Below are 144,179 nucleotides of genomic sequence, written 5' to 3'. Positions count from 1 at the left end.
CGTCCCGCTAGTTGACGCTTTAGGATAGTCCACCGTGGTTGATGTACAAGGCTCTGGAGAAATTTGTTCTGAAAATTTTTTTAAATATCCGTCAGAAAAAAAAAAAATGAATAAAAATAAATAATGAAAATAAAAAAATAAAAAAATAATAATAATATATAAAACCCCTTAGTCCTACCTATGTCAGGGTAGGAAAATTGTATTCCACAATTCGTGTCGTATTCCCCATAAACTTCACGAAGTCTTTTTATTCCTCTGGCACTAGTAGCAGAACATGCAGCCTTGTCAACCGTCTCATCCGCTGTACGACTGTCACAGTGAGCGGACGTAGGAGTGCCCCATGGAGAGACGTCGTCATAGACGAAAGCCAATGGCGTTGAAGGCCTCTCGCATGCCATAGCGATCTCCATGATGACGTCAGCTACCTGTGGTGTTTCCTCGCACGGCGGGGGATTCTCTGCAACTAAGCTATCTGTAGGAAAGTAAAAACATTTTTTCTTTGTAAAAACTAAGCTAACTGTTGGAAAGTAAAAACATTTTTTTTTCTTTGTAAAAACTAAATGATGTAGGAAAATATATATTTTATCCTGGGAAAAACAAAAACACACCTGGTATTTCGCCGTTTGGAAATATGCGATCGTCTGGATCGGACGAATAAAATATTGTTAGTATCGAAAAACACACATCGCTACATTTTAAATAAAAAACATTTCCATTCAAGTTTGGGGGGTAATACTCACAGTAATCATCGAGCATTTTGACAATCTCCGGATCCAGTTCCAAGCCCCTTACAGAGTCATCTGCTTCATATAGATAAAAAATAAATACTTTTTTATTTTAAACAAATCCTTGTATAAAAGACATATTTTTCTTTTTAAAAAAAAAAAGAAAAAGAAACAGACTCTTACCGTTTTGACTGTAACAATCCATGTTTTCGTATGACGAGAGAATGCGATCGGTTCGTTCGGTCTCTAGATGGTTTGTAACTGAAATGGCGTAGAAACAACATGAATTAAAAAAAACCCTACAGACATCTGCTGGCCTAGAAACAACATGAATTAAAAAAAACCCTACAGACATCTGGGAGCCGCAGTGTGTGTGTGTGTGTGTGTGTGTGTGTGTGTGTGTGTGTGTGTGTGCGCGTGTGTGTGTGTGTGTGTGTGTGTGCGTGTGTGTGTGTGTGTGTGTGTGTGTGTGTGTGTGTGTGTGTGTGTGTGTGTGCGCGTGTGTGCGCGCGTGTGCGCGTGTGTGCCACGAGCGATCTAGTTGTTATTTTTTCTCACGGTTGTCACGTGGTGTGGGAGGGATTACGAGTCGACGCATGGAAATGACGTCGTTTTACCGCATCACTAACCACGACCAACGGGCTAAGGTGTGTGGCTACGTACCTTAGGAGGCGTGGTCTGCGAGCCGCACCACACGTCTCTCACCCCAATTCATTACGGCTAAATCTCTGAGAAGGTCAGACGTGTTTAACATGCGTAGAGGACATCTCTAAACCACCTAGTTAAAGATATGTACTTCTTTTCAACAAGGTATTTTTAAAAATAGTTTAAAAAAACAACATAGTTGGGAAAAAACACATGTTATATGTTGTAACATTTACAAAAAAGTATGAATTTAAAATCCTTTGTGTTTATGATAAACTTTTGAGACTTAAAACACTAAACATAAGACTTTTTTGTTTGTTTTATTTAATGTTTTAATTTAGAAAACATAATTTAAAAAAAACTCTTTTAACATTTTAACACAATGTAAAACTCTTTTAACATTTTAACAAATGTAAAACACCCCTTTCTTTTAATAAAAAAACACAACCATCACATAGACCTATTCTTTTATTATTATTATTATAGTTATTCCAACATTTACACCTCAAAACACACATACACAGCTAAGGATCCATACAGTGTGATTGAAACAGACAAACATAACAGGTGCATCAACACCTGCTCCGTACAGAAAAACTTATCAGACATTCAATTCTTTACACAAATTCTACACGGCTAAAACATAAAGGATGGACTAGACTGAGAGATTCTCCCACGATACAGTTCACGCCCTTAGGGGAGGGGCAACCGTGGGAATTTTCCCACACTCACCGCGCATGCGCACTCAGGAACTCACACGGGTGGGGGCTAGGGGCAAAGGAATTTATGATGGGCCATAAATCACTCTAAGTGACAGCAAGTGGCCCAACAAACTCTCTCTGACAATATAGACCTACAAACATATGTCGGGGTTTATATACATATATAAATATATATAGGCTATATACATATATATCCTACAGGTTTTCTTTTCTTACTGGCTGAATGTTTTGTGATTTTATTAGATGGTTTAAAACATTTATTAAATAAATAATTACAAAAGCACAGTATACATTTAAACTGGTAAGATGAATCTGAGCTTAGTAATTGCTATATTACCCTACACTTGATTTACCCCATTACAATAATCCCTTTACAGTTATTTATATCATAAAAATACACTAAATTGTAGGTTTAAAATTCTAAATAAGGCACATCTAATGTCCAACAACCAATATTTTAGCATTTATATTTTATGTACTTTATTATGTCTTTCAATTCAAATACATTTCACAATTATACAAATGGACAGTTCCTTCAAAGACATAATATTTCCCCCTAATAAATCTTATTTTTCCTTCTACTTTTTTCTTTTGTGATAATACCCACCAACACATAAAAACAATTAGAACAACAACCATTAAGTACATAGTTAGACACTTTTACATATGAAAAAAATTGAAAAAATCAAACATTCACATATTTATATCAAACTCTTATAATGACACATAATTCATAATAACCCTCTACTGCATAGCGTTGCTCTCAGGCAACGGAAAGTGTTTTTAAGTTTAATTTCCAGTACATGTTTCTTTAAATAATTGCAACCAATCAAAATGGTCAAAAGATTGCAATAGAATGGTCCAATAAGGTGTGGGAGTCACTATCAAGCATCATTTGAAGGCGGGACTTCCTTTTCACTATCAAGCATCATTTGAAGGCGGGACTTCCTTTTCTGACATGTGGTCACAGGAGCACATGGTGTGAGAAGAATGTAAGATTATTTGCTTCAGTAATCTTATTTACAATGACATGAACTGTAAATAAAAAATATATGTATGTGCATGAAGGTGTAGAGAAGCCGTTTGTCAAGTTTTATTAACTTTTTTTTAATTTAGCATGTTTAGAAATTAAGTTTTTCTTCTTGTTGCCTCAGGGCAACGTTATGCGATAAGGGGTACTTTTTATGAGGTCTTTGCTGACAATGTGTTTGGATGTTATCACACATCATTACATGTTATTTGTGCACAATATGGTAAAATAATTATAATAATAATTAAATTGTACTTTTACAGGCTAGTGTTCAGTGCAATAGCAATGCTAATGGTAGATGTGTCTTTCTTGAAGGCCAAAATCAGTGTTTTTGCTTTTTCTGCACTGATGTTTTACAGGAAAATGGATGCAGGGACATTTTATGGTAGAAAGGAGCGATCAGTCAGAATCATACCCAACAATGGATTTATTAGTGAGTACAGTGAGCTTGAGGAAAGTGACAGTGATGAAGAATGGACCCCAGAAAGAGGTTTGAGAGGCAGAAAAATACATGTTTAAAGCCCTTTTCTTATATTTAGTAAATTCTAAATAAAAGGCATTTTCAAATCTCTTGATTTTCCTAATAAACGTTGAGACAATATTAAATTTTTCTCTGTGACTTACTACCTATACTGCATAGCGTTGCCCTGAGGCAACAAAATAAAATCTGCTAAGGGGGTGGGTTTTTAATTTTTTTTTTTTTTTTTTTTTAATCTGTTATCTTAAATCTTAAAGAAAATAAGATTAAAAAAAAAAATTTTTATGCAAAAACATAATTCATGCATTAGAGGGATAAGTTATTAAATTAATATTATTTAAATATCAAATATTAAATAAGTAAATACATAAAATAACAAATAACTAGAATTAAGGGAGGGAAGGTTATTTAGCCTAGTTATAGGCTAATGTATTCCTTTATTTTATGGAATATTCTTTGATTTTAGAGTTGCACATATCTTTTCAAAATGTATACTTTTGCTCTTAATTTCATGTTATCCTCTCCATAATGCACTGTATAAACTAAATCTAACCAAACATTCTAGCTTTCTCCAAAAAAAAAAGAAGATTGCTTTAAACGCTGTAATTCCTAGCATTCTAATTAAATAAGTATAAGTCATCTTTTTTTAAGTAGCTTAGGTCCTAAACCCAAAACTATATTTTGTATCTTTATTATGTTTGGTTTCTTAAAAAAAATGATTCCCTAAATTAGGCCTACTTCTGTTCAATTGTTTTATTATAAGTATAAAATGAGTGTAATGAGATATAAGTTCACTGCAACTGATCCAACATCCTAAAGATAAATTATTATAATCAGAAGATATTATCATAAAATATCGCATAGCCTATTAATTTTCAAAGCAAAATGTATATTAGTCAGAATTATTGCGCTCCTATTTGGCGCGCATGCGCGCAGCAGCGCTCGTTCAATGTGAAGTTTACAGCAAAATTTTACTATTTGCACGACTTTCTTAGATTTTCAGATGGAGAATATTCCTGTGAAATGTAAGTTTTGCAAACACTATGTCTCAAACACATAAAACAGCACAAAATATATGCAGTTTGATGGTGGATCGATTTGATCTATGATCGACCTCCATGGCTGCTTAAGAAACGCGTGCACACGCAGTTATCTAGACTAGATAAACCTGGATCAAATTAGTGGGATTGCGTGAACTTGAATTACCTTTTCTGAAACCGCTTTAGCCCCAACTTATTTGTTAGGTTTATTCAAGTCGGGTTTTGGAGTTTAATCCCCGCTTTTCTTAGCGTCTTTTATGGAACAGCCCCCAGGGGCTCTACTCATGAACTCGAACATTGTTTGTGTACACAGAGTTTACAAAAAAGAAAGATTTTGAACAACTCACTGTAGCTGTGTCCGCCGGCATTTTCACGTTCAAAAGTAGTCGATCTCCGAATGTGAATGAACTGACTCTGAATTTTAGTATTGCTTCTTATATGAGGATCCTTTTTCAAATACAAGGTCAATATTGATTTTCACTAACGACAAAACAACAAATAATCCGTGAATTTATATGGAACTAAGCTTTAGGAGCGTTCCATCTTTACTCTCCTCCCTGTTACGTTGCATTCGGAGATCGACTATTTTTGACTGTCAAAATGCCGGCGGACACAGCTATAGTGAGTTGTAGTGTCTTTTTAGTAAACACTGTGTACACAAACAATGTTCTCAATGCTAGAGTTTGTGTGTAGAGCCCCTGGTGATACTTCGAGCAAAGTTTCATGTTGTGTCGAGCCTTCTTAATGTTTTAAAAATGCCATAGAAGGCACTTGCACTCCCATGCACTCCCATTCAAAAGGCAATTTGACCGAAAACGGAAAAACGGTCAAATTTAAAAGTGGCGTTTCCATTCTAACTATGCTTTTAAATGAAAGTTTGTCTCAGGTAAATTAACAAAAAAGACCCTAGGTTGCATTTTGGCGACAGTTACCGTTTAAGACCAAATCATTCAATTGGGGGGTGATAGCAGGTCGTTTATGTTCACTTTAGGGAGAGACGCAACTTTTGTTTATATTTACATCCTTTAAATGAAATGAATACATGAGCATCATACTCAGAACACTACCCTCTCGGGTTATCTTTTTAACAGATTTTTGTATATAAAGGGACTATATGGCACTTTGTTTGTTGTGCTCAAAGTGCAAAAAAACACATTTGAAAAACTCAACAGCAACGACTCTTTCTAGAAATCATGACCAGAGGGTTGTTCCATAAAAGACACTAAGAAAAGCGGGGATTAAACTCCAAAACCCAACTTGAATGAACCTAACAAATAAGTTGGGGCTAAAGCGGTTTCATAAAATGTAATTCAAGTTCACGCAATACTACTAATTTGATCCAGGTTTATCTAGTCTAGATAACTGCGTGTGCACGCATTTCTTAAGCAGCCCTAGAGGTCATCATAGATCAAATCGATCCACCATCAAACTGCATATATTTTGTGCTGTTTTATGCGTTTGAGACATGGTGTTTGCAAAACTTACATTTCACAGGAATATTATCCATCTGTAAATCTTAGAAAGTCGCGCAAATATTTCCATTTTGCTGCTAAACTTCACATTGAACAAGCACTGCTGCGTGCATGCGCGCCAAATCGGAGTGCAATAATTCTGACTAATATATACATTTTGCTTGGAAAAATAATAGGCAATTCGATATTTTATAACACCAGAAATATCTTCTAATTATAATAATTTATCTTTAGGATGTTGGATAAGTTGCAGTGAACTTATAGCTCATTACACTTATATATATTTTATACTTAAAATTATAAAAAAATGCAACAGAAGTAATTCAGGGAAGAATTTAAGAAACCAAATATAATAAAGATACAAAATATAGTTTTGGGTTTAGGACCTAAGCTACTTAATAAAGATGACTTATACTTATTTAGAATGCTAAGAATTACATCTTTTAAAGCAATACTTGTTTTTTTTTTTTTTTGGAGAAAGCAAGAATGTTTGGTTAGATTTATTTTATACAGTACATTATGGAGAGGATAACATTAAAATAAAGAGCAAAAGTATACATTTTGAAAAGATATGTGCAACTCAAAAACCAAAGAATATTCCATAAAATAAAAGAATACATATTAGCCTATAACTAAATAACCTTCCCTCCCTTTTAATTCTAGTTATTTGTTATTTTATTTATTTACTTATTTAATATTGAATATTTGATATTTAAATAATATTACTTGAATAACTTATTAGGAATTATGTGTCATTATAAGAGTTTGATATAAATATGTGAATGTTAAATATTTTCCCTTTTTTTCATATGTAAAAGTGTCTAACTACTTATTGGTTATTGTTCCAATTATGTTTTTTTTTAGTCTATGTGTTGGTGGGTATTATCACAAAAGAAAAAAGTAGAAGGAAAAATAAGATTTATTGGGGGAAAATATTATGTCTTTAAAGGAACTGTACATTTGTATAATTGTGTTAAATTTGTTTGAATTGAAATACATTATATATATATATATATATATATATATGCTAAAACATTAGATTTTTTAACTTCGATTTTAACGTGATTTTAACTTCTGCTTTAATAAGCTTTTTTATTATATTTTAGATTGTAATGTTCTAATGTTCTTCTAATAACCATAAAATGTTTCTACAGCTGCCAATTAAAACCAGAGAGAAATGTATTCATAAATCTTTAAAACTATCTAATTAAATCTTGGGCACAAAACATTCAGCCAGTAAGAAAAGAAAACCTGTAGGATATTTATATATATATCATTTATCATTGTAGCCTTATTTAAGTTGATTTTTTTGTATATTTATTTTGGACTGATAGTGGTTAATAAAGTCAAATAATGGTATGAGAGAGTATCAGTCATTGTGTTTTTATTGGTCAGTGTTAGAGGATCTGTGTAACAACAGAGGCTTAGCCTGACAGTTAGCCTGCCCTGGACCAGGCTATAGTTTCCCAGCATAAGTTGCCAGAGTAACTGAGTTTGAACTATTTTAAGTTTGCTTTATTAAAGGTGGGGTATGTAATTCTCTTTTTTGGCCATTTTTTCAAAATCACTTAAAATCCTATTCCTAACCCACTTACAGCCACTGAGTTAGAAGCACTGAAATAAAAATTAAGCAATTTAATCATCTGTGGAACGGGCAGGACTCGAAACACTCCAGCCAATCATTTCCAAGACCACCTAGAATCATTGGACAGTAAGTGCGTCAATCAATCGGTCGTACCATCCCCCCATCCATGTCCATGTTCTTTGAATGGGTGGAGTCAAAGGAAAGAAGGTAGGACCATTTGAGTTGTGTATTTTCAAAATCTGCCAGCCGTTTTGCAAATCACATACCCCACCTTTAAACAGAATCAACCAACAATAAGTCGGACTAACCAAAATAAGCCTGGCTTGTATTCTAATCTTGTTTTATGGAACAACCCTCTGGTTACTTAAAATAATCCAGACCTTATTGTGAGCAGTTTCATGTAGGAACTATCGGTTGAAAGAAAATAGTTACTACATAAAACTGCTCACAACAAATCTGTGGATGACTTGACAAAATACATTCAAAATGAGGAAGACACCAACATTACCTTGAGCAATCAAGCGAGGGGTGCTTGCTGGCATCACAGTCCCTTCCACATCAGTGGCTGTGGCACAAGGCTATAAAATTAGTGTAGAATAAGATTCAACTGTTAATAATCTGTACCTATAGTAGCACAGAGTCAATTTGCGAACAAATCATCCCTTGGCCCCCATTGATTTATCTTAGATTAGGCAGTACACATTTGGGAAAGTTTAGAATGTGATCATGACAATGTGACTACAGTAGTTTCTTTGGACTGATGAGCAGTTGGCACCTGTGTGAATGGTGAAGTGTAGTGTGAAGTGCTTTGTGTGGTCGGAAAACTAGAAAGTCCATTTACCATTTACACAAAAAAAACAATAGGCCTAATGCTAATGTTAATGTGAGAGTGAAAATATACTTACATCAACATCAAGCACAATAGCATCCTTGGGCTCTTTGAAGTACGCCATCAGAAGGAGAAGAATGCAACCAGCCTTTTCTAAAGCCTCCAGTTCAAAACCAGCCAAAACATCTTTCACACCTTGATGACAGTTGACTTCTTGGCAGAACTTAAGAATGGTGTTGAATTTGTTCTCCAGGGCCTCTCGAAACTTCACGAGGATGGAGACATCGGTCAGAAAAGTAAAGTGGGAACAAATACCTAAAGATAATGGAGTAGAAGTGCTGCTGAATCTTTGTGGTAATTATATACAGGTGCTCTTTGGATGCCAAGGAACGTTGTGCGTGTTGCATGGGTGGAATATAACCTCAAAAACGAGTGAGTGGATTTTTACCATTATAGGCTCCTTGTTCTCACACTGCTGCTCAAACAACTGATAACAGTGAATTTTGCATAATAGGACCCCTTTAACTAATTATTATAACAAAACAAAATAAATATATTGTTGACAATGACCTGTGTTGGTCGCAACGCATTAGTCTGTTTTAAAAAATACATACTGCCATGTAAAATAAGGGCATTTTTATAGATTTGGATTGTTTTTGAAAGAGATGTGCATTTTACATGTTTGATGATTGATACTCCACCCATGCAATGAGCCACGTGCTTCACAAGATGGAATAGGGGAAAATACCTCTTGGTGAAAAGACAAAAGGCCATTCCTCCCTAACAACTGCAATAGCTGGTGCAGGTACACTATTACAGTTTTTTCTGATTGCTTAAGCTAATTTTTTTGTAACTATTGGCTATTTTTGCAAAACTCTACACACAAATAAGAAAACCTTTCACCCAATTATCAAAACATTGTAGTTCTCTTGCAAAAGCGAACACAGCTAGATTAACTCTTCACACCTTCGTAAAAATGGTGTTTTCGTATCAAACAGTAAACACAAGCCATCATCTACTAAGCACACAATGTGCCAACTACACACTGATGGTATGAATACAAAACACATCTGGCTTTTGCTTTCTCTGTGTACAGATGTCAATTTGAGGTCATACTTTTGTCATAGTGTCATATAAACATACAAGGATCCAAATTTCAAGTATTGGTGTTTATTCACACTCATCAAAACCAAGACAAAGTCAGAACACAAAATAGTAATTTCACAACAAAAAAAAGAAAAAAGAAAAAGACAATCAGCCTACATCATGTCGTCTTTCTGGGTCCGGCCACAAAATTTCTGACATGATGCCTGGTCAATATCTCCACATGCCTCCTCCATTGCCTGTAAAAGGGCTACCTGTTGATGAGGATGACGGTCGTACACTTTCCAGCGCCAGGCAGAGAAGAACTCCTCGATGGGATTTAAGAATGGAGAGTATGGAGAGAGGTTGAGTGCCATGAAGAATGGGTGGTCTGTAAACCAGTTGCAGACCAAAGCAGCCCTATGGAAACTAGCATTGTCCCATATGATGACATATCGGGTATGCTCTGGTCTCTCAACAGTGAGCATGTCATGTAAGGTGTCCAGGAATGCAATAATGTGTGCAGTGTTGTATGGGCCTATGGTTGCATATTGGTGAACAACACCATTTTGGCTTATAGCTGCACACATGGTTATGTTACCACCACGTTGTCCTGGGACATTGATGATGGCACGGTGTCCAATAATGTTCCTGCCACGTCTCCTGGTTTTACTGAGGTTAAAACCGGCCTCATCTACAAAAAGTAGCTCATGTCCCATGGCATCTGCTTCTTGTTCCATCCCTCTCTGGACAAGACAAAACAAATGCAACACATCAGGCCCATGCACAGCACTACAGTATGCACTTCCAAATTCAGAACCAATGACACTATCGCTTACCTGCACATAGTCATATCGCAGTTGCTTTACACGTTCTGTGTTTCTCTCAAAAGGAACTCTGTAAATTTGCTTCATTCTTATTCTGTGGTGCAAGTACACGACTTAGTGCAGAAATGCTTACACTGTGTATATTTTGAAAGATGGTGTCATTATCATTTATGCGCTGCTGTATTTCGCGCAGTCTTATTGCATTATTGGCAATCACCATGTTCACTATATGGGTCTCTTGCTCTGGAGTGAACATTCTTCCTCTGCCCCCAACATATGGACGTCTAGCAATTCTGTAAAGTAACAATTTCAGTATTTTTGCATGTATGGTACTGTTGTGTTTCTCATTAGAGTATGGCAGTGCTACAAAGTACTTACCGATTCTCATTTCGAAATGTCCTAATGATGCTTGCCACAGTGTAGCGGCTCAAATTAGGCTGAACCCGTTGGCCAGCTTCCCTCAGGGTCATCCCATGGTTGATGACATGGTCCACTATTGTAGCTCTGATGTCATCAGTTATTCGATTTCTTACTCTTCTTACCCTTCCTCTTTCCCCTCCTCGTCCTCTTCTTGCTCCTCCTTGTCCTCTTCCTCTAACTTCCTCTAACCCTCTCGCTTCTTCACCTCCACGTCCTCTCCCTCGGCCTCCTCTGATTCTCACTCTTCTCACTCTTACTGCTCCTTCCATTGTACTCCACACAGACAGCTTACCTGTGGCTTATTTATAGTGCTTAGGCTGATTGCAAAGTGAACTAATTATCTAAAACAGTTTTCACATGTGAAAGTGTGCCAGACAGTTGGCAAAATAATGTTAATGATAGCCATACATGTGTATAATTTTGCTAGGAGTGTGTAGGAAATTTGGTAATCTAGTGTAAGCAGTGAGTTGTGTTTAAAGTCCCTGTAAAGGCAATTCTAAAAAAAAATTCGAAACACATAATAAATGTTAGAAAGGTATTGCTAAAACCAGTGTTGGGCAAGTTACTTTTAAAAAGTAATTAGTTACAGTTACTAGTTACTTCTTCCAAAAAGTAACTAAATTAGTTACTCAGTAACAAATTTTAAAAGTAACTAGTTACTTAAGAAAGTAACTATTGCGTTACTTTCAAGTAAAATTAAATTTTAAATGCTCAAATGTGACCCCACCTCTACCCCTCTTTAACGGAACTTAAAATACATGTGCATGTTCAATTATTTATGATAAATCTGAATATTATAATGAAATGGACACTAATACAATACATTATTAAGGCGAGACACTACAGGTGAATAGGGTAATATTTTTAACTAGCAGATATCACCATGAAACTTTCCCAGTTGATTGCCTACATTAGATGAGAAAAAAATGTATTACAAGTTTTCTGTAATTTAATGTTTAAATATGCAAATTAGGCATTATCTAATTAAATATTTGCCTATATTTTAAAAAACGAAATCTCAGAATTGGATAAAGCCAGGTTAAAAATTATTTTTTCATTGTGTTCACATATTAGATGGGAAAACAATTACAGAGGGATTTATGGATATCTACTTTTGTTATCCTGTAAATCAGAACATACTGTCAATAGCCTTCAAATTTTTATTTTCGCCATGTTTTTTGAAATAAAATGTTATATAAATCAGGCTAGGAATAATATATTTACAAATCCCTCTGTAATTTTTTTCATAATATAACTAGGTACAAGACTGGAAGGTTTGGTGTGTATAGGGTCTACTGAAGAGGAGATTTCGGACTTGGAGTATGAGAGAAAAGTCATTTTGAGAAAAAGGCATTTAAAGATTTGTAATGTAAAAAATCATACTTTTTTAGTGGAAACAACTATTTACTGACACAATATCTTATCAAATCATTAGCAACAACAATACAAACCACCTGAATCACATCAAAACTTATAGACACAGCATTTATGGCCTTCAACTGAGCAGAAAAACAGTCAAAAACACACATCTGAGTGTCAGAGCGCGTCACGTGATGCTTCTGAACGAATCACGTTGTCAGAAATTGACATCAGCCAATGAGATTTCGCTTTTAGGGTTAAATGCCCATTTTACTTTCACGATTGGTTACTGATTAAAAGGAAATGACCATATTTGGATCCGACAGCATTGTACAGAAGAGAGAGAGCTTTCCAGACATGTGCGTGATTAAAGGAAGAACACAGAGATCGTGGAGCAGCGCGTTGATTTAGAACGTCAACTTTTGTTGAATTTCAGAGAAATCTACAGACGCAAATAGACAAAGTGTAGTAAAATAAAGACCTAAATATGTATTTTGGACTTTTTTTCACCACAAGTCTAAAAGAAGACATGTAGACGGTGGGCCGAGGGGAGATTTCGTGTTTTCGGACGATCTGTGGTGATGGATAACCCAGTTTTTAATAAGTAACCGCTACGCTTTTCAACAAAGCAAATAAAAATTGTTGCCACTCACATACTTTGCACATAACTATAATATCGGTAACTTTCTCCAAATTATTTTCCCGGCGAATAGAGCAAGCAGCTACGTGTGGGGTCCGACCTTCATGACGTATTTGTTGCCTTCATCCAATAGCGTGCGTGGAAAACTGTCGGTGTTGATGACGCGGTTGTCAACAAACTAGCGCGTTTCGCGCCCAGGAAAAATTTAACTTGTTAACTAACTATACTTATGCTACATATCCAGTTTGACACAAAATGTGAATGTAGGGGGAACGTTGTCTATTCTTACCGTTTTTATTTTATGTAACCACCTTTTGTCATAAAATCGTCCCCTTGGAATTATAAGGTTCTGTCTGACATTTTTGTAAAAATTAAGTTATTCACATATTCTTATTCTGTGACCACTTCTTTACATTATGTGATGTTTTTTTTAAGTTGTGTACATTTTGAACTTTTTATTTAGAAAAAAAAAGGTTCTTTCTACACAGTCGAATGGAATGCAAAAACTTTAAAGCTCAAAATCGCAAAACCAATCAGAATGCAGATAGAACCTTATAATTCCAAGGTGGCAATATGTCCTGTCAGTTCTTTGTAATCTTTAATAAATACACCGTTCTGATTTCACACATTTGATATATGGTATTGCTTGGAAAACACGTCATAAAAATGAGCCAGACAATTCTCCCTTTTCCCGCTTTTTCATGTTTATTGGAAAGAAATGTCAAAACATGAAGTGCTGCATGCATGTATTTGAGGATAATAGACCCACCATTCCCTTCACAGACATAAGTTGGGAGAAATTCATTAAATCGGCAAAGAGGCAGTACAGGCATACAAATTGCAAAGCCAGGAACCTACAAACCAGTTAGTCAAACCAGCTAACACTGGCTACCACAGGGAGTGCTACAGCCATTTCACAAATATCACGAAGATAAAACACGCACAAAAGAGAAGAGAGGCAGTTTTAGTTGAAGAAACTGCAAAGAAAGGTTGGTATTATATTGTATAGACACACAGTGCAGTATAGACAGTAGTATGGTTTACAGTAATATAAATATGCAATGTTTTAGCAGTAGCCTTATAAGATATACATTTAAGATTTGCATACACAGAAATGTGACACATACCCAGTGTGCGTGTGTGTGTGCGCGTGTGTGTGTATATATATATATATATATATATATATATATATATATATATATATATATATACACACACACACGTGCAGTGTAGTAAAAGTATAAGAGGAATACAAATAATATAGATATATACAGTGATCCAGACATTCCTCCTCCTGTAAATCATGGCTGGAAGATGGTAGGAGATTTCTACGGAGTGGACTGGATGACACTTCCGCCAGCTCCAGAGGCTATACTGGAACTTGTGCACTGCTTGTGTAAAAAAAACCCAAATTGTGTTAAGGGTAGATGCACATGTAAAAAAGTAACTAAGAAATGCAATTAATTACTTTTTAAGGGAGTAACGCAATATTGTAATGCATTACTTTTAAAAGTAACTTTCCCCAACACTGGTTACTAGTTAGCCAGTTCAAAATAAAGTGGGCTAACCATGTTCTGTACACTTTCCGCCTTTCACTGCACGCCAGCGACCACTCCTCCGTTGCTGAAAGTTAATTTAAAGTTTAAACTGGGGCGGCAGTGGTTCATGTAGGTTGTCTACAAACCGAAAGATTGGTGGTTCAATCCCCGGTTCCACCTGACCAAGTGTCGAGGTGTCCATGAGCAAGACACCTAACCCCAGCTGCTCCCGACGAGCTGGATCGCCTTGCATGGCTGACACCGCCGTCGGTGTATGAATGAGTGAGTGGGTGAATGTGAGGCAATAGGCTTGTTTGAGATGAGCAAAATCTGCGCAGAACCGATCACCGGTGATCACCGCGAGATGCATGCCGGTTAGAAATGTGTCCGAGTGCGTTCCGCCTGGCTCTGATGTCATGCTGACGTATGTCAAAAATCTCTCGCGAGCGCAAGGCACACCTGTCGGATTCTGCAGTCAAGCGCAGTTGCTCTCCACCGACTGCGCGGTTCAAAAGCATGATGGGAAACGACTTGCTGACGACACAGCTTAATGCTCATTGGTTTAAACAACCGTGATGTATTGTTCTTTTTTTAAATGTTTGAATTTAAAACTCTGATTTCGTGTTTTTATGTGTATAAATTATGTGTGAGTATTCCCAAACTCTCTGACAGTGCGATCTCTATGGATTATGTGATTTTTATATATATATATATATAAAAAAATTATATATATATATATATATATATATATATATATATATAGGCCATATATAAAAACACGTCTGTAGTAAAGAAACAAATGATTGATAAACACGTAGCCTATTTGGAGTGGGATTGAATAAGTGCTTTGGGTGTCTTGTTCATTATATTTATTTTCATATAAAAGCAACAGAACTTAAATTACATCCAGTTTATTAGCAACATGTGCACGAGCGTGAATCCCGCGATATCCATCTTTGATCTCACATGTATCAGATCCACTGCGAGAAGAGAGAACTGTCTGGCTTGCCTGCGCTTTTTTCACTCCTCCCATCACTGCAGCCGCCTACTCTCGCATTCATTTCAGGCGAGGCAAGGCGCATCTCAAACAAGCCTAATGTAAAGCGCTTTGGTGGCCATTGGGTCTGTGAAAGCGCTATATAAATGCAGTCCATTTACCATTAAAGTTAATAATAACATAAGCTACTTTTTATGAAAAGTTGGCAACGAAATAACAGTCAATTGAGTTAATGTTTAGTTTGTTAGATAGTTAAAATATTCAATTAATGTAACAAGTTACGTTTACATTAATTTAATTGACCCTTTAAGAATATAAACACCATCACTGCACGCAGGATGATATAGGCAAACAGCGCCTGTGCTGACAGTCACCTGAGAGTGGCGACAAACAGTCATCGCCCGCGCAATCGTTTAAATTCCCCATTTCAAAGCATTGAATAAACAAAAAGGTAATATATTTAACAATTTGTGATAACATTATATTCATTTAATAAAGACTGTAATACTAAGAAAAGCATAAATGTTATTTATTCAGCGATCGGCGGTAAAAGTTCATCTGTACGTTACGGAACATCGTTGTTGTACGGAACATGGTTAGTCTACGTTACCCTACTTAAAACGACACTAACGAGACGCTTACATACGTTTGAACAAAACAGTGTACACAACAAACATTTTATATAGATATTATATTCTAATTAAATGTACTTACAATTACACAGAATGTCCTTGGCGATGGTCAATGTGCTGCCGCCGCAGTTCGTGTCTGACAGCTGAATCCGTGTAACAGCTGTTCTAAATAAACTACACCTGATTGGTTAATAAAAATCATATGTCAGTATCTTGCCGCGCTATTGGTTTGACTGATATAGTAGGCAACCGCGTTTGCCTGCATATTTACGGGGACATTTAATCATTTCGGGGGAAAATGTGCAATAAATGGGAGTGGCAACACTTTTCATATCGTTGAGAATAAAACAACCGTCCTAACTTTACAAATTCAGGTTCTCCCTCCATGGGGATCATCCATTTCGAAAAGTAAAGCAGATACGGACCCTCGGCCCACCGTCTAATGTTATTGAAGACAAATAGCCCAAAATCTCAAAATTGACCAGTGGAAAAAAAACAATGTTTTTGCCTGCCGTGTCTCGCCTTAACAGAAACATGAAACATTGTACACACATCTAAAAAAAAAAATGTTGCTGTGGGGAACTACTTGGATTATTTGGGCTCGTCGCCATACCTGTCTGTCTCTCGTTGACTGACTGGCTTGTGTGTTGTTCCTTGTGTGTCCTGTTCTTTCCGACTATGCGTTATGATGGGTCGTTCGCAATTCATGAGCGTTAGTGAAGATGGGTCGTTCGCGAATGAGCGTTAGTGATGATGGATCGACTCTTTCGCGAATGAGCCGACTCTAAGAGCCGGCTCTTTTAGGTGAACGTCGGGCGCTGGCTCGCATATCTGAAGAGCCAACTCTATTTTTACAAATTTAGCCAATAGAAATTAAATAATTATGTAATAAAAAATTAAATATTATAGTCAAAGTCATTTAAAGAGCCGTTTGTGAGCCAAAAGAGCCGGCTCTTTTCAGTGAGCGGAGTCAAAAGAGCCGAATGCCCATCACTACTATGCGTGCTTTCGAACACCCGCACAACTCTACCTCTGATTGGCTTACAATGAAATTTTACTCTACCTCAGCCAATCGTCAGCATTTATGCGCTTGTCTCGTGCTCTGCCCACTAACCAAGGAAGAACAGTAAAAAAAAGTATTTGCCTCTCGCTCAGAGTTCTAGTTGGTCTGATGAAGAAAAAAAACCCAGCTTCATCAGGTATAGTAACGCGCCGCATTTTTTGGCAGTAACGGTAACGGCGTTATTAAGATGAGAAGAGTAATCAATTAGATTACTCGTTACTGGAAAAAGTAATGCCGTTATTCCCATAACTGGCTAAAACATATTACAAAGACTGTGAACTGCGAAGTACTGAATTGTGGAGTTAGACCGTTAAACAGTTTTTCACCATTGCTATTTTCCGGATTTTTTGGGCGGGGCTAAAACAGGGGCTCGATGACGTACTGGAGCCCCTGAGCTCCTGGACACGCCCCTACTTGATGACGCACTGGAGCCCCTGATGCTGGCCGCTCCCTAACAATATAAATAGAGCACATTCGCATCAGTTTGCCACTCAATCGCGAGTTACTGTCAGTAGCCTACTAGTTACTACAGCCTACACAGTTTGATAGTTAGCTATGCCTTCGTCACGGAAATGCGTACTACCTGGATGCGATCATGTACGAAACAGATCGGTGTCCTTATTTAAATTTCCTAAACGATCACATCAAGAAAAGTGGATTAATTTTGTGAAGAGCCACCTTGATGGAGAGCTGAGGATCACCACCAAAACCAAAAAGTAAACATTTTACACGGGATAGTTTTATAAACTTTCGTCGGAGACAACTGGGATGCTCTGATAATCCGCTGTTACTGGTGAATGTGGCCGAACCGACTATCTCCCGCCTCGGCCTTCATCCTCCCGTCGCGCCGACACCTGGTGCCATCATCGGCAGTGCGTGCCCACCAATGAGGGTAAGCTGCATTGTGTGCTTATGTTATAATTATAAACCTAATAAGCTGCTAGGACGAGCATCCATTCCGGCTGTAGCGGTGACAGTTGAGTGTGGCGACGGCAGCTTCCCCACGAGTGGGCGTGGTTTCAGCGCAGCCAGCGGACACGCCCCCAGCGTTTGAGAGCAGAGACCACTGCTCATTTTTTCAAGATTTTAATAGCTTATTTTATGTACTTGCCGGCTTTTTTTATCATTCAAATTTGGCTGGGTGGCTAATAACAAATTTTGTCATTAGAAAAAAAATTTGTTTAATTTAAGGGGCCGATTCCGTTTATCGAGATAGGAGGTTCCTTATTTATTGGGGAAAGGTTATCCTATCCGCCTTAAAATTATTGTGTACCATTTCGGAGTTCCTGGGTCTAATTCCGATTTGAGATAGTTGGGGAGAGAATCCAGTCCTAGTACTTGGTGGATTTTTTTTATTTGTATGGGAGGGGAGGGGGTCAGATTTCAGTAGAACCGTTTGAGCCGAGCTCCAATGTACCTACTTCGATCATCATGTTTCCTCTCACTCCCAACAAAAGAATTTTTTTTTTTAAAGTCTAAGCTCAACAATGGAGCTGGACTTGGATTTATTAGAATAATAATTAACACTGTATTAGAAGTTGTAACAATACATAGTATAGAAGTTTTAACAATAGAATTTTAACATTGTATTTGCATTTGAACACGGGTACATTGGAGTGCTTGACATGGAACACATAAGTGATAACCAACAAAAAAAAATTTCAAGGACAGTCCGAATGATGGGAGTCTTGTCTAATAACGGTTTTGTTTAGGACCTTTTTTCGATGGATCCTGTAATCTCCCTGTAGTTTTTTTTTGTGATCTTAGATGTGCAGGAAGCGGTACCAATGTTGGATTATAGCTTCCGCTGTGGACGGGGTCCAGTGAATGTTGTCCTCTATAGTTCGGAAGGACTCCCTACCCAGCAATGGGATTGACTCAGTCTTCAGGCGGAATATCTGGTTGATCGAATCTAAGTTTTCCTGCATCCTAACCGGTAACGTGCGTGAGTAGTTGATGAGGGGAAAGTAGATTCCCGCCGTGGGGAACTGGTTTCTGGCCATCCCCTTGACTCTCTCTATTAGTTTTTCTAATTTGCTTGGATTACCTTCCTCCCTGTTATTCATGCCGAAGGACAGGATTACTTCATGCGTATTTTCTGACTTTTCGGTTTTCTTGAGGATGTGGAACAGATGCTGCAGTTTGGCCCCTGGGTAGCAGACTACCTGTACCTGCTCTCTGTTGATCAAGGGGAAGCGGGACAGGTTAGAGTCCCCTAGGAACAGGATAGGTTTTTTTGGTACTAGGGACCAGTTCAGGAACTTGTCACCCTTGCTATCTTGTTTCTCGAATAATCCACACCTTAGGGTTTTTTGGTTTCTTTTGGTGGCTTTTTTGGTGGGCTCTGCGTTGTCAGAGATTTCGGGGGTAATTTCTTTTTGGGGAGTTTCTGCACGTTTTGGGGAATTTTCTTTTTGGGGTGTTTTTGCCCGTTTTGGGGAATTTTGCGGGGTCTCCTTCTTCTTCTGTGGCGCGTTTGCGTTTTGGACTATCAATCTCTGTGTCATGGGATGTTGTGGGGCGCTCTTCTTCTGTATTTTGTGGGTAATTGTTTTCTTGTGTCATAAATTCCCTAACCACTTCGGTGGCCTCGCGGATGGTAGCTTCCCGTAGGGTTTTTAGGTTTTTTCTTCCCCATTTTACGGCGATTTGCCACGCTTCCTCCCATCTGGCTGCGGACAAGTGGAGTATAGCTGTTTCCGTGTGGGTTAATGCTTCTTCGTAGTGCTGTTTGAGAATGTCTAAGCCCATGTAAAGACAACTAGTAGCATTTATTTTGAGACCCTCTTCTGTTCTGGGGTTTTGGGCCAACATGGCCGGTTTTATGGCCGTGGCCAGCTCTCTCGTCACCTGGTTTAGTCGGCGGGGGACCAATGTGGTTCGTGGTGTGCCTGCGAGTGCCCTAATATGGTGGAACGCTCTGAGGTAGTCGTAATATCTACTTACTAGTTGTTTGAAGGCTTCGTTTGCTGCCATTTTGATACTTTGGAAGAGAGAAAAAAACTATTATTAGCCTTTTTTTTTTTTCTGGTGGGTTGTTTCTGTTTTGTTAATTCTTTTTTGTGTGTTTCTCAAAATTGTTTTTTCTCTGATCTCTCATTCAGGCATTTGGGAAATTTAGTTTCTAGTTTTTGAATCCATCGCCATTCCGTTTTCCTTCTCTGTTGTTCAGTCCATATTGGGTTATGTTCTATGCCCTGGATGCGTAGGTTATGATCGCCGTGCCTCTGGAAGTGTTTAATTAAGGTCGCATGCCTGGCGTTTCTCTGAGCGGTTCCGATATTATATCTGTGTTGATGTAGCCTGCTACGGATGGAGTTCTTAGTTTGCCCCACGTATTGTTTTTTGCACCTATTGCAGGTGATTAGATAGACGCAGTTGGTTTGATTAAGCGGTATATTTGGTACTTTGTAGCCCCTGTACTTGCCCGTTTGTTTAACGATTTTGGGTTTGTGAATGGGTCGGATGGGTTTTTTGTGTGAGGGTAGTCGACTTCTGACTAGCATGTCCCTAAGGTTGGGATTGTGTTTGGGGTGGAAACTCTTGTGGTGGAGTAGAGCATGTGTGTCAGTTTCTTTGAAGAACACTTTGGTTAGGAGTTGGTGTGACGAGTCTATTTCTGGGCCTTTAAAGACTGTGGTGTCCAAGAAGTTAATTGTGCAGGGGTCTGTGATGGCCTTAACTTGGATTAGTCGGTGATGGTTATTAAGGGTCTGTGTAAATTCCTGAAAGGTGTCCCCTCCGTGTTCCCATATTCCCCAAATATCGTCTAGGTACCTGAAGTATTTGGTTGGTAGCCTTTCGCATTTGGGGAAAACCGTTTCCTCCCATTGTGCCATATAGATGTTGGCGTATGAGGGTGCAAATTTTTTGCCCATCGCTGTGCCGTTTGTTTGGAGGTAGTGTTCCCCTGCGAATTCAAAATCGTTACGGGTTAAGCTGATCTCTAATAATTGGAGGATTGCCTCATCCGGTCTGGTCTCGTCTGGGTTTTTTCCAAAGCTGTCCTTCACTGCTTGGAGACCCAAATTGGTTTCGATGTTAGTGTAAAGACTAGCCACATCCATTGTGAAAAGAACGGAGTGTGGTGGTACTTGTATGGTTTTGATTTTTTGGATAAAGTCATAGGTGTCCCTTATATAGCTACCGTGTTTGTTGGCTAGTGGTTTGAGGTGGTGTTCAAGGAAGTCAGCGATCCGATACGATTCGCTCCCGCAATCCGATACGATTGGGCGACCCGGAGGCATGTAGGGGGTTGGCCATTCTGTTCTTGGTTTATGGGTTTTGGGTAGTAGATAGAATCGCCTTGTTCTAGGGTTATGTTCTCCCAATAGGTATTTAACCTGTTTGGGTTGGAGATAGCCGTCTTTTCCCATTTTTTCCACAATTGGTGTGATTAGAGAGATAGTGTCTACCTGAATTGGTTTTGGGATTTGGACGTAGTATTTATCGTTTGCTAATTGTCGTTGGCCCTCTAAGATGTACTCTGTCCTGTCCATAATAACAATTGCGTTGCCTTTGTCTGCTGGTTTTAGGACTAAACTTTTGTTGAGCATTAGTTCCTCCAAGGCTTGGATTTCTTGTGGGGATAGGTTGGGTTTTGGTAGTTGGGGTTGCGACATTAGGTGTTGGGTTTGTTTCTCGTTTTCTTCGAAAACGTTTTTTTTTATATGTGAACTCTGAAAATGTTTGATCTGTCTGGATCTCCCATTTCCCTGCCTGTGTGGGCGTCTAGTTCACTTCCCTACTCTAGACTTGTAGGATTGAGAACTGGAAAAAATTAGGCCTGTCTGGGCCAAGTATTTTCTTCACCTGTCTGGGCTTTTAGTTCTCTTTCCTATTTTTGAAGATTTTTTATGTGAACTTGAAAGATGTTTGATCTGTCTGGATCTCCCATCTTCCTGCTTGTGTGGGCATCTGGTTCACCTCCCTACTCTTGTAGGATTGAGAACTGGAAAATGTGAGGCCTGTCTGGGCCATGTATTTTCTTAGCCTGTCTGGGCTTCTGGTTCTCTTTCCTATTTTATACGGGTTTTTTCTTTGCGAAGATTTTTTTTTATATGTGAACTTTGAAAATGTTTGATCTGTCTGGATCTCCCATTTCCCTGCCTGTGTGGGTATCTAGTTCTCTTTTCTATTTTATACAGGTTTTCTTGGGGGTTATTATATTGGCTCACGTAGGTAAGGGTCATTTAAAAATATTAAAACATCCTAGGCCTCTTAACACCGTGGGTGTGAATAGGGTAGGTCAGGTCCGATAGCTCTGGCTAGGTTAGGTTTTGGGGAAAATTACAACGACTCTCCCCTTCCCAAACATTTGTTTAGGAAGGTTTGGAGCAGAGAGGCCGAGGGAGTGCACTGGCCTACGTATGTCTGACTGGTACCCTTACTTGTGGGTGACGCTTTTTTGGGCATCATATAGGCTTGTCTGAGCATAAGGCCTTTTGGATGTTGTTTTCTGAAAAATATATGTCTATTATATTTAATGCTGTTACTTAGTTAGGAATAGTAAGGTTTAAACACCTAATCTCTCAAATGATGGTGTGAGAGAAATGTTTGGGACATTTCATCAGTGGTGTACCTCAGGATCCTCGAGTGTTTCGGCACCTTCGACAACCAGACACTCTCCTCTGAGGCGGCCCGCTTGGGGTGATCAATTTCCCAGCGAATGTCCCATAGCCAATTTCTAAAATGTTTGTTGATAGAATCACAAGTTGTTGGTTGGATTCTGTATCAGGGAGATTTAAATCCGGAGATCTCCGTGGGGCTCTAAAAATGAGGGGTAATCAGAGATTTGAGTGGTGAAGAGTTTTGAATTTAGAAGGGTTCTGGTAAAATGGGTAGCGCAAAGTTCTATCCTTGAAGGGTTCTAAGATTTCGATTAGCGAAGGGTTCTAACATAGAGTTTCTAAGATATCGAGTAGCGAAGAGTTTAAAAATAACCGAGTAGCGGAGTGGTGAAAAAATAACCGAGTTGTAAGAACCCGAGTAGCGAAGAGTTCCGAAGTCGAGTTAACGGGTTTTTAGGTTATCAGTGTGTCTGTGGTGTTGGGTTGCTGATGTGCTGTTGTGTGGGTGGCCTAGAGAGCCTTGAAAAATTGGGCACCCATTTAAGACCTGTTTGCCCTAGGTCACCTTCCCTGTGTGCAATCCCGAAGGACGCAACGTCATTGTACATGAAAAATCTCTGCCTGTTTTACAGTATATGCAGCTACAAGCCAAATACCTGGTGCCATCGTCAACCATTCAGATGATTGTGGAGGAATTCAGTGGTTTAAATTATATCTGTCATCAGTACACACAGAAGATGTTCAGGGAAATACTCAAGTCAAAAACGGGCCTCTCACAATGTGATATTGAATCTGTGGTGCAGACTTTGCAAGGCCAAGATTTACATTCAGCTTGTAATTCATTACTTTCCACAGAATACCAAAGAAGACAGTATTATCAGAATTTTTTTTCCTACGTGCATCCACAAAGTATGTGTCTTGGTCATGATGAGAACCGAAACCAACGTTATGCACAGTATATTCCATTGAAGAACACTTTAAAAACCATGTTAATAGACCCAGTGGTGTGGGAGCAGTGTGCCAAACATCAGCATGTACACTCTTCTGTGTTCTCTGACATCTGTGATGGCTCTGTATTCAAATCCAATTACTTGTTTAAGCAGCCTGAGATTACAATCCAACTTATCTTGTACCAGGATGCCTTTGAGATTGTGAATCCCCTTGGGTCAGCTAAAAAATACACAAAATGATTGTAGTGTATTTTACACTTGGCAACTTTGAGCCATTTTACAGATCATGCATTGATAACATTCAGTTATCACTTTTGTGTTATGAGAGACTTTAACTATTTTGGTCAAACCAAGTTTTTTGCTAAGTTGTTGGCAGATTTCAAAGAACTTGAAGAGCATGAATTTGTGACATCTTCAGGTGACATAGTACGTGCAACAATAGTGGCTATTATCGGTGATAATTTGGGGTCCCACTGCATCTGTGGTTACTCACAGAACTTCAGTACTACCAAGCATTGCTGTAGGTATTGCTTGGTATCTCGCAGTGAACTTCAGAATGTGTGTGTAGACTTTCCCAATCGCACAGTTGAGTCCTATAAGGCGGCAGTTGAAAATCTAAGGACGACCGAAGAAAATGTTGTAAATGGGTTGAAGTTTGACTCCATTTTCAACTCTCTCAAATATTTTCATGTTGCTCAGCCTGGCCTTCCCCCATGCCTTGACCATGACTTGTTTGAAGGCGTTGTAGCTATTGATCTTGCCATTTTCTTGGAATACTTTGTAAAAAGAAGTGGTTTTCATATACACAGCTGAACAGGAGACTTGCATAATTCAAATATATGGATTCTGATGCTGGTTCTGCCCCCTCCCAGATATGTGAAAAAGGCAGAAAGTTAGGTGGTCAAGCAGCTGAGAACTGGTGTCTCCTCAGATTTCTTCCTGTCATAATTGGAGACAGAGTAGAGTCACAAGACCCTGTATGGCAACTGACTGTTAAGTTGAAAGAACTGGTTGAGCTAGTGTGTGCTCCCAAGATTACCACTGCACAGATTGCATATCTCAATGTCTTAATGCCAGAATATCTGGAAACAAGAAAGGAGCTTTTTTCCTGGTGAAAATTTTAAACCAAAACATCATTACATGGTTCACTATACATCACTCATAAGTCTTGGACCTTTAATTTGTTTATGGTCATTAAGATTTGAAAGCAAACATTCCTACTTCAAAAGAAGTGTGAGAAGAACACAGAACTTCAAAAATGTATGCAAGACATTGTCACACAACCATGAACTTCTTCAAGCATATCTTTTTTTCACCAAAGCTTAAAAGTGTTGACTTGGCCACATACTCTCCTCATTTGTACAGAGATGCTGTGTGCAAAGCTGTTGAGACAAGCTTGCTTAATGAACCAGACTTTGTTTCAACACGGGTAGAATACAAGGGTACCCTGTACAGGAAAGGAAACTTAATTTGCCTTAAATGTGAAGAGGAGTATTCTATTTTACAGTTTGGACAGATTGAGCTGATTTTCGTGAAAGTTGATGAGGTGACTTTCCTTGTGACTCCCCGCCCCTCAGTGTATTTGCATGATTATGGACTTTATGAGATTTTGTCTGCGACAAAGGAATTATTTGTGTAAATGCTGAGGAATGTCTGGATTATTATGCCATCTCTGTTTGTCCGTTATTAAACTTCAATAAATCTGCAGCTTGGGAATAGGCAATTTTGCCAAAAAATTACAGCTGCATGAAAAGTGTTCATCCTGTAACCTGTGGACATTGGTTTATCTTCTAGGTGACAGTAGCTGTGAAACTTCGTTTTATGACCATGACGGGCATTATAGTTTTGATGTTCCATGGCAAAAAATGCCAGCAAGTTTGATGGAAAAGCTGCAAAATGGTGAAAGGCCAAGTTGCTCTGAGAGAAGACAGTTGGTCCGCATTGTTGCTTCTGAGATCCTGGAAGTCAGCAAATGTCCACCTAAAAAAACATGTATCAGAAATAGCCCCACAAATGGTGATTGCATACCCAAAGTCTTTCAGAGATGAGATTAATTCCCAGGTTTTAGGAAGTGGATATGATTCTCTCCTCAAACAACTGGTGTGTAGAATTGACCATTTTAAAAGAGCAAAAGCTATTAGTATACCACGTTGTGGTACTCTAGAAGTATCAACAAAGAAACTAAAATTGTTATATGGTTGTAGAAATTCTGATCCACAACTGCTAGTTGGAGAAACATCCTAATTGCAGCAGGAAAAGAAAGAGAATTTGCTAGTAATGTTTCAAAATAATGAAAATGATGTAAAGACAATCTATGACTTAATGACTTCTACTTTCACCTCTCAAAGAAACAACATCCACCTCATCCAGAAACAACCTTTTTCAGCCAGCAGGAATGAAAGCACACTTTAAAGAGCTCACTGGCATTGGCGTAAACAACAGCTTTGAAGAATCTGCTTCCAGTAAGTTCAGAAGAATATTGGACTACTTTCAATTTCAGTGCACAGAAAGAGCAAGCAGAGCAGTGAGAATCCTCACAAAGTATAAAGTATTGCTGCTTACCCATTTAAAAAATGACCAAGACCACTTTCTTGTGATGGTAGAAGACCTCTGTTCCAAGTGATATATGCTCAGAACAGCTTCCAGCAACACCATGTAAAGTAGTGTGTGGTGGGTATTATTTACTATGATGTTGCAACACAATAATTCCTGGTTTCGGGTGACCAGAACTCACATTCTGTTAAATATTATGTCTTACTGATTTTGTGTTTGTTCAAAGGAGAGAACCCACTGACAGCCAGTGTGTGCATGGTAGCAGTAGACCAGATGATTGTAAATGACCATCTCTTGAGTTTTACAGAAGCCCTGTATCTGATGTTCTCTCTTTACTATATATTGAACATCAGTTACCCTGTAGAACTGGGAGCCACACTAGAATTCTTGCAAAGGTAATTCATAGACTGCATTCCTTTGGTTAAGAAGCATACAACAATTATTTAAGGATATTGTTTGTGTTGTGTTTTAAAGGTGCATCTTTAGGATAAATCCTCATAAAGGTACCAAGGTGGAAAAGAGAGAGAAAAAGAGAGCGTACTCTGTAAACCCCAGAGTATTGAGTCTGTAAGAGACCGTGTGCGTCTGCGGCTGATTATGGATAGCTCGTCAACTGAGTCTTCCTTGGTCAGAGGGAATAGGCAAATCCAATGGTGCAGTATGAGAATTTATTGAGGAGGAGTTAGGTACATGGAGATGATGATGTATTAATATAACAAATTAGGTGTGTTTGGGTGTGTGTGTGTGGAACAGAAAATACAATAAAATGTATATTAATAAACAAGTAGGCTATGGTTACATACAGATAAATAACCCGCAGTACAAAAATCCACTAGTGGGAGCTCTAACACTATAAATGAACTTGCATAAATGCCATAAATCTCCCAAATGGTGAAAAGTACCAAAACAGGCGAACTATACATTAAATATAATATTTGCAGTTATTTGCAAGGCAATAACTAAAGTATTTACAGTAGATGGCTACTTTAAGAGCGCATGTGGAGTGCCGTAGCGGGCAGAGAATAACACGAGTATAACAACTTCGCCACCTAGGCTAATAACTCCGCAATAAACGCGTCATTCATCCAAAAGCCGTACTTACATCTTAAGGACGCACACAGCACTCATACACACAAGATTAGCGCAGGATTAACAAAGGATGGCAATTCTCTGCACCGTGAATACTGCTCTCTATGTAAGGGCACGGACTTTTAACAGAGTCTGACATCAAAAATTGCTGCATTTGACTGGGGAGAGTAACAGCTATAGAAGCTCTGTTTGTTGTCTTGTATAGTAGTGGTAGACTTCATCTTCTGTGTTTATCAGTCATTGATGATAAAGTGCACCAAAGGACAATCATTTTTATAATTAACTCCAATAAATGTGATGTAATTGTCTGTGGCCAAAACTGAGAGTATTTGGTTAAGGCTTGTTGCTGTTTCTGCTCTTCTTTTGGTTTGGGTTTTAATTATAACTGTTTGTGTCCCCACAGATGTGGTCTTTCAGAAGATTGACATTTCGCTGAAGAACAGGACAGACCGACTTTTTTTTACTTCAGTGCAGCGCTTTGTTCCTTAAATCATTTTTATTACCTTGTGATGTGATTAGGATTTAATTTAAATGTATGTATTTATTTGATTATTTGACAATATTAGCACATTTTAAGTTAGGATGCTTGCTATTTACCTTTAATGTGATGAAAATGAAAATCTGTCTTGTACTCTCAGGACATTAATTTGTTCTGCTAACCACAAAGAAAGTTATTTTGACTAATGTTTGTAACCAAACAGTTTAGTGACAACATTGACTTCCATGGTATTTTTTTTGACTATGCGCTTAAGTCATGACTCATGGCATTTATTTATTTGATTTCAATAGAGGATACGATTTTTAATCAGCCGTTTATGAGCACCATTTATTTATCTCACCCATTTAGGCAACCGCTTTATAAACTCCATGTACGCTGCAGTCTTCCGGCTCTCAAAATCACAGACAGCAATATATCCAATAGTGCGGTAGAGATATGGCTTATAGCCATGGCTCCCTGGGCAGCCCTGAGATAGTGCCAGGGGGGTCCCAGTTGTATGACATTTTATAAAATAAATAGTTTGAGAACCACTGGCTTATAGATTTGGCTTTTTTTGTGATAAAAAAAAGCCATTTATTTGCAATGAAAATTTAGAAAATGTTTGAAAAGTGGAAGTAAAGTGCTTTATTAAGAGAAAGTAAAGTGCTTTATTAAGAGAAGAGTGTTCATTAAAAATAAAGTATTTATTGGGTAGGCTTAGGGGTCGGTGTAGAAGGGCTTTTATTCTCACAATTTTAATAAATATAATAATTTGCACTCTATGATATTTATTGGATCCTGTTAATCTACAGAAATACTAAGGTGCAACTATCTGCCAATATAGATAGCATCTAATTAGTATTTACACTTACTGCAGATTTGATAATTATATTTATTAAATGAAAATGATTTACACCTAATGTAAATAGCATTACGTAAAAATGCTAATATATTGTCACTTAGTGAAAAAAAAAAATATCTGTATTTTTCTTAGTGTAAATACCATCTACAGCTGGTTATTTCGGATTTACCTTAACAATAAATCGTTTTCCAGAAGTGGTGTAACAAGTAGGTTGGACAGGAGTGTGTGTTTGTATCCCAATAAGTGAAACGCATACTCGAAATGTGACCTCTTTAAAAAGGAACACTTCAGTAACACTACACTAGAGAAAAATATATTGATTATCATGTTACTTCAAATGTTTACAATCTATATGACGTTATGAAATGAGATTGGAGTAAAAACATGAAGCCTATGTTTGGTGCGTTTTGCGGATCGGGCCGAATTTTTCTGTCGAGCCAGGCAGTTTAAATCCTATTTTTTTCTCATACTAATGACACATGTACGTTTGTTTGTGTGGAAAGCCCCTTTTATTAAGCAAATGTAGGAAGGCATTCAGAAATGTCAACAGATGAGCGCATCAGCGCGCACGGAGCAACAAGCACTCTTAACACAGGCACGCATGCACGTGTTTCGTTGTCACGGCTACATAAACAAATTTATGCACACAGGAAGACAGGTTATGGTAATATTTTACATGTATTTTAATCACAAAAACGAACGTTTGCATCAAGTGAAAGCATCAGGCACATTGGCTACCTACATAATAAGTTTGTTTTAAATTTAAAATGTTCAATGCCTCACGCTGATGTGGGCTTGGGTATCCATCCTCTATTTCAAACACATAGCGTGACTGACTCAAACTCACAGTGCGTGCAGAGAACATTCAATGAAGCATCGAGCAACAGTTCGACTGCAATGTGAAGTTTATGCAACAATAACACCAACTAATATAATTCAGAATTATTTCTTACCTTAAAATGTTTCTCGTCTTCAAATCGCGTTCTTCTTCTTCTGATGTAAATCCAATGTAATCTCACAGCATGTCTTCCAAACTCGACGAACAGCAGAGGATTGATGAAGTCCGGTGCTTTGTTTTTAATGAGCGCGCCCGCGCGTTTGCCGACCCCAGAGGGTTAAGTAACGTTAACGCTCCTCTCATTAATTTAAAAATAATTACATCCATTATGTTATGGGTCAAATTGACCCGCACTGTTTAAACACACTTGACAGTCAAAGAATCAAGTAGCCTTATGTATAACTTATACAAAACCTTATTTTGTCTTGTCAGCCCTCATAGAAAAAAAGAAATACATTAAGTAAGGGATAATGTATAGCGAGGCGGTTGTTATAGCGAATACAACCCCGCGAACTCTAACGCGAAGCGGAGGGTCTTGAATCAGCCTGAAGGGGTTGTATTCGCTGTAACAACCGCCTCGCTATACATTATCCCGCTTATTACATGGCTACCTACTGGGGTGTGACGAGACCCTTATCTCACGAGACAAGACGAGACACGAGATTGGGTTCACAAGAACAAGACGAGACAAGATTTTTCCACAATATTTGATAGAAATCCTCAATGACAAAATTCATGACTGGAAAAAGTCTGCAGGTGGATTTTGAAATGTTTTAACTAAATCATCTTGTAATGAATGTCATTTCAGTTCTACTTTATGAAATACATTGAAATACAACAATATAGAAGCACTGTAAAGGTTTTACCACAATCTCAACTGACTGGCTTCTCTCAAGTATGATTTCACACGGGTCTCTTCAGACCTTACTGTACATTATGAGCTTCCAGAACTTCTGATTGAGGCTGTGTGTGACCTCCAAATGAAACTACTTTCCACAAATTGAAAATAGAAATAAAAACAGTATAAAGAGATAGGTTTGATATTGGGAGACGGGCTATTGTATGCAGTCTAATTTGCGCGCATCGTGTTTTACTTGCATTTTCACTCCGTAGTGGCGGTGCTGAACGCACGTTCTACAAGATAAGGGGCCATTCACACAGAATGCGTTTTTGCTTTGTAAAATGCGATACGCTGGCAGTAGAATGGGGGAACTGATTTTAACTTGAGCGCCGCGTTTTTAGAATGCTGTGTTAAGCCTTGTTTATACTTTCGCCTGGCTCTGCAGCGCGAGTCTCCGCAGACAGCGCGCGCACCTCTCCAAACAGTCGAGGCGTTTATACTTGACACGCTCGCCGTTGTACTATTCTTTGAAACGGCAGGGGGCGACTTGAGTAATTGCCCTCTAAAACATTAGGAATCGGTGAGAAGAAGAAAGATAAGCACGTGACCATGTTTATTTTAGTATACCACCACCACCTCAGTAAACCCTGAGATTATTACGTGTGCCATTAGAACAAAATTTTTGTAGGCTAGCCCATATGGGAATACATGTATGTATACAACTAAATTAACGATCTCTTAAAACAATTCTAATTTCGCTAAACATTTCATTAACTTTCGTGTACATTTGTATTAAACATGGACCTTTATGTTCATTAAAAAGGCTTTTTATGCTATTGTATGCTCATTTTTTAAATGTAAGCAACTAATTTAGACGCGCAAACTGGGTGCTGGTGTGATGAGAAGGTCGTGCTTGGCCAGATTCGGCTCGAAGTCGTTCATCTTCGGATGCGGAGCCCCGCGCGCTGTTACAAAATCTGCCGTGCACACCGCCAGGCGAAATGGGCCTTTGCGCACCCAACGCGCGCGACCGCCCACACCGCAATGACGTCATTTTTGCCGCACACACCTTCGCGCTCGTGCGGACGCGTCGAGTATAAACAAGGCTTCATGCGCGAGACACTGCAAGACGCGAGCGCAAGGGTACACATCCGTCTAGCGCGTTTAGAAGATCGACTCTCTGTTGCGCAACAAGCGCCATCGTAACGCGATCAGTGAACTGATTCCTGCTGCACTGTCACAGTCTGTGTTCGATTGCAACTCGTGCTGGATGAGCAGAGTAGACGTTTACAATAGCAAAACGACAGTGGAGGCGGCCGGTGCCGCGGTGTACAACGTAATGTAATATAAATGTAGCGGTGGCATATTCTATGCTAATCATGGCGATATCGCGAGACGGCTTTTCACTCGTCGAGAAATCTCATCACATTTTAGTCTCGCGAGATCTCTTGGCACGAGATCTCGTCACATCCCTACTACCTACCAAATAAATCAATAATTTGACACAAAATATTGATTTAAAAAGGAGTTTATTGTTTTAAAAATGATTATATTGCCTGAGTGAACAGACCTGCGTCCATGGCAACGCTCTGTTTTTCATGGCAACGGTCTGTTATCAAGAAATAACAGACCGGAATTCAACCAAGCCATGTAATAATATTTGATATTTAAAAATATCTATAATTTGAGAACTATTTGTTAAAGGCTTCCTATCTCACAAACAAGATTTTTTAAATTTCCCCAACTAGGCTTTTTTTTACCCTATTGAGCAAAATTATCCCTTCAGTCTTTCTCTCCACATTTTGAACATAATGTATGTGTGTGCGTTCTGCATATGTATTTATTAGATTCAACATAAGTGGTATTGGTTTTACTGTCTTGTCCAGATGAACAGAGCTGGCATCTTTTCCATTGACACTTTTTATTTTGAAAAAATTAATTGACAAATTGTCCAAATGACCCACAACATAATAGGAGTGTTAAGCTTATTGACATTCTAGCTGTTAAAATGCAATGGTAAAATATGTGATCAACAAAAAAAAGGCTATATGAAGTAAAAATTACAAGGTGAATCACCAGTAAAAGGAAACAAATCCCCCCCTCTGCAAATCAGTTGAGCCGATATAATAAATGGCAAAACTGAAATTATACTTAAACCTTCCTCTCTTCTTCATGCCGTACAGGCTCGGCACTACTGTGCCATCAATGCCACAGTGCCAGTACTGCAGCGGTACTTTGGAGGGGAGGACCCTCGGCCAGACTTCAGGCTGGGCAGAGAGGCCATGCAGCAGCTGATGGTGGCCCTGAAGACTGACAGGCAGCACGGATGGGGTAAATCAGAATAAGATGTAAATAAGAATAAAATGTCCCGGCGGCCCTTATGGTCACGATTACAACAACAGAAAGCTCTTCCCTTCAGTGGTGCTCCAGGCAGTCTGTGACCATCAGGGTCGCTTTATTGACATCTTTGTGGGCTATCCAGGAAGTGTGCATGATGCACGCATCCTCAATAACAGCCCCATCTACACTAGGGAGACTTTCCCTCCACCTGGTTATTTTCTCCTAGCTGACGGTGGCTACCCATGTCTACAGGAACCCCTGGCCCTTATCACACCATATAAGAGGCCAGTGAGAGGCATGGCAGAGCAAAGGTTTAACTACCATCATTCCAGAGGTTGTACAATCATTGAGCGTGGATTTGGAATAATAAAAACCCGCTTCAGGGGCATCTTTTCAGAAGCACTTGAAGTACATACACTGTTTGTCCCTAAGGTAATAAATCATTGCAATACTTCTGTAGTGAATTTCTTAATCAAATAATAGTATCTTACTCAAAATAACAGTTAATTCTTAACAACTGCTAATGTCACACTATCTTCTGTGTTCATGTTTTTTCAAATCTCAACAGTCTTGTATTCTTTTGCTTTGCCTTGTGCACAGGTGGTGACGGCATGTGTAATTTTGCACAACATTTGTGTTGGTGTCGGGGATGTGCTGGAAGAGGTTGTGGAGGAGGAGGACAACCAGCCACCTGTGGAGCTTGATGGTGGGAGAGCCGGAGTGGAGCTGCTTGGCGGGCTGTGCTGACCAACGAGGTGTCAGCACTCCACGAGGCACCTCTTGACCATGACTATTTTTGCCAGGTGAATAATTGGACTATGACCTGCTGCGCTTACATCCAAGTACATAAAATAAAACAGTTTGTTTCTATGACTATTAAAGATAAATAACATACATCAAAGTTACTAGCTGGCAATTATCCTTAAACTACTGTAATGCTGTAACCAACATATGAAAAGTCATTTAACAACACCATTGGTAAACACCCATACAGTCAAGAAGGTAAATGAAATATACTTAATGTACCAGTGATGTACTGTATTATGGTCTTAACTGACCATAAACGTACATTAAGTATATTTGATTTACCTTCTTGATACAATATTAAGTTGTAGAATCAATTATCATCTTACATGACGGATTGGATTACCACTGTAATTGTTATTTGTTAATTGTAATCATTACCACTGTAATTGTTGTATATAGTTGTAAATGTTTAAGTTGTTTTAGTTGTAAATGTTTAAGTTGTTGTATATAGTGGTAGATATGAGAATGTTGTTTAAATGAATGTTGCTGCTTCATGTATAAAGTTGTCAATATAGAAATGTTTAAAAAAATTAAAAAATTATGTAACAAAGATTAAATTAATGCTTTTTGTAGAGCTTGGAATACCTAATTTAACGTTGTAAATAAGGGTGAAGATATTGTTCCAAGTGAAAAAGAACCAGTTCAATTTAATTTACTTTATTTTTCGCCAACCTCTCCAACAGCAAAAGAAAAAAGTGGTTTGACCTCTCTCTGGCCTCTGCCTCCCTCCTCTCATCTGCCTCCCTCTGGTAGGATTGGATCCTTTCGCTCCCTTCTCCTCTGTGTCCTGCTCTCTCTTTGCTGCTGTCTCTCACTCTCTCCTCCTCCTCCTCCTCCTCGTCTCTCCCTTCATCTACCTTTTGTGCAGTGCTTGGCCCTGGTTTTTCCAATTGGATCGAGGCAATAAGGCAAGGGGGCGAGACATTTCTTACCAAGTTTGAGGATGGCTTCATCAGTGGTCCAGGATGTTTTGAACTTTGGATGAATTATGGCTGCAGCAACTAACTTTGGATAAGCCATCATGTTTCTGTTTTTTTCAAACCATCTAGAAGGGCATCAACTAGCGGCTTGTAGAATTCTGAGTATACAGCGCTGTGTGCGTGACTTTGCGGAGGTCATAACGGCCCTCCACCACGAACAACATCAGGCCCTGGTGGGTATGAGGAGCATCTTTGAAAAAGCAGCAGAGGCAGGTGGGTGGCCAAAGGAGCATTAGCCGGTGCGCCTCATCCCCCTCCTGTCTGGGGAGGCGCAGACGGCTGCCCAACAGCTGCCGGTCCAGAACCTCCTGATCTTCGACGATCTCAAAAGGGCCATCCTCCAGCGGGTCGGCCGGAGCCCAGAGCAACATCGCCAGCGGTTTCGGTCGCTGGATCTGGGCGACAATGGCCGGCCCTTCGTGATGGCCCAGCAGCTCCGGGACTCCTGCCGCAAGTGGTTGCTGGCCGAGGGAAGCGACGTTGAGAAGATCATCGATCATGTGGTACTGGAGCAGTTCATCGCACGGCTCCCGAAGAAGGCGGCCCAGTGGGTCCAGTGTCACCGACAAACGTCGCTGGACAACGTGCTCCAGGGTCGGCGATACCCTCCCTAATGTGTCTCTCCCCTCTTCTTTTCCAGTTTCTTCCCCCTCACAGCAACCTGTCCCGCTCCCTAGGAGCCGTCCGCCGGGTCCATTCAGAGGTCTGGGCCGGCCTGCTGGCATTGTGGGGACCCGGATCATTTCATTGATAGATTTCCCATGATGGAAATAGGGACAATGATCTGGGTCCCAGACGTCCAGCAGGCTGCCCACGATCAGGCTGGCCGGTACCAAATAACTGAGTATTAAGGGGGGTAGCTATCATGCTCTCCGAACCGACCGTCCGCTCACCTATCCTTATTTTGCGATTATGAAAGATATGTTGTATCGAGTGATACAGGACACTCAGTCAAAGCAGATTACAACCCAATTATTGGTACCAAAAAGCCGTCGGGAAATACTTTTAACAGCTCTGCTAACTCTATGCGCAGGGCTCTCTTGCGTGCGCAATCTGCACCATAGAACTGGCTTAAACAGACGATCTGACGGGTTTTAGAAGATTAAATACAACCTGAAACTAAAAAAACAGACCAGGGCTGCATTTCCCAAAAGCATCGTAAGCCTAAGTAGATCGTAGAGCCATTGCCACCAATGGTCTCTACGATCCACTTAGCTCACAATGCTTTTGAGAAATGCAGCCCTGGCCTCTATTTAAGACCAGCCTTTATTTATCTAAACCTGTAGCCACACCAGGCGTGTAAACGAGACTATTTGGGACTCGGCTATTATTTTAAGTTTTACGGTACGCTTCAGAAAAATAGGTTGTTTGAACTGAAGCCTGCACTGTGATCAAGCAAAGTAGAATAGCACACTTCCCTGAGTCCACAAGACAGCAATACATAATTTGTAACTTTCAGGAGAACAGAGTCAGTGCTAAATCTTTTTGAAGCCAGATTGATATTTGACTAAAACATTATTTTGTATCTTAGCACAATGCAAGCTGATAAAATGAAACAACCTTCTCCAAAACAATAGGAAAGAAAGATTTTGTGTCACATTTTGTGTGCCTTATGCGTCAAGCATTGAGCCAATGGTCTGTGGGCATAGTGACCAAACCTGCTCCTGAGGGCCAAGATCCTGCAAACAAGTTTAGCTCCAACCTGCTTCAACACACCTTCCTGAAAGTTTCTAGGGGTGCTGCTCATTTCATGAGAACTCCATCTCCAATCTCAACTCCACACTTTTAGGATGCAAGGGGAGGATACACCGATGTATCCTTGCTCATGGCTCCTCAGAAAGCTTCCTCATTCCTCGCGGTGCAATTAGAGAACTGAGATGTCCTTCAAGATGTTCGATCAGTTTCCAGGTCACCGGCTGGAGGACGGAGGAGATGAGGAAGCATAAATTTGAGAATTGAGTAGCGCCCTACATCAATGTTATCAAAAAAGAATAGGAATTAAAAAGGAATAGCTTGAGGTAAATCTGAAGAGTAAATTATCAAACTGAAGTCCATTCTATGACATCCTAGATACGTAACATTACAACTTGCATCTGCACAAAAGGACGCAATTGCGCATGTGAACTTGAGCGTGCTAGTTTTTTAGTCTATGGTTTGAAAGGGAAACTCTGGATGCACTCTTCCCTAACAGCGCGCGGATACACAAGCAACTAAAGCACAGAGAATCTACAACATTCTATCACAATCGTGTTCTCATTGAAATGGGATGTGGCGTGTATATTCTAATTCATACATGCAACAAACTTATTTTGCGCCGGCCAGAACATACGCTCTAAAACGGTATAAAGGGAGTTATAAATATGATCATGAACATGTTTGCAAATGCGTCTCAATAGCACGCAGTGTGTTTATTGTGCAATACGTGAAAGTGAGTTTTTACATGCATATGATAGGCAGTTTTCGCGTGCACTTGCGTTTGCCACTTCATTGCGTGTAATACACACGCATCCCACACCACTAATTCTACCCAAACGTATAACACACACGCACCCCACATCACTACTAAACCTACCCTATCCAACCGTATCATATGCACGTAAAAAATCATATAGACATTTAAATTAGTCTTTATTTAGACTCATAAAGACGCATTTAGTGTGATCGGGTTGCATGATCAAACGCCGTCATTGACTGTGTCAACTGCGTCTGAGATGTTTTCTCTCTCGGTTCACAGGTACAGTGAAGTCGATCTGTGTCATACACATTTGACTTTTGTTGTGAAATCAGATTTTTACCGGTGCTGGTTTTAGGCTACGGCCGCGCGCATCAGCAAAGCGTGTCCAGTGACACACTAACAGTACTTCACATTATATTTATTTATTACATGGATTTATTGACAATATTTGTGACAAAAGTATACAATATACTTAAATTGAATCCATCTCCCCCAAAGGGGAAAATGCTTTTGTTATCTGCATAATTAAGTGATATTGGTATTTAATGTTACACTTATTAGTAGTTGTATTATTTTCGTAATTTAATGTGTGACATTATTAATGTCATAATACAAATGTTCAATGTGGAAGTAGGATCTTCTCATGTTCAGTATTTGTATATCATGAGATCTCATGTCTATCCACATGAGAGACCCGCTCCATGTCAAATAAAACCACTTTAAAGGGACATTATGTAGGAATTACTCCCATCTAGTGGTGAATTTGTATTTTGCATTCAAACTAATTTTGCTCTCCAGCGCCTCTACGGTAGGCGATATGTACCAAAAAGCTTTGACAGGATGTCTTCTAATAGCACTTCGTCGAGTTTTCCTTCAGGTGAACAGGTGTGTTATTTGAAACAAACTGCAACATGACAACAAACAAACGAATGTAACAGTATAAATTACTGACTGTGAAAAAACCTTAAATATTGCAGTTATGGCCAGGGTGCGATCTGTGAAAAAAACACAGGAGGGGGGGGGGGGGGGGGGGGGTTGATGTTTTGAAACATTGTTATTCATAAAAATTAATCATGAGAACATGAACTTCATCACTGCATTTGCAGGAATTAAATAAAATAAATAAATAAAATTGCAGGAATTTACTAAAAACTTAAAATCTTTTTTCTTATTAACTGAAGTAGCCTAACGCAATATTTTTACTCTATAGCTTATCTTTCCCCACATATGAACTGTGATCATGCAATAACGTTAACTTTACATCGCGATGCTGAGCTACAGTGAAATGATAGAAAATACATTATCTGTGATAGCAATTCACCTCATTCGCGCAAACTCGAGTAGAATGAGGCTCGCGTCTACCGCTAAACACCGCGCCGCAGGACCTCTAGACGCGCATAAACGCGTCTTTACATTGAAATCACTCGCGCCAGACACTCAAGAGAGTGAGTGAGTAATCATTTTAAAATAAAATTGACTTTAATCAAACCACGGATCCGTGATAAGTTTAGTGATCCGTCTCGCCACTATGTAGTAGCACTATGATCACTTTGAGGGGTGGATACATTTATCCCCACCCAGGATAAAAATAATTAAGCAGAGGCAGGGATACATTGACCAGAAAGGGGGAAATCCCACGCAAAATATTCACAACTTGAGCTAATGGATTGTTTTTGAAAAAGGAGAGCTATATAAAATTAGCCACATTAACTCTTGTTTTCTGTAATCTACGGTCACGTTTCCTTTTACGTTCTATTTTTGACTTTTTTGGCGACGATGTTTTCTTCTCCTGTGGCTTGGCATATGTATGGTCCATAATAACAATGCAATCCAGACTTTTAAACTTGCCGGTGCAGTTTCAAGCGCCTCTCACTGCTCTGCACCTGCGTTTCTGCTGGTTTCGGCTGGCTCTGAACGAAAACGCGTTGTGGAAACGCGTTGGCTTAGTACTTTTTGTCCCTCTCTGCTATTATAGTTTTGCAAGATGGCGGAACTACATGGAAGCCTCCGTGGACCTACCCGTCCCATGTATATAAAGATAATAAATTCTTCATTTATAAGGGTAAGTCAGATAATTGGCCGAGGTATTTGTACAACATTGAGGACATATTTATTAATAAAAATATTGATTTTAGATAATAAAATACCTAAAAAGATACTTATTGTCCCTTTAATTAGTGACTGAGTTCAGCTTATAAAATGAAACCAACCTTTTTGAGTCTCAGACTGAAACAAGAAGAAGTTTCTTCAATCTTCATGTCTTCACTCTCCTCTTTAATAACTGCCATCTTTAGTGTCGTGTGGATCTCAGTCGCTTCACCAGGAGTTTTTCTGTGTGTTTAGAGTAGACTATCTGTCATGAGATAAGAACAATTAACAGAGAGAAAAATAAACCTCTGGGTGCGTCTCAATCAGCTCCCTAGTGCAGTAGTCAGTGCACGGGTGAGCTTTTTGTATAAGTTAAAACATGTTTATGTTCTCGTTGCATTTACACTGTTTTGACCAGCAGGTCTAGTCAGCGCTCAGCGATTCGAATCACTGAATCATTTTTCAATCAATTAGTTCAGTTGACTCGGAGTTTTGAAAGCTCCGTTTCTCCCATTACAAACTGATTCGCGATACAGGGAGAGAAATGAGACGCACCTTTTCTGTTAGTGAAATAGCGAAATAATAGTTTCTCACAGTAGGGGTTCAGCAAAAAAAATCGACAGCAGGAAGTAGCTGCCCAGCCGGAAGCCCTGCCAAATTAGGAGGGGCCTGTTATTTCGTGGCAGCCAATCAGTATCGCCCAACGTAGCAGCAACCAATCACATGTAACTGGAAGTCAAGCAACAGCAAGCAAATGGTCAATGGTGGTGCCGGCGATACCTAGTAAACCATACTAGAAACATGGTTAATCATGTTAAACTCTCTAACATTTTCAAACTTTTTCAAGTCAACTTAAAGGTATAGCGGAGGATCTTTCCTAATTTTAGAAAAGACCCGCCCTCTCCAATTTTTAAAAAAATGCACATGCGCAACACTCTATTTGCTCCCGAGAGGCAACGCCTACTAGCAGTGATTTTAAATGGATTTCTCCAAATAGCATGACAAACTTTACCTGTCTAGTAGAATCTTCGCGACTGCGGCATCAGTGGGAAGCCCAGCCTGTGCTTTTAGCGCACGCCAGCGTGTGAACGGCCTTACGTAAACATATCACCAGAATGATTGACACTTAGGTGGACCAATAGTATAGGCTACCCACCCGGAAAAAGAAAATCCTCCGCTATACCTTTAAAGTTTGTCTACGAACTTTACTATCTAGTTCAGGATTGTTGTCGATAATTCTGATTTCAGAACAACAAATGCCAAGCCTGTTTCAAAAGTTACAGCTGCTTTATTAAACCAAGACAAGAATGTATTTAAGTACTGCAAATGTAAAAAACTTAAATGATAGCAAAATATGATTTTAAATAAAGGTCACTGATGATGAGACAATGTTCTTTTTTTTTCTTCTTTTAGACAGGACTTATTATTTAAGTTAAAAGAATGTGTATGTATATTTAATAAATATACAAAATGATTATGTCATACTAGGCATTTCTTTTTGTATGTACAGTATATTTATATATACAGAATTAACATATTTGTTGTAAATGATGCATCTGACGAGCTGAAGTTGGTTGAGGTGTCAGCGCTGCGACAGAAATGTGTAGCCTTGCCATACAGGGATGGTTTTGTGGCCATACCCCTCCTCCACTAAATGGAAAAAAAACAACAACAAAAAACATATAAGCTCAATCAATCAGTTTAAACAATCAGTTCAAGTTAAAAACTGTAATGAAAATTTGCTGTATTTATTTCACAAAGTTGGTATTTTTCCATACACTACACCCATAATTTCACGTTTTCAAAATATGAGATGACATATTATCCCTCAAAATGCCAGGGGAAATTATATTTTATGCTAAATTTAACATGCAGTTTGATACATGTCCCACCTTTCTCAATACCATGGACTGTCCATAGTTCTTACTTTCTACATTAAGGATGCCTTTTCATCTAATAGAATTTCAAGCGAGCGAGGACATTGCTGTTGTGCCAATTAATTGGTATGATGATGGGATGGTGTACTGGCTCAGCTTTAAGAGCACTGAACGGGTGAAAAGGGCAGCTGCTAAATAGGAGAAGCATGATCCAAACTGGCCAAGATATGATGTAAAGGTCGTCAGAACTTGTGGTATGCCAATTCATAAAATTCTTGTTTAAAAATGATTTCATGGTTGCTTCTCCTTCTGCTTGGAATAACGTATTATTTATATGTTCTGAAAATGCACATGAAATTGTCTTTGCCTTGCATTGTTTAAAATATTCCATTCATATCTACTGATGCTATTCTTGGCCAGGTCTCTCTTGTGAGATATATTTTGTGTTCTCAATGAGACCAACCTGCTTAAATAAAGATGATAATAATAAGCTAATTTGAAACTCATGTTCATTTTAACATATTACATTTTAGACAACTACAAAGACGCCAATAGGCTTATGACTCAATATCAGACCGGCTGCAACACCTCTGAGCTACAGTCTGAGGCAGAACAGGAGGGTAAATGCGCAATTCAAGGTGCAGAACCGCATGCTTTGCGACACTTGACGTCAATTAACGTCAACAAATTAAACGCAATAATGGAGAAATCAAGACAGTGGCACACAGACAAGAGACATTTTCGTTTGGCAAGATGAGTTTTTATTTACTGAAGTCAAATCAAAGGCAGTATGTCTAGTTTGCAAACAGTCTGTTGCTGTTTTAAAAGAGTACAATATCCGTCGTCATTATGAAACAAAACATTCTGCAGATTTCTCAAAGTACAGCGGCGAGGCGCGAAAACAGAAGGCTAACGAGCTGCTAGCTGGACTTCGATCTGAACAGAGCGCGCTGCTACATCCTTCATTAGCACAAGAAAGCGCCACACGGGCCAGTTATCAGATTTCCGCTCTAATTGCTAGAAGTGGAAGAGCCTTCGCTACTGGAGAGTTCATCAAGGAATGTCTTGCGGTGGCTGCAGAAGCAGTTTGTCCTTCTCAGGTACGAATGTTCTTACAAATTAGCCTGTCAAGAAATACTGTTACCCGACGCATAGAGGACAATGGCTCAAGACATCGGCGAGCAAATCAAGACAAAGGCAAGTGCGTTCTCTGCCTATTCAATAGCCTGCGACGAGAGCACCGACATATCCGATTCCGCACAGCTGTTGGTATTTTTGCGTGGAGTAAATGAAACTTTTGATGTGACACAAGAGCTGGCTGGCATTGAGACCCTTTCTGGTACTACTAAAGGAGTTTTTGCTGTTGAGAGAGTGTTGGGAAAAATGAACTAAAGTGGGAGAAGATGGCCGGCATTACAACTGACGGAGCGCCGGCAATGGTAGGGAGGAAATCTGGCCTTGCTGCATTTGTGTCTCGGAAAGTCAGTGAATGTGGAGGAAAAGTTGTTAAGTACCACTGCATTTTACATCAAGAACAACTATGTGCACTATAACTTAGTGCTGCATTTGACACCATTGACCACAACATCCTTTTAAATAGACTCGAACATTATGTTGGCATTTGTGGAATTGCACTAGCATGGTTTAAATCATACTTATCTGACCGTTATCAGTTTGTAGCAGTAAATGAAGAGATGTCTTATCAATCACAAGTTCAGTATGGCGTACCACAAGGCTCAGTACTAGGACCGCTGCTGTTCACTCTGTACATGCTACCATTAGGAGATATCATTAGGAAACATGGAATTAGCTTTCACTGTTATGCCGACGATACTCAGCTGTATATTTCTTCAAAACCTTAACGAAACCTACCAATTCACAAAATTAATGGAATGCATAGCTGATATAAAAAATTGAATGACTAGTAATTTCCTACTACTAAATTCAGAAAAAAACAGAGATTCTAATTATTGGACAAAAAACTTGGTGTGCTCTTTGATACCAATCTTTCATTTGAAAGTCATGTGTCTAGTATCTGTAAAACCGCTTTCTTCCATCTTAAAAATATATCTAAATTACGTAATATGCTCTCAATGAATAATGCAGAACAATTAGTTCATGCGTTTTTGACCTCAAGGCTAGATTATTGTAACGCTCTACTGGGTGGTTGCCCTGCACGCTTAACAAACAAACTACAGCTAGTTCAAAACGCAGCAGCTCGAGTTCTTACCAGAACCAGGAAGTATGACCATATTAGCCCTGTTCTGTCAACACTGCATTGGCTGCCTATTAAACATCGTATACATTTTTAAATATTGCTGATTACTTACAAAGCACTAAATGGTTTTGCTCCACAGTACTTGAGCGAGCTCTTAACGCATTATAGTCCTTCACGTCTACTGCGATCTCAAAATTCTGGCCAGTTAATAATACCTAGAATATCAAAATCGACTGCTGGCGGTAGATCCTTTTCCTATTTAGCACCAAAACTTTGGAACAGTCTTCCTAACATTGTCCGGGAAGCAGACACACTCTGTCAGTTCAAATCTAGACTAAAAACACATCTCTTCGGCCTAGCATACACATAACACATTATAGACTTCTATAATTCAATGTTAGGCTGCATAGTAGACTGCGGTCAAGCCAGCCGCGGTTTGAAAATACACGGTCAAGCCAGCCGCCAAAAAAAAAAAGCGTGTGCGCCTATTACTATGACTACGGTAATTTCAGGAACAGCAACGAGAGAACGCGCTTGACTTGCCCACCCCCCCCCCCCCCCCCCCCTCTCTCTCTCTCTCTATATATATATATATATATATATATATATTCGGTCTTTCTATCTATCTATCTATCTATCTATTTATCTATCTATATTTTTCTTTCTTTCTATCTATTTCTTTCTCGCTCTCTCTTTCTTTCTTTCTTTCTTTCTATCTATATTCTGTCTGTCTTTCTTTCTTTCTATCTATATTCGGTCTTTCTATCTATCTATCTATTTTCTTTCTATCTATTTCTATCTATTTCTTTCTTTCTTTATATCTTTCTTTCTTTCTTTATATCTATATTCTGTCTTTCTTTCTTTCTATCTATATTCGGTCTTTCTATCTATCTATCTATCTATCTATCTATCTATCTATCTATCTATTTTCTTTCTTTCTATCTATTTCTATCTATTTTTTTCTTTCTTTATATCTTTCTTTCTTTATATATATCTATCTATATATTTTTTCTTTATATCTATCTCTCTTTCTTTCTTTCTATATTCTTTCTTTCTTTCTATCTATCTATTTCTTTCTTTCTTTATATCTATCTTTCTATATTCTTTCTTTCTATCTATTTCTTTCTTTCTGTCTTTATATCTATCTATCTATATATTTCTTTCTTTCTTTATATCTATCTTTCTATATTCTTTCTTTCTTTCTCTCTTTCTTTCTATCTATTTCTTTCTTTCTGTCTTTATATTTATCTATATCTTTTTTCTTTATATCTATCTATCTATTTCTTTCTATATTCTTTCTATCTATCTATCTATTTCTTTCTTTATATCTATCTTTCTATATTCTTTCTTTCTTTCTTTCTTTCTATATTCTTTCTTTCTTTCTTTCTTTCTTTCTTTCTTTCTTTCTTTCTTTCTTTCTTTCTTTCTTTCTTTCTTTCATGTTAGTTGCCCATATTTGTGAGTGACAATGTCACAAGATGCCATGTTTTTAACACTCACATCTTTGACTGTTTTTTTTTCTCAATCTCTTAAGGTCACATCTCAAGACATTGTTTTATGTACAAACACATTTATGTACGGACAAAATAAAGTATTCACTCTTTCTAAATACATTTACTGCATATAGTTTACTGTTCTCTTGTATTCAATGTTCCATACACACCTGTGAGTCCAGATATAGGATATTTTCGACTTCAGAGGCCCATAAAGACCTCATTTCTAATAAGTAGAAAAAAACAATGGTCAGTTCTTATAGGGGACGTCCCATACAGTATACACACCTCATATCAAACCATTTTACTGTAGCATTTTGGAGATATGTCACATTATTCGACTTCAGAGGCCTATAAAAACATAATTTCTAATAAGTAGCAAAAAACCAATGGTCAGTTCTTATACGGGACGTCCCATACAGTATACACACCTCATATCAAACCATTTTACTGTAGCATTTTGGAGATATGTCACATTATTCGACTTCAGAGGCCCATAAAGACGTCATTTATAATAAGTAGAAAAAAATAATGGTCAGTGCTTATACGGGACGTCCCATACAGTATACACACCTCATATCAAACCATTTTACTGTAGCATTTTGGAGATATGTCACATTATTCGACGTCAGAGGCCCATAAAGACCTCATTTATAATAAGTAGAAAAAAATAATGGTCAGTGCTTATAGGGGACGTCCCATACAGTATACACACCTCATATCAAACCATTTTACTGCAGCATTTTGGAGATATGTCACATTATTCGACTTCAGAGGCCGATAAAGACCTCATTTCTAATAAGTAGAAAAAAATAATGGTCAGTTCTTATAGGGGACGTCCCATACAGTATACACACCTCATATCAAAGCATTTTACTGCAGCATTTTGGAGATACGTCACATTATTCGACTTCAGAGGCCGATAAAGACCTCATTTATAATAAGTAGAAAAAACCAATGGTCAGTTCTTATACGGGACGTCCCATACAGTATACACACCTCATATCAAACCATTTTACTGCAGCATTTTGGAGATATGTCACATTATTTGACTTCAGAGGTGTATAAAGACCTTCTCAGCTTCTCACTCACAAACATAAATAAAAAAGCCATGTCTTCCTTAGACCCTGCTAATAAAAAATATGTAAAATAAAAACTTTACATGGCTACTTTAAATAGACTATTTTAAATGGTAGTGAAACAATAACAAATTTTAGAATGAAAAAGTAATGCAAAGCAATGAAAAAGTAAATTGAAACCACAATATATATCACACATTTGTTGCATGGGTCCTATCGAGAAAAAGGAAACATACTTTCCATAGAGTAATAAAATGTCCTGAATTGGATTTAGGAAAAAATAATCTTTTTTACATTTAGCCAGTACAATTGTGGCATTTCCAGTCATCATCCCCAGTAATGGCATTTTGGGGTATCTTCAGACAGTTAGGATGATACCACCCCTTGCACAAAGAACATTCCACCATTACTTCCCTGCAGTGTGCAGTCCTGCATATGCAGTACACATTCACGTGTGTTTGTCCAGAATTTGGCCTTTGTAGTCTAACTGCTGATATTTTTTGGGAGGGGTCTGCTCCTTGCCAGCATGGTCCATAGTTCTTATTTACAGACCTTGTTGTACTCCCAGGTTTGTTTGGGATGTCAGTGTTCCTTAAAGGTTTCTGTGGAACAGATATGTTTTTTTAAAAAGTGTGATAGATAGATAGATAGATAGATAGATAGATAGATAGATAGATAGATAGATAGATAGATAGATAGATAGATAGATAGATAGATAGATAGATAGATAGATAGATACATACATACATACATACATACATACATACATACATACATAGAAATGAACTATTCACTTCAACTATTCACCTTCATCATTCTTATTGAAGTCATACCTTATCTGACTTGGGTTCAGTCGAGCTGGTGTCTGTCACTGTCTTTGGTCCCTTTAAAACCGCTTTGCCTCCTTTGACTGCAGCCTAAACCATTCCTATCACATACATGAAGATATAGCTCACTGGATGCACTGGAAAAATACTCTTTAAACAATGACTTTCAGAATGACATTGAAATCATACCTTATCTGACTTGGGTTCAGTCGAGCTGGTGTCTGTCACTGTCTTTGGTCCCTTTAAAACAGCTTTGCCTCCTTTGACTGCAGCCTAAACCATTCCCATCACATACATGAAGATATAGCTCACTGGATGCACTGGAAAAATACTCTTTAAACAATGACTTTCAGAATGACATTGAAATCATACCTTATCTGACTTGGGTTCAGTCGAGCTGGTGTCTGTCACTGTCTTTGGTCCCTTTAAAACAGCTTTGCCTCCTTTGACTGCAGCCTAAACCATTCCCATCACATACAGGAAGATATAGCTCACTGGATGCACTGGAAAAATACTCTTTAAACAATGACTTTCAGAATGACATTGAAATCATACCTTATCTGACTTGGGTTCAGTCGAGCTGGTGTCTCTCACTGTCTTTGGTCCCTTTAAAACAGCTTTGCCTCCTTTGACTGCAGTCTAAACCATTCCCATCACATACAGGAAGATATATTTATCACATACACTAAAATTAGATTTGTGGCTTCAAAAATCATTAATTTATTAGTTCATTTACATTTCAATTCTGAATTCAGAATATTATTTTAAAAATTATTTAAAAAAAAGACTACATTTTAAATGTTATAAAGTATAATATAAACAGTAGCCATGCTTTTATTTAAAATCGTAAGGAACAATGAAGTGTGATAAGTGTGATTTTATATGATGCTGCAATACCACTTTGGTTGTCTTGAATGGGAAACCCTTCTTTATTGGCGACACGTAGATGCCTTTCTTGGAAGGCTTCCTTTTTCTCCAGCGTTCAACATTTATCCTGTACGTCTTAAATAAAGCAGATTCATTGGAAGGATTATTTAAGAAATAAGTACAGGTAAGTACTTATACTGAAGGTAAAAATTTCAATAAACGTACTTTTCTCTTGCGTGTTGAGTCAGAGAATTCCATTAAGAGAGCATTATGAGTCTGTTGGTAAATCTGCACAAAGTCATCAAGCCTTGTGAGACGACGTCTCTGGAATCTAATTTTTTTAAGATCCCATTGGCTTTTCTCCATAATACCTTGTGTCCTGTTGTCCTCAGTGTAGTTCTACATTATTGGATAAAATAATTACTGAGAGTTAAAGAGTACACATATTAGGCATGTAATTGTGTGTAAGACATTATCAAACATGTACCTGTGTGCCTGACTGACTGCAACGCATAAAAGTCTTGGACAAATGTTTGTAGGCTGGTCCTTTTCCATGGCGGCCAAGATCACCTATATTAAAGTAACTAATTTAGATTAGTTTGATGCTATGTCAAATATTTACCATTGTTCAAATCCCACAACCTCTCCCCAAGCAATCCTAAATTAAGTTTTCACTTACCCAGCATGAGACCAGACCACAAAACTACCTGAGGTAGGAAATATTTGACCAGGTTAGGCATGAATGTAGGTGAATGATACTCATTTGGCTCCCCCTTTTCATCTACAGGTGCGTTTGCCACTATTTCCTCAAAATGACTTTGAAATGTAGTGGGTCCCATGGTGATCTGCAAATGAACAAATACTTTCAGTCTGTATTTATGCAAACAAACATCTGGATTATTAAGTCTGGTTCCACACAAGGAGGGAAAGAGATACTGTATCAGTACTTGATGCTATTTGAAATTTAGACGATTTTTGAGGCCCATACTTCATCACATAAAGCCAATGCTACATGACAGTTCATACTGTGTCACTCAAATTTGCAACAGTACCCTAACATAATTGCAGCGTCATATTACGATCATACACCATGATATAAGTAGGCCAATGTTATAACTACATTGAAGTGAACCAGAAACATACAGCTGTACACTGCACAAATCAGACAAACCTCAAAGTCATTGTCTGCATGGTCACTGCTTTCATGAAAGCCAATTGTTTGCAACCTGTTTTGAAGGTTTTGGAAGTGTTTTTCCACGTTGTCACCACTCTGAGGACTTGAGAACAGTACTGCCATGCTTGTAATGATGTCATCCATTTCCATCAGTGTGGCAGCACTTGTCAGGAGGCCAAAAAGATGCATGGACAGTCTGTAGTGTTTGGGGGAACTGATAAACAAGATAAATGTAAGTTTAACAATTATTACAGACAAAAACAGTTTTTGCTTTATACTTTGGTTTTCGGTTTTGGTATAACGTAATGTAACATCACAGACCTTCAATACACAGGCATAAATAATTGTAGCTATGTTGTCACATTCATCATTTTTGGTAAAACATTTATTTTACAGTGTCATTGTTAAATGTTACAGTACATGGAGTTGCTATAGTAATACCTATGAATTATGCTATAATTACATGCAATTAACACTAAACCAAACCAAACCCTAACCCTATAGTAAGCAGTTACTTAATATGACTCAGTACTCAAATGTATAATAACAGTGTAACAAAGACAGCTTAAAATAAAGTGTAAACGAATTTCTTTTTTAAGACAAAGACAATTATTGAACTCCATTCACTACTTTAAACTATTTTTGTGAGTTTGTGGTTCTATGGTTCACCTTTTAAAGAATAGTTCCACCGTAAACCATGACCATGTCCGTTCAATAGTTTATTTCAAAGTTAATTTATTAATTATTTTATGTGACTAACCATGTATGACAACACAACATTTTATATATATATATATATATATATATATATATAAACTTACTGTTTCCTGCTGAACACTTTTGCATTCTTCATAATGTGGCTTAGGCAGCGATGAAGAATTGGCATGTCCATGGCCTCTTTCAAATTTCCAGTGACAATGTCATAGTACATGCTGAGCAAGCTCTCCAAAGGAAGTTTGCAAAAAGTGTAGGCAACAGCTTGCATCAGAACAAGGGATCCATCACACATAATCATAACAGGTCTCCTCACAGATTTCCTTCCAAACAACTTGTAGTAATCTGTTTGAAATGACTCCATAAAAAATAACACTGATGCATTGGTGTGTTGGCAGGTGACATACGTTGCAACAGGGATAGGGGAGGATCCTTTAATAGGATGCCTCACCACCAACTCATACACATAAAAAGGTGCTGATTTCCCTCGCGCTTTTTGCACAATGCTTCCTGTGGCGTCAATATACACAATATCATCCCTGCATCGTTGATGGAACAGTCTGATTGTGTTTTTGGACCACAACATGACTCCTTTGGGGTGCAAGAGCACCTTTTGAAGAACTTCATTGTCTTCATCCGTTTTTTCCTCCACCATTTTGTGAAGACTTAATATTTAATTGGCATGCCTTTATTTCGTGTCATGTAGGCTATGTTTTTGAGGACTGCAGCTGTAGGTGCCTGGTCTCTGCATCCTGATTCAAAGACTTTTGGTTCAATTTTGTCCAGACACTGCAAATGTAAGGCCCTTGGAAGCACTGATTGAAGTTGTTTTCCAAAAATGTCTCTATTATCAGCCCGCACATATCTTCTTTTTAATTCTTCCATACTGTGACAGACCTCCTCTCCCTGAAATGTCACCCAGGCCTTGAGGGTACTCTCATCCCTCACAGTGACCTCTACACAAACTGGGCAATCAGAAAATGTACAGTATCCCAGGCAATTAAATAAAGGGCCTTTTCTTTTGGACATTTTATTTTTCACGGTGTGCCTTTTAAAAGCAATGCTGCAGTATGGATGGACAGATTCTATTCCCTTTGAGATGATATTTGTCCAATGCAGATCTTTAAACTGGTGTCCAACCTGTCGTTTTCTCAGGTCGCTCCACTCCTTAGTGTCCATTAAAAAAAAACATGGGCCTGTTGGCAGCTTATGCAGAAAAAAGAGGCTATCAGCTGGACCATTATTTTCAGAAGATGTTTCTGATGTTTGGCTAGAATGCTGTCTTTCAGTGAGCTAAATGAAAGAAAAAAGTTGTTAAATATATTAATTGTAGTTCAGTGTAAATACTGTTTTCCTGGAAGTCCTACGAATGAAGGAACTTCATATTGATGTAGAACATGGTTAAAATTGTATTTAAAATTTAAACTTTAGTTGGTAGACATCATTAATTTATGTTGATTTAGCTATGTGTTAGTACAGGAACCACATTTTTTGGGTGTTTACAATTACAAAAACACATACTTTCAATAAATATATTTAGTAGCTAATGCTTTTTGTTTTGTGGTTTTACTGTTATTACATGGAATTAAGTGTCTTTATGCGAGATACAATTTTTTTATAGCGTTTTATGTTGTTTAAAGAACAATTGATGTGTTTGTAGTTATCCGGAAAAGTTCAGACTTGAATTCTACAGTTTGCCAAAAACATAGCAAATATATTTAATGTTTTTTGCATTTGCTAATAGCAAAATAAAAAAATATCCGACAGCATTTCCACTACTTTCCAACGGAGAAAAAAAATACAAAGAATGATTGATTACCTTGGTCAGAAGAAATAAAGATGTAAAATTTGCCATTACACCCTTAACTGTGCGTTCGTTTGGAGCGAAATTGACGCGCGTCCGAGGCGAAATCCGCTTCTTCTGGGAGAGGCAAGTGCTAGGCAGGAAATTTTAAAATACAACTGTTATTGTGTCACGAAATGTAGTTTTAAGAGTTGTTCAGTCGAGAATGTAGTTGTTTAAAGCTCAAATCTGTGGTTTGTTTATAAAGATAGCGCCTATTTAAAAAATCTGATCTGACGTTTCGGAGTTGTGAGATCCAGGCGATCACCGGGCGCTCAGCGCTCATGTAACCCGCTGGAGCAGCCTCACCTCGGCTAGTCCTCCTGACGTCTGCCGCTGGTAAACGAGAAATGTTTAAATTCACAATCTATAGCTTCAGCTCTATTATATGAAACATATAAGTTAAAATAAATTAATGACTGTTATAACGTAGGTCAAACGACTTCTTTAATTAACGTTATGTGAGTTTTTCTTCATCTCATTCAGAAATGTAGCCTATGACTGCAAGTGTTCAGTGTCGTGTCACATTCATAGTTAACATCTGAACATATCGTTACTTCTTTCACGCGGGCATTTAGTCATTACAAAATAATTTATTAAGGCAAAACATAAGTTATTTAAAATTTAAAATGACATCGGACATTCCCCCGTTTATCACGTCACTTCACCACGTGACAGCAGCAAGCAGGCTCCTGATTGGTTAACGCGGCGCGAATTGACGCAGAAGATTTTTCAACTCGGGCGGCAGACGCGAATTCGCGTCAAACGCGTGAATGCACAAAAAGCACTATAAAATCATTCGCGCGTCTACCGCGACGCACTCTACGCCTCATTCGCGCCGCAGGATTTTTTTACGAGCGTAACGCGTCTTTGCATTGACTTAACATTGAAATCACTCGCGCCTGACGAACGTGTGAACGCACCATAAGCCCTATATTACAAACACCCTTACTCCAGCATGAATTTTTTTTTCTTTTTCAGGTAATTTATAGCCAAGGTAATGTAAAACAAATTATAGTGCTTTAAATGTGTATTACAAATGAAAATATAAAAAACTGTAGATTTCCGATGTTCATAACTGTGGAAAAGCATCATCACAGTAAATGTAATGGTCCATTGTTACAAAGCTTCTTCTGTGATGTGTAGCTTCTAACAAGTTCTATGATTTTACTATTTGTGTTGCTTTTAGATGCTACTTGGCTGGCCACAGTATACTTCTGGATGGTTAAAAATTTAAGTTTTAAATGATCACACAAATTACAACATTCTTCTTATACACGTACTGTATCAGGTGAATGCTACCTGCATTTCAAAGTTGATAAGCTGCTTAAAAAAGACTTTACCTTGGATGAAGTAGACTCGACCTCCACAAGATCCTTGGCCTCATACTCGATGTCAGTGTCAAGTGCAGCATCAGGACTTCCCAGAGGAGAACACTTAGATGTACAGTTAAAGAAATAGAGTAAACATTGTTGTTGGACCACAACAGTGTGCGATCAAACAATGTTAAAGGAATTGCAATGTCATATTGTGTTCTTCAGTCTCAGACATCAAGATGCTGTGTGAACAAAGACTTTACCTTGGATGAAGTAGACTCGACCTCCACAAGATCCTTGGCCTCATACTCGATGTCAGTGTCAAGTGCAGCATCAGGACTTCCCAGAGGAGAACACTTAGATGTACAGTTAAAAAAATAGAGTAAACATTGTTGTTGGACCACAACAGTGTGCGATCAAACAATGTTAAAGGAATTGCAATGTCATATTGTGTTCTTCAGTCTCAGACATCAAGATGCTGTGTGAACAAAGACTTTACCTTGGATGAAGTAGACTCGACCTCCACAAGATCCTTGGCCTCATACTCGATGTCAGTGTCAAGTGCAGCATCAGGACTTCCCAGAGGAGAACACTTAGATGTACAGTTAAAAAAATAGAGTAAACATTGTTGTTGGACCACAACAGTGTGCGATCAAACAATGTTAAAGGAATTGCAATGTCATATTGTGTTCTTCAGTCTCAGACATCAAGATGCTACAATTTTGATGTCTGAAAAAAATAAACCTAAAATTATAAAAATATACAAACCAAAAAAGAAAGAATAAGGAACAATTATTGGCTGAAAATGGACTGAATCTACAATTTTAGGTGCATTTAACATAGCAACAACCTTGGGCGACAGAGACTCTGCTGCCTCCAACACATCTCTGCTCTGAGACTCTCTACTACGCTAATCAGCACAGGAGCCCCACAAGGCTGTGTGCTAAGTCCATTTCTTTACTCCTTGTATACTTATGATTGCGTACCATCTAATTTTACCACCATCATAATTAATTTTGCGGATGACACGACTGTGCTGGGGCTGATCACCAGAGGAGATGAGTATGCATACAGAGAGGAGGTACAGAGGCTGTACTGTATGGGACGTCCCGTATAAGCACTGACCATTATTTTTTTCTACTTATTATAAATGAGGTCTTTATGGGCCTCTGAAGACGAATAATGTGACATATCTCCAAGATGCTACAGTAAAATGGTTTGATATGAGGTGTGTATACTGTATGGGACGTCCCGTATAAGCACTGACCATTATTTTTTTCTACTTATTATAAATGAGGTCTTTATGGGCCTCTGAAGTCGAATAATGTGACATATCTCCAAAATGCTGCAGTAAAATGGTTTGATATGAGGTGTGTATACTGTATGGGACGTCCCGTATAAGAACTGACCATTGTTTTTTTCTACTTATTATAAATGAGGTCTTTATGGGCCTCTGAAGTCGAATAATGTTACATATCTCCAAAATGCTACAGTAAAATGGTTTGATATGAGGTGTGTATACTGTATGGGACGTCCCGTTTAATATCTGACCATTATTTTTTTCTACTTATTATAAATGAGGTCTTTATGGGCCTCTGACGTCGAATAATGTGACATATCTCCAAAATGCTGCAGTAAAGTGGTTTGATATGAGGTGTGTATACTGTATGGGACGTCCCGTTTAATATCTGACCATTATTTTTTTCTACTTATTATAAATGAGGTCTTTATGGGCCTCTGACGTCGAATAATGTTACATATCTCCAAAATGCTGCAGTAAAATAGTTTGATATGAGGTGTGTATACTGTATGGGACGTCCCGTATAAGCACTGACCATTATTTTTTTCTACTTATTATAAATGAGGTCTTTATGGGCCTCTGAAGTCGAATAATGTGACATATCTCCAAAATGCTGCAGTAAAATGGTATGATATGAGGTGTGTATACTGTATGGGACGTCCCGTTTAATATCTGACCATTATTTTTTTCTACTTATTATAAATGAGGTCTTTATGGGCCTCTGACGTCGAATAATGTTACATATCTCCAAAATGCTGCAGTAAAGTGGTTTGATATGAGGTGTGTATACTGTATGGGACGTCCCGTTTAATATCTGACCATTATTTTTTTCTACTTATTATAAATGAGGTCTTTATGGGCCTCTGAAGTCGAATAATGTTACATATCTCCAAAATGCTACAGTAAAATGGTTTGATATGAGGTGTGTATACTGTATGGGACGTCCCGTTTAATATCTGACCATTATTTTTTTCTACTTATTATAAATGAGGTCTTTATGGGCCTCTGACGTCGAATAATGTGACATATCTCCAAAATGCTGCAGTAAAGTGGTTTGATATGAGGTGTGTATACTGTATGGGACGTCCCGTTTAATATCTGACCATTATTTTTTTCTACTTATTATAAATGAGGTCTTTATGGGCCTCTGACGTCGAATAATGTTACATATCTCCAAAATGCTGCAGTAAAATAGTTTGATATGAGGTGTGTATACTGTATGGGACGTCCCGTATAAGCACTGACCATTATTTTTTTCTACTTATTATAAATGAGGTCTTTATGGGCCTCTGAAGTCGAATAATGTGACATATCTCCAAAATGCTGCAGTAAAATGGTATGATATGAGGTGTGTATACTGTATGGGACGTCCCGTTTAATATCTGACCATTATTTTTTTCTACTTATTATAAATGAGGTCTTTATCGGCCTCTGAAGTCGAATAATGTGACATATCTCCAAAATGCTGCAGTAAAATGGTTTGATATGAGGTGTGTATACTGTATGGGACGTCCCCTATAAGAACTGACCATTATTTTTTTCTACTTATTATAAATGAGGTCTTTATGGGCCTCTGAAGACAAATAATGTGACATATCTCCAAAATGCTACAGTAAAATGGTTTGATATGAGGTTTGTAAACTGTATGGGACGTCCCCTATAAGAACTGACCATTATTTTTTTCTACTTATTATAAATGAGGTCTTTATGGGCCTCTGAAGACGAATAATGTGACATATCTCCAAAATGCTACAGTAAAATGGTTTGATATGAGGTGTGTATACTGTATGGGACGTCCCCTATAAGAACTGACCATTATTTTTTTCTACTTATTATAAATGAGGTCTTTATGGGCCTCTGAAGTCGAATAATGTTACATATCTCCAAAATGCTACAGTAAAATGGTTTGATATGAGGTGTGTATACTGTATGGGACGTCCCGTATAAGCACTGACCATTATTTTTTTCTACTTATTATAAATGAGGTCTTTATGGGCCTCTGAAGTCGAATAATGTTACATATCTCCAAAATGCTGCAGTAAAGTGGTTTGATATGAGGCGTGTATACTGTATGGGACGTCCCCTATAAGCACTGACCATTATTTTTTTCTACTTATTATAAATGAGGTCTTTATGGGCCTCTGACGTCGAATAATGTGACATATCTCCAAAATGCTACAGTAAAATGGTTTGATATGAGGTGTGTATACTGTATGGGACGTCCCGTATAAGAACTGACCATTATTTTTTTCTACTTATTATAAATGAGGTCTTTATGGGCCTCTGAAGTCGAATAATGTGACATATCTCCAAAATGCTGCAGTAAAATGGTTTGATATGAGGTGTGTATACTGTATGGGACGTCCCGTATAAGATCTGACCATTGTTTTTTTCTACTTATTATAAATGAGGTCTTTATGGGCCTCTGACGTCGAATAATGTGACATATCTCCAAAATGCTACAGTAAAATGGTTTGATATGAGGTGTGTATACTGTATGGGACGTCCCTTATAAGCACTGACCATTATTTTTTTCTACTTATTATAAATGAGGTCTTTATGGGCCTCTGAAGTCGAATAATGTGACATATCTCCAAAATGCTGCAGTAAAATGGTTTGATATGAGGTGTGTATACTGTATGGGACGTCCCGTATAAGATCTGACCATTGGTTTTTTCTACTTATTAGAAATTATGTTTTTATAGGCCTCTGAAGTCGAATAATGTGACATATCTCCAAAATGCTACAGTAAAATGGTTTGATATGAGGTGTGTATACTGTATGGGACGTCCCGTATAAGAACTGACCATTGGTTTTTTGCTACTTATTAGAAATTATGTTTTTATAGGCCTCTGAAGTCGAATAATGTGACATATCTCCAAAATGCTACAGTAAAATGGTTTGATATGAGGTGTGTATACTGTATGGGACGTCCCCTATAAGAACTGACCATTGTTTTTTTCTACTTATTAGAAATGAGGTCTTTATGGGCCTCTGAAGTCGAAAATATCCTATATCTGGACTCACAGGTGTGTATGGAACATTGAATACAAGAGAACAGTAAACAATATGCAGTAAATGTATTTAGAAAGAGTGAATACTTTATTTTGTCCGTACATAAATTTGTTTGTACATAAAACAATGTCTTGAGATGTGACCTTAAGAGATTGAGAAAAAAAAAACATTAGTCAAAGATGTGAGTGTTAAAAACATGGCATCTTGTGACATTGTCACTCACAAATATGGGCAACTAACATGAAAGAAAGAAAGAAAGAAAGAAAGAAAGAAAGAAAGAAAGAAAGAAAGAAAGAAAGAAAGAAAGAAAGAAAGAATATAGAAAGATAGATATATAGAAAGAAAGAAAGAGATAGATAGATATAAAGAAAAAAAATATAGATAGATAGATAAAGAAAGAAAGAATATAGAAAGATAGATATATAGAAAGAAAGAAAGAGATAGATAGATATAAAGAAAAAAAATATAGATAGATAGATATAAAGAAAGAAAGAAAGAATATAGAAAGATAGATATATAGAAAGAAAGAGATAGATAGGTATAAAGAAAAAAAATATAGATAGATAGATATAAAGAAAGAAAGAAAGAAAGAAAGAGAGAAAGAAAGAGAGAAAGAAAGAATATAGAAAGATAGATATAAAGAAAGAAAGAAAGAAATATATAGATAGATAGATATAAAGACAGAAAGAAAGAAATAGATAGAAAGAAAGAAAGAAAGAGAGAAAGAAAGAAAGAATATAGAAAAATAGATATAAAGAAAGAAAGAATATAGAAAGAAAGAAAGAGATAGATAGATATAAAGAAAAAATATATAGATAGATATATATAAAGACAGAAATAAAGAAATAGATAGATAGAAAGAAAATAGATAGATCGATAGAAAGACCGAATATAGATAGAAAGAAAGAAAGACAGAATATAGATAGAAAGAAAGAAAGAGCGAGAAAGAGAAAGAAATAGATAGAAAGAAAGAAAAATATAGATAGATATATAGATAGATAAATAGATAGATAGATAGATAGATAGATAGATAGAAAGACCGAATATATATATATATATAGAGAGAGAGAGAGAGAGAGAGAGAGAGAGGGGGGTGGGCAAGTCAAGCGCGTTCTCTCGTTGCTGTTCCTGAAATTACAGTAGTCATAGTAATAGGCACACGCTTTTTTTTTTTGGCGGCTGGCTTGACCGTGTATTTTCAAACCGCGGCTGGCTTGACCGCAGTCATAGTTTAGAACAGCCGGAGACCGGAACACTTCCCGTAAATCCTGATGTACTTGGTACATCATAAGAAGGATGGCGTCTACGCTAATATTAGTCTCTCTGTCTATCCCGAGGTTTACCGCTGTCCACCGGAACCAGGCCGTATCCAGATCTGATGAAGGACCAGCACCAGGACACGATGATGGCGCTGACCTGAAGTGTCAACCAGTCTCTCCTCCTCTCCACTCCGACTTCAACCAACCGGAACTGGACAAATACTCTGATTCATTCTGAACTTCTGATCTGTAATGCTCCTGAATCATAATCATACACTGTTCACTCATTGGCCAGAGGAGAACTGGCCCCCGACTGAGCCTGGGTTCTCCCAAGGTTTTTTTCTCCATTCTGTGTGTTTCGGTTCGTTGTCATGCTGGAAGACCCAGCCACGACCCATCTTCAATGCTCTACATGTCCCCTTCCATCCTCCCCTGAATTTGGTGCAGTCGTCCTGTCCCCTTTGCAGAAAGCATCCCCAAAGAATGATGTTTTCACTTCCATGCTTCACAGTTAGGATGGTGTTCTTGGGGTTGTACTCATCCTTCTTCCTCCAAACACGGCGAGTGGAGTTTAGACCAAAAAGCTCTATTTTTGTCTCATCAGACCACATGACCTTCTCCCATTCCTCCTCTGGATCATCCAGATGGTCATGTGCAAACTTCAGACGGGCCTGGACATGCGCTGGCTTGAGCAGGGGGACCTTGCGTGCGCTGCAGGATTTTAATCCATGGCGGCGTAGTGTGTTACTAATGGTTTTCTTTGAGACTGTGGTCCCAGCTCCCTTCAGGTCATTGACCAGGTCCTGCCGTGTAGTTCTGGGCTGATCCCTCACCTTCCTCATGATCATTGATGCCCCACGAGGTGAGATCTTGCTTGGTGCACCAGACCGAGGGAGATTGACCATAATCTTGAACTTCTTCCATTTTCTAATAATTGCGCCAACAGTTGTTGCCTTCTCACCAAGCTGCTTGCCTATTGTCCTGTAGCCCATCCCAGCCTTGTGCAGGTCTACAATTTTATCCCTGATGTCCTGACACAGCTCTCTGGTCTTGGCCATTGTGGAGAGGTTGGAGTCTGTTTGATTGAGTGTGTGGACAGGTGTCTTTTATACAGGTAACGAGTTCAAACAGGTGCAGTTAATACAGGTAATGAGTGGAGAACAGGAGGGCTTCTTATTGAAGAACTAACAGGTCTGTGAGAGCCGGAATTCTTACTGGTTGGTAGGGGATCAAATACTTATGTCATGCAATAAAATGCAAATTAATTATTTAAAAATCATACAATGTGATTTTCTGGATTTCTGTCTCACAGTTGAAGAGTACCTATGATAAAAATTGCAGACCTCTACATGCTTTGTAAGTAGGAAAACCTGCTAAATACTTAAATACTAAACGGCAGTGTATCAAATACTTGTTCTCCCCACTGTATATATATATATATATATATATATTTGTTTTGTTTTTTGTCTATTCAGAATGACTTATGAGCAGCAACCTTTTTATTTAGGGTATGCCATTTATGCCCAACTTGCCCAAATGTGGGGTGTCTGGTAAGGGGTTAATATGTAAAACTGCTTGCTTTAAAGCAATATATTGTTTAAAGTGTTATTGACTTTTGCATATCACAGAGCTGTAAAAAGATGCCTTCACAACTGCTTCACAATATTTATTTTGTTATTGAAAGGAAAATATGCATCACATATTTATATATTCATCAAAACGGGTGTTCACCAAGTCTGTTACTCAGGTATTTTAACTTCTTTTTACACCAAAGAAAAAAACTTCAGGGCCTTAAGGGCAGGCAAAAAGCCTCAAGGTTTTCTTTGTTTCTGTTTCTGTTCCTTTGTTCGCCTTTCCACAGTGATGGAAACATGACAGGGTTCTCTTCGGTGTGAGTTATTAAATGATTCCTAATGTGTTTCCTGTCTGTAAAACTCTTTTCACACTGATGAAATATAAAACAGTAAAAAAACAGTTCTCTCATAAGTGAATCCTCATGTGGTACTTTAGGGTTACTTTATATTGGAAACACATTCCACAGTGCCCACATATAAACGGCTTCTCTCCAGTGTGAATTCTCATGTGCCTGTTAAGGATTCCTTTTCGGTTGAAACCTGTCCCACATTGTTGGCAGGTGAAAGGCCTCTCTCCAGTGTGAATTCTTATGTGGTCTTCAAAGTGTCCTTTTTGATTGAAACTTTTTTCACACTGAGGGCATGTGTAAAGCTTCTCTTCAGAGTGAGCTCTCATGTGGACTTCAAAGTGTCCTTTTTGATTAAAACTCTTTTCACACCGAGGGCATGTGTAAAGCTTCTCTACAGAGTGAACTCTCATCATGTGGACTTTAAGGTTTTCATGTTGATCAAAACTCTTTCCACATTGAAGGCATGTGTAAGGCTTTTCTCCAGTGTGAATTTTCATGTGGCTGTTAAGGCTTCCTTTTACAGTGAAACTCATTCCACACTGTTGGCAGGTGAAAAGGCTCTTTTTAGTGTGAATTCTCATGTGGCAATTAAGGTTTCCTTTTCGATTGAAACTTTTTCCACACTGATGGCAGGTGTAAGGCTTCTCTCCAGAGTGAACTTTCATGTGGTCTGCAAGGTTTCCATGTTGACTGAAACTCTTTCCACAGTGTTGGCAGGTGTAAGGCTTCTCTCCAGTGTGAATTCTCACATGCCTGTTAAGGCTTCCTTTTTGAGTAAATTTGTTTCCACACTGTTGACAGGTGTAAGGGCTCTCTCCAGTATGAATTCTCATGTGTTCTTCAAAGTGTCCTTTTAGATTAAAACTCTTTTCACACTGTGGGCATGTGTAAGGTTTTTCTCCATTGTGAATTGTCATGTGAAATTTAAGTTTCCCATGTTTATCAAAACTAAAAGATTTTACTGCAGTTATGAAATCATGATGATCCTCATATTTAGATTTTTCTTCATTTTTCTTCAGTTCTTGACTCTCTTCTTTCAGCGCCATCATGTCTAAGGTGAAAAAAGACCAAAGTTAATCCTTGTTTAATCGCACAAAGCAACAGACATAAACATTTAGACATGTAAGACATCAAAACCAACATTCAACTAGATCCTATTCCCATTAAGCTACTGAAATATGTTACATGTATTCTGAGAACCCCTTCTCAATATTACTAACTTTTCACTTTCTCCAGGACAAATCCCAAAATCTTTCAAGCTGGCAGTTAAACCCTATAAAGAGTCTGACCCAGGAAAGCTGCTTAATTATTGACTCATCTTAATCTCCCATTTACTACATCTTCTAGGGTTTAAACGCAATAACTTTAAAGGGAAAAGAAAAGGGAACAAACTCCCTGGCTCAACCATCAGACCAAAAGCTCATCACACAGTAATTCCATGTAATGATTTATTAAAAGATAACATTATTGTAAGAGAGGAAGCAGTTGTGGTTGTTATAACTTCTGAATGACCCATCATGTTGATCATGTTGGTCCAAATATCGCTGCAGTTACAATTCCCCAATCGACTGAACCTAAAAACAAAATATTTGCAGCAAATTCTTAATGCCAAATTCAGCAACACCTCAGACAGCCAGAAAATATTCACAACATTCTCCTCTTTATTCTGTCACCCTCCTCTCTGACTGCTGATGACTTTGCCAGCTAATTCACCAATGTGGCAACCATCACTTACCCACAGCCAAACATCACCCACACTCATTCTACTCTTCTTTTCCTTCTCTCCCCTCACAGAGAACAAGTTCTCCAAAGTTTCACTGACATTACTAACTGCTCTGACTCATATCATCAAAATATTGCACACTACTGTCAAATTTTGGAGGAATCACTTCAATCCTCTACCCCAGAAATAACACAATTGCTTGAGTTGGCAAAGGTAAACAGTTTATTGAATTTCACAAAAAAGAAAGGTAAACAAGAAAAGGAACGCAATATATATCTTCAGGAGAGGGCCAGGCCAAAACAAGAAACAGTCTTGGAGAACCTTTTAGAAAAGTATGAAACTGGGTGTTCAACATGGGCCTCATCCTCCTGCAGCAGAACCAGCCCAGCTCCAGTAGCACTTGCATCCACCTGTAAAGTGAAAGGTCTTTCAAAATTTGGAGCAGAGAGAACAGGGGCATTGCATAAGAGGTCTTTCACAGTAACAAAGGCGAGTTCACAATCCTTGGTCCACACAAACCTTCTATATGTACTAAGTCAGTCTGAAAGGGGAGAGACAAAAGCAGATCAATTGGGACCGAAACATCCACTCATACCCAGAAAACGTCTTAACTCTCGCTTGTTACAGGGCACAGGAAATTCAAGAATGGCTGAGATTTTGGCCTCAACTGGTTTTACAACTCTTTGGCCAACCTGCTTTCCCAAATACGTTACAACTCCTTTGGTGAACTTGCATTTAGCAAGATTTAAGGTTAATGAAGCAGCAGTTAGGTGTTTGAAAACCTTTTAAAGTGTCTTCACATGATCTGCCCAGTTATCCGAATATACTACAATATCATCCAGATTCACTTCACAGTTAGTCACATCCAAGAGTACCTGATGCATCATATGCTGAGAAGTAGCAGGTGCATTTTGCATCCCAAAAGCTAGAACCTGATACTGTAGGAAGCTTTCAGGCGTGACAAATGCTGAAATCTCAGAAGCACGTTGGCTGAGTGGCACCTGCCAATAACCCTTTAGTAGATCTGATTTTGTAACATTTTGCTAACCCAACTTATCTACACAGTCTTCCATCCTGGGAAGGAGGAAAGAGTCAGGATTCGTTACATTGTTTACCTTCCGATAATTTGTGCAAAATCGAAAGGTATTATCAGGTTTTGGGACAAACAAGCAGGGGGAGCTCCATGGACTCTGGCTGGGCACAGCCAGTCAATAAGTCTGAGCAGTAGACAGATTAAGTTTTGCAAGATTTTGGGCATTGTGCAGTTTCTCACAAATAGAAGTGGTGTAATCATCAACAGGCAAAGCTTTGGAACTACGATTTAGCAACTGTTCACTTAACAGTTTTAAGGGGCCACAAACTGTGTGACCAAACACCAGCTCAGCAGGGCTAAAGTCAGGGGATTCCTGCACAGATTCTCTTACTGTAAACTAGGGCTGGGCGATTTTATCGATTCTGCGATATAAATCGATATTTTTTCCCCCAAAAAAGTATCGATTTTTTAGCCGCGAGTATCGATACATACGTCCCATTCAAATCCCCCGTGTTTACCCCCGTTCGCGTTGCAGGAAGAGCGATTTGGTCAGCCAGCCGCTAGTATTGCTGTAGAGCAAGTTACCCGTACTAACTTTACACAGACGCAGACGTCTACCTCTTCCTGTTTACCAAGTCAGAGCGAGGATATTCGGAGAATGGCGGCGAATATAAATCCAGCACCCGCCTGCTTTAAAGCAGATGTGTGGGAGCACTTTGGGGTTTTTTTAAAAAGAAGGAAAGCAACGACTTGGATAAAAGCATTGCGGTTTGTAAGCTATGTGGCACTAACGCAGGGCTGCCAACTCAAGTATCACATCCATTTTCTCACGCAGAAAAAAATCGCGGAGCAAAGAGGACACTGACAACGACAGACAAGACAGAGCAGGTTACTTTGATATAAAATAAATGATCAGCTCTCAGATTCTGTCAATTTTATTACGCAATTCAAACAATAATACCGTTTTGGCGCTTGTAAATGCGACGTGACAGATCTCTGTAGCGCCTCAGTTCAAGCGGCACATGACCCGATCATCTCTAACTCTTCTTTACTATTATAAACCCAAACTTGCCGAAATGTATGCCTCGGATCAATCAGTGTTTTTCAACCGTGGTAAGAAGTCAATAAAATAGGTAAATGGTAAATGTAAATGGACTGTAAAACAGGTCGGCTAGAACAATGTCACATAAGTTACATTTACATCAGTAGAGCAATTTAATGACCATTTATAGGCTGGAAAAATTAGCTATAGAGTTTTGTTAAATATGTCCACTATATTAGGCTACATATATTTTTACTTATATCATTAAAATATTATAAAGTTGTTATTATAATAAAGAACGCATTATATTTTATTTAAGTTGTTATTTTTAACCTTTAATATAAATAGCCTAGGGCTCTCTGTTTACAGCATTAGTGATTTATTTTTTAACATGTATCTAACTAATAATTATCTAAATGAATCGTAATTGTAACCATGCAGCTAAACACTGTAACATGTTGTCAGTAAACTTAATAAAAATAAGTTACCAAATGTTTTGACAATCACAACTTATTGTGATGCAAGTTTTTTTCCTCCACGTACACCCCCCCCCCCCCCCATACAAATTTTCTCAACACATCTTTGATTCATTTTGTCCAGCATTTATTTTGCAAGCTGTCTGATGTTTTTTGAGTTTTCATTTCAATTAATCCAAGTAAATGAAACACTCACAACACAAGATGTCACCAAAATCACTATGTCCCCTTTAAATCTATCAGAAAATGATGTAAGCGTACCGAATTATATCGAATCGTATCGAATTATATCGAATCGTATCGTTGGCTGAATATCGTGATATATATCGTATCGTGAGCTGAATATCGTGTATCGTATCGTATCGTGAGATTAGTGTATCGCTACAGCCCTACTGTAAACATCAGAAAAGGAAGACCCTCAACCCATTTTTTTCCGGTTTCTACACAGTACCGGCCTAGCATTGATTCAAATTAATTATTATAAAATCCATAACTTTTTGTATTTAAAATGTACAACACTTTATGTAATGAGCGAGTACATCATGAATCCATTTTCCATTTTTCTTATCCTGAATCACTAAGGTACACCTATAATAAGTGTTTATATTGGGACTATTTTAAGGGCCGCGTTGCTTTCTCCTTGTTTCCACAAGTGCTTGCGCTCCCATAGCGTCTGTCGTTGCCATGAACTGCGCTCTCCTTGACATGATGACGAGGAAGTATCAGCAAAGGATTAATTGATTTCTAGCCCTTGCATTAGCTTTACCACTAGATATATTTATGAAGATGAGAAATAAAAACCCACCCTGTACAGCTATGATCAGCTGTTTGGCCAAGCTTTCCATGTTGTTATGAAAAGGCCGAAGCTGATCGGTTGGTTTTTGTCAAATGACCTGCTGTGCGCTTACGGCATTCTGAAAAGTTGAGATGTTTTCAACCGACAGCGTCGCTTCAATTATGAGTAAAACAAAATCACTCGACAGGTTCACTTCACTTTCAATTAATTTATTGAAAATATAAAAAATGCAAACATTTGTCTTTGAGGTAGACAGTCAATCAGATTCAACTCATTGAACTTTTTTAACAATATTGTGCAAATCAAAACAACTTGAGTTGTCAAACACATAATTAACAATACAAAATAGTGCAAAAGTATATATGGCCAAAAGTGCTACATGTGCTTTATAAAGATTAGGCCAAAAGTTGCATTTTATATATATGGTCTATAACCTCAAAGTGCATATTTAACTTAATTTAATTTAACATTATCAACTCAACAAGATGTGTAAATGTAAACAAATCAACTTAAAGTTGACTTCAGTGGAATTTATCCACTCCTATTTAATCAACAACAACAACAAAAACAAACGACAACAAAAATACACCAAACAACACAAAATACTACAAAACTAAACATATCCGACACCGAAAATTCTCGGAGCACCAGCATGTGATCCAAATTTCAAACCGTTCTATTTCATCAGACATGATCTGAAAACAGGGCTTTAAGTGTAAAATACCGAACTTGTCCTTTAAAGGGGTCATGACATGAGAAACCAAATTTGCCTTGATCTTTTGGTATATAAGAGGTCTTTGTACCATTAAAACGTCCTGCAAGTTTCATAGCTTAAGACGTCCTCCCCATTATAAACGAATCATTTATTTAATCAAGCTCTAAATACAGCTCGTTCTGGATCCATGGTAAGAAGTGACGTCACGGTACGAAGTGACGTACCAGCGTTTGCATATGACCGCCTCCAGCACAAGACAACTACGCTCATTTCGTATCATTGTCGCGCCCGCGCGCCTCACAACTGTTCAGTCGACGGACAGCGAGTGGGTCTGTGTACAGGGAAATTACTATGCCACGCAGATCTGCTGTTCCTGGCTGTGGACAAACAACATCTTTGAATACGCTGCGAAAGATCCAGTCGTCAGGGAAAAATGGACGTCTCAGTCACGGCAGTGTTAGTTTAAGCGTTTGTTCTATACATTTGAAGGATGACTGTTTTGAGAACAAATCCCAAAATTATGCTGGCTTTGCCAGAAAACTGTTGCTCAAAGATAAGTCCGTGCGACTATTCTGGGCTCAACAACGACGACGCAAACTGTAAGTAATGTGTTTAAAACTTTAAACTACTTTTTAAATACGCTGAATCCGCAAATGTTCTGGCTGGGGGCGTTAATAATTGATGCATAGGCACTGACGTTAGCCAATCATAACAGTGGGCGTTAACACTGAACTCTTAAAGGGGAAACACCCCCAAAACAGACTGTTTGAATCAGAGGATGAGAAACAGGGTGGGAAAAGGTCATAAATCACTAAATTTTAAAAGTTTTTTGTAAAAAAAACTATAGTAATACTTAGTAATAATAATAATTCATTACATTTATATAGCGCTTTTTCTGGACACCCAAGGCGCTTTACATAGAAGGGGGGAATCTCCTCAACCACCACCAATGTGCAGCATCCACCTGGATGATGCGACGGCAGCCATATTGCGCCAGAACGCCCACCACACACCAGCTTACTGGTGGAGAGGAGACAGTGATGAAGCCAATTAGTATATATAGGAGGATGATTAGGAGGCCATGATGGACAGAGGCCACTGGGCAAATTTGGCCAGGATGCCGGGGTAACACCCCTACTCTTTCGAAAGACATCCTGGGATTTTTAATGACCACAGAGAGTCAGGACCTCGGTTTAACGTCTCATCCGAACGACGCCGCTCTTTGTCAGTATAGTGTCCCCGTCACTACACTGGGGCGTTAGGACCCGCACAGACCACAGGGTGAGCACCCCCTGCTGGCCACACTAACACCTCTTCCAACAGCAACCTGGTTTTCTCAGGAGGTCTCCCATCCAAGTACTAACCAGGCTCAGCCCCGCTTAGCTTCAGTGGGAAACCAGTCTTGGGCTACAGGGTGATATGGCTGCTGGCCTTAGTGGTGTCAACAACAATCGATTCGGCGAAGCATCGCAATGCGGGATATGCACGATTCAGCATCGATGCGGCAAAGTGCCATAATCGATTATGTCACTGTTTATTTTCTGGCCTTGAGTTGGACAATAAAGTTGTGAAGTTTATTACTTCCGTGGGCAACAACAACAATCAAGACGGCTGAGGCGGAGTGAGATGACCGCGATAGACGGGTAATTAAAAACGCACCCAAAGCTTGGAAAAGCGGACATCTGGGCACATTTCGATTCTACGAAGTTAATGGGAAACTTAACAAGACGAGACACAGGAGCGAAGCTTCGCGGCTGAGACACGAATAGACTATTATTAACTTAAAGCTTTACTCTTAAACACAAAAGGCACGTCCATTTTAATAAAAAAATATTATATTTATGAAACAAACCAGATCAAGAGCAAAAACGAAATAAAGTGCATAACTGACAAATAAAGCATAGGCTCAAAACGAATACAAACAGTGGCAGTGCGCGAGTGCGCGCATTGGGCTCCAATAATATGTTCCCGTCTTCTAAAAAAAAAAAAGCTGCCGATGTCTTTGTTGACATGGTAGAAGAGGACTGACTATGAATTAAACGGTCTCTCAATTAAATAAATAATATTCAGCAAACCTTAGTAGCCTACTTTCTTCAATCTGTCTCTCTTCTCCAGTGGGTTGGGATAATCCAAAAGAAGTGAAAACAAGGGGGGTGTTCTGAAGACAGACTGTTACCTGTGAAACAGGGGTGCTCTGAAAACACCCCCATTAGCAATTAGTGCTTTCCACCTGATGAAATGAACGCGCAAAATGAATGAAATGAACGCAAAACTGATGAAATGAACGCGCAAAACGAATGAAATGAACGCGGCAAAACGAATGAAATGAACGCGGCAAAACTGATGAAATGAACGCGGCAAAAAATCGACCAATCAGAATTTTGGTCAAACCAGAACGTATCGACCAACAATCGACTAATCGATTGGGAGATTACAGCCCTAGAAAGCAGTGATTTATGTTTTCTTTTTCAGGTTTGAAAATGCCATATACAATACCCTGTACCATTCAATTTTATTTTGTTTAATGACATTTATGTCAAAGATACAGCAGTGATAATGGTAGTGATAATACACACATAGCAGCCAATAAAATCTGTTGTTCAATATATGACTGCTTGTATTGCCTCATGACTGATGAAAAATTTGCCTTGTGTGCAGTAGAATTTTGATGCATCGCAATGCATCGTAGAATTGAATTGAATCGAATCGTTACCTGGTGAATCGTAATCGAATCGAATTGTGAGGGCAGTGCCAATGCACACCCCTAGTAATACTATAATTGCACCTAAGGGAACATAATAATAAAATAAAAAAAACCCATGTCATGACCCCGTCCCGTATACGGGACACCTACGTTTACCTCACTATATTACAATTAAATCCTAAATTAATCATGACAAACTATATATCGTTGGAAAGGTCTAAGACTCCTTAATAGATATTTCAGCACTGTTTTCTGTTACAAATTATGCAGGAACAGTAATAGATGAATTTATGACAAGAGCGCACCTCAAAAAAATCGACATCATAACAGGAGTTCTGACCTTTGTCACAAAAAGTAGACGCACACACTTTTAATAATTGAAATGTTGGTTTTCATGCTAAAAATTAATAATAAAACATATAATCTAGTATTTGTCAATAAAAAAATGATAAAATAATATTACCTTCTAAAAAGTATCATATATATATTATCCTCTAAAATATAATATTATCTTTTTTTATCGCCTTTTTTTATTACATTTCATATTTTAGTAGTTATCATAAATTAGGTATCATTTGAAAGCTTACGATCTCAGAATTCATCCTGTGAAAACTGTTTTGAAATTGGACATTGTGTTACCATAGAAACATTACTCTAAATTATTTTATCAGGCTCCTCCCCTTTTGGGCATTATTATGTTTCATAATTTATGATCAAAATATTTTCTAATCTTGACAAAACACATATTGTCAGAAAGGTCTGAGTCTCAAGGTTCCATATTTTGTGACAGAAGTGATATTTGGACAGAAATGTATACATTTTTTATGGCAGAATGCATACAGTTAAATTCAATGGAATTCAATGACACCCGGAGGCTATTTTTGGTATTACGCCTAAACAAAATCTCATGGGAACTTCAATTTTTATTATATCAACTTCAAATTTGGAACACAACTTGGTTAGATTTATGGCTTTTATTTTATAGTAATTTTATAGTAAAAAATATTTTGTAAAATATATATTTTATATAAAAGAAAAATATTAAATAAATTATATTTGATTTAATGTAAATTTAAACTTCCATAACTTTTTCATACTTTAATTTTTTGAAGTTCTTTCACTTCAGCAATAATCTGCAATTTTTTCCCTTTAAAACAAGACCAAACTTAGGTCTATACTCCAAAGCATTCTTGAATTACAGCCATTTAAGCTTGAATAGTGCATTTTAATGTCCATTCTCAAAAAGGGGGGTGACAGCTAAAGGGTTAAGGACCTACTGTATTGGCGCTTTTCCATTACCAGTACCAGCTCGACTCGACTCGTCTTGGCTCGCGTTTCGCTCCATTTCCCATTGCAGATAGTACCTCCACAATAGTACCTGGTCGTCATAGCAACGCGACACACACCCGCTACCGACACACACCCGCTACCCACACACACAGGACAATGGAGGAAATCGAGTGTATGCTGTTTTACATAATATTAGTAATGGGTATATCACGCAATCTCTGGCAAAACTATTTAAAAATGTTGGGGTTATTCAGGATACTCCGTCTGGCGCGTGCAATGATGACGCAGTGAATAGTGACGATTCTCTCTGACCAATCAGCAGTCTCCCGTGTGTCACGTCACGTTTTGTATCGCCTCAGCTCGCTCAGAACCTCGCTGAAGGTGATACGAAAAAAAGTACCTGGAAGCAGGTACCGGTACAACTTTTACACAGTGGAAAACCAAACAAAGGCGAGTCGAGGCGAGGCAAGCCAAGGCGAGCTGGTACTGTGTAGTGGAAAAGCGCCATATAAGGGACTGTCTTTCCCTTAACTTATTTCCCTCAACTTATCGTTTAGCTGTTTTTCTACAGCCTCCAGACTTTTTTGTTTTTCTTTTGCAGCTCTGCGAAGACAATTTGATTTCGAGATGAAACTGAGTTTTCCAACCGATTCAGCTTTCTCTGCATTAGGCCATCCTTAAAAATATTTAGGTTTGCAGTAACAGCAAAAAAAAAAAAAAAAAAAAAAAAAAAAGTGTCGGTAGGTAGGTCTATTTTTTTTTTTCAAGATTTAATGTACAAAAAAAAAAAAGTAAAATTTTGGTCATGGTGATTACATAGGTATGAATTTAAACAAATTTGCATATTGTAACGTCACTGACTGGGTCTCCAACCCATGGAGGATTAGGCGGAATCAAGAAAGAAAGGAGCCACTAGATATCAACGAAAGTGGATTTTCAGTGGGAAACAAATAAATTAAAATGACTTTAGAATTCAAAAAATAACAGTTAATTGCATTAACATGCAATGTAATACCTATGAGAAGTAAGGAATAATTGATGACAGGCCGTTGAATTATTAGAAAATAATGCACACCTGAGGTGGTAATGCGGTCACGACGCGAAGCGGAGTGGCCGTTACACCTCGGATGTGCAATATTTTTCAAATAATTCAACGGTCTGAAGTCAATTATTCCGCTTATACTACAGTTACCACACCTCGAAATATTGTTCAGATGATGTATTTCAAGACGTTTGTAAAGTTTTTGTCATTAAAACGCTCTTGTATGTAGGACTAATTCCTTGCGCATCTAAACCCATGCTCCGTTGCTAATTCCAAAACGTCATTTTAGAGTTAGCAACAGAGGTTTGAGCCGCTGATAGCAGAGTAATGCTGGACACACACTTAACGACAGACATTCTCTGACTGTGAATGCAGCAGATTTTAAACACCGCTGTGAACACAGACTGAACGCGCTGAAAACGAGTGCATGATCAGTCATATCAAATTACATTGATAACCGGCCTTACAGTAGGTGTGTCCCCGGCTTTATGCAGTTATTAATGGAGTTATGAGAGAGAGAGAAGCATGTGCGTCAATATTATTATTTAATGATTAATTCAATTAGTTTTAATAATTCGTTCATTCTTTTTTTCTATTAGTGACAGTAGACTAGCCTAATAAATGAAACAAAGCCCTTTTAACAAGTATAGGCCTATCAATAATTATTTATTTGTTATATTATCAGCAATAATTACGAAAACCCGTGCAGCAGGACTATCAATTTATTTAAATATTCAGTTTAATTTTCTATTGATTATAGGATTATATACTTTCTTTTTTTTAATTAAACTGCATGTTTCCATTGCTTGTGAAGTTAGACATTGAGAATTGCAGATCAAGCGCATGGGGTTGCATGGTTTTTCTTGTTATGAATTGTATCCTATTTTCCGTTATTACAGTTGACTACGCGAAGTGATATGGAACTGTAATGCGGTCAAGACCTGCCGGAACTACTTTAGCCGTGCGGTTCCCTGAAAATAATTGCACACCGTATATTTCACGTTCGTCCATCTGTGCAAGATAATTTAAACCTTTAAGCATGCGCAATGTTTCAGATGTGGCAAGTGTAACATGAATCGGATACAATTGAAAGACCGTGTTCGGACGGTCAAAAAAATCAGATAAAGGTAACAAATCAGAATTGGGCATCAAGCTGTAACTTTATTTCTTTGACTTGTAAAGGCAAATCGATCCGTTGTTAGTCCTGATTTAAGAAATGTTTTTAGCGCCACATCCCGCTTTTTCATCATATCCCAAATAATTTTGTTGAACCATGGCAAATTTCATTTTGCATGTCGCTTTCTTTGCTTATTTTTTACTGCACAATTATCTGCACAATTATCTTGGTTCAAATTAAGTCACAGCCTTAGAAAGTCAGCACAAGATAAATGTAATTTAAAATATTTAAATGAATCCGTTTTGCTTTAGGTGTGTGTGAACTCAAATGTAAAATCATAATAACTGAGGCTTTTCACCTTTTGTCTGTGATGCTCTTGTTGCTTCTGCCTCATTCCTTTAATTCAGTGCTCATCGTCATGATCATCAACCCCTGATTTAAGTGTGAATGCAAAACCAAAGGGGTCACTTTCCCTGATCTCTATGATAATGAGTGATGTAGTTATGCTGATTGGATTAGATCTGGTGAAACTTATTACATCCTTACAGTCCAAATATGGTCATTTCCTTTTTATCAGCAACCAATCGTGAAAGTAGAATGGGCATTTAACTCTAAAAGCGAAATCTCATTAGCTGATGTCAATTTCTGACAACGTGATTCATTCAGATGCATCACGTGACGTGCTCTGACATTTAGATGTGTGTTTTTGACTGTTTTTTTTTTGTTCAGTTGAAGGCCATAAATGTTGTGTTTATAAGTTTTGATGTGATTCAGGTGGTTTGTATTGTTGTTGTCAATGAGTTGATAAGATATTGTGTCTGTAAATAGTTGTTTACACTATAAAAGTATGAATTTTTACATTACAAATCTTTAAATGCATTTTCTCAAAATTAGTTTTTTTTTGTCATTCTCCAGTATAAACATCTCAGCCTATGTAGCACCGATGTACACCAAACTCTCCAGTTATACACTTTAGCAGTATTGTGGAGATATGTTCAGAGGGATTTGTTAATAAATCATTCCTGGCCTGATTTATGTGACATTTTAATCCAAAAATATGGCAAAAATTATTCTTTTATGGCTATGGACAGTATATTTTGATTTCCTAGGTAATGAAAGCATATATCCTGAAAACCCTCTGAAATTCTTTTTTCATCTTGTGTAGGGTTGCCACCTTTAGTGTGGCAAAATAAGGGACACCCATTCTTTACTTTTAAAACGGCATTTTTCCAAAAGATGGGGAAAAATCTTACACTAAACCATGTCAAATTATCTATATCCATGAACGTTAGAAATGTGGGTCTTTTATAAAGTGAATTTTACTTTTTTTTTTTTTTTACTGTTTTTGTATTAAAAAAAATATTTATTTATTTATATAGCCTAATTTTTAAAAATATATAATAAATCCTCCTAAAACTATAAATCCTAAAAAATGTTGTTTCAAAATTACATTTTGTTGAAACAACAAAGTGTGACTTTTTCCCCCCACACTAACATAAAAAACAGATATTATTCAAATCAGTGGTGGGCCGTCAGGGCCAGCAAGGCCTTCTCTGCTGGCCTAAACATTATCAGAATCACTGACTTGAACTTTAATATATATATTTTATGAATGAGTATTACATTATTCCCAATAGTCCATTCTCTTAATTTCATAGCTTTTCTCTTGGTTGCGCTGCTTCCAGTAGTGTATGTTTATTTTAGCGCTTTTATCCAATCATATTTCAGCCATCATGTGTTGCCAGGGTCAAATATATCTGCTTCGAGGCCTTCAGAATCGATAGTGCGGGCGCCTGTAGCTTAAAATGAATGGCAATGAAACTGTTGCTTTAACCAATCAGATAATCGGTCAGATTTAATAAGCCAATCAGATTTCGAGTTGAATGCACCGGGGCCATCTAGCAGGCATACAAGAGCGTAAGCATTTTCACGCCCTTTGATTGGATGGTCAGAGCGTGTACTATTATTACTGCTAGTCAGAGATAGCTAACCGCATCTGTAGCGAACTGTGTAAACTAAAATACCTGTAGATTTAATAGTTTTTCAACCCACAAATTAATGTTTATTTCCTTCCTCGACCACCAGCAGGTTCAAAATTACCGGAAAAAATCCCTTATTCAGCTTACGCAGAGTCACAAGCTCTATCGATCTGTCCGGGTAAAAACCATAGGTAAAAACAGAACTGACTGCAATGTAAAGTTATGCCAGGACTGATTTTGAAGGCAAATATCCCGCTGATCTCATTGATATCGTTCAAAAATCTGTGTGAGAGCTTGTGTCGGCTGTAACGTTACACATCGTCATGTTTAGCTGTGTTTTCCCTGTTTAACGTTAACGTTACTGCTTCTGTCGAGCGGACACTCTCAGCACTAAAGCGAATTAAAACTTATGACAGAAATACGACGGGACTGACTGGACTTTCAGCACATTAGCCTCGATGGCGATAGAAAAGGTTGTTGGGACTGAAAAGCACAGACAACCCGTACAACCAAGTAATTCAAGTATTTTTGTGGAAAGAAATTAGGATGGATTTTGTGTAAAAAATAATCAGTTTTGGAGAGTAGGCTATAATGCATTTTTGCCCCCGTTTTTGTCCGTGCTGAATATGATTTTCTTCCTTATTTTTCTTGTAAATTTATGATCGAAACAACTTCTTTTTTTCAAACATTTACTATTGTAGCCATTGAAGGATAAGACAGGGAGGATCCGTTTCTGAATTTATAATCGGAACGCAAGAACCACTGTACACAAAAGCCGAACTCACTCGCTCGTTTCTCTCTACCCGGCCTTTCGCGAACTCACCGCATTAACCCTATAACTGCCGGTGCAAAATAAAAACAGGAATTTCACAACAATTATAGAGAGTATGTGCGTGCGCTGCTACACTATTAAAAGTTATTAATTCAGGGTGGACATCACTGAAGGCCTAGGTGTGAAATGCACGGCCCGCCACTGATTCAAATGTATGTAAATTTTTTTGTAGATGTAGAAAGTGTTGTCAACCGTGCAAAGTCTCATGCCATTTGGACAAATATATTTTTGTATTTATTTCAGCAAACGTCATTTGGGGTCGAAGACCCGAACAGCGCACAAGGGGTTAAAAACGTGCAGGTTTACATCGCATGTTCACGAGACTCAGTCGCTATAGAAACAAAGACGCTAAAATGTAATCACACAATGAGCTTCTCTACTACGAAATTGATTTCTTTATATTTGCTATTAGTATTATTCATACTGCAAAATCCTTATGTTTTTATTCAACTATGTGTGGGCCTAATGTAAAATACGGGACAAATCGCGTCCCTCATTGATTTGATACGGGACGCATCATCTTACTTGTAAATACGGGATGATTCTGTATTTTAAGGGACGGGTGGCAACCCTAAACGAAAAAATAATTTTGCACCTGGCTTTATCATTGTTCAGATCTATCTACGAAAATATATGCTAAATTGCAAATATTTAATGAGAGAATGCCTAATTTGCATAATTAAACATACAAATTTCAAAAACTTGAATTATGAATGAATGATATTAAGAAGAGGATATGACCTCTGGCATCTCTTTTAATAGCTTAGTTGGTTTAGGCTTGATTTATACATGTTGACAATTTAGATGATTTAACGAGTTTAGACAATTCTTCCTCCCCTATAGCAATGAATTCATATAATTTTTCCTCAAGTAGACTACAATGCACTGCCTGATGCGATACTGTATTAGACAGTTGCATAGTTAACATTTTCTCCCTGATATTATCAATCTTGTAAGTAAAGAAGTTCATAAAGTCATTACTGCTGTGTTGCTTGAAACCATCTGGTGTTGAAGCTTTATTTTTCGTTAATTTAGCCACGGTTTCAAATAAATACCAAGGGGTTTGTTTATTTTCTTCTAATACGGTTGAAAAATAAGCAGATCTAGCAGCTTTTAAGGCCTCTATGTACGCAATTGTGCTCTCTTTCTATGAAATGCGAAAATAACTCTAGTTTTGTTTTCTTCCAGTTGCGCTCTATTTTTCTGACTACTCTCTTAAGGGCCTGAGTGTGCTCGTTGTACTATTTTCTTTAATCGTCTTTATGCGCAAATAAGCAACTGTGTCTAAAGTGCTGGAAAAGAGAGAGTCAAATGTTTGTCGCAATATCAAGTTCTTCTAAGCTATCCGGGAAGCTGAGGAGATGAAACTGATCAGGAATATTATTATTAAAGCATTCTTTAGTAGCAAAAGTGATCGGTCTAACATATTTGTAACATGGAGTCGGCTTTGCAACCTTGGCTAAATGATCTCAATGCATCTTTTCTGTTATCTGCATGTTTATTCAAATCAACTGGCTGCAGATAAAGTTCACAAATTCTTTGATAAAGTCTGTATGGTGCCCTGGTGGCCTGTATACAGTAGCCAGCACAAATCTCAAAAGTGATTTATCATTTACACTAGATAGTGTTACATCAAGCACCACTTCAAAATAATTATATTTGAAACGAGACTTCTCAACAACTCTGAAGATATTACTATAAATTACACCAACACCTCCCCCTTTGTCTTTCAGACGAGGCTCATGTTTATAACAATAGTAATCTCGGGGTGTGGACTAATTTAAAGTAATGTAATCGTCTGGTTTTAGCCAGAATTCTGTCAAACCCAGCACATCTAGGTTATAATCGGTAATCCAATCATTAACAATTGCTTTTGAAGTAAGGGATTGAATATTCAGCAACCCGAGCTTTATCATTTGTTCATCTGTATTATATCTGTTTTTTTATTTGTTGAACATCAATACATTTTTTACCCTTAAATGGGTGTGGGAGTTATTTTTATTTTCTAATTCAGGGAACAGACACAGTCTCTATATTATGATATCTAGGTGAAAGAGACTATGGCTACGTTTACACTTGGCATTAACATGCGATCACCAGTTGTGTGACGTCCACCTGTGAATGCAGACACGATGGCTGGATTGCGTTTACATTTCACTGAGAGCCGATCACAATGCGTCCTCGTCTACCTCCGAACCTGGACACGCTGATCGGATAACATTACGATCAGAAGCGCGTTTACACTTGTCTTTTCAATGTGTATGTGGACAACATTAAGATACAGGTCGCATGTTAATGCCAAGTGTAAACGCAGCCTATGTGATGGGATTTATCTGACCTCAGTGAACAGACTGAGGCTACGTCTACATTAATCCAGAAACATTAGAAAATGGCGTTTTCTTTTAAAAACGCTCTCCGTCCACTAGTGTTTTTCTGACGTTTCAGTGACGATGAGAAACTTCTAAATTCACCTTTACTGCGCATGCGTAAAACCTCACAAAAGCTCACTGAGATAATACAGATGGAAAAATAAATAATAAAATGATCGCGCAATTCTTTTAACAGGATAATTTTATTTAACAAAATATCTCACCATTCACTGATGGGTCCAGGTCGCACACAGTATGTTTGGTCTAAAACGCAACTGCTCTCCTGTATTGCCGCAGGACAGCAAATGTAAGTACATTTTCTGTCATCTTTGCAGGACTGTGATATGAAGAGTGTGCAAAGTAACATTTTAGCAACTGTAAAAGTGAATGGCACATAACAGGCACAACATGTGTAAACATACCGGTTTACTTGAATATCTATTGGCACAACATGGATCACATGACTAAACTTACGTCATCGTTTTCAAATACCTCCGGCTTCACAGTCCACACTACAACGCGAAAACGGCGTTTCAAATTTATCCGCTTTTGGAGAGCATATTCCAAAAGCTAAGTTTACTGTGACTTAAAACGCTGTCTCAGTGTGGACGGAAGGCCAAAACGGAGAAAAAAAATACGTTTTAAAACGAAAATGTATTAGTGTGGACATGGCCTGACATCATACGTCATTACGCTATTTCCATCATTGCACATGCGCAGTCCTTTCAGTTTTGATTTTCAAAAACCACCCCTTTCAATCCAATCGAAATTTTATTTGGATCAAGCTCAATCGAATCGATTAAGGCTTTTCAGTCTGATTGAGCAGTCAATCCGATCACTAACAGATTATTTGGTTGCATGTAAACATAGCCACTGTTTCTTCTGCTCTCTTATATGGTTTGTCTCTGCAGCACACTCAATGATGAGCATCAGCTGTGTCGGTGGCAATTAGTGACCGCTTAGCAAGCAGAGTGAGAGGCTGCGTTTACACTTGACATTAACATGCGACCTGTATCTGGATTTTGTCCACATACACATTGAAAAGACGAGTGTAAACGCGCTTCTGATCGGAATGTTATCCGATAATATATGCTCAAACATTTGTTGTTGGACCTTAAATGTGCCTTATTTAGAATTTTAAACCTACAAATAAGTGTATTTTCATGATAGAAATAACTAAACGGACTATTGTAAAATCAAGTGTAGGCTCAATATAGCTATGCAATTACTAAGCTCAGATTAATCTTACCAGTTAAAATGTAGTCTGTGCTTTTGTAGTTATTTATTTTAAATTTTGTGATTTTAACTTCTGCTTTAATAAGCTTTTTTATTCTATTTTAGATTGTAATGTTCTAATGTTCTTCTAATAACCATAAACATGTACTACAGCTGCCAATTAAAACCAGAGAGAAATGTATTCATACATCTTTAAAACTATCTAATTAAATCTTGGGCACAAAACATTCAGCCAGTAAGAAAAGAAAACCTGTAAGATATATGTATATATATATATAGGCTACAATGATACATGAGACACTATAGACCTACAAACATGTTCAATTATATTGTATAGGCTACTATCAATTGTTTATGTAATTATATATATATATATATCAGTGACGGACCGTGCATTTCACACCTAGGCCTTCAGTGATGTCCACCCTGAATTAATAACTTTTAATAGTGTTTCAGCGCACGCACATACTCTCTATAATTTTTGTTAAATTCCTGTTTTTATTTTGCACCGGCAGTTATAGGGTTAATGCGGTGAGTTCGGGAAAGGCCGGGTAGAGAGAAACGAGCGAGTGAGTTCGGCTTTTGTGTACAGTGGTTCTTGCGTTCCGATTATAAATTAAGAAACGGATCCTCATTCCTGTCTTGTCCTTCAATGGCTACAATAGTATTAATGTGTGAAAAAAAGAAGTTGTTTCGATCATAAATTTACAACAACAAAAAAAAAGCACGGACAAAACCGGGGGCAAAAAATGCATTATACTCTCCTAAACTGATTATTTTTTACACAAAATCCATCCTGATTTCTTTCCTCAAAAAGACTTGAATTACTTTGTTCAGGTTGTCTGTGCTTTTCAGTCCCAACAACATTTTCTATCGCCATCGAGGTTAATGTGCTGAAAGTCCAGTCTGTCCCATCGTATTTCTGTCATAAGTTTTAATTCGCTTTAGTGCTGAGAGTGTCTGCTCGTTAGAAGCAGTAACGTTAAACAGGGAAAACACCGCAAAACATGACGATGTGTAACGTTACAGCCGACACAAGCTCTCACACAGATTTTTGAACGATATCATTGAGATCAGCGGGACTTTTGCCTTCAAAATCAGTCCTGGCATAACTTTACATTGCAGTCAGTTCTGTTTTTACCCGGACAGATCGATAGAGTTCGTGACTGCGTAAGCTGAATAAGGGATTTTTTTCCGGTAGGTTTGAACCTGCTGGTGGTCGAGGAAGGAAATAAACATTAATTTGTGGGTTGAAAAACTATTAAATCTACACGTATTTTAGTTTACACAGTTCGCAACAGATGCGGTTAGCTAGCTCTGACTACCAGTCATAATAGCACACGCTCTGACCATCCAATCAAAGGGTGTGGAAATGCTTACGTTATTGTACGCCTGCTAGATGGCCCCGGTGCAATCAACTCGATATCTGATTGGCTGATTAAATCTGACCGATCATCTGATTGGTTAAAGCAACAGTTTCATTGCCATTAATTTAAGCTACAGGCGCCCGCACTATCGATTCTGAAGGCCTCGAGGCAGATATATTTGACCCTGGCAACACATGATGACTGAAATATGATTGGATAAAAGCACTAAAATAAATATACACCACTGGAAGCAGCGCAACCAAGAGAAAAGCTATGCAATTATGAGAACGGACTATTGGGAATAATTTAATACTCATTCATAAAAAATAAATATTAAAGTGCAAGTCAGTGCGGCAAATGTCTTAAGCCAATGGAGCGAGCCCATGAGTGACGTCACACCCAATGAGGGCACTTCGCGCCCTCCTGCGTCACGTCCCGCCGAAACGGCGTGGCTTAGGGCTATATATTTCGCTCACAGGCTTATGAACTCTGATTTTTAAAGCGAAAGCAACCAGAGCGCATACACGGCAAGAAACGCAGTACTCGTTCCTCTCTCTAGAGAGAACCGAGGTTACGTTAGTAACCGAGTACGTTCTCTTACGAGAGATACTCTCGTACTGCGTTGTCGTAGCAACGCATTGGGGAACACCCTGTAAGACGCCGTGTGTGCAGTGATCCGACACCATAGACCCAGAGCACTGAGCTGGGGTTCATACAGTACATAATCACCTTTAGGACTCACAGAGAATCCTGAAAGAGGTGGGTTCTAACCACCATCTCCCACAAAAGTGACTGCATCCAGCAGATCAGTATATAGATGACTGCGCTTAGCAGATCAGTATAAAGTTGACTGCGCTTAGCAGATCAGTACAGAAAAAACTGCGCTCAGCAGCTTCAGCATAATTATGCCATAATAGACGACTGAAAAGTCAGTCTAACAAATACGGCTATTTAAACCGAAAATATCTTGGCCTGTAAGGCGGGTACCTCAAGGTTATAAAACCTGATAAATGTAGACGGTGAGGCCCAGCCTGCCGCCATACAAATATCCTGTAAGGCAATCCCACTCGACCAAGCCCACGAAGAAGCCATACTTCTCGTGGAGTGCGCCCTAACACCCAAAGGGCACTGAATGCCTTTGGATGCGTACGCTAGAGCTATAGCGTCCACTATCCATCTGGATAAGCTCTGTTTCGAAGTGGCCAGTCCCTTGAGACGCCCACTGAATGAAACGAAGAGCTGCTCTGTCTGTCTGAAAGCAGACGAGCGTGACACATAAGCTCTCAACGCCCTAACCGGGCAGATGAGATTTTCGTCCATACTATCCCCGGTGACCGGAAGGGCAGACAGGGAAATAACCTGCGCCCTAAACGGTGTGTTTAGGGATTTCGGAACGTAACCATGCTTAGGTTTGAGCACGACTCTGGAGTCATTAAGCCCAAATTCCATGCACGACGCGCTCACCGAGAGCGCGTGTAAGTCCCCAACGCGCTTCACTGAAGCGAGAGCCAGGAGAAACACCGTCTTGAGCGACAGGTGTTTCATATCAATCTCCTGAAGAGGCTCGAAAGGAGGACCCTTCATGGCGTCCAGCACCGTGGAAAGGTCCCAAATGGGAACTGTGGGAGGTCTGGGTGGATTAAGTCTCCTAGCTCCTTTAAGGAACCGAATGACTAAATCGTTCCTTCCTATGGACTGGCCGTGCGCGGTTTCAGAGAAAGCCGCTATAGCCGCCACGTATACTTTGAGTGTGGAAGGGGATCTCCCGCTACCCAACATCTCTTGTAAGAAGGATAAAACCTCTGTCACTCCACAGTCTGGGGGTGACACGCCGCGAGACGTGCACCAGCCAGAGAAAACTGACCATTTCGACGCATAGAGCCGTCGCGTAGATGGAGCTCTAGCTTGTGTGATCGTGTTTAACACTCCCTGAGGGAGGTCAGCGGATACCCGTTGATGGCCCACACATGAAGGGACCATAGCTCCGGGTGAGGATGCCAAATCGAGCCGTTTGCTTGAGAGAGGAGATCCCTCCTCAGAGGCACTGGCCACGGGGCGGTGCTGGCTAACTGCATCACAGCTGGGAACCAGGGTTGATTCAACCAGAGCGGCGCTACTAGCAGCACTGAGCATCCTTCTTCCCTGATCCTCTCCACCACCTGAGTCAGGAGGGAGACAGGGGGAAAAGCATACAGGGGACGGCGCGGCCACTGATGAGCCTTGCTTTTTGAGAAAAATTCTAGACAGTGAGCGTTCTCTGGGGACGCAAAGAGGTCCACTTCCGCTCTGCCGAATTTCCTCCACAACAGTTGTACTGTGTGTGGGTGTAACGACCATTCTCCTGCCGGAACGCGGTTCCTGGACAGTACATCTGGTCCAACATTCAGGTGCCCTGGCACGTGCGCAGCCCTTAGTGAAAGGAGGTTGCAGCGCGCCCATATCAGAAGGCGTCTGGTCAGCCTGTATAACGACAGGGACCTGAGGCCGCCCTGGCGATTTATGTATGACACCACAGACATGCTGTCTGAACGTATCAGTACATGGCAGCCCATAATCAGGGGACGAAAGCGAGTGAGCGCTTTGCACACTGCTAACATCTCGAGGCAGTTTATATGGAAGAGCTTCTCCCGCTCTGACCAAAGGCCAAACAGCGGTCTGCCCTCGAGCAGCGCTCCCCATCCTGCGTTGGATGCGTCCGTAGACACCACCCTCAGACTCGAGGAAGTCCCTAGGCTTACACCTGACAGGTACCAGTCTTTTGACTTCCATGGTTTCAAAGCTGCAACGCAAGCTTGATTGACCTGGAGGCGAAGCCGACCGGTGGCCCATGCTTTGCATGGCACCCTCCCCTTGAGCCATATCTGCAGCGGGCGCATGCGTAGCAGGCCCAGCTGCAATACTGCAGATGCTGAGGCCATCAGACCTAGCATTATCTGAAAGCCCTTTAGAGGGAGAACAGCGCCGCAGCGAAATGAGCTGACTGTGCGCTGAATGCGCAGCGCGCGCTGTCATCGACAGCGAGTTCAGTTCTAGTCCCAGGAAAGAAATATTCTGACTGGGAGATAGCGAACTCTTTTCCCAGTTTACTGTGAGACCGAGATTCTTGAGGTGACTCAGCAGCAGTGCTCTGTGCGCCACTATCTCTGAATGAGATTGGGCTAGAATGAGCCAATCGTCCAAATAGTTCAGCACTCGAACGCCCTGCAGTTTGAGGGGAGCGAGTGCTGCGTCAATGCACTTCGTAAATGTACGGGGTGCTAGAGACAAGCCGAACGGCAGGACTTTGTACTGGTATGCCTGGCCCTCGAAGGCGAATCTCAAAAATCGCCTGTGACGTGACGCAATTTGTATTTGAAAATACGCGTCTTTTAGATCTACTGACACGAACCAGTCTCCTTGGCGAACATGCGCGAGGATTTTTCTGGTCGTTAGCATTCTGAACTGGCGTTTCACAAGCGCTTTGTTCAGCTGCCTCAGATCTAGTATGGGTCTGAGACCCCCGTCTTTCTTGGGTACCAGGAAGTATCTGCTGTAAAGCCCCCCTTCGCTCTGAGCCTGAGATAAAGGTTCGATAGCCCTTTTTCTCAGAAGTTTCTGAATTTCGGCTCGAAGTAGATGTGCTACGTTCGAATCTACCGAAGTCTCGACGCGTGGCGGCGAAGGCGTCTGCGAAACTGTAGCGAATAGCCTTCTTTTATGATGTTTATCACCCATTTTGAAACCCCGGTAAGCTTTTCCCATGCATCTGCACGTGTAGCTAGGGGTTGAGTGAAAAGCGCGCTCTGATCGACTCGCGATACAGCGGCTTTCGCGAGCTGCGACATAAGTGTCTTGCTCGTAACATCTGAGGCCGGGGCCGCGCTTATGAGAGCGGGCAGAATGTCCGCGCTCGACCCCTCGACAGCCTTCAGGCGGGAGAGGGAGGGCTGGACGGGTTCCATGGGAACCGTAGTGCTTGTGTGGGAACGCGGGCACTGGGGACCGGGCACGTTTACCACCTTTATAGCATCGCTCGCCGGAGCGGAGCGCCTGCACGCAGGTTTCGTTTTTACAGAAACCGTGCGATGAGCAGGAGGTAGCATTAGTGGGCACTGGGTAGTGGGCACGTGTGCTACTTTTAACGCGCAATCGAGCTGTGTCGATTTTATGTGCGCGGGCCCTGCGTGTGGGGCCGTGTTTGTGTGTAGGGATGTGCACATTACAGCGGGCAGATTTACTACACAAGAAACACCATCGGCCGTGGCCGGGACACCAGAAAATGCACTCTTTAATGGATTTATCTGGGTAGCCGTGAAAACGGCTGTTGTGTGCAGGCAAGCGGCCATTGAGACGCGCTTGTTGACTGCAATAATCGCAGGTACAATCACTTCTCTTGGGACTGCACGAGCGGTGAGCTTCGGTGAGGGTCCGGCCGCAGCGGGACTTGAACACCGGCGCTTCCCTAGCAATGCTAGGATGTCTTCGGGGGCTCTGGCTTCAACGCTACCTTCTGTCGCGGGCCACGCGGCGCGGGGCGGCGACCGGAAGAGCGAGAGCGCGCTCTCGAGCTCTGGGTCTGGCGGCGCTGAGATGAGGAGCTGGGCGGCGGTCTCGGCTGTGAGCTCTGAGCGGGCGGTTTCGCACGGCCTGCTGCAGAGCTGGAGCGCTTCGGCAGGAAGTGCTTCATAGCCTGGGTCGCCTTCTGCACCTCCGCATACTTGTCGGTGAAGTCCTTCACCGAAGTCCCGAAGAGGCCAGCAGGGGAGAGCGGGGCGTCGAGAAACGCGGTCCGTTCTGCTTCTGGCATGTCTGAGAGCGTTAACCAGAGGTGCCTCTCAGACACTGTGATCGCCGCCATGCTGCGTCCGATGGCTTGGGCCGCAGACTTCGAAGCGCGAAGAGCCAGGTCTGTAGTGCTTCTCAGATCCGCCACGCAGATCGCATCGGGTCCGTTCTCGTCCAGCTTGCGGAGGAGATCGGCCTGGAATATCTGCAGCGTCGCCATGGAGTGCAGCGCTGACGCGGCCTGTCCGTTGGCGGCATAAGCGCGACGGAGCAGGGATGACGTCGTGCGGCAAGCCTTTGAAGGCAGCGCCATCTTAGCCCGCCGTCCAGCGTAGGGTGGGCATAAGTGGGCCGCGATAAGCTCTTCGACCGGCGGGAGGGAAAGGTAGCCTCTGTTTTTAGCGTCGTCGACCTCGGAGAACGCTAGGGAAACAGATGACCTCGTCCTCGTAGAAAACGGGGAAGTCCAAGCTCTCGCGACCTCCTCGTGAAGCTCAGGAAAGAAGGGGGCGGGCTTAGAGACAGGTGTCGACTTCTCCCCGGGCAGAAAATAGCCATCCAGTCGGTTTTTAGCGGGCTGCTCGGGCGAAACCCACTCAAGGCCAAGGCTCGCCGTGGCTTGAGTGAGAACGCGCATGAGCTCCGCCTCGATGCTCGCTCTTTTTCCTTTCGGCGTGGGGGCAGGGGGCGCGAGGTCCGCAGAGCTCGCCCAATCCTCGCTGCCGGAAGCCAAAACCGAGCACGAGTCCTCGTCCCTCAGCAGGTCGTCGATAGTGATGTCATCGATGTCGTCGACGGAAGCGGCGGCAATCTGCGGTCGCTGTCCGTCGGGTATCGGCGCTGAGGAAGCCGGAGACACAGTTCGCGGGCACGCCGGCGAACTTTGACGGCTTGACGGAGGTTCGGGGTTCCGCTGTGCACGGCGCTTTTTACGGCGCGGCACAACAGCGGAGAACACGGGCTCCTCGAACGACGCCAGGCGAGTCCGCAGAGTCGCCAGAGGCAGTAGTTCGCAGTGATGGCAGCCGCCATCCGCGAGGGCGATAGCCGCGTGTTCCTCGCCCAGACAGGAAGCGCAAATCACGTGGCGGTCCCCGTCGCTGAGCGTGGTTCGTTTGCACGAACCGCAGAGAGGCATCTCGAAGAAGACGCCGCTCTAGATACAAAAGAGAGAAAAAGTGTGAGTCGCGCCGGCGACCTCACACACACTCAACACAGTGAAACGATATTAGCGCCGGACCGCTGATGTGCTCTCTCGACGGCGCCGCTTCTCTGCTCGGATCAGCGATGAGGTGCTCTTCACTGAAGGATTAAAAATCAGAGGTCATAAGCCTGTGAGCGAAATATATAGCCCTAAGCCACGCCCGTTTCGGCGGGACGTGACGCAGGAGGGCGCGAAGTGCCCTCATTGGGTGTGACGTCACTCATGGGCTCGCTCCATTGGCTTAAGCATTTGCCGCACAGCAGCCAATAGGCGCGCGAGCCGTCTCGCCTAGGTCTGTATGCTGTGGCAATGCGTTTTACATTGATACAAAATTAAGGATAATTTTTTGCTTCAGTATTCTCGTGGAAAAGGATTTTCCCCAATGCGTTGCTACGACAACGCAGTACGAGAGTATCTCTCGTAAGAGAACATTTCATATACAATTTAACACGTTTGTAGGTCTATATTATCTCATGTATCATTGTAGCCTTATTTAAGTTGATTTTCTTGTATATTTATTTTTGGACTGATAGTGGTTAATAAAGTCAAATAATGGTATGAGAGAGTATCAGTCATTGTGTTCTTATTTGGACCCTTATAATCGGATTGAAGGCTCAATCGGATTGAAAAACCTTCATGTAAACACCTTAATTGATCCGATTGAGCTCGATCCGATTGAAATTTCGATCGGATTGAAAGGGGTGGTTTATTCCTTTTGTAATCCGATCAAGAGAACATGTAAACACTTAATCGGACTGAAAACCAAATCTGAAAGGAATGCGCATGTGCAATGACAGCTACCGAGTTGATATAGTAGCCTACGATTGCGACTCGCATTGTCAATGGTATTGGTGCTCTCACCCATGGGCGTCAGTTTGGTTTGAAATGTGCTGGGGACAGAGACGCATACATTTTTTCTTTAAACACTTGCATTTTCCTATCAACCGTGGAAACAACTTTAAATACACAATCTTTTCTGGTCATACAGAAAGGAATAATGCATCAGTCGCAAGTACTTTTATTTGGGTAAACTCACAATAACAAGAAAACGTGCTTTTGTAAAATAAAATAAAACAAACAGGGCGCGCTATAATTATCTCCATGGCGTGAACTGGAGCGCGTCTCAATAATGAACTGAAATACAGTGTATAGCCTCAAAAATATGATGAATATTTCTATATAAAGCTCGAAATGTCCACTTTTAAACTAAAAAATTTGAATCGAAAGCAAATACCGGCTGATTAGGCTGTAATCAATATGAAAGGTGCATTTCTCTCTAAAGGCGCATCCACTTTACAGTGGAGATGTAGTAGATATGTTTGGAGCCGACACAGATTTAGAAATATATATTTTATTAATAAACAATAAAAATGCCTCATTATTTTTTCAGACATATTATCATTAGTCTGCTTTTGCCGGTGCTTTGCGGCAAGATTTATGCATGTGCTTGAGCGCGGAATAGGCTATATTCCTCCATCCACTCAGTATTTAAGCAGAAATTAATATAAACGTTAGAAAAAATAAAACGAGCTCCACAGAACATAAAATATTCATTTTATTTTATTTTTCGTGTTCGCATTTATGAGGAAAAAACGATGTTACGGACGTGACAGCTCGGTTACGGACGTGACCGCTCTGAAATCGGCACTAAAATATGCTTTAAAACATTCACAGACCTCAATCAGAAAGCACAAAGCCTTTCTTTAAAGTGAATTTCGTTTTGTATTAATTGTATCTTAATTTTAATCAATGTTAATCAACCAATTGCCTGGATTTAATAAATAAGTAAAGCAAATAATAGATATCTATCACGACGACAGGGAGGCGCCGGCGCATGAAGTGGAGCTCGTCTCATAAATGAACCGAAACTCAGCACAGCCTATGCCTCACAGACCTGAGAAATATATCTATTACCTACAGAAGGCTTTAAATCATACTTGTAAACAGAACTATTCAAAACGAAAGAAAATTATGTAATCCGTATGAAATGTGCATTTCTCTGCCGTGTTCACTAGCCTAAGATCGCGAGTCAGCATCGTCAACTTCATCTTTGCAGCGAGACAGAAAACACTTGTTTATTAATAAAAATGTTCAGATTACTTTTGCCAGTTCTTTGTGACAGCTTTTAGGTGCTTTATTGGCAGCGCCGCCACCACCCTTATATGTTGCATGAACGGGTCACCACTGCATCAGCACCGACATTTTTTTTTTTTATCCCCCAAAAAATCGTGATACGAACTGAATCGTGGGTCAAAAATCGTGATACGAACTGAATCGTGGGTCAAACATTGTGATACAAATCGAATCGTGGGTTTGGTGTAACTTACAGCCGTACTAGCAACCCTAAAAAGTGGTGGGTACAAAATGACGAAATCTGGTGGGTACGCGTCCCCACCGAAATCGACGCCTATGCGTCTCACCGTAATATCATCGGGTGCCATGTACACCTCTACCATTGAACATAGGGTCATAAATTACTGTCATGTCATCCTAAAATTTTCCTTCCACTCCACGTCCGTGAAGTGGTGCAAGACAACTTTGTCCCACCAGTCCTTGCTTCGGACTTTCATCCACAAACGCCTTGTTCTGGGCTCTGGCAGAGGCATTTTAATTGCTTGATAAATACAAGCAGCACGGCACAGAACATCACGCGCTCGTCGTCTCCTAATTAGCAGCTGAAGTACGTAAATGTAAAATATTTTTTAATGTAAAAAAATAAGCAATGGTAAGAGGGTGGCTGTTATGCGCATCGTGGAACAGCGGCGGGAATCGTCTAGTGCACTGATTGTGCGTAACTGCGTATGTCTAAAACGATCAAATCAGATGTAAAGCTTGTGACATGTAAACGCGCACATCAACCCGATTACTTTATTTGTCGTCCATGTAAACACATTGTTCGGATTCTTTAATCGGATTGATTTCATTCGGATTGAGCCATGTAAACGCAGCTAGTGTTAGAGGATCTGTGTAACAACTGAGGCTTAGCCTGACAGTTAGCATGTCCTGGACCCGGCTAGTTTCCCAGCATAAGTTGCCAGAGTAACTGAGTTTGAACTATTTTAAGTTTGCTTTATGAAACAGAATCAAATGACAATAAGTCTGACTAACCAAAATAAGCCTGGCTTGTATAATAATCTTGTTTTATGGAACAACCCTCAGGACAGCAAGGAACCTAAGCGCTGTGTTTGATGACCAACTGAACTTTCCACCTGCATTTTATCAACACCCCAGTGAAGTAGGTGTGCTTTACTGGTAAGCCTTTCAGCCAGTGTGACTAAGCCTCTGCAGATGATCCAGAACACAGCAGCACATCTGGTCTTCAATCAGCCAAAGAGAACCCACATCACTCCCCTCCTGATCTCACCCCACTGGCTCCCAGTTCCAGCCAGAATTCAATGTAAGGTTTTGACGCTGGCTTTAAGGACTGCCACTGGAACTGCACCTCAATACATTCCTACAAGTATATAGCCTAGAACCAGCTAATAACCATGTGGTGTGTTGACAGCAATCGTTCCTCTGATAATCACATTTGCAGTGTTTATAGACGAGTTTTTAAAACTGTGTAATGTGTGCTATATATATATTTATTTTTTTAGTGATTTGACATCAAACAACTATTTATTATTATATATTGTAAAATTACTAATATATGGGCAATATCACACAAGAAGGCCGAGTGGCACAGGTAATCACAATCGTGCTGATATAGAGCCATATCATAGCACTTTAATATGTTGTTGTACTGTATATCAAAATAATCTCTTTATTTTAAACAATCATATTCCTTTTTCAAAAACCATGATATATTATTAATAATCTAGCAGTGTTATTTTTTTTCAGCATATTTTTGGTAAACAAAAGGTTTTAAAATAGCTTCTCGTGGCTTTTGAAAATGTGCAGTAATGCCTGGAAACACTCGATAAAGTAGAAAATACAGTGCAAGTGCAAACGGTGCTTTCGTGTAAAGTTGTAATATTGTGATTATGTTGTCCATCTATTTAATGAATGTCATACAGGATGTGATTTAATTAATCCTCCATCAAAGCGCCTCAGCTCAAACAGCAATGCATGGCATGGCGATGCGCTGCTTTTAAGAACGTTATGATTGCACATTTTATTAGTACTTTAAGAATGACCGCATTCTAAAGAGAGCCATATTTCTTGATTTGCGTCGATGTGTGCAGAGCTCTGCTTCACTCCCTGCAGGGAGTAAAATATATCTGTGCAGCGCATGATGGATTCAAGTGATTGACACCTCAGGGAAACACAGAAACATGCATGCATGAGAAAATAAAGCGCAGGATTTTAAAAAGAGTCAAGTGCAATAAGCCTCAAAAAAAGATTCAATGCACTGCCAGGGTTCAGACCTGAAGTGTGCGCACAGATTGATAACATAATTAATTATTTGATTGCGCTAATACTCAGAAGATTTACATAAACACAGTTGGTTATGTCTAAAGTGAAAGCAAACATTTGAGAGAAAATCGGGTGCGTGTGTGTCATGCGTAGATGTGTGCCGGTCTTAAAGAGACAGTAGTCTAATAGTAAAATGATGCCGCTTGTCTATAAAGGGATAGTTCACCCAAAACTTGTATACACACTCTAATGTTGTAACAAACCTGTATTAATCAAGTTGTTTTAAACCCTACTATGAAAGTCAATGGGGACCAGCAACTGTTTGGTTACCCACATTCTTCAAAATAACTTTCATTTTCAACAGAAGAAAAACGTATTCGGGTTTAAAAGAACTCGAGAGAGTAGGCTAAATTAGGACAATTTTCATTGCAGGGGGGACTATCCCTTTAATGTTAATAAAACACAACAAAACACAAAGATAAAATCACTCATTGGTCTTGACTGATAACTTTAATACAGTAGCTTTAATAAGAATCAAAGTATAATTGTTTTATTTTTTATATTTGTTCATTTAATTTCTTTCTTGAATGCTGCTGTTCAATACACCTACTGTAGCTGAAAAAATAAAGCACTGTTTATTTCTTTTTATATATTATGTTGTGTATATGTAATGTGTATCTTTGTTCTTATTTTTTTAATAACAAAGAAAATGACAAAGGTTTTTATGTCTGCCATCATTTTTTATTTTGATATTGTAAGGATTTTTTTTTTTTTTAATAGGGACATTAGTTTGGCTGTAATGCTGTCACTTGCAAACTAGTAAAAACCAACATGAAAAAGAATCGTGATTAAAATCTGAATTGTGATTTTCCTGAAAAAAATCGTGCTATATTATTGTCATATCGCACACCCCTAGCTCCATGTCAAATAAAACCACTTTAATTAAGACACTCGTATTACATTCTTAAAAAAACTATTAATTTCTGTAGATCTGGAAATTTTAATAAAAATAAACTTTGAGAATGAAACTAACCTGTTTGTTCCTCAGCATCTTGTTTCACACTGAATGCTTCTTCAATCTTCATTTCTTCCCTCTCCTCTTTAATAACTGCCATCTTTATAATAGTTTCACGTGGATCTCAGTCGCTTCACCAGGAGTTTTTCTGTGTGTTTGGACACTGTTATGATTAAGATTAGAATAATTAACAGAGACTCTGTGTGCGTCTCAATCAGCTCTAGTTCAGTAGTTCAGTGCACTGGTAAGAGAGTCAGTCATAGTGAGATTTAATGGACTGATCAGCCAAATAACAACAAAAACTAGCACAACAAATAAAAGAACACAAATTTTACAAACACTTTAAATTTGTTTTAATATTTTTTAATGATCTGTAGGTTATATTAATTCAACAACATTTGCAGTTGGGTTGTTAAAGTTGTCATTAAACGTTTGTTTTACATTTAGCTTACACTGTTTTGACAAGGGTTGTCAGCGCGCGGCAATTCGAATCAGTTATAAATAATAAGAATTATTTGCTGCTAACTATTGATGGAAGAAATGAGATGCACCTTTTCTGTTACCAATGCATGCACTTTACTCACAAAACGTTCATTAATGTTATTTATTACATTATTACAATGCTACATTCAATAATAATACATTTCACAGCTCTCTATTAAACTGTCTGTACGTTTTATATTGATTTCAAACACTGTAAATGGTTAAAAACACAAACCTTTCTTCAGCCGAATCACAGACGCAACCGTATGACGTCACGTCTCCACACCAAAATAAAAGTCATTTTCACACGCTAAAAATAATAGAAATTCACATTAAGAAAACGCATTTAAATGATAAGATAAATTATTAATTTAATTTTGAGTCACAAATTCCCAAAACTTTTCAAAAGCTTATAAATGTAAGGAAGTGAGTAATGCTATTATAATAAACAAATGCAATTTGTGATATTCTCTATCATAGATACATTCAAGTATGTTGTTCATCATTTAACAAAGGCTGGGAAAAAACTTTTAAATATTTCAAACTCATTAAGTATTTTTTGATGAAAATTAAATATGTGGTTTCAAGGAAATCTAAATATTGTATTTTAGCCTATTAATTAAAACTGTATCACATATCCATATTATTCCTATTAGTTTCTCTAAGAGTATATCAATATATATATATATATATATTTAATATAAATATACACACACACACATATATATAATTAAAATAAATATATATTAAATATTATTTTGTTTTAAATATTTTTGCAGTATAAAAGGAATAATGTTCACTGATTAAAACCTGTTCAGTTTCTTAAATTTTCTGAAAATATGATATTTCATATTCAGTTGTTACTTCTCATCTACCCTTATTAAGAGTGAATGGTGTTCAGTTTCTAGATACAAGATTCAATAACCAGTTTATTAGAAACAACAATAAAATTCCTACAAAATCCAGTTACAGCAGTAGGAAACTCAAGTGAAGATCAGAGACTCGTGGATTCTTTATTGAGAACTGTCGCGCTGCAGTCATCAAGTCTGACTAAAGCAGTGAAACATGGGAATAATACACATAATTTTATTAAGTTAAGTGACAGCACGGTGCAATAATTGGTGTAGGCTACTGCTTTTATTATTGCTTGATACAAATTTTACAAATTCAATTCTTGTGGTTTTATTCCGATCTTGATTCAATTTGGATACATATTAGGTACAGTAGATGTTAATTTTTCTCAAGAAAGAAAATCTCACCTAATGCTGTAAACATAGTGTCACGGTTCGCGGGTTTGCTTGCTCATTCTGTGTGTACTGCGCTGACGAGCGATCAGATCAGTCACAGGTGTGTCTCGTTTATTAGTCCTGCTATATGTAGGGCTGTGTTAGTCATGTTCAGTGTCAGATCGTTTGGTTGGCTGCTCCTGTTCTGTGCAGTTCTGGTCCTGCTCTCGGTTTGCACGGATCTCCTGGTTTCGTTTCTGCCTGGTCTGTGTTTGAGGATTATCACGGCACATCATATTTCTCGTCTGCCCTGCTTGGATTCTACAGTTCTCGTGTCTCCTAGGACCTGCTTGGTGGCCGTTATTTTCCAGCAATTCTGTTTGTTCTATTTGACTGTTTACAATAAACCTTCATTACGACTCGCTACTGGATCTGTTGTATGCTTCCTGACACATAGACTACAGAGAGCCCTGTCAGCTGGTATTATTAAAGGTTAAAAATAACAACTCAAATTCAATATAGGCCTAATCCCTTTTTTATTACAACAACTTTATAAAATTTTAATGATATAACTAAAATATGATATCAACTAAATTGGGCCACTTTTTGGTAAATCGTTTGGGACAATAATACAATAGGCTACCATATCGTAAGTTATGACCATAACTATGGATCTATGAGACCGAACGATGACCGTCACCACGGTCTTACCTTGAATGATGCCATTCTTCCGCCTATCCTCGAGACCTAATATCAACAATGTCAGGTGACTGACCTTAGGGGTTGGCTATATAACATCCAGGTGAACCAACCACTTCCTCTTGCCTGGAACGCCCCAGTTCGTCCCGAGTGACAAGGGATGGTGACGGTCATCGTTCGGTCTCATAGATCCATAGTTATGGTCATAACTTACGATCTATTTCGACCTCACTCAGACCGTCACCACGGTCTTACCTTGGATGACTTATACCACCAGGGTCACGAGGGATTTGTATCTTTTCCCTGCCCTGTCTATTTAGTCACAGATAAAACAGCAGACCCCAAAGAATTCGGATTTGCCACATTAATCCTATAAAATCTAGTGAACGTGCATGGGTTGCTCCAAGAGGCTGCCGCACAGATGTCTGAGAGTGCTACCCCCTTGAGTGCCGCCCAGGAAGTAGCCATGCTCCTGGTAGAGTGAGCCACCAGATCACCAGGGATAGGTAGATTTTGGTTGACATAAGGGTGATTCTATAATTGGAGATACATTTTGCATTTCAAATTTTTTTTTTTTTAAAGGTTGTCATACAGAACCATTGTTTAAGAATTACCTTGAAAACACTTTAAAGTTGATATATTCAGTGCTATACAAATACAGATTGTTTATTATTTTCTCTATTTTATCAAAATATCACCTGTTCATAGTTTTTCTCGTCAATTCTGTTACGGACGAACAACCAAATATATAGAAGTAACAGTACATCAAAAAATGATAAATCTTTTTAGTTTCATTTGTCATTTAGTCCTTTTATTCAGGCCTTTAAAACAGATATTAAATGTTATATTTATACAACTTCAAAATTAGATTCACCCCCAGGCAATAGTGGATTATCCAAAGGATGCACTTGTTTTTTTTATCAAATTACTTGAACATTACAGGGTAGAGATAAAACTATAACATATATCTTACTCTTGCACAATATACAAATAACAATATTAAGTAGTTTGATATTTCAATGTATAATCTCATTAATATTCAAGATGAAAGACTAAAAACAGAATTGACACATCTGGCAACAGAATTGACGGGGGTAACAGAATTGACCCAAACCAACCAGAACATGCCTATAACAAGAAAATAACTGCTGAGTTATTGAGAAATACTCGACCAGATATCCCTCTGGATCTCTACATGCCGTGTCGCAACCTTGGTCGGGTCGGGGGTGGAATTAATCTGAGGATGTCCTCATGTGGGTACCAATGAACATCTTCACGACCAGGCCAAAAGAATCTATTTTTTCCTATTTGGTGCATGCACTTGACCCTCACATGAGTCTCATTGACCTCCAGGATGGTACCAGGATAGATATCATGGTCATATGTGAGGACACACCATTGTCCAACCACATCCTGGCTCTCCCAGTGTATGTCTGTCTGTTGGTCTTCATCTCTCTCTTCAACGGCTCTCTCTTCTCCAACGGCTCTCTCTTCTCCAACGGCTCTCTCTTCTCCAACGGGTCTCTCTTCTCCAACGGCTCTCTCTTCTCCAACGGCTCTCTCTACTCCAACGGCTCTCTCTTCTCCAACGGCTCTCTCTTCTCCAACGGCTCTCTCTTCTCCAACGGCTCTCTCTTCTCCAACGGCTCTCTCTTCTCCAACGGCTCTCTCTTCTCCAACGGGTCTCTCTTCTCCAACGGCTCTCTCTTCTCCAACGGCTCTCTCTTCTCCAACGGCTCTCTCTTCTCCAACGGCTCTCTCTTCTCCAACGGCTCTCTCTACTCCAACGGCTCTCTCTTCTCCAACGGCTCTCTCTTCTCCAACGGCTCTCTCTTCTCCAACGGCTCTCTCTTCTCCAACGGCTCTCTCTTCTCCAACGGGTCTCTCTTCTCCAACGGCTCTCTCTTCTCCAACGGCTCTCTCTTCTCCAACGGCTCTCTCTTCTCCAACGGCTCTCTCTTCTCCAACGGCTCTCTCTTCTCCAACGGCTCTCTCTTCTCCAACGGGTCTCTCTTCTCCAACGGCTCTCTCTTCTCCAACGGCTCTCTCTTCTCCAACAGCTCTCTCTTGTCCAACTCTCTGCTTACCATTTAATGTGAGAGGATCAGCAGGGAACGTGAATGTCTTTGTTTGGTGGCACTGGCACACCAACTTTTGCTGAGTGGAACAGGAGCAACTCACATCCCGATAAATTAGCTGATATGGGAATACCGTGACCACTTGGTGGATTTTCATGGTGAAGGGTACGACAGGAAGTGACTTTGGCATCACCTCCATTGCGATGTTAATGGCATGTTCTTCAATGTAGAACAGCTTCACTGATGATGGTGCATCCACCAATGCTTGAAAAAGTTTTTGTGCATTTGGCACATCTTTCCCACTGTTAGCTAATGCGTCCGCTCTACGTTTCAGTGATCCTCCAACACCATCTGGTGCCCCCTTGCCATGACTGGCCTCAAAAAAACTCCATGTTCCAGCTATGAAACCAAGTTGGTAAATTTTTTGGCTCAAAAGAAAGAAATTACCCTTTTGGCGGTACTGGGTGCAAGGACCATCACTGAAAAAATGGAGCACCGACACTGTCGGATGGTGTTGCTTCAGGTGATCTAAGATGGGAGAGAGGTGGGCCCATATAGCAGCGGGACCCTTCTCCTTTGAGGGTGAAATGGTGCAGAAGCACATATGGTCTTCAACCCCTCCAAAGTAAAGCACTCCCGTGTGGAGTGTTGCCTGCACCTGGGAGGAAGCAAAATGCACTGATTGGATCTCAGCTGCATATTTGCAGGCGTAATTCTCTGAGAAATCTACATGAATTAGGCACTCGTGTGACTTCATCCCTTGCCTTAGCTCATTATAGTGCCGGGACTGACTCCTCATTGTAAAAAGGTGCTTTTTAAAGAATGTGAGCTGGTTAGCAAACAAGTCAAGCAACACTTCCAATGTAGTTTCACACACCTTTTTTATAGTGACCCTAACAGGCAGTTTTTCTGGCATTTGATCTTTTGATTTCCTTCTCCTTTCTACCATTTCAGTTGTCCACTGTGGGTATGACACCAAAGCCTCAGGGTCATAGTCAGCCATTGCTTGGATCTCCTTATTTTTACAGGCATCACAATCTCCATACATGCATTCTTTTTTCTCAATGCTACAGCAGGTTGCCTCCACAATTGATTCCAAGTTGATGCTGTCAATCACTTTATGATGACGCAACTTTTCTACAAGGAATTTTATGTTCTCATGAACTTTGCATAAGCATGTCTCCCTGTCTGTGTTGGTAGGAGTTACCACCGAGAATGGCTTCATGCGGCAAAACAGGGAGTAGGATATTTCTGTTGCAGGATTTTCGATTAAGAAACGCTTGTGTAAATTTCTTACATTATCACATAGGAAGCGCTTTTGCTTTTTTTCTTTCATTTTAGTAACTGTCTGACTTTTTCCAGCTGTCAAGCGACTGACATCATCCCTGTTGTAGAACGCACATACTCTATCTTGCAACCTAATCCTCTTAGATGCATATTTTTTTCGTTGGAAAGCCAGTTTGTCATTGTTGGTCTTGCTTTGGTTGAACCTCTTTCTTGACAATCCTAGTGTTTCCTGAACCTTGGCCTGGAATCTGTATTTTCTGATCATTCTGCCAGACACAATTTGTGAAATTATTTGCCTGATGTGGTTCCATGATAATTTTCTTTAATTGTACGCACAAGAGCATGGTGGTAGGTAAGGGTTTTTCTGACATTCTCTGACACATGGCGTCTACCAACTAACTTCTTGGTTATACTTTTAGGAGAATGCCCATCTACTTTCAGTCTCTCACAACGTTTGCGGTACATGTCAGTCTTCCTCTTCTGTGTTGTCAGTGCCTGTTGTAACTTCTTTATCTCTCTGTACACTTTTGAGGTCCTGCGCTTTGCTCTCCTCTGTCCTGACCTCTGCCTGAAATTATATGAAAAGCCTTTGACCCAATTGAATAATTTCTCAAATAGTTGATTGTGTATCAGCAAATTACATAAGAATAATGTTCTCTGATCAAAAGTAAATTTAAATTATCCAATATACTAAACTCTGTGCATTCCAAATACAAAACATACTCCATTAACTTTCATTGCACATCAACCACCAACCTCCATTTATTTTTCTGATGTGGACCCTGGGATGACTGTGACTGATCAGAATTCTCTGAAGTTGTAAGGTCTCTACACTGCTCTCGCCTGGCTCGACTGGCAGCCTAAGCATTCCTCCAGTATTTCTGCTGTCTCCTCCTCTCTCTTGGTGTTAAGTCTGCAACCAATCTGACTCTTCCCATTTCTTTCTTGTGCCTCCATCTTTCCCTATCCTTTTTTAAGTTCTCCTCTCTTCTCTCTGGGGTAGCATCACGTCTCGCTCGATATCTACTCTGTTTCTCCGCAGCAGAGAGTGGCATGTCTGAGGCACACATTTTTACATTGTATTACATTATTATTATTATATTATTGTACGGTAGCATGACAAATAACCACACATGCTTGGGTGGATGGTGCATGTGTGTGTGTGTGTGTGTTGAAATCCTCTGATCATGGTAGAATAACCCAATTGATCAGTGTGTGTGTGTGTGTGTGTGTGTGTGTGTGGCTATAAACACACATTATGCATTTTTGTGTGTGTTTGCATCATTGTGTGATTGTAACCAAGGCAGGGGCAGTGTGAAAACCAAGGCATTGGTCAATTCTGTTACCGTACCTTGGTAACAGAATTGACAGTAACAGAATTGACATTTTTAGCATTTTTTGCTAATAACACCACATGCTAGCATAAAGGCTAAGAGCACATGTCCTGATACTAAAGATGATTTTAAAAACTTTTAATACCTCCTTTTGTTAATATCTTTGAACTTTGCTTTCCCTATGAGATTGTTGAAACAGTTTTGACATGTTATATAAGAACTCTTGGTGCAAGTGCCTGTAAGATTACATGGCTTCAGAGAGAACAAAACACATACCTCCTAGTTCTTCAGAGTTTAATACCAAAAGGGAAGTGACATCATCTTGCGTTGCTTAGGATACTGATGTGACAGATAAGCATAATTTAAAGAGACAATAACATGTAGTAACAGAATTGACACAGGATTTATGGATTGGTATTTTTCAACAATAAAAGTTACTTTTAAACAAATTAATTTAGCATAATTTGGAAACTGTCACCAATAATAATTTATAAACAAAATAATTAAAACCCCAACCTGAAATTTGTAATTTAAAACATGTTTAATGCATATGTTACCCTTGTTTGAAAAAAGTACCACCCACTAAGGACAGTATGATATCATGACTTTCAGCATCATTAAATAGCTTTTAAAATAAAACATTTTCTAGTTTTACATTCTAACATTTTGTGACTCTTAAAAAACATAAAAATAAAATAAAATGTGTTTTTGGAGTAAAATTTTGGTAAAGCTGTTAAAAATAAATGGCTTCGGACTTCAAATGTATCTCCAATTAAAGAATCACCCATAAGCTTGTGAAATTGTATCCACTATCCAATGAGACAATCGTTGCTTAGACACAGGTTTGCCTGCACACTTATTGTCAAAGCATATGAATAGTTGCATGTGTGACTGCTCAATGTATGTGTGTAATGCTCTAATAGGACATAGAGAAGAATTATCTAACCCTGCACTAGGGCTGAACGATTAATTTCATTTGCGATAATATCGCGATATGATGAAACGCGATTTTGTAATCGCAAAAGCTGCGATTACTCTCTGGTCACGTGACACGCGACAGTAAAGCAATCTGCACTGCAGATGAAGCATCAACTTGGCACGCTACGCATAGGCCTGGCATAGGCTACAGGAAAGAACAGTTTGTTTAATTTATGTGATTGTGTTATAGATTCTCTTCAACGATTCTGTATGGATTCAGATCATTTCAGAATCGAGTCTGAGCTTAGTGTTAAACACATATGCGTGATGACGCTGCGTGTGCTTTATACACAACCGTATCCTGCTTGCTTCTACCCAGGTAACAATTTATGGTTCCCAGAACGTTCTGGGAACGTTCGTTTTTGGTTGCGGGAACGTTCGTTTTTGGTTGCGGAACGTTCCCTTAAGGTTAGGTTTTGGTTCCCATGGAAAGTTTTCTTAACGTTCCGGGAACGTTCGTTTTTGGTTACATTGCAACCTTTAGGGAACGTTCCTAGAACGTTCCCCTAACGTTGCAACCTTTAGGGAATGTTCCTAGAACGTTCCCCTAACGTTGTAACCTTTAGGGAACGTTCCTAGAACGTTCCCCTAACGTTGCAACCTTTAGGTAACGTTCCTAGAACGTTCCCCTAACATTGCAACCTTTAGGTAACGTTCCTAGAACGTTCCCCTAAGGTTATTTTTTACATTCCACTAACCTTTAAAAATCTAACAATGGTACCAATTTTATTATTACTTTAAACTGTCTGTGCATAAGCAGGAATTAATTATTATACAAGCAGAAATTAATTTCTATGTTAGCAGGAATGAATGAACAGGCAAACTTGATGGGATTTAAAACTTTAATATAGACAATATAAAATTACAAAATACCAAAAATATAAAAGGCCTAAAAAAAATACAAGAATAGAATCAGTTTTACAACTATACAAATAAAACAGAAATTTAAGTACAAAGAGTGTGATGAAGAGTGCAAATGTAGTGTGCAAGATGCATATTGGAATGATAATGTAATGTGCATTTGTTGTTGTGCATATGTTGTTGTGTGTATGTATATATGTTGTGTATAAATGCAGCTTTGAGTCCAAGACAAATTTCACATTGAAAAGGGACAATAAAGTGAATGGCCAAAGTGGCAAAAATACAATTGTTTAATAAAAAATAAATAAAAAAAGAGCTCCATTGTCTTGACCGATCAGCCCTTCTCAGCCCTTCTCAGTCCTTCTCAGCTGGCCTAAAAAATAAACAAAAGTTTGATATGTCATACTGAGAATGAACACGTTGACAAACGCAAGACAAATTGCCTTACTAACAACCCTGTTTTTTTTATTATGACAAATATTGATAGTTTTCCCATTCCTTTGATAATTATGAACATCACATAGAAGTATTCTAATTTACCGTCTGTGTGGGGCAAACTTCAGCACTTGCCCAATCAAGTCCTCCGTCTCTGCTGCAGTCACCGCCGGGAAGTTTTTCTGGAAGGCCGCTAGAGTAAAGTCAAAATGAAGTAAAGTTACAAGTCAAATTAAAACCTCCAAGCTAAGCATAATACTGATGTGAACAATAAAATAACACCTGCCTGTTATAACCCTGCAGATTGTCAGGTCCTGGAAGGCCTTCTTTGCCTTTCTGCCCCGCAGACTAAACTGTTTGATGGACGTCAATAGTTGCCACTCGCCGTAGCATGCGACGGATGGCAGTACCTCTGGTCGAACCTCCAAGAGTTGTCAGGAAAAGTTGCTGTAAAACATAGAAATACAAATTATACATGTAGAACAAAGTGGAGAGCTTGTACAATCTCATTTTGTAAGAGCCGTCAGTTCAGTTATAATGATATTTGAAGTTATGCAATTATATAGTGTTAATCTTAGGGCAGGACTATGGCAACTTAATTACCATTTTTTCCCCTCCTCTCCTGTTGACCGAGACTCCTGTCAAACTCCTCCAGCTCTGTGACTGTCGAGCAGGGCGACAGCAACATATCATCGACAGGAGCAGAGGGATGTGACTGGGACTGGGAGCTCCTTAAGAGCATGAGCACCTCATCCAGCCTCTGCTCCATCTTTTCCATTCGCTGTGCCATACGGGTAATGGATGTCCACATGGCTATGGAAAAATTAATTATGTTAGTTTTAGTTGTTATACATTACTTGAATATGTGAACAACTTAAGGAACACGCCGACTTTTTGGGACTTTAGCTTATTCACCGTATCCCCCAGAGTTAGATAAGTCTATATTCTCAGAAGGCGAAGCACTGCTACTTCTGGGGCGTGATTTGCTTGTAGCCCCTGAGAACCCCCGTGGTGAGGAGCAGAGAGTTCGCTCAGAGTTGGAGTAAATCACTCCGCAGAAGTAGCAGTGCTTCGGCCTTCTGAGAATATAGTTCAGAGTATGTATATGATTAGAAGATGGCTGTCTCACATGTGACCTTGTTATTTGTACACGCTGTGACTATACAAATCACAACATGTAAATAGGAAAATGTTGCCATTATTTGTCACTTATAGGGAGCAGTATGCTAGCTGGAACTATTTACATCCAGTATTTGTGCTAAGCTAGGCTAGTGGTGGGTGCGTCAGACAGAGTTACGGCACGCACAGAGATGAAGAGGGTATGTATGGACTTATCTAACTCTGGGGGATACTGTGAATAAGCTAAAGTCCCAAAAAGTCGGTGTGTTCCTTTAAGTGAGTCTTCTTACCTCTCATTTCCGTCTCCATGGCTGAGCCACCTCCCTCTGTGTGATGTCTCACCTCCCTCTGTGTGATGAGTTCTGCTGTTTACAACAACAAAAAAGTCAAGTTACTCTCAAGTTCCTTGTCATGAAATAGTATTTAATTGGAAATGGAAAATGCAAAGCCACTGTACCCTCAGCTTACGTCATAATAGACCCATCCAATTCTGGGCGACCGGCTGGTTTTCTGTGTGGTGTTGACTCATCTAAAAAGAAAGTAGATATGAATATTGGTCACTTCATTTATGGTAGGTTTCTTGCAAATGGAGGAGGAAGAAAAAAAAACTTACATGCAGGTGGTGGAGGCAGCTGCGGACCTGGAAACAGGCAGGAAGAGACAAACACATCAGAATAGTCACATGATATGCACTAGGTTGAATGTCAGTAGTTCCATGGTAGGAAATATGACTCAGGTTTCTTAAATGTTAACTTACGGACAGGGCTTCCAGACACACACTCCGTTCTCACACTCTCTCATTTGTGGAACAGATTCATCTGAAATAAAAGACCAAAAAATTTGTACAGATTGCTAAAAGAAAATGTTAATTTTGTAAATAATGTCTGTACTTAAGGTTTTACCATCACTTGAAGAATCCGTCATGAACCTCCTTGGGCGTTTACACTGCCTTTTGTGGACACTCGCATCGTCTTCCGTCTCAATGCTGGAAGTGTCCATCAGTCGCCGACATTTTTTCATGGCTTTGTCATAGGAATCTACATTAAGAGAACAAAGTTTTTGTGAGACAGTAGCCGAACAAAGCAGTATTTCCATACAGAGAAAACGTATTTATTTATATATAGTATAGCACCAATAAGTCACCTGTACACAGCCAGATTTTCTAGACGGCTTAAAGTTAAACCCCAAACCCTTGCATTACAACCATGAAACTGTAACGTATTTCACTTACTTTTTGAGAATGTGAAGCTCAATGGTTGCTGTTGTTGGTCGTTGTTGGTTGTTTTTCCAAGACTTCCTGATAGTGAACGGTCTACTGAGTTCTACATAGACTTATCCATTTCCTCCAGCCAATCAGGAACGTTCGTGTTGCGTCACATGCCTTGACGTCAGCAAACCTGGCCAATCAGCATTTTAGAGGGTAATTTTAAACTAAAATGGAGTGTTGCTATCCCCGACCACGAATATTTGTTATTTCTTTCTTAAACATTAGATATGGAGTTTGTTTTTTTAATGCACTGTTTAAACGTAAAAGTATAATGCTACAGTGTGTGACATTACACATCCGTATGTGCTCGAGTAAGCAGACAGATACTGCATCATGGTTCGAGCATTACATCCACTATACAGATTATTTTATAATATATACACACAAATTGTGCTACGTTTAGTTGTACAAACATGGTTCAGGCAAACATACGTAAAAACATACACGTACCACAATGATGCTCTAGTCTACATGCATAGAAACACAGAAATGCGAACGGACGGAAAAAAGGAGAAAATGATATTACTCAAGATTAGCATGTAGTGAAATGGCTTTTTTAATTTCACTGTAGGATTATGTAGACTATAGCTGTTATTGTCTGACCAGTTTCTAAAACTGATAGAGGAGCGATCAGACACACAATGCTATAACGTTAGCACATTTAACAAAGCATTGGAATGTTTGAAAATTACTGGATAGAGACGCATTGACGACATTGCCACCTAATCAGAGGCCTTGCTTTGCATACATGCAAATAAGTGAGTGTAAAATGCCAACGGTACAGGAATAAATTAAACATGTTCTGAATGTATTCTAACAGTGATAGCAGAAAAGTATTCTAAAAATATTTTACCGAACTATTATTATTCTACGTGAAAATCACAAACAGTGGGTGCAACGTGTGTATTTCTAAAGAGACGAAAAAACGAACTAGCACTATAACGTTAAGGGCTCCATACCTGTGCTCAAACAATTTATCTTGAGCGTCCATTTACACGAAACCACTGAAAGAAAGACGGATTCCCATGCAAGTTGTGTATCCAGAAGGACTTTGGTGTAAATCGCAGAACACGGAAGTCAGGACACAGGACATGATTTCAATCGGTCACCTGAAAACAGAGGCACTTGCCCCTACTGGCGTGGGGGTGTAACGGTTGAATTTGTACACTGAAAAAAAAAAACCTACTTTGTTGGAAGTGAATTTTCTTATTTGTGAAAATCGTTCAATTGATAGATTCTTGTTTTAAGTATTTTCAACTAATACAGTTAAAAAAACGAAATCAGGCACAAAAGTATTGTTTGCTAAATTGATCAGTCTAAAATTAAATATATTCTTTTGATAATCTGTTTATTTTACTTGGATTTCATAAGACCAATCATTTTTGAGTGAATTAAATCAACTGACTGCAAACCTTTTATATGCTACGTCAAAAACTTAAATGGAGCTTGTTTAAATAAACATTACCAAAAACAACCAAAAACAACCAAACGGGAACGTTGTGTGGAGGTACAGTGCAACCACAGGAGAACGTTTTAGTTGGTTGGTTCCCTTAACGTTTAGGGAACGTTATAACCCTGAGGGAACGTTCCCTAAACGTTCGTTTTTGGTTTGGTTCAAACTAACCTTTAGAGAACCATAAACTAACGTTCCCTAACGTTCCCTAAACGTTCTGTGTTAGTGGGGTAATTCCTCTGTCACACACACACACACACACGAACCTTCCGAAAAATAGTCTTTCATACAGTTCGGAAAAGTTGAAGCGAATTGGACATTCGCGGGCTTCATTGCACTACTAGATCATATGGCACTAGATATGCGCTGTGAAATACGCGCGCTTTGCCTGATGTTACTCTAGTAGTGCGCGGTCTCGCCCGTCGGTATTTTCCTTACAAATGCTCTATAAAGGCATCATATGTCTTTCGGAATGCAGTTGGCTTATATATTTAAAATACAAATATGAAAACCATCGACAGAAGCTGCTTTCAATTTCAAATACTCACGCCCGCTTTGTGAAGAGCGCTCTCACGTGCGGCTGTGAGCGACTCTGTCTACGTGTACTTGCATCTCAAAATGCGTTTATGACGCGAAATTAATATAAACAGTCAGTTATGTCTTAAGTTATTAAACAGACAGGACAAACCACATCTTATATTTCAAAAGAGATCTGTGCATTAGTGTGAAGCAGCTTGTCGTATTTAAACTGAGAAAGAAAAATCACTTAATCACAGCTCTTGAATGGACAACATTCAGACTCTTAAATACGGAAAGCACTCTTTGTTTATTGCTTGTAATGTTTTTTCCCCTCTTTGTTATTGATAACTTTTATGTTTTGAAGCTATTCGTTTATATAGCCTATTTAAAATTATTAACATGTAACTGTATTAATTTCGTTTTTTAATGTGTAATTATTTTTTAAAGTAGCCTACTTATAATATGTAATTAAATAAATATTTAAAGTTTTAATAATAAGATTAATTCATAAATAAAAAAAAGTTGATCAGCTCATGAGGTGCCTAAAGATTCCCATCCATATTTTACAATGATTTATTGCTTGTGTTTGTTGAATAATATAATAAATAAAGAGCTTAAAAAATAATCGCATATTAAATCGCAATCGCAATATTGGTAAAAATAATCGCAATTAGATTATTTTCCAAAATCGTTCAGCCCTACCCTGCACCCGAACAAAGGGGATCTGGATGGAAAGCATCAAGCTCAATTACCTGATTTATTGTACTAGGTTTAAGGACCTTGGGTAGGAATGACGGGTTTGGCCACCTTCCATCTCAAGCATTCTTCACTGACTGATAAAGAGTGTAATTCACCAACTCTCTTGGCTGAACATATCGCCAGGAGGAAGACTGTCTTCCATGTCAAGAACTTGAGATCGGCTTGCTCCAAAGGTTCAAAAGGTGCTTTGGCCAGTGAGTGTAAGACAATAGAAAGGTCCCAAGCAGGTGATCTCATTACTCTCCCTGGGCGTAAACGTTGTGCACCCTTAAGAAATTGAGACACCAAAGGTTGTTTGCCAATATTTGCACCATCCACTGACGCATGAAAGTGGGAGATGGCTGCAATGTAGACCTTTATGGCAGGGGTCGGCAAGTAACTTTGGCCGCGGGCCAATATTGTTTTTATCCAGTAGATGGCGGGCCAGCTACATGGAATAGGCCTATTCGTTATGGTGAAATCACAAAATATAATGCACACAAACGTGTCCCTACTACTTGATATACAACCACTGATGAGCATAATCGGTTTTAATGAAGAAAAAAAAAACTATACAACTGCAGATTAGAACCCAGAACCTTTTACACACTTGACGAAAGTTCTACCACTGGACCATTTAAGCACAACGAGAAACTGCCGCGGATACATCTCATTAACGAAAAATTAAACCCCATGTACTATTTAAATCGATTGTTGGACATTTTATTGTACATATATCTGATTTAGCATTGTATTACAAATTGACTGTACCAATACAGTCCAACTTTTGAACTTTATTCCTTTTTTTTAATTATTATTTATTCGGGACACACACGTACACCTAAAGTTTAAGGAGGTCTGCGCGGGACTGTTTTTTTCCGTCCCGCTCCCAGGAGGTTCAATTCAGCAACCGCTTAAAATACACTCTGTGTTCACCTGCTTTAAAAATTTAGATCTCGTTTTCAGAATCTCAAATCTCAAAAACAAGTCGTTTTTCATTTTTGGTTTTAATTTGGGGAAAAAAACGATTGAACGAATGATACACGGCAGTGATGCGCGGGTCAATGTATAAACAACCCGCACCTGACCGACGTTTTAAACTAACCCGCCCGCAACTCGGACCGCAAACAAAAGAAAAAAAATATTGTACCCGACCCGCTTCCTGGCCCGCATATTGGGCCATAGACGGATAAGGGGTGCGCATTTTTCTGAATGCTGTGTTTTGTAATAAAGGCTTGATTTATTCATTTATTTCGTTTCATTTTCTTAAGATGCTGCATGTGTTTATCCAGTCTAATCGAAGTGTGCGTCTCTGGTCTCTCCTCCGAATTTCCCAACAAAAACCCCGCCCCCTCTCAGCAAATACATAAAACTGACATTACTGAGCTATATGCGTTTAAAAGTAGCCTATTAAAATGGCACAATGGCATTGCTCAGTTCAACGTTTTGGGAAATCGGGCATTTTGTCCCGCGTCAGCTCTTATTCAAAAGTTAATTCAATTCAATTCAATTCAAGTTTATTTGTATAGCGCTTTTCACAATACATATTGTTTCAAAGCAGCTTTACAGAAAATGCATTTCAAAAATATACACACAAAATACAGTTAGTTAATCATAAAATTTAGGGCATAACATATTGCTGGCGTTGGGTCGTCTCTTCACAGGCGTCGAGTCGTCTCATCACAGGCGTTGGGGCATCTGAAGTCTCCATGAGAGGCTGGATACATAACTGGAGCTGACGAACTCTATTTGAGTTATCTCGGGACAGGCGTCCCGAGATAACAACAAAAAAGGCAGATGGGAAATAATTAGCGTAGCTGCTGTTCATAATATGAATGCATTTGATCTGATTTAACTGTAGTATAAAAGGTATGAGATGCATCATGTGAATGCTTGGCTAAAGAGATGCGTCTTTAATCTAGTTTTAAACTGGGAGAGCGAGTCTGAGCCTCGGACAATATCAGGAAGGCTATTCCAGAGTTTAGGAGCTAGATGTGAAAACGCCCTCCCTCCTTTAGTGGACTTAGATATCCTAGGTACGACCAGAAGCCTCGAATTTAGCGATCTTAAAGAGCGCGATGGATTATATGGCGATAGAAGATCTCTTAAATACACAGGAGCTAAACCATTTAGGGCTTTATAGGTCAGTAACAATACTTTGTAGTTGATACGGAACTTAATAGGTAACCAGTGTAGAGATGATAAAATTGGTGTTATATGATCATATTTTCTTGACCTAGTAAGAACTCTAGCGGCTGCATTTTGGACTAACTGTAGCTTGTTTACGGAGGATGCAGGACCACCAGCTAATAAAGCATTACAGTAATCTAGTCTCGAGGTCATGAATGCATGAACTAACTTTTCTGCATCAGAAACTGATAGCATATTACGTAGCTTAGCAATGTTTCTAAGGTGGAAAAAGGCTGTTCTTGTGACATTTGAAATATGATTTTCAAAAGACAAATTGCGGTCTAGTATAACACCCAGGTCTTTTACTGTAGAGGATAAAGTAACAGGACGTCCATCTAGATTAAGGTTGTATTGTAAGAGGTTTTGTGGGCAGTTTTTTGGACCAATCAGTAATACCTCCGTTTTATCTGAATTTAATAGAAGAAAATTACACGTCATCCAATATTTTATATCTTTAACACACTCTGTCATTTCAGATAATTTAGTGTTATCATCTGGTCGTGATGAAATATGTAATTGAGTGTCATCAGCATAACAGTGGAAACTTATTCCATGTTTTCTTATAATATTACCAAGTGGCAGCATATAAATTGAGAATAGCAGAGGGCCTAACACAGATCCTTGCGGCACTCCATAATTTACTGACGTTATCTTTGATTTTTTCCCCATTTAAATGGACAAAATGGTAACGGTCTGATAGGTAAGATCTAAACCAGCTTAATGCCTGTCCTTGAACACCAGTGTAATTTTGAAGTCGATCTAAGAGTATTTTATGATCTATAGTGTCAAACGCAGCACTAAGATCGAGTAAAACTAGTATTGAGATACAGCCTTGGTCAGAAGCTAAAAGTAAATCATTTGTAATTTTAACCAGCGCAGTTTCTGTGCTATGATGTGGCCTGAATCCTGACTGAAATTTTTCATAGATATCGTTTTCTTGCAAGAAAGAGCACAGTTGAGCAGACACAACTTTTTCTAGTATTTTAGACATAAATGGAAGATTTGAAATGGGTCTGTAGTTTGCTAGGTTATTTGGATCTAATTGTGGTTTCTTAATAAGAGGTTTTATAACTGCCAGCTTGAATGTTTTTGAAACATGTCCTAAAGATAGAGACGTGTTAATAATATTGAGAAGAGGCTCTTCCACTACAGGTAACACTTCTTTCAGTAGTTTAGTGGGTATTGGATCTAATAAACATGTTGTTGGTTTAGATGCAGTGATAAGTTTATTTAGCTCTTCCTGTCCTATAGTTGTAAAGTGCTGTAGTTGTTCTTGAGGGGTGATAATTGAGGCTGAATCATAAGACGCTGTCAAAGATTGTACATTTACAATTGTGTTTCTGATGCTTTCTATTTTCTCAGTGAAGAAATTCATGAAATCATTACTATTAAGATGTAACGGAATATTTTGTTCAGGTGATGTCTGTTTATTTGTTAATCTAGCCACAGTGTTAAATAAAAACCTTGGATTGTTTTGGTTATTTTCTATTAGTTTGCGGAGATGCTCAGCCCTGGCTGCTTTTAGAGCCTTTTTATAACGTGACATACTGTCTTTCCACGCGATTCTAAAGACCTCTAAGTTAGTTTGTTTCCATTTGCGCTCTAAGTTACGAGTTTCTCTCTTGATACAATGCGTAGCACTGTTGTACCATGGTGCTTTAGTTTTCTCTCTAACCTTTTTTAATCTAATTGGTGCAACAGTTTCTAATGTACTAGAGAAAATGGTGCTCATACTGCTAGTCATTTCCTCTAGCTCATCTGTTAGTTTGGGTTCACTGAGGAGCGGAGATAGATCAGGTAAGCTATTCAAGAATCTATCTATAGTAGTTGGAAGGATTGTTCTGCCTGGTCGATAACGCGGCGCAACATGGCACATTTCAGCCGTACGTAGTATGCAAGTTAGTTACCATGTAATGATCAGTGACATCATCACTTTGCGGTATAATATCTATATCGGTTGGATCGGTTCCATATGATATAATTAAATCTAGAGTATGATTAAGACGATGAGTGGGACCACTAACGTTTTGCTTGACCCCAAAGGAGTTTAATAAATCTGTGAACGCAGCCCCTAACGCATCATTTGTGTTATCAACGTGTATGTTGAAATCTCCAACAATTATTGCCTTATCGACATTGACCAATAGATCTAAGAGAAAATCTGCAAACTCTTTTAGGAAATCAGCGTAAGGCCCTGGCGGTCTATATACAGTAGCCAAGGCTAGAGATAATAGGGATTTCTTTCTTACATCTAGGAGCGTAACATTTAGCACAAGTACTTCAAACGAATTAAACCTGTGACCTGTTTTCTGAGTAACATTAAGAATATCTCTATAGATTGTTGCAACACCGCCGCCACGACCAATCAGACGGGGCTCATGCTTATAACCGTATCCTGGTGGAGTGGACTCATTAAGACCGAAATAATCATTTGGTTTAAGCCAGGTTTCAGTAAGGCAGAGTACATCGAAGCTGTTATCAGTGACCATTTCATTTACAATAACCGCCTTAGGTGTAAGCGATCTAATGTTTAGAAGACCTAGCTTTAGAAATTGTTTTTGTTCACTAATATTGAGATTTTCTGGTTTAATCACAATTAGATTTTTCTTAGATCCTGCAGTAGATTTATTGTTTGGCCTCACTAAACGAGGAATAGACACAGTTTCTATATAGTGTTCTACACTGGTACTTATATCAATTAATTTGGGACAGCAAAGAATGTGATTAGGACTTTGACTTACTAGTCATATGGTGTGTAACGTCTTTGAGATGTTGTCCGACAGAACAGCCGCTCCGATTCTGCTGGGGTGCAGGCCATCAGCACGGTAGAGCCTAGGTCGCTCCCAAAACAGATTCCAATTATTTACAAAGAGCAGTCTCTGTTCATTACACCATGACATCAACCATTCATTTAGTGCAAACAATCTACTGAACCTTTCTTGTCCTTGTCGGTACGTGGGAAGCGGTCCAGACACGACGATCTTTGCTTCAGGCGATGTTCTGCGTACCGTCTCGATCAGGCTCCTGTAGTCCCTCTTCAGAACCTCCGTCTGCCGCAGCCTGATGTCGTTCACCCCCGCGTGCAGCACGACAGCTCCGACGCGCTCGTCACCGTTCAGGATCTCGGGGACCTGCGCAGCGACATCGAGAACACGAGCACCAGGAAAGCAGTGAGTGCGCACCATACCTTTACCTGAGGTAGCGCGGACATGCCGGACCATGGAACTGCCGATGATCACAGCGTCGTCGCGTTCCGTCTCGCGAAGAGGGGAGAAGCGGTTCCGGGTGGAGATCTCGAAGACCGGGAGGGGCGGAGAGGTCCTTGCTCTGGTCCTGGCTCGTGTCTTCCGCTGTGGCATCATCCAGGGTCCATGGTGCTGTGTCGGTGTCGGGGTAAACGAAACCAGGGGTGCTCGGGTCCTGTGCAGAGAAATACACGGAGTAGAGGAGGCCGGAGTCGAAAAGTTACTAACCACTGACTTGTGAGCATCGGCGCGTGATGCTTCAAGCGCTGATCGTCGGTCTCGCAGCTCGGCCTGCCTCCCCAGCAGATCACGGATCTGCTTCTCCACGGACTCCAGCTCCAACCGCACCGAATGCAGCTCAAACGTGTCCTCACCTGCACTCAGAGGTAGACACACATCCGATGTATTCGCCATTATGACAGATGAACAATAAATTAGCAGTGATGCTACCAATATCACTACTAATTTAGGACTGAAATCATGGATAGAACCCGTATCCTTCCAGTGATTCGAGTGTAAATAAGACGGTCGATAGGCGAGACCACGCGTGCAATGCTAGCGGGCTAACGTTAGAGATAGTAACGGAAGTTCGGAAAGTTGGATATAACCAGCGATATCAAAGCAATCCGATTGTTTTTTATAGAGAGTAGTATCGGAGATATGTTCACACGCTGGAAAAGTAGAGAAAAATAGAGAAATGGAGATTCGACGGATCTCCAAACACAAACAAAGTGATTCGAAACACAAAAATGTGTAAAGAAGAAAATCAAGGATTTATGAATCAATTCGACGGAGCTCCAAACACAAACAAAGCGATTCGAACACAAACACAACTCCAAACACAAACAAAGCGATTCGAAACACAACACAAACTAACAGTTAAGCGATTCGAAACACAAACACAAACACAAACAAAGCGATTCGAACACAACACAAACTAACAGTTAAGCGATTCGAAACACAAACACAAACAAAGCGATTCAAAACACAAACTAACAGTTAAGCGATTCGAAACACAACACAACAAAGCGATTTGAAACACAGCACAAACTAACAGTTAAGCGATTCGAAACACAAACACAAACAAGCGATTCGAAACACAAACTCCAAACACAACCAAAGCGGTTCGAAACACAGACACAAACTTCAAACACAAACAAGCGATTCGAAGCACAAGCACAAACAGAAACTCCAACACAAACAGAGCGATTTCAGTGATTCGAGTGTAAATAAGACGGTCGATAGGCGAGGCCACGCGTGCAATGCTAGCGGGCTATCGTTAGAGATAGTAACGGAAGTTCGGAAAGTTGGATATAACTAGCGATATCAAAAGCAATCCGATTGTTTGTTATAGAGAGTAGTATCGGAGATATGTTCACACGCTGGAAAAATAGAAAATGCTCGTTTCTAAATGAGTGTAAAGAACAAAATCAACGATTTATGAATCAAGTCGACAGAGCTTCAAACACAAACACAGCGCTCACTCGCGACGCATGCGCAGTGATTCTCACTCGCTAGTGATTCTTAATAACGCGCTCAACATTCAAATAAGGATTTCCCACTTTCATCTCTATCTGCAGACTGAGCTTGTGCGTCATCCATCATGTTATTCAGCGAATAAAGTGTAGACCTATGTATTTCATAGAAAATTGTGTCTAGTACTATATAAATTACAAAGGTTTAATTGGCATCTTTATTTCAAACGACCTGACCGACCGCGACCCGAATATCATTAAAAATATTTTTGGATGACTCGTAACCGCGGCTGACCGCAGGCACTCGCTCATTTTGGATCAACCCGCGCATCACTGATACACGGGGCCTATTTGTAAACCGTTATAGTGAAAAAAATAAATAAACGGCCTTCCAAAATAATCCGGCGGGCCAGAAAATATTGCTGGCGGGCCAGTTTTGGCCCGCGGGCCGCCTGTTGCCGACCCCTGCTTTATGGTATTAACTGATTTCCCTGAATCCATCAATGATTGAAGAAAACAAAGAACCAAACTGGTGTCACACTTGGCTGGATCTAGTTGTTGGTCTTGACACCACGTTGAGAATATTCGCCACTTGCTAGAATAGTTACTCCATGTAGATGGTGCCTTAGAACTATTTATTATCCTCAATACAGCTTCATCTAAGTCTTTAGAGAGGGACTGAGCAAGGGCCATACCCACGGTTGTAGTATCTCTGGTTTTGGGTGCCAGATTTGGCCCTCCGCTTGGGAGAGGAGATCGGCTCTCTTTGGTAATTGCCAAGGGTAACCTTGGACCAAACGTACAAGGGTCGGAAACCAATGTTTTTTTGGCCACCTCGGGGCCACAAGTAAAACCTTGTGATGGCCCAACGCTACCCTGTTGAGCACCAGGTGAATCAAGTGTAGTGGAGGGAAAGCGTATAACAACTCTTCCGGCCATTCTTGAGATAGTGCATCTATCCCCAAGGGACCTCCCCGGTTGTTCAGGGAATACCATAGATTGCAATGAGTTGTCTCGGTAGTCGCAAACAGATCGACCTTCGCCATTCCGAACTGACTCCACATTATTCTTACCACTTCGGGATGGAGACGCCACTCTCCCGGGAGAGGTCCAGTTCGAGACAGCAGGTCTGCTGCTCTGTTTGCTACTCCCGGTATGTATACTGCTCTGAGTGATGAGAGCTTCAGAAATGCCCAAGAAAGTAGTTCCTTTGTCACCTGGAGACATCGCGCTGATCTGGTGCCGCCTTGGTGATTGATGTGGTTCTCACCAAAACATGTTTGTTCTGCAACAACGGGAGAAAAGCCCTCAGGGAGAGATGGACCGCCTTGAGTTCCAGCACATTGAGGTGCTCCGAGGTCCAAGGGGATTTCCAGAGTCCCCCGATGGACCTGCCTTCCCAAACTGCTCCCCACCCCGTTAGAGAAGCATCTGTCGTTATTACAGTTCGCCTTGCTGGGATGTTGCCTAGAGGAACCCCCTGTGATGGTAACGTCTTCGTTTTCCAAGGGTGTAACATTTGGATACATCTTCGTGTAACCTTTATCTTCACATGTCTGTGTAATTTGGGATGCAAGTGAAAGTCGTTCAACCAACGTTGTAGTGGACGGGTTCTGAGAAGGCCGAGTGGGACCACAGTCACTGCCGCTGCAATCATGCCCAATAATCACTGAAATTGAATTAACTTCATTCTCTTGTTCAGACGGAATGACTGAGCTAGATTGACCAACTGTACCACCCTCTGGGGTGACAAAGATACAGTCATCAGTTGGGAGTCCAGCGAAAATCCCACAAACACTGTCTGTTGTCTGGGAATTAGATTGCTCTTTTCCCAGTTCACTTTGAAACCCAGTGACTGGACATGTTGAAGGACCATTTCTGTGTCCTTCAGTACTTGACTGCGAGAAGGAGCACAAATTAGCCAGTCGTCCAGGTATGATAGAATTTTCAAACCTGCACACTGAAGAGGACGAAGGGCTGCTGAAACAACTGGTGAAGACCCTTGGAGACAGAGACAGGCCAAATGGAAGGACCCTGAACTGATAAACCCGATCTTGAAAGGCAAAGCGAAGAAAGTTGTGTTGGAGCGTACGCTGGCGCGTTTGGCTGCCGCTGCTCACTGGGACTAAAGTTGACCAACCTGAAAAGCCCTCTGGCACTGTTTCCATGAATTTGACTGGAGTCATTTGGAATATTTATATCAATCAAAGTTAGACTAACCTGAGAAGCCCTCTATCATCACTTCCATGAATCTTCCGCGAACTTGACTGGAGTCCACCGTGAGAGGTTTTTCTGTCGGCTGCTCATGGTCTGGGTTTTCCTTCTATGTCTGACTGCTTTCCGTCTATGGGACTCATGCACGGGGCTTACTATCGGTGCTGGCACACGAAGTCGGCCAGCGGTTAGCGAGGCTAGGTGGCATTCGTCCTTGTTTGACATGCCGTTCAGTTATTCCTCCTCACAACTCCACAAATTTAACTCTGCAATCACTTCTGGACTTAACATCCCCATTATAAATGAACTCAGAGTTTTGCGTCGCTCCCGTTATGTCCACCGGAGTACACGCAGATGCTTTGTTTACCACCAGCTGGCTGAGCAGTACATTCCTTCAATCTGGACGCCTGTCGCACAACTGACACGTCATCAGAGCGCTGCCACCAAGAGGCTATTTCACTCCAAGCAGGACAGAAAACGTGGAGTGGATCTCAGCCTACTCCGGCCCCTACAGAGACACTCTGCTGCCATCAACCCAGCACCCCCAGTCAAAATTGAACTTTTAAATGCACAATCCCTTAATAATAAGGCATCTTTTATTTATGACCACATCATCAATGAGCATATACACTTCATGTGCCTAGTTGAAACCTGGCAACAACCAGAAGTTTACTCTAGTTTAAATGAAGCCTGTCCCCCTGGCTATACCTACCTAAGCCAGGCTCGCACTACTGGCCGCGGTGGTGGCCTTGCCGTTGTGCACCGGGTAGATTTTAAGTTGTCCCTCCTGTCCCTGCCTGTCTACTCTTCTTTTGAATGCCTTGCATTCAAATGCAAATTGCCAATTTCCACCACAATGCTCCTGATTTACCGGCCCCCCAAACCAAACCCAGCTTTCATTCCTGAGATACATGATCTCTTCACCACACTCTACTCAACCCCAGGGAATATCATCATACTTGGTGATTTTAATATCCATATAAATGATCCCCCTTCCTACTCAGCAGCTGAATTAATTAATATTCTCGATAGTCTCAATTTCACTCAACACGTCAATGTCCCTACACACTCCAGAGGCCACACTCTTGATTTGTTGATCACCAATACCATCTCTATCAGTAATCTCTCTGTGCATGATCTTGGCGTGTCCGACCACATGGCCATCTCAATGGAGCTACCCACTCTGTCCCCCCTCAGTAAGTTAAGCAGACAAATCAGTTTCAGGAACCTCAAAAACATCAACCCAGTTACCCTGACTACTGACCTTCGTCTTCTCTCCGCTGTCAACCCCCTTTCAGTTACTAAATCTGTGGATCTTTACAATTCATCACTCAGCACCCTCCTGGACCGTCATGCCCCAATCAAGTCCAGAACCGTCACCTTCAAACGCTCAGCCCCCTGGTACACCAGAGAGCTACGGCTACAGAAGAGAACAGGTCGTGTCCTTGAACGGCGTTTCAAGGACTCAGGACTTGCTGTTCATAAGTTAGCCTACCGGGAACATCAGAGGGCCTACAGCAAGTCCATCAGTGACACACGGTCCCGGTTCTACTCCCACATAATCAACAATAGCCCTGGTAACTCCAAGCTACTTTTCTCAACCATAAATAATCTCCTCAAACCTCAAATCCCCTTACACTCAGATAACACGCAGGAGCGTTGTAATATCTTCATCTCCTTCTTTAAAACAAAAGTTGAAAAGATCCGTTCCCATCTCTCCAGCCCCCCTGCCATTCAGCCCCCCGCTGTATCTGCTCCCTTGTGCCCGCCACCTCTTTTCCCTATACCCTCTGCCTCCCCAGTTGCATCCGTTGACCTTCAATCTGGGACTTCACAGCTCTTCTGCTGTTTTAAGGATATCACACAGCACGACATCGAAGACCTTCTAAGGAAGATGAAGTCCTCCACCTGTGACCTGGACCCATTTCCCTCAGCTCTGATAAAAAGTCATTGCTCTGCAATAAGTCCCTTGATCACCAAAATCATTAATCAGTCTCTCCAGTCTGGCCAGGTCCCTACGTCTCTGAAAACCGCGGTCATCAAGCCATTACTAAAAAAGCCCAGCCTTGACCCCGAAGATCCTGCAAACTACCGCCCCATTTCAAACCTCCCTTTCCTGTCAAAGGTGCTGGAAAAGGTAGTTTCTGCTCAACTACACAATCATTTCATAACTAATAGTCTTTATGAGAAGTTCCAGTCTGGTTTTCGTTCTGGCCACAGTACAGAAACTGCCTTGGTCAGGGTTACCAATGACTTGTTGATGACGGCTGATGCTGGCTCTCCATCACTTCTTATCCTTCTTGATCTCACCGCAGCATTTGACACCGTGGATCACCATATTCTTTTACACCGTCTTCACTCCTCCATTGGTCTCTCTGATACTACTCTGGCCTGGTTTACATCATATCTCACGGACAGAACTGAGTACGTATCTCTGGGTGGTGTTAAATCAGACACACACTCTGTCACCTGTGGTGTCCCTCAAGGATCAGTCCTTGGCCCCACCCTCTTCACACTGTATATGCTCCCCCTTGGTGATGTCATCAGCCGGCATGGTATATCTTTCCATTGCTATCTTTCCATTGCTGATGACACCCAACTTTACATTAAAACAAACCCAACCCCCTCTGCAGCTCTTTCCACACTTTCCACCTGCCTAGAGGAGATAGAGACATGGATGGCGGCTAACTTTCTGCAACTCAACAGTTCAAAAACGGAAGCCATTCTTGTTGGCACTCCTCACCAGATTAGGTCATCCACCATCACCAGCATCACCTTCTCCGGCCACGACATCCATATCTCATCTTCAGTGACAAACCTTGGTGTCAGAATGGACCCTCACTTGACCTTTGAGGCCCACATTAAACATCTTTGTAAAACCTCCTTCTTTCACCTCAGGAACATAGCTAAACTTCGCCCCATACTCACTTTCCCCGATGCAGAAAAACTTGTCCACGCGTTTGTCTCCTCCAGGCTGGACTATTGTAATGCACTCCTCATCGGGATCCCAAGCAAGAACATCCAGCAGTTGCAGTACATTCAGAACTGTGCTGCTAGGATCCTGATGGGCGTACGGAAGTACCACCACATCACACCTATCCTCAAGTCGCTCCATTGGCTTCCTGTCCAGTACAGGATTGAATTCAAAGTTTCCCTTCTGTCTCACCAGTGCCTTCATGGCACTGCCCCCTTATATCTCAAACAACTCATCACTCCCCATTCCTCATCACGTCATCTCCGCTCTGGACAGGCCAACCTCCTCCAGCCTCTGAGGACAAAGCTTCGAACTATGGGTGACCGCGCCTTTTGTTCAGTTGCACCCAGTCTGTGGAATGCTCTTCCTGTCCATCTAAGGGCACCTCAGAATGTGGACTCTTTTAAAAAAGGACTTAAAACCCATCTTTTTAGAAAAGCTTTTTATGGCTAATAATTTTTATTTTTATTTGAATGTCTCTGTTTTTAATCTGTTTTACATTGTTGCACTTTGAGGTCATTGAATTGATGTAAAGTGCGTTATAAATTAAATGCATTATTATTATTATTATTATTATTATTATTAAACGGGCAATGCTCCTGACAGATGGGTATGTGGAAATATGCATCCTTTAAGTCTATGGAATGTAGATTTCCGGTTCTATAGATTCCAGAATTTGTGCTGTAGTCAGCATTTTGAAGGGCAATACTTTTACGAATCTGTTCAGCTGTCGTAAGTCCAGAATGGGTCGAAGTCCCCCGTCTTTCTTTGGTACTAGGAAATACTTAGAATAGAACCCAGTGAGCTGTTTGCTGGTGCTTATCTGTAGAATTGCTTTTTTCTGTACTAAGACTGTGATTTTGTTGGCCAAAATTTGTGCCTGGACTGGGTTTCTGACTATGGTCATATGAACCCCTGAAAAAGTAGGAGGGCGCCGCCGGAACTGTATCCTGTATCCTGTCTTGATGGTATCTAGAACCCAATGATCTGATGTTACCTTCTCCCAACTGTCCAGGCATAGTTGGGAGCATTCTCCGGCGACTCCGAGACCGCTATGCCTGGCCTCCCCAGGGTTTGAAACCCCTGGTAGTACGCCTCTTAAGTGATCCTCCCCTGACTGGAGTATGAGACTGGTCAGTTTGAGGAGCCTGGTAAAATGGTCTGGTGCCTCGATCATGGAATTGGTAACCCCTAGTTCGCCTTCTGTCATACCCCCAAGGTTCTGAACGAGGAAAGTGTGGGGGCTGAAAGGAATGAGCAGCTCTATGGCCATATTTTGAAGGTCCACCAAATTTTTGCTGAACTGATTCTCTTCTGCGTCTTGCTTGATCAGCAGTATCCAGCAGAGACTGTGAATCAGTGTGAAATATCCGACCTGGAACCACTGGCATATTAGTCAGGTCCTTCCTAATTAAAAAATGCGCTCTACCGCGTCGGTCTCAGATGAGGCGAGAAAGGCAAGAGGAAGTGGTTGGTTCACCTGGATGTTATATAGCCAACCCCTAAGGTCAGTCACCTGACATTGTTGATATTAGGTCTCGAGGATAGGCGGAAGAATGGCGTCATTCAAGGTAAGACCGTGGTGACGGTCTGAGTGAGGTCGAAATAGATATGCCTTTTCCATGTGTTTTTATGATTAAAGTCCGCGGAAACCGGAAGTTGCAAACGACTTTTCTCAAGTGTTGTGACGCATTTCCGAGTGAAACGGAATATTGACCAGTGGGCAGGGTTTTACTTTAGCGCTCCTCCTCTCTATCTCTCGCCCATAGCAGAGTAACGGTTCGAGGGGAGTGGTTAAACGATTAACCAACCCAAGCCGTCAAGCCTATGTCATCACAAAAAGAACCATTCCAGACCCAGAAGTAACTTTTCAGACTTTGATTTAAGATAACTTCGGTAAACACTTTTTTTCTGTGTATTAACTTGCACGGATTAATTGTTCACCACAAGACTAGTAATATCCGCTAACAAAGTAAATAGGGTCCATTTTGATTTCATGCCGACTTTAATAATTATTATTTTTTTAATAAATTTTGTGTTGAAATTATGTAATAAAATATAATTATTTAGGCCCTATAGTTCTTGAAACATCAGCTGTGCCAACTTTTTTTGCATGAGCAGTGTCAGGTAAAATGGGCCAGTCAAACTGCAAAGGGAAATAGTAATTTATCATCAATTTAAAAACACAATTGCTTATACAGCCATATAACATTTAAACTGCATTAAACAAACCTATTCATATGTGCCATTAAAAAAGACATTTTGGGTGCAAACCCACATATTCAAATGTGCAATTAAAAAAGTCAATTTTGGAACAGCATGTGTAACACATTTAGAACGAAATGTGCAAATGACTAAAATTCACATTCAAAATTGATAACTGTATTGTGTGTGTGTGTGTGTGTGTGTGTGTGTGTGTGTGTGTGTGTGTGTGTGTGTGTGTGTGTGTGTGTGTGTGAAAACATTTTTCAAACACAGTCTTTGCAAATGAAACCATCGTCATCACAGATACCATTCTTTTCACCACAGCTCACATTTTACCCATTCCTCAGTAGCCAAGAAGGGACCCAATCTTTGCGCCCCCGCACGCAAGCGAAAAAGACGCAGAAAACGGGAATACGCGCACAAATTTGCCCTGCAACAATATTCAGGCTATATTCCTGTGCGTTATGGAGGAGTTTTAGTTACATGTGAAACAAGTCACCCTCCACGGGCTGGGCTCGAACCCGTGTTCTGCGCGACCATAGTGTGTGATCAACTGCGCCTGCACCATCATTTGGTTATCTATGTGACATATCATTATATTGATTGATATTAATTGTGTATATTATTTTTAAAAAGCATGTTACATGTTTATGGTTTAATAAAACTAATTAAAATGTTTCTTCAATTATGTGTTTTTTTGTGTGTGGGATTGATTGATATGATTTTTCTGATTTATTTTAGGACACTCCAAATGTTTTATTAAAATGAATACACACAAATATTGAAATGACATTTCAAATGTAAAATGTTTTATTAAAATGAATACATACAACTATTGAAATAAGTACACACACATATGAGACACTTGGGCAAAACGTGGCACTGCCGAAGCGGCTGTGGCCGAACTCCTTAGTTTTGGGCTTGCCACACTTAGAGCATTTGTTATATGCCACTTCACGGACATATTTCCTTTTGTGGGCTCCACTGGCCTCCTCTTCTGCCCTGCGTCGCCTGTTCCTCTGAGTGAAGCGGGACACAGACACCGAGGCAGTGGGAGCAGGAGCCTCTGGCGCGTCAGGAAATACTGGAGTTGGAGCCAGGAGAGGAGCAGCTGAAGGGCCACCTGCACCTGCTGCCATCAGCGTGGGCACAGGGTTCAATAAAATGAACTGGGGCAGTGGCACAGGAACTGGGGGAGGAGTAGGAGCTGCTGGGGTAATGGGCCGCACAATTGTAGCGCTGGCAGGTCGTTTGCCCGGCCGTAGCTTAGGAGCCTGTTCCGCTCTGTTAGGAGGAAGGACAAACTCGTGCGGGCCCCTGATGTGGAGGGAGCCTCATCCAGCCTTTCCCGCGGAGCAGGAAGCTGTGAGCTGGCCACAGCGATGCGGTCTTCTGCAGCAAGGCCCTGGGTAAGGACAGTCACTTCCTGGGTGTTCTCCCTTCGATTAAACCTGCAATCAAAAAAATTATTCATTATAAATAACTGCTATCCCTTTCATTCAAATGTATATGTCTGGAAGAGGTGTTAGTGAGGCCAGCAGGGGGCGCTCACCCTGTGGTCTGTGTGGGTCCTAACGCCCCAGTATAGTGATGGGGACACTATACTGACAAAAGAGCGCCGTCCTTCGGATGAGACGTTAAACCGAGGTCCTGACTCTCTGTGGTCATTAAAAATCCCAGGATGTCTTTCGAAAGAGTAGGGGTGTAACCCCGGCATCCTGGCCAAATTTGCCCAGTGGCCTCTGTCCATCATGGCCTCCTAATCATCCTCCTATATATATACTAATTGGCTTCATCACTGTCTCCTCTCCACTAGTAAGCTGGTGTGTGGTGGGCGTTCTGGCGCAATATGGCTGCCGTCGCATCATCCAGGTGGATGCTGCACATTGGTGGTGGTTGAGGAGATTCCCCCCTTCTATGTAAAGCGCTTTGGGTGTCCAGTAAAGCGCTATATAAAATGTAATGAATTATTATTATTATTATTATTATTATGTAAAACCATGCTTACCACTGAGTGAGAGTCCTCTGATTCAGCACAAACAGCTGAAGTGACGTGGCCTCCATCAAAGGGTGGCAGTTCAGCACCAAGGCAAGGCAAGGCAAGGCAAGTTTATTTATATAGCACATTTCATACACAATGGTAATTCAAAGTGCTTTACATAGAAGAAATTAAAATAATCAAAAGAAATAAGAATAATTAAAACAGTTTAGAGTAAAAAATAAAAATAAAATAAAATAAAATACAGTGCAAACAGTCGGACGAACAGTGGCACAGTGCTCATTCAGTAAATGCAATGTTAAACAGAAGTGTTTTGAGTCTGGATTTGAATGTGGCTACTGTAGGAGCACACCTGATCTCTTCTGGAAGCTGGTTCCAGCTGCGGCTGGCATAATAGCTAAAAGCGGACTCTCCTTGCTTTGAGTGAACCCTTGGTATTTCTAGTTGATGTGATCCTAATGATCTCAGTGATCTGTTGGGTTTATATTCAGTGAGCATATCTGCAATGTATTGAGGTCCTAGGCCATTAAATGATTTATATACCAGTAATAATACTTTAAAATCAATCCTAAATGTGACTGGAAGCCAGTGTAAAGACCTGAGGACTGGTGTGATATGTTCATATTTTCTGGTTCTGCTCAGGATCCTGGCGGCAGCGTTCTGTACGAGCTGCAACTGTCTTATGGTCTTTTTGGGAAGGCCAGTAAGGAGTCCATTACAATAATCCACCCTGCTGGTGATGAAAGCATGCACAATTTTCTCTAAGTCTTGACTGGAAACAAAGCATCTAATTCTTGCAATATTTTTTAGATGATAGTATGCTGATTTAGTTATTGCTTTGACATGACTACTGAAGCTAAGGTCTGTCTCTAGAGACACACCAAGATTCCTGACTTGATTTTTAGTTGTTTGACCTCTAGAGTGGAGGTATGCATTCACCTTGAGAACTTCATCTTTGTTTCCAAACGCAATGACTTCAGTTTTGTCTTTGTTTAACTGAAGAAAGTTTTGGCACATCCAGCTGTTTACTTCATCAATGCATTGGAACAGGGAGTCAATGGGGCTGTAATCGTTAGGCGATAGGGCTAAGTAGATCTGCGTGTCGTCTGCATAGCTGTGGTAAGCAATTTGGTTCTTTCTCATTATTTGGCTCATTGGAAGCATGTACAGGTTGAATAGGAGTGGCGCAAGAATTGAGCCTTGAGGAACTCCGCATGTCATGGATGTCCACTCAGACTTATGGTCTCCTATACTCACATAATAACCTCTCGCTTCTAAGTATGACCTGAACCATTTTAGGACTATCCCAGAAAGCCCCACCCAGTTTTCCAGCCTGTCAAGAAGTATGTTGTGATCGACAGTGTCAAATGCAGCACTGAGGTCTAGTAGCACCAGCACTGATAATTTGCCTGTATCAGTATTTAAGCGAATATCGTTAATTATCTTTATGAGCGCTGTCTCTGTGCTGTGATGCGATCGGAAACCAGATTGAAAATTGTCAAAGTATCCATTCGAGCTTAAGAATTTGATCAGCTGATTGAAAACAACTTTTTCAATGATCTTGCCAATGAAAGGAAGATTTGAGATCGGTCTATAATTGCTTAATATAGTCTTATCAAGATTACTCTTTTTTAGGAGGGGTTTGACAACTGCAGTTTTCAGGGAGTTTGGAAAACTTCCAGAGAGAAGTGAGGCATTTACCACTTCTAGGAGATCTGCTTCTAAGCTGTTTAACACACTTTTGAAGAAAGATGTGGGAAGAGCGTCAAGGGCGCAGGTTGATGTTTTAAGGTGCTGTACGGTTTCTTCCAAAATTTTGCCATCAATTTCTTTGAAATCAGACATAGTAACTACTTTCTCAGGTTGTGGTCTGATCTGTCTGACCCCAGTGCAACTCAAGGATGTGCTGATCACCAGGTCTCGGATGTGGTGGTAATCGTTGAGCACCTTAGTCCAACGAGGAAGACGGACTCCATCTTTCTTAGTTGGGGACTTATGCAGTGCACACAGTTTGATGCACATGGCCTCGACTAAGTGACTGGTGCTGGGCCACTGAGCCGGCCCCCCAGGATGACCGATCAGACACCTCTACACACTCTCCACACCCGGTGTCACTCCTGTGTTTTTCGGAGCCTTGAACCGTCCGTGGGTCAGTTTGGGCTGGTGTCTGGGCTGATAGTGGATCCTCCTCTTGTCCCCATCAGGAAGAGCAGTCCACAGACGGATGACCTCTGTGACCTGCTGCTCGTCCAGGTAGAGTGCCTGACGGAGGGACATCAGGTACTCAGCCAGATCCTGCACCTTATCCCAGCCCGCAATGCCATCGGGTACAAGAACAGGAGCCTGCAGGGAAGTATTACAATAACAATACATAGCATGTTAAATGTCAGAGTGTAAAAGTAAATGGAAACTAATAATGAGCAGCTTACTTACAGGAACCTGGTCTGCAACAATGGACCCAGTTGATGTTGCAGGAGCAGAGGCAGACCTTGGCTGGACAGAAGGCTGTGGAGGAGACTGCAGAGGAAGGTGAACAGGGCGCTGCAGAGGGGGGTGTAGAAGAGGCAGAGCAGGGCGCTGCTGAGGAAGCTGGGCAGACTGCAGAGGAGGCTGAGCAGGGCGCTGCTGAGGAAGCTGGGCAGACTGCAGAGGAGGCTGAGCAGGGCGCTGCAGTCCTTGGCTGGATGTGGGTGGCTGTAGTGAGGATGGTCCTGGTGCAGAGGGACAGGGGTTGAAGGCCTGGGGGCCGCTGCTGTGGACTGGGACAGTCTCAATGGGGTCATAGAGGACTGGCACTGTGAGGTCCTCAGGTTCCTCCTCAACGAAGCCTTCGTCCTGCACCACCTCATCATCCATCTGCTCCACCAGCCGATCCTCCTCTTCTGGGTTTTCCATAACAGTCAGGGATTTCCCAGACTGACTGTACAGATACTCCATACCCAGCAGCTCCCCTGCAAAACAACACACATACAAAGCACATTCACATTATTATAACTGTAGTGGCTATTTGTCCATAACACACTGAAACAAACAAACAAACAATCAAACTTTTCAAAGTTTGATCGTTTGTAGGCTTGACGCAGTTTAACAGATAAAAAATGAAAATAATAAACAATAAAATAATAAGCATGAATGCAAAATAAAGCAAATTCACTTTAGCAAAAGAAAGCAAATAAATTAGGCTATAAAGGCTCAAATTAAGCCTAAATTAAACAAAGTACAAATAACTCCAACAATAGTTGAAGTATTTGAAATAAAATATCAAAATGTGCACTCAAACACTCATACACCTGTATAATGTATAAAAAATGTTTTGAGTTAACATGAATAATTCTCACCTGTGTAAGCCCCTGGAGGCTGGTAGCGCTCATCCAGGGACATCTTCAACACTTTGCGGCTGAGCCGGTCCATTGCCTCCCTCTCAGCGCTGCTGTAGGTCTTCAGGTCAGTCTTTCCCCTCACTGCTTCATCCATCCGGTTCTGGTTCCAGCGCATCCGGCCTTCCAGGAGATAGGCCTGGAAATGCGCATCACTGGCACTAGTCCCTAGAGGTTAAATAAAGTCAAATATATATAATCTATGTATTCAGAACGGCAGAACAGGTTATAAAAGTTTTACGTTTTTAGCATGTTTTAAAAGTTATAACCTACCTGGGATGAAGCGATTTAAATGGATGTGGAAAGACTCCAAGGAGGTGGAGCCACGAGCACAGCGATAGCAGCTCAGCTCCACACCACCCTTCTTCACTGTGTCTGTCTTCTGGTACAGAGGGAAGCCCTCTGGGTCCTGAATACAGGCAATGTGCCTCTGCTGGTCTATCCAGACCTGTTGGATGCGCTCGTGGTCCAGCAGTGGTACACCCAGAGTGTCCCTCCCCTTCTCACTGTCCATCTCTTCAATGAGTGCCTTGATCCTCCTGGTGGTCTCCTCCACTCCTCTGGTCCGCTTGCGACAGTGCAGCGCCAACTCCTTCCTGGTGATCAGCTTATCCAGGGCCTTCTCTGAGACTGGACCAGCTCCTCTGGCCTGTAGCTCCCCCTGTTTGGCCAACCGAAGAGCAGCGACATCATCTGGATCCAGCTCAAAGATGCACCTGGAAAGCCGAGTCATGAAGGTGCCGTAGAGCCGATGAGCCTCCGTGATGACTCCTGCTGCAAAGCGCCACATGAAGTGCCAAATGTCTAGGCGCACTTGGAGCTCATCCCACTCTGTGAACATGGCTCTGACCTGCGACTGTCCGTGTGCGAGTGGGCTGCAGCAGTCTCTGTCCACATACATGACGGCGGGCGGTGCCACTCCCGCCTCCCTGTACCTCTTCATGAGACCCGCCGCCATGGGCCACAGTCCATGACCCTCTGCCGCTGTGAGCACTGACACCAACACCTGGCTGTGCTCATTGCCTACATTAGTGCACCAACCAGCAGTGTTGGCAGCAGCGCCGGCCAGTTTTTTGGTGACCTATGTAAAAAAAAACAGTAGAATAAACAAATGTAAGAAAAATGTAAGATAATAACAATTATTATTATTCAAACTTGACTCCATCTTGAGGACAGAGCCAAAGACCGAAGTTATTTTGGCCTTGACCTCAGGTAGCCGCGAGAGGACGTCCCTGTCATACACAGACAACAGCCACTTGGGCGCAGAAAAGACTGCAGGCTCAATGATGGAGGAGTCTGTGAAGGGCTCACAGACAGTGAGGTACTCCAGCGTCCGCTGTGACCACGCTGAGGTGTGCTGCTCCTGCAGCTTTTTGTGAAGCTGCGTGACACTGTTGCCCTGTGTCCTCTCCCGCATCATTATGACTACACGGTAGTCACACGAGTACCTACAGACAGTCAAATAATTATGTTCAGTGCCACATCTTGCTATTTCAATGTTAATGTCAGTAAAGCAATGTATTTGATTTTATACAGTACAACAAATTACAGTGCATTGCTCTAAATATGAATGTGTTCTACCTGTATGTCAGAATGGCGGGGAATTTTCTGAGGTGTCCCATGTCGAGCTGTCCCAGGATGTCTTCAGACCAGGCTGGATACTTCTTCTTGCACCCTTTGCACTCCAGATACTCTGTTGCCATGTCATACCACCCGTCTATGTCCAGGACCTTGCGCACAGTGCGATAAAGGCCAGCAGCTGTCAGCTTGTGGTTATTGCAGGCTGGCTGGACACAGACAAGTGGAATGGACCACATCTTCAGCGGCATCCAGAGGAACAGAGGGCGGCAGAAGAAGATATCAGGAGAAGCAGGGGGCTGGGTGAAGACGGTCGGGGGCTGGGGAGGGTTCCACCAGAAGTTGGGATGTGGCATCAGCTCAGGCTTCCCTGTTTTTGAGTTGGCCCTGAACAGAGTCTTTCTGATCCAGTCCTGCTGGAAAGATGGGAGTTGCTCGTTCCAGTGGACAGGAAGCTCTGCAGGTGAATGGGACACCTGGCCAGGGGTCCACAATGCTGGAGGAGCAGGGGTAGGAGCACGAGCCGGGGTAGGAGCACGAGCCGGGGCAGGAGCACGAGCTGGGGCAGGAGCACGAGCCGGGGCAGGAGAACGAGCCAGGGCAGGAGCAGGGGCAGGAGCACACGCCGGGGCAGGAGAACGAGCCAGGGCAGGAGAAAGAGCCAGGGCAGGAGCAGGGCCTCTCAAGGCCGCAGTGGCTGGAGCGTAAAAAGACACAACATAATTATCTTATTGTTTTAGACTTTCACTGCATGACTTTCTCAGCTCTGCTGGACAGCTACTGTGATTACAAGTATACTGCTACTGTGATTACAAGGATTTTAGTGCAAAGCATTTATGATTAGTAGACAGGCGACATGATGATGAAACGATGGAAGGAAGCAGTGAAAATCATCCTGTTTATCACCCAAGCACCATTAGGACAAATACAAGAAGAAAAATGAGATGGGATAAGCAAAGTGTGAAGCAAAGCAGCCCAAACACTGTGAGTGCCTCTAACTACAACAGCCACTTATTCCAAGAGGAGTGGGGGACGTGTGAGATGACAAGAATGAGCTTTAGTCTGTGATTATGATAAAAAATGAAATAAAAACCTTTTACATACACCTTTAAATTCCCTTTTTGCTTTTAAGATGTTCACTCAAAGAGTGAATGTAGATTGACACCTGAGAAGTGCCATTCCTCTGTGTTGTAAAATAAAAGAATATGATATGTCATTTAAAAAATACTGTTGTCACAGAATTGTTTGTAAAATATTGTTTAAGATTTACATACCTTGAGGAAGTTGCTCCTCAGCTTGTGAGGCAACAGTTGCCATCTCCTCGTCATCTTCCTCCTCAAAAAAATCCCTAGCAGCAGAGTCTGTAAAATAACATAAAACACTAAGCACATGTCACCAACACACTTGTATGCGTTAAGTGATACTCACCACATGTAAAGAGTCGTCTCCGGGCTGCGGACTCAGACGCAGGAGGGAAACGTGGTTCTGCAGCTGTTGTTTACAAAACACGTATTTTCGTTAGACATATATACTGCATAATATATACTGTAATGATTTTAAAGCTGGCAAATCACTTACAGGGTTTGGCTGGAGATAAAATCTTGTGTGCCAGCTGTGAAGCAGATAAATGCTTCCCCCGCGCCAAAAGGGCCTTCACATTGGTCACCAGCAGTGGCCTGTTCTGAGTGCCAGCAGGTGGAGGAGGAACATACATAGTGTCAGTGGGCACAGCAGCAGTAGGGGCAGATGCAGCGGGCACAGTGGTGGTGGGCATGTGGGCTGGAGCCTGCCTCTTCAGCACGTATGCTTTGAAAAGGGCCATGTTGGTGTTGGGCCTGGCCTTTGCCTTCTTTAGGTAGGTGATGAGAGCCTGGGCCTCCTTGCTTGGGTCCTCATACACCTCCTTCATTGACCTACCCTTAAAACCACCAAACTCCACCATCAGACATCCAGAGTCTCCCGTCCTCTGGGCCTCCTGCAGCATGGCCTGTTTTTTCTGATACACCTCCACAGCCTCACCTACCTCCCTGATCTGCAAGGTGTATCTGAGGAACAGGTGTTTGTTTGCCGACAGTGGGTTGTTCCTCTCCTCCTCCCCCAAAATGCTGCTGACCAGATACACTGCATACCCCAGTGAGTTCTCCAGCAGCCACAGGAACTTCTGGCCCTGGTGTTTCCCAAACTGGATCTTGCAGTGAGCCAGAACCAGGAACTGGTCTCCAGGATTCCCTCCATTCTGCCTCACAAAGGCAGTGGCCTCAGCCAGGACCTCCTCCTTACACCTGGCCCTCCCTGCCACCGTGATCTCACTCCTATTGGCCTCCTCAGTTGGCCCCATGAGGAGTCGACCCTCAGAGGTTTTTCGAAAAACCGGGTATGCATACATAATCTGAAAGGACACAGGCATAAACAGAACATAGCTGTCATATTCCAACTGAAAGTATTGTGCTACACCATTTGTTTTTAATGTAATTGATTAATGATCATATGTTTTATGAATTGATTTTACCAGCATTATTGTTATTTTATACAACTGTAAATCACTTTGAATTGCCTTATGTACAAATTGTGCTCTACAAATAAACTTGTCTTGACTAGCCTTGCCTATATGACTGTAAATCATTTAATAATTGAAACACTGGATTTATAAAACCTTTCAGCATTCAATGAACTTACAATGGGCTTAATTCATTTACAAATCATTCACTGCTGTCCTGGAGTCGCTAAGTAATTGTAGTAGCATTGATTCATATTAAAATACTGTACAATCTTATTATATTTAGCTATGTTGTACTACCCACAGTATCTTGACAGCATCAAGTAACACTTCTTGGTACAATCTTGCTGGTATCATGCCATTCATAAATCATTTTGTTTTGTTTAGCTTTTGTGGCAGAGATTAGGAAGCACACAATATAATGTAAAGGTGCTCGGTTATGATCAATCATAAAAATATGATCAACAAACAGATCTAAAACGTAAAATTGTGTATCAAATCGTTTTGGTATATATTTTATAAGTCCTGGTGTCCTGGTACAGAGGACATAGTATAACATATATATGAATAAAACATTATAATGTAATGACACAAAAAAATACTAAATTAACAACAACAACAAAAATTGTCTCAGGATATAGCTTAATTAGTGGCCGGCTAATTAACTTGACAGTATTGACATGTTTTTTACTGTATTTATCATGGGAAAAGTTACAGGTTCACAGGTACTTAAGAATACGTGTGCTATACATGCTAGCTAGCTACATTGGCATGTTTTATTTTCACAAAATACACACTGTATACGAATAAATAATGAACGATTATACAGTAATGAAGAATAGCCTTACCTGTTGCAAAGATGACAATAATAGCGGCCGCCGATTGGTCAAAAGTAGTAAGCCACATGAGAGCAACGCAATTGGTCAAAAGTAAGCCACAGGAGAGCAACGCGATTGGTCAAAAGTAAGCCATAGGACAGCAACGCGATTGGTCAAAAGTAAGCCACAGGAGAGAAACGCGATTGGTCAAAAGTAAGCCACAGCAGAGAAACGCGATTGGCTCATGTGGGCTTACTTTGGCTCAATCGGTAGGAAGCAGGAGGCGCCATGCGAGAGGTAACGGGATCGATGACCGCATTCGCCACGTGGTTTACGCTGCCTTCAAGGGGCACCCCTAGATGAGCTGTTGAGGCTCACTGCTGCCGAAAAGTTTTTTCAGACGAGGCCCTGCGCACATTCCTGGCGAAAGCAGGTCCCACCAAGATTTGAACTCGGATCGCTGGATTCAGAGTCCAGAGTGCTAACCATTACACCATGGAACCAACACATCCTGTTGCCTGGCCGCCTGAGAGGAAGATACCGATGAGGCTAGGTGGAATCAGGTAGAGAGGAGGTGGCGTTTGGTCACTGGACCCCCTCGACCAAAAGACAAGGTTTCTCTGCCGAAACCCGGGATTGAACCAGGGACCTTTAGATCTTCAGTCTAACGCTCTCCCAACTGAGCTATTTCGGCCAGGTCCATGACTGCAAGCAGAGATTTCTGGGAAACCGCACGTCACTTTGGAGACGTTCAGAGCTGAAGGTCACAGAGAGAAAAAGAGTGGCCCGTACGGAGATCGAACCTGCGACCTTGGCGTTATTAGCACCACGCTCTAACCAACTGAGCTAACAGGCCTTGCTTTGACTGTTTTTATCCCCAATTTCTCAGAAATATCCTGGTTGCCCTAATCAGGCTGAAGAGATTAAAAGCAAAGCCTAAGAACAGGCTCGTCTGGGATTTGAACCCGGGACCTCTCGCACCCTAAGCGAGAATCATACCCCTAGACCAACGAGCCAATCATTTCCTCTTGCATGGCTTAAAGCGTAATATTTTAATTAAATCTACAACAAAACGGTAGCCAGTGCAAAGTTGCCAGGACAGAGGAAATACGGTCTCTTTTCTTTGTGGCCATTGGAAATCACGCTTCAGCACCTGCATACATGCTAGGGATAGCTCCTCGCCTTTGTCTTTGAGAGCGATGCCAGCACAGGACGGGACATCACAGCAAGCCTTCTCTCCATCGTCGAGGGGAATTAGCTCAAATGGTAGAGCGCTCGCTTAGCATAAGAAGGGGCCCAATCTTTGCGCCCCCGCCCGCAAGCGAAAAAGACGCATAAAACTGCAATACGTCCCCCAATTACCCCTGCAACAATATTTTAGCTATATTCCTGTGCGTTATGGGGGAGTTTTAGTTAAATGTGAAACAAGTCACCCTGCACGGGCTGGACTCGAACCCGTATTCTGCGCGAGTATAGTGTGCGATCAACTGCGCCTGCGCCTTCATTTAGTTATCTATGACATATCATTATATTGATTTATATTTTTTGTGTATATTACTAATTTAAAAGCATATTACTTGTTTATGGTGTAATAAAAAATAAAACTGTTTTTTTTTGTGTGGGATATGATATGATTGATATGATTTATCAGATTTATTTTAATACACTTCAAATGTTTTATTACAAATAATACACACAAATATTGAAATGACACTTCAAATGTAAAATATTTTATTAAAATTAATACACAAAGTATAATGTGCGATCAACTGCGCCTTCATTTGGTTATCTATGACATATTATTTTGATTGATATTTATTGTGTATATTAATAAAAAAAATAGCATATTACATGTTTATGGTTTAATAAAATAAACAAAAATATTTCTTCAAATATGTGTTTTTTTGTGTGGGATATGATTTGATTGATATGATTTATCAGATTTATTTTAATACACTTCAAATGTTTCATAAAAAAATAATACTCACAAATATTGAAATGGCACTTTAAATGTAAAATATTTTATTACAATTAATACACACAAATATTGAAATGAGTAGACACACACACACACACACACATATATATATATATGGACATACAATACAGGACAATATGTACAGTAATATATGCAAAATATATACAGAAAATAAACAAATTGTTTATTGAGGAGCTGGAGTTTGTCATTTATTTTGCTGCCGCTGTTCTGACAACCAGTCATCTAAAGACTTTCCATTTGAGGCACGCAGGCAAAATGTGGCATTCCCATATCGGCTATGGCCAAACTCTTTGGTTTTGGGCTGCCCACATTTGCTGCACATGTTAAATGTAACCCCTCTCACATACTTCCTCTTATGGACTCCGCTTTCCGTCTCCTGGGCCCGTCGGCGCCTGTTCCTCTGGGTGTAACGGGACACAGGAGCAACAGGAGCAGGCGGAGCTGGGCCTGCACCGGATGTTGGAACACCAGAAGGTGGAATCACCATTGACACAGTCATGTCTGGGTTAAGGACTAGTGACAATGACCCAGGTGCTAAAATGGGCTGCACAACTCCTGATGCTGTGGGGGCAGGTGCGATGGGGCACTCCATGGTGGCAGCAGCGGGCCGTCGACCTGGTCGCAGAAGAGGAGCCTGTCCTTCTCGATTTGGCGGAAGGATAAATGTATGTTTTGGACCTGAGGTCGATGCCGCTTCATCTAATTTTTCCCTCGGCGGAGGAAGCAGTGTGTCAGCCACAGGAATTGGGTCAGGTGGAGTCAGTCCCTGAGCGAGGACACTCATTTCCTGTTTCTTCTGCTGCCGTTGAAACCTGAAAATAAATTACTTGTATTATATATATGTTTATAAGTATTCAGTTAATTTGAAGCAAATAATGTGCCTTGCTTACCACTGAATGAGTGTCTTCTGGTCAGCCTGTGACTGTTAAGCACCAGCTCTCGGATGTGGTGGTAATCCGAGAGGATTTTAGACCACCTGGTGGTGCAAATTCCAGCCTTCTTGGTCGGCGACTTGTGTAAAGCACACAGCTTCATACAAATGGCCTCAACCAAGCGGCTGGTGCTGGGCCACTGTGCTGGACCCCCAGGATGTCCAATCAGACACCGTTTCACACTCTCCACACCCGGTGTGACTCCAGACCGCTTCGGTGCCTTAAAGCGTCCATATGTCAGCTGAGGCTGATGTCGAGGCTGATAGTTGACCCGCTGTTTGTCAATATCAGGGAGAGCTGTCCACAGCTGAATGGCCTCTGTCACCTGCAGGTCAGTGAGGTAAAGAACCTCACGAAGGCCAACCAGGTACCCAGCCAGACCCTGGACCTTGTCCCACCCAGCGATGCCATCGGGTCCAATGACTGCTCCCTAGTAAATGCAGATTTATGTTAATATATGTGGAATAAAACTATATTGAAAACAAATAAAGCCCTTAAAGTGTCTTACCTGAGCCTCGTCGGAGAGACTGCTTTCAGTGTCAGATGGCTGTGACAGCACGGAAGGGGCAGGGGCAAGATGCTGTCCATCTCCAGATGATGTTGACGGCTCAGCCAGTGACACGTCAGTCAGTGATGCTGGGGACTGAGGCTGAGGCAAAGATGAGGAGCTGGTTGCGAGATCACGGCAGGGGTCATCCTCATACAGCACTGGAACTGTGATGTCCTCCGTGATCTCTTCCTCAAACCCCTCATCTTGCAGGTCTTGGTCATCAATTTCCTCCACCAGCCTGTCTTCCTCCTCTGGGTTCTGGAGAGCTGGACTCAGTGTTTTCCCGGTCTGGCTGTAAAGATACTCGATTCCGAGTAATTCACCTACAAGGATCAAATAAATAAAAAATTTAGTTTTTCTTAATATTGTGTCTAGTACGTTAAAGGCTAAATAGGATAACTTAGTAGAATATAACAAAATAACAAATTAATGAATGTCTTGCCTGTATATGCTCCAGGAGGGCGATAGCGCTCATCCCAGGGCTTCCCAAAGACTGTTCGGCTCAGCTGGTCCACAGCCTCTCTCATGGCACTGCCATATGACCGGATGGAGGATGCTCCTTTTATGGCGTCTTCCATCCGGTCATCATTCCAACGCATCAAGCCCTCAAGGAGATAGGCCTGAAAATGTGCATCACTGGCACTGGTTCCTAAAAGTTAAATAAACAAAAAAAGGGTTTTATATGTCACATATGTACAAGAGATGTACTACACATGAGGTGCTATGAAGTAACTGGTTACATGTAATAGAGTTATGTAATTACATTAAAAATTATAACCAGAGTTACTAGTGACTTGTCAGGCAAGACAGCTTTGTCAATTCTTATGGCATCAGAAAAGAACTGAAATATCACAGTAAAGTGTGACATTTATTAATGTGGCATTACTTTAACGTGATTGGAGAAGTTGCAGTGCAATTACAGTGCAGAAAAATTAGTAATCCATATGAATGTAATACCTGGAATAAAACGCTTCAGGTGGAGGTGGAATGACTCCAAGGAGGTAGAGCCACGAGCACACCTGTAGCAGCACAGCTCCACACCGCCTTTTTTCAGTGTCCCCTTCTTTATGTACAGCGGAAAGTACTCTGGGTCTTGGATGCACTTTATGTGCTTCCGCTGTTCTTTCCATATCTGCTGGATCCGTTCATGGTTCAGCAGTGGAACTCCCAGAGTGTCCTTCCCGTCCGCACTGTCAAACAGATCAATCAGTGACCCAATCAATCTGGTGGTCTCCTCCTCTCCCCTGGTCCTCCTCCGGCAGTGCAGTGCCAACTCCCTCCGGTTAATGCGAGCACTGACCGCCTTTTCTGAGATGTAGCCAGTCTTCTTAGCCGCCAGCTCACCCTCCTTTGCACGGCGAAGAGCAGCCACATCCTCTGGATCCCACTGGAAGATGCACACGGACAGACGTGCCATGAAGATCCCGTAGAGTGGATGAGCCTCTGTCGTGACACCTGCAGCAAATCGCCGCATGAAATGCCAGATGTCGAGGCGCACTTCAAACTCATCCCACTCCGAAAACAAGGCCTTCACCGGAGAATGGCCGTGCTGACTGCAGCAATCTCTGTCCACGTACATCACTTTTGGTGATGCCTCTCCTGCCTCCCGGTAGCGTCTCATTAGGCCTGCTGCCATGGGGTCCAGTGCATGTCCCTCGGCGGCTGTTAGCCCAGAAACAAGGACTTGGCCGTGTTCGTTTCCCACATTTGTGCACCAGGCAGCTGTTCCTGAAGCAGCACCGGCAAGTTTCTTTGTGACCTATTGGGGAAAATAAAAGGGTCAAAAACTCTGTTCATTATGTACGCACACATATCCATATCTGGAAAATTTCTGGATATAAACAGGGCTGTGATACCTTTTTTGTGGAATCCATCTTGAGAACACAGCCAAAGACAGATGTAATTTTGGCCTTGACCTCGTGCAGTCGCCCCAGAACATCCCTGGCGTACACGGATAACAGCCACTTAGGTTTAGGTAGGGCATGTAAAGGGGGAGGCTCAGCAAACACAGGAGGCTGCACAAGGGAGGACCTTGTGAATGGTTCGCAGGCAGTCATGTACTGCAGGACACGCTGTGTCCATGCCTCACTGTGTTGTTCCATCAGCTTCTTGTAGAGCTGAGTCACACTATTGCCCAGTGTCCTCTCCCTCATCATCCTCACCACACGTTTTTCACATGAGTATCTAAGGAAACAACAGTATAATCATGCAAATGCTTTGGTTGGAAAAAATAACACAAATAAAAGGGCCTAATAATGAATGATTGTCATTATGAATTATTACCTGTATGTCAGCAAAGCTGGAAACTGACTGCGGTGGCCCACATCCAGCTGTCCTAAGATGTCCTCGTTCCAGGCTGGATACTTCTTTTTGCAGCGTTTGCACTCCAGATACTCAGTGGCAAGGTCATACCACCCATCAATGTCCAAGACCTTGCGCACAGTACGGTAAAGTCCTGCCGCTGTTAGTCTGTGATTACCACAGTCTGGGCGAACGCAGACAAGAGGAAATAACCACATTTTTAGCGGCATCCATAAGAAAAGGGGCCGGCAGAAGAAGAGGTCGGGTGAGGCGGGGGGCTGAGTGTTTATTAAAGGGGGCTGAGGAGGATACCACCAAAGCTTCAGTTGGGACACTATTTCTGGCTTTCCGGTTCGCGGGTTGGCCTTAAACAGTGCATTCCGGATCCACTCATGCTGGAAAGGTGGAAGATGATCTTTCCAGTGACTTGGAAGATCAGCTGGTGGCTGATGATGAGGAAGATCTGGTGCCTTTGCTGTTTCCGTTGATGGAGACGGACCGACACAGGCCTCTGAGTGAACAGTAACAAAAACAATATAAGGATGACTGTTGAATTTGATAGTAATATGCCATAAATGCAGCCCACAAACAGCCGGTGAAGCAATAATTTTGGACAAGTATTAATAATTATTATGATTATATTTAGGAATAACAGTGAAGAAAATGGTATTAGTGTTAAGAAGCAAAGAACACAGTGTACACTTTATTGATGTAAGGAATATGGAATCAATACAGCTCTATGAGAATGAGGATTAGATGGAATGGATTAAGGAAAATGAGTCGTGATGATTTCAGTAAAATAAGAAATGATGCCCACAGACATGAAGCATGCTCACAGACACAGTAAGAAAAAAAAATGATTAGTTCCACTAATCATTAGAACAATGAATTTCCACCATCCTGTCTGCTCAGAGGAAACTAAAGAGTGAGTGAGAAGAGCAAGCGGTGTGGAAACGCAAAAATAAATACACTGACACCTTTGGACATCCTTAAGGTTTTGAAGAAGTGCACTCAAAGAATGCATCCCCCCTGACGCATGATGTGACATAATTCTGTACTGTAAACAAAAAATATGTAAAAATGTTTATTTTTATTTTTTCAAAAATAATGCTTCTCAGTGGCTTTTCACAAAACATTATTATAATATATGCATTTGTGTATTTGCACCTGTATTTAGCTGTGCTTCACATTGTGATGCAGCAAATACCAGCTCCTCATCATCATCTTCAGCAGTGGGAACGGAAGTGCCTGGAGCACAAATGTTAAAACTATTACTGTGATCAATACACAGAGACAAACGTATGTAAGATGGTGCTTACTTACCAGTAGAAAAAATCTGCTTTCGGCCCAAATGTTTGGTTGGGGGTTCTGCTGCTGGAGGAGGTAAAGTGGACTGCAGGAATGGATCTGGAAAGAACAAGTGGACAAGTTTGCCATAACAATAAATTAATATATGTAAAACTGCTGTAGGGAAAATTCAATATTTACACTCCTACTCACAGGGTTTAACTGGTGACATTATGTCACGAGGTGACGAAAGCAAAGCGGAACTGAGTTCCCGCTGGAATTGTGTTCCGCCCGGAACGGTGTTACTGTAACACCGGCCCACTTCCGGGTTGCGCGGTATGTTTCCATAACGGCACTGATTGGCCGATTGACATCTGGTGCGGAGGGTCTGATGTGGCGATCTGTGAGAGGATCATGGAGGCGGGGCAACCCTATAAAAAGGAAGTACAGAGGCCATAGCAAGGTTGTCGATTCTTCCTGTGAGTTCTCCCTCCGCGTTGTGTGGTTGTTCTTTGTCTTCCCCCGGCGATCTGGTGTGGTTCTCTCCTGTTGGGGAATGTTTGTGGAGTGTTGCAGCTGAAGGACCATCGTGAAAGAAGCGGAGTGTTGCTTGTGGGATCCGAGGGCAGTTTTGAAGAGTGGAATTCGTCGTCTGGACTGGGAAAGAGTGAGATGAGTGATTGACAAATTGAATCTCATAAACGCATGTTTTCTACACTAAATTGGATACTGGTTTGAAGTGCTTGGATCACGTTGTATACATCGCACTGAGTGAAATAGACTGATTCCTTGACGATCTCTAGCCTCCCCCTCGTCCATTGAAACCAGCGAAGTGAAGCCGCTTGTAGTGGTGAGGAAATTATTCACCGCATCTGTCCCAACTCTGACTATCATCGGCTCTTCAGATCGAGACCTCTGGGTGAGTGTTGGCCTTACTTTGCACTTGAAGAGTGGATTTGTAGTGCTGAAATTGACGTTTCCCATCACGTTGCATGTTTGGAATTGGACTGTCGTGTGTGTGTGGAAGATTTACCTTTTATCGCCGTGCACTCCCCATGTGTTATGCTGGTCTACCGTCCATCATAAGAGTCTAGCAAGATCGATTGCAGTCACCTGTTGGATGTCAGAAGGAAAAGCCCCCGTGTGCACACTACACGTGAGAACTGGTTACCTCTGCTTGAAGTTTGTATGCTGTCTGTCCCAGTGAAAGCCCTGCTCAGCTTATGACTTTGTCTCCTGCCACCCATGTGAGAGCTGTTCACCTCTATTCGAAGTGTTGATTCCGTCTGTTCCAGTGAACGTCGCTCAGCTTGTGACTCTGTCCCCTGCAACACACGTGAGAACTGTTTACCTCTGCTTGAAGTTTATGCTGTCTGTCCCAGTGAGAGCCCTGCTCAGCTTATGACTTTGTCTCCTGCCACCCATGTGAGAGCTGTTCACCTCTATTTGAAGTGTTGATTCCGTCTGTTCCAGTGAACGTTGCTCAGCTTGTGACTTTGTCCCCTGCAACCCACGGGAGAACTGTTTACCTCTGCTTGAAGTTTGTGTGCTGTCTGTTCCAGTGAGAGCCCTGCTCAGCTTATGACTCTGTCTCCTACCACCAATGTGAGAGCTGTTCACCTCTATTTGAAGTGTTGATTCCGTCTGTTCCAGCGAACGTCGCTCAGCTTGTGACTTTGTCCCCTACAACACACGTGAGAACTGTTTACCTCGGCTTGAAGTTTGTGTGCTGTCTGCCCCAGTGAAAGCCCTGCTCAGCTTATGACTCTGTCTCCCACCACCAATGTGAGAGCTGTTCACCTCTATTTGAAGTGTTGATTCCGTCTGTTCCAGCGAACGTCACTCAGCTTGTGACTTTGTCCCCTACAACACACGTGAGAACTGTTTACCTCTGCTTGAAGTTTGTGTGCTGTCTGCTCCAGTGAAAGCCCTGTTCAGCTATTGACTCTGTCTCCTGCCACCCATGTGAGAGCTATTCACCTCTATTTGAAGTGTTTGATTCGGTCTGGGCCAGCCAAAGCCCCGCTCCGCTTGCGACTTGAGTCTGCTGTAGCCCTGAAACCCACCTGTATGGTGCGAAGTGCCCGCCCTTACAACTCCTGTGAGCCCTGATCCACCTACTCGCCTGCGATATTCACCTGTGATACTCACCTGTTCAGTGAGTTGGCACCAGCGCCAGAAGGAAGTAAGCCTGACTCATTTACTTACCTGCGATACCCACCCGTGCAGTACCTACCACTGTGAGTTGGCACCAGCGCCAGAAGGAAGTAAGCCTGACTCATTCACTCACCTGTGATACCCACCTGTTCAGTACCTACCACTGCGAGTTGGCACCAGCGCCAGAAGGAAGTGAGCCTGACCCCCCACTTGCCTTGGATTCCTGGGAAGAGGAAGGAAGAGGAATATTAGTTTAGGATTTTTCAAATTGTTTTTATATTTAATAAAGCCTGTCATTCTTTTTATTCCTGTCTCCTGCCTCCTCCTTTGATACGCTCCTCAGGGTGATCCTGGTCTAGGGGTGGGTGCAGTCTGGCTTGGCCCACCTCGACCTGTGACAGATTTTGGCGTAGTCGGCAGGATTCACCTTGAGTTGAGCGATCAGAGGTTGAGATGGCGGAGGAGGAAGAGCCTGGAGCTCGGCAACCTGTCATGCCAATTTTTATGGGAGCCCCGTGGGCCCAGAAGTACGGAGGCCCGGGGTCGGAGGTGAGCTTGTCTATGTGGAAGACCCAGGTCGACTATCTGGCAGGACTCCAAGGGTTGAGTGCCCCCCAGCGAGTGCAGTTCGTTCTAAATTCCCTGGAAGGAGAAGCCAGAAGAGAGGTGCAGGCAGCACCGGAAGCAACCCGAGCCACGGTACAATCAATCTTCGACTTCCTCACGGGACAGTATGGGGACACCACCCCGGTAGCCGTCCTCCGAACACAGTTCTTCAACTGCCAGCAAGGATCTCGACAAACCATCCGGGCCTTCGCGCTGCAGCTGAGGGAACAGTTCTCCAGACTGACCGGGAGACAGGACCACGGCTTGGGAGGTGAGGAGACCTTACTGCGCGATCAGTTTTTACTGGGATTGAGGGAGGGCCCCGTACGCCAGAGCTTGAGGGTTCAGCTCCGACGAGAACCAGATCTCACTTTTGAGGACCTGCGGAGAGAAGCCCTAGCCCTTGAGCGAGACCACTCGGAGGGTATAGATCCCCCCCATTGCATGACCGCGGCTGCGGTCAGCGATCGTCCGCCCCCTGAGCTGTTAGATTGGAAGCAGGCCTTCCGCGAAGAGCTAAAGAGAGAGATGCGTGAGCAAGTGACGGAGTTGTCTAAATCAGTCATGGAAGAGCTCCGCCGAGAACGCTCCCGTTCCTTCTCCTCATCACGAGAGCGGGCTCATTCAGATGGGAGTCGACCCCCAGACCGCCGTCCATTCCGACCGTCTGGACCTCGATTCCAGTGGGACGAGCAAGGACGCCCCATCTGTAACGGCTGCGGAGAGCCAGGACACTACCTCCGCCAGTGTAATGCCCGCCGTTCTTCGCAGGGGGGTTTTTAGAGTCACCGGCCACTGTGGGTCAAGTGGTCGGGACCCCCTTATTGGACCCTTCTTCAGCTAGGACTTCCAGAGAGCATCTGGTGGGGCGTTGCCCTGTGGTGATGGTCCAGGTGAATGGCTTGGAAGTACAATGCCTCCTGGATACAGGGTCACAAGTCACCCTCTTCTCGGAGAGTTTGTCTCGGGAACTGTTGGGCGGCCAGGACCGGCCAATGACGGAGGTCCCTTGGCTGACCTTGCGTGGGGCTAATGGCCTCGATATCCCGTATGTGGGATACTTAGTAACCGACCTGAAGATACATGGGACTGTCGTACCCCAGAAAGGAGTGGTGGTCGTACGGGACGCATGCCTTGGGTCCCATCGTGCTCTGCTGGGCATGAACGTGATCTCGGAGTGTTGGGAAGAGTTGTTCCGGAACAGACCAATTCAAGCAGCCCGGACATCGGAAGGACGGGAGTGGGACCGTGTCGAAGCCGATTGTCGTCGGGTATGTCTGGCCGAAGCACAAGGGAGCCGCGAAAGCGCCGGGAGGGTGGTTTGTCGCTACGCTTTGGCTATTCCAGCTCGGAGCGAGGCTGTGGTCCGGGTCAGGCTGCCTCCTCGACTCTATCGCCCGGACGAGTGGGTTCTGGTAGAACCGCACCCGGATTGCTCGAAGGTGGAAGTCGCTCGGGGATTGAACTCTGTCCGAAGAGGCCTGGTCTCCATCAAAGTACGGAACTCGAACCCTTTTCCTGTCCACTTGTACCGCCATCAGCGTCTGGCTCAAGTCACCTCAGTGGATGCACAGCAAGTCCGGGAGGAAGAAGGAGTCAGATTCAGTCGAGTGAGCTCGACAGTGGTGGAAGTGGCCTTGGTGCAGACAGGACATCATGTGGAGGAAACCGGGGAGGAGGTGCTGGCCCACCTGGGAGGAGAGTCCCTATGGGGAGAAGGGCTGGAAGAGGAACAGACCAAACAGCTTCGGACATTCTTGTCAAAATGGCAACACCTGTTTTCCACCCACGACGAAGACTACGGCTGCACGGACGCCGTTAGGCACCAGATTCCAACTGGAGATGCCGCGCCCAGTAGAGAGCGTTACCGGCCAGTACCCCCCACTTTGTATTCTGAGGTCCGCACCCTCTTGCGGGGGATGCTGGATAAGGGGATCATCAGGGAGAGCAGTAGCCCATGGGCCGCACCAATCGTGCTAGTGCGGAAAAAGACCGGCGCATGGAGGTTCTGTGTAGACTACCGAAAATTAAATCTGGTGACCAAGAAGGATGCTTTCCCGCTGCCCCGAGTGGAGGACTCCCTCACTAGTCTCACGCAAGCGGCTTGGTACTCTACCCTCGATCTGGCCAGTGGGTACTGGCAGGTGCAGGTAGAAGAGAGAGACCGGGAGAAGACGGCGTTCACCACCCCCTTCGGGCTCTACGAGTGGGACCGTATGCCGTTCGGTCTGTGCAACGCCCCAGCCACCTTTCAGCGACTGATGCAGCGCTGTTTGGGTGGTCAACTGATGGAGACGGTCCTAGTCTACCTGGATGACGTGATCGTCTACTCCCCGGACTTTGGATCTCACCTCCAACACCTGGAACAAGTCTTCTGCTCCCTGGAGAGGTATGGGTTAAAACTCCAGCCGGACAAATGCCAGCTCTTCCGGAAGGAGGTGAAGTATCTGGGCCACGTCGTAAGTGCTGCAGGGATTGCTGTTGACCCGGAGAAGGTGTCAGTCGTCCAGGGATGGGCTGCACCAAAGTCCGTGCGCCAAGTCAGATCATTCCTGGGCTTCGTAGGATACTACAGACGGTTCATCGACGGTTTCTCCAAGATCGCTAAGCCCATAAATCGGCTGTTGGAAGGCACGAGGCCGAGGGGTCTCCTCTAGTCCAGTGGGATGCAGCGTGTGAGGCTGCCTTCAAACGACTTAAGCAGGAGTTGCTCCAGGCCCCGATTCTAGCCTACGCCGACTTCACTCAGCCGTTCATTTTATATACCGATGCCAGCAATCTGGGTCTGGGAGCTGTACTGGCTCAGAAGCAAGAAGGGAGAGAGAGGGTTATTGCATATGCCAGCCGCAGTTTACATCCGACGGAGAAAAATGACGCAAACTACAGTTCTTTTAAACTGGAGTTGCTGGCTATGAAATGGGCACTGAGTGAAAAATTTAAGGACTACCTGTGGGGAGCGAAAGTACTGGTCGTAACGGATAACAACCCGTTGGTGCACCTCCAAACCGCTAAGCTGGGGGCAGTCGAACAGAGGTGGGTGGCACAATTGGCAAATTTCGACTACCAGCTGCAGTATCGGCCGGGGAGAGAACATACAAACGCCGATGTGCTGTCGCGACTCCCGGAAGCTGGGTCGGTGAGTCCAACACCATCCTCGAGTGGGGAGGGACTGATGGTGGGCGTGGTAGAGGCGCCAGGTCAACCGCCGGCTGAACCCCCAGCCCAGTGGGGATGGGACCCACAGCGTTGGAGGAGGTGGCAAGAAGAGGACGAAGGTGTGAGACTGGTAGGAACTTGGCTGAGGCAAGGAACGTGGCCCGAGGGCGGGGAACGCCGGGCCCTGACACAGATGGTACGAGGACTGCTGGGACAGAGAGGGAGACTCTTTCTAAAAGAAGAGGTGATGTGTAGGTCCCTTCAGGACCCGACGTTGGGCGAAGAGATCTGCCAGGTGGTGGTTCCCGAGGGACAGCGTCAGCCCTTGTTGCAGGCCTATCACGATGCCCTGGGACACCAGGGGCTGGAGAGGACAATGTCCCTGATACGGCGACACTTCTACTGGCCGGGGATGGAGGGAACCACGAGGGCTTACCTCCAGGGGTGCCCCCGCTGCGTGCTCTTCAAGGCAAGGAAGGAGGTGCGGGCTCCGTTGGTGCCGATCCGAGCTAGGGCCCCACTGCACATCGTGGCCATGGATTTCCTAACGTTGGGCCGGCCGGTGGACCGCATACAGAACATTCTTGTGGTGACCGACCTGTTCACTAAGTACGCCTGGGCCATCCCTACCTTGGATCAGACCGCTATCACCACCGCCAACGCCTTATGGAAGTCGGTGATCCAGCCGTTCGGGTGTCCCGAAATCTTCCATTCGGACCAAGGTCCCAACTTCGAGTCCCGAGTAGTGCACGAGCTGTGTCAGCTGTATGGGTGCAAGAAGACCCACACGACCCCATACCACCCGCAAGGGAACGGAAGCTGCGAGAGATTCAATCAGACCTTGTTGAGCCTACTGGGGACCCTGGAGGGGGAACAGCAGGGCCATTGGGTGGATAAACTTCCGGCGTTGGTCCAGGCGTACAATAATAGCGTGCATAGCACCACCGGGTATGCCCCGACCTATTTGATGTTCGGGAGGCACGTGAGACTACCTACCGATCTGCTGTTGGGGGCCACGCCAGCAGAAGAGGGGATCAGCTTGACAGATTGGGTGGCAGGGCACCATCAGCGTCTTCACGCCGCCTACGAACAGGTCTCGGCCCGGATAAACCAAGCAGCCGTGAAGAATAAAAGGTTGTATGACCGGACGGCACAAGAGGCACCGTTATTGCCAGGAGAGAGAGTTCTGGTGAGGGATAACCGTCGCCAAGGGAAAGGGAAGTTGAGCGATCGGTGGGAG

At 41.1% G+C, this 144,179-nt stretch overlaps 4 protein-coding genes across 16 annotated transcripts; all 4 read right to left on the bottom strand.

Annotated features, from left to right (window-relative positions):
• Window positions 1–45,503: 45,503 nt before the first annotated feature.
• Window positions 45,504–52,472, bottom strand: LOC307004087 (uncharacterized protein). Of its 2 annotated transcripts, none has more exons than XM_079623036.1 (11): window positions 52,372–52,472; window positions 49,293–50,478; window positions 48,469–48,685; window positions 47,977–48,142; window positions 47,785–47,867; window positions 47,523–47,696; window positions 47,328–47,432; window positions 46,986–47,069; window positions 46,620–46,886; window positions 46,437–46,520; window positions 45,504–46,205 (listed from the first exon to the last, which is right to left on the bottom strand). In XM_079623036.1, exons 2-9 carry the CDS (start codon window positions 49,838–49,840, stop codon window positions 46,797–46,799), a joined length of 1,467 nt encoding a protein of 488 aa, XP_079479162.1. In that variant the 5' UTR covers window positions 49,841–50,478; window positions 52,372–52,472; the 3' UTR covers window positions 45,504–46,205; window positions 46,437–46,520; window positions 46,620–46,796. The 2 variants fall into 2 exon arrangements, with proteins under 2 accessions (XP_079479162.1, XP_079479163.1); XM_079623037.1 differs by lacking the exon at window positions 52,372–52,472 and adding an exon at window positions 51,005–51,146.
• Window positions 52,473–59,390: 6,918 nt separating this feature from the next.
• Window positions 59,391–91,675, bottom strand: LOC307004264 (uncharacterized protein). Of its 4 annotated transcripts, none has more exons than XM_079623359.1 (3): window positions 91,621–91,675; window positions 90,921–91,065; window positions 59,391–60,893 (listed from the first exon to the last, which is right to left on the bottom strand). In XM_079623359.1, the coding sequence occupies exons 2-3, from the start codon at window positions 91,000–91,002 to the stop codon at window positions 59,899–59,901; spliced, it is 1,077 nt and encodes a 358-aa protein (XP_079479485.1). In that variant the 5' UTR covers window positions 91,003–91,065; window positions 91,621–91,675; the 3' UTR covers window positions 59,391–59,898. The 4 variants fall into 4 exon arrangements, with proteins under 4 accessions (XP_079479485.1, XP_079479486.1, XP_079479484.1 ...); XM_079623360.1 differs by having other exon boundaries at window positions 59,410–60,893; window positions 90,921–91,050; window positions 91,621–91,672; XM_079623358.1 differs by lacking the exon at window positions 91,621–91,675 and adding an exon at window positions 61,887–61,975 and having other exon boundaries at window positions 59,410–60,893; window positions 90,921–91,050.
• An 8,146-nt stretch (window positions 91,676–99,821) lies between these two features.
• LOC307004878 (uncharacterized protein) lies at window positions 99,822–103,800 on the bottom strand. 6 transcript variants are annotated; one of them, XR_013799160.1, is made up of 11 exons: window positions 103,629–103,800; window positions 102,634–102,799; window positions 102,305–102,439; window positions 102,160–102,220; window positions 102,016–102,042; window positions 101,860–101,931; window positions 101,693–101,764; window positions 100,887–101,096; window positions 100,570–100,730; window positions 100,389–100,476; window positions 99,822–100,221 (listed from the first exon to the last, which is right to left on the bottom strand). XR_013799160.1 is itself a non-coding variant. In XM_079624441.1 (9 exons), exons 7-9 carry the CDS (start codon window positions 101,709–101,711, stop codon window positions 100,651–100,653), a joined length of 309 nt encoding a protein of 102 aa, XP_079480567.1. In that variant the 5' UTR covers window positions 101,712–101,767; window positions 101,871–101,931; window positions 102,016–102,042; window positions 102,160–102,220; window positions 102,305–102,439; window positions 102,634–102,799; window positions 103,629–103,798; the 3' UTR covers window positions 100,230–100,650. The 6 variants fall into 6 exon arrangements, 1 of the variants encoding a protein (XP_079480567.1); XR_013799163.1 differs by having other exon boundaries at window positions 101,693–101,767; window positions 103,629–103,799; XR_013799164.1 differs by having other exon boundaries at window positions 101,693–101,767; window positions 101,871–101,931; window positions 103,629–103,798.
• A 2,909-nt stretch (window positions 103,801–106,709) lies between these two features.
• Window positions 106,710–111,757, bottom strand: LOC307004370 (uncharacterized protein). 4 transcript variants are annotated; one of them, XM_079623516.1, is made up of 2 exons: window positions 110,504–111,757; window positions 106,710–107,124 (listed from the first exon to the last, which is right to left on the bottom strand). In XM_079623516.1, exons 1-2 carry the CDS (start codon window positions 111,226–111,228, stop codon window positions 107,001–107,003), a joined length of 849 nt encoding a protein of 282 aa, XP_079479642.1. In that variant the 5' UTR covers window positions 111,229–111,757; the 3' UTR covers window positions 106,710–107,000. The 4 variants fall into 4 exon arrangements, with proteins under 4 accessions (XP_079479642.1, XP_079479640.1, XP_079479641.1 ...); XM_079623514.1 differs by having other exon boundaries at window positions 106,710–107,137; window positions 110,311–111,749; XM_079623515.1 differs by having other exon boundaries at window positions 106,710–107,096; window positions 110,311–111,749.
• Window positions 111,758–144,179: the final 32,422 nt, after the last annotated feature.

The sequence above is a fragment of the Phoxinus phoxinus genome (assembly GCF_949152265.1).
Source record: "Phoxinus phoxinus genome assembly, chromosome: 9".
NCBI classification, from domain to species: Eukaryota; Metazoa; Chordata; class Actinopteri; order Cypriniformes; family Leuciscidae; genus Phoxinus; species Phoxinus phoxinus.
Note: the sequence above shows the minus strand (reverse complement) of the source record. Positions and strands in the feature narration are given on the sequence as shown.

Bases quoted from the DNA above. Each gene is read 5' to 3' on its own strand.
- LOC307004087 (XM_079623036.1), bottom strand. From the start codon at position 49,840: ATGGTGGAGGAAAAAACGGATGAAGACAATGAAGTTCTTCAAAAGGTG. The intron at 48,143-48,468 runs GTTTGTCTGATT...GTTCATTTGCAG, and splicing joins ATGCAGACAATGACTTTGAG to ATCACCATGGGACCCACTAC. The intron at 47,070-47,327 runs GTATTGCAGCAT...GGAATGGTTTAG, and splicing joins CATTCAAGACAACCAAAGTG to ACTGCAGTCAAAGGAGGCAA.
- LOC307004264 (XM_079623357.1), bottom strand. From the start codon at position 62,025: ATGCCCCTGTTCTCTCTGCTCCAAATTTTGAAAGACCTTTCACTTTAC. The intron at 60,894-61,886 runs GTTCTCCAAGAC...TTTTCACCTTAG, and splicing joins GTTTCATACTTTTCTAAAAG to ACATGATGGCGCTGAAAGAA.
- LOC307004878 (XM_079624441.1), bottom strand. The intron at 100,731-100,886 runs GTAATTAAGTTG...TATGTTTTACAG, and splicing joins GGAGAGGAGGGGAAAAAATG to CAACTTTTCCTGACAACTCT.
- LOC307004370 (XM_079623514.1), bottom strand. From the start codon at position 111,228: ATGGCGAATACATCGGATGTGTGTCTACCTCTGAGTGCAGGTGAGGAC.